Source organism: Phyllobates terribilis, unplaced genomic scaffold (assembly GCF_046119375.1).
Source record: "Phyllobates terribilis strain yellow unplaced genomic scaffold, ASM4611937v1 Scaffold_2__4_contigs__length_985480577, whole genome shotgun sequence".
Classification (NCBI taxonomy): domain Eukaryota; kingdom Metazoa; phylum Chordata; class Amphibia; order Anura; family Dendrobatidae; genus Phyllobates; species Phyllobates terribilis.
Genome location: NW_027362762.1, coordinates 101996175 through 102140353, shown reverse-complemented (window position 1 = coordinate 102140353; position 144179 = coordinate 101996175). Strand labels below are relative to the sequence as shown.

General features: G+C 42.8%; 1 protein-coding gene across 4 annotated transcripts; it reads right to left on the bottom strand.

The window, feature by feature from the left end:
- Positions 1 to 35864: 35864 nt before the first annotated feature.
- On the bottom strand, positions 35865 to 134084 carry SPATA13 (spermatogenesis associated 13). Of its 4 annotated transcripts, XM_073662444.1 has the most exons (13): positions 133826 to 134084; positions 130178 to 131933; positions 96200 to 96565; positions 91420 to 91564; positions 69892 to 70028; positions 69014 to 69193; positions 68727 to 68912; positions 67171 to 67350; positions 65713 to 65945; positions 52745 to 52874; positions 49337 to 49709; positions 45656 to 45730; positions 35865 to 40494 (listed from the first exon to the last, which is right to left on the bottom strand). In XM_073662444.1, the coding sequence occupies exons 2-13, from the start codon at positions 131771 to 131773 to the stop codon at positions 40313 to 40315; spliced, it is 3783 nt and encodes a 1260-aa protein (XP_073518545.1). In that variant the 5' UTR covers positions 131774 to 131933; positions 133826 to 134084; the 3' UTR covers positions 35865 to 40312. The 4 variants fall into 4 exon arrangements, with proteins under 4 accessions (XP_073518545.1, XP_073518546.1, XP_073518547.1 ...); XM_073662445.1 differs by lacking the exon at positions 96200 to 96565; XM_073662446.1 differs by lacking the exons at positions 130178 to 131933; positions 133826 to 134084 and adding an exon at positions 99819 to 99944.
- Positions 134085 to 144179: the final 10095 nt, after the last annotated feature.

The following is a 144179-nucleotide window of genomic DNA, read 5'->3' as shown; positions in this document are numbered from 1 at the left end:
CCAGGGTGGTCAAACCAGTGGCAGTCTATTTGTATGGTAATAAGTGTCCGACTACGCCACCCGTGGATTGCGGTCAGTGGGGACCGCCGCTGCGCTGCCGACCGCTGAGGCTGATGTTGGTTGCGCAGCCGAGTATGGGATAACTCCCCACGGGAGGAGTATTGCCTCAGGGCAGCTAAGGTGGAAGATGATGGGAGTGATGGTGTGAGGGTCCCAGTGCTGATGGTGCTGGTGCGACAAGGAATCACAGAGACGTGTGGTGCAGTTCAGGGTCTTTACTGATGGTACAAGGCAGACCCTCCCGGGAGTACTGGCTAGTATAAGGGGCCTGGTCAGTCTGCGAGCAAGCAGGAAGATCCCCTGGCAAGGTGGAGTTGTAGGCCTCCCCGTTAATCTGCACTCTTCCTGGCTACCTTGCTGTCAGCGGTTACAAGTAGCCCACGTCCCTGAGTATACCGTGTGGTGCTCACCCGTATGGCTGGTGACTTGGGGCCTTCTGTTAGCCTCCGCTCCTGGATGGCGGTGCTGGTCCCTTCTCTGTGACTGAGCCTCCGGGCTTCTATGGCCAGAGGACCTGGAATCCCCTGCCGGCTGGTTTCTGCTGCTGGGCGTATATCAGTCCCCACAGCCTCGGACTCCTGTGTCCGGTTTTAGTATCTTCGTCCAGGGCGAACTCTGCTCAGCTCCAGCCCCTGGCCTTCTGCCTCTGCTCCTACAGAGCTCCTAGTTCTTCCTTTCCCTCTCCAGACTCTGACTGCTCTAATCCCGACCCAGACCCAGTTTAAAAGGGCAGATTCCTCCCCTCCCAGGTCTGGGCGGACCGTGTTGCATGCTTAGGGATCCTGACCAGAGAAACCTCCCACTTGTTCTCAGACATAATATCTCTATTACTGTGGCAACCAGACCCCTGGGGTGTCACACATGCTCTTGCCACCTCCTGCCGCCTCCAAAAACATTTCCAGAATCCGTCCTTTCCTCAACCCTGAATCTACTAAAATGTTAGTGCATGCCCTCATCATCTCCCGCCTGGACTACTGCCTACTGGCCTCCCTGCTAACACTCTCGCACCTCTCCAGTCCATCCTTAACTCTGCTGCACGACTAATCCAGCTTTTGCCTCAGTATTACTCCACTTCTCCCCTCTGCAAATCTCTTCATTGGCTCCCAATTCCCCAACTTATCTAGTTCAAATTATTAACATTGACCTACAAAGCCTTCCATAATCTGTCTCCTCAATATATCTCCAAACTAATCTCCTGTTACCTTCTAAGATGCAATGACTACAAACACTGTAAAAAAAGATAGAAAAAGCAGCAGCAATATATTATATTAGAAGGCAAAATGCATGAATACATGAATACAATGAAAATATTGGATGTAGTCTGATTTGTCACTCAATGAAATGTACTTACAAAATGAAGGTTTTTAGCACATAATTTAGCCAATTCATGTGTGCCCATCAACCACGACAAGGTAACCTCCGTCTGATGGGTAAGTACGCTACCACTGGATATGCCACTCTTGGGCTATAAGCCTAAATAAATGGACAACATGTCTCTGATTAGGCTATTAAAACCACCTGTGGGTCAGTGGGAGGAGTGCATAGTCAGAAAAGAGGCTGTCAAACCTCAATGTTAAATATAGCAAGAAACTGACCAGCAATTCTTATTGTGTGTACACATACCTGCTGCAATGACTACAAACACTGTAAAAAAGATAGAAAAAGCAACAGCAGTTATATTAGAAGGCAAAATGCATGAATACATGAATACAATGAAAATATTGGATCTAGACTGATTTGTCACTCAATGAAATGTACTTACAAAATGAAGGCTTTTAGCGCATAATTTGGCCAATTCATTATGCGCTAAAAACCTTCATTTTGTAAGTACATTTCATTGAGTGACAAATCAGTCTAGATCCAATATTTTCATTGTATTCATGCATTTTGCCTTCTAATATAATATATTGCTGTTGCTTTTTCTATCTTTTTTACCTTCTAAGATGTAATCTCCTGTCCTGTCAAGACCTTCTCCTCTTCTCCACACTTATACGTTCCTCACCCAATCGCCTCCAAGACTTCTCCCGAGAATCCCCCATACTGAGGAATTCTGCGTCCCAACAAATCCGATTATCCGGAACTTTCAGATGGAACTTGAAAACACATCTCTTCAAGCAACCTTACAGCCTTCAATAACCCAGATGCCACCACACCACCACCAGAGCTGCTGCAACCACCCCCAACCTACTGTCTCCTTCCCCATTACCCTGTAGACTGTAAGCCTGCAAGGGCAGGGCCCTCTCCTCTCCATACCAGTCTGTCATTGTTAGTTTGTTCACTGTAATATATATCTGTATTTTGTATGTAACCCCTTTTTATGTACAACACCATGGAATCAATAGTGCTCTAAAAATAAATAATAATAATACTAAATTGTATCATCTTTATTTTTTTCTTATTTTATTTAATATATAAATATCATGCTTGACAACTTTTAAAGCTGGTTCTTCTGCAGATCCAGGTACAATTATTTTCGGCAGCCATACCCCTTTTTAGAAGACAGTCCTCTCTACATCCATTTGCCTTCCTTACATAACCCACCTCCCTATTGTATGATTCGATGACAAGGCTTCATCTGAACTTGCTCCTGTGGGCTGTTGCAATGAGATTTTAGGGAAATTTCAGTGGCGCCTGAGTATCGGAAGTCTTCAGCTATCCCTGGAACGTTCCCCCAGAGGTGGCTCGCTGACTAATGACATTTCTCCATAACCAACCATAGTTTTAACTTTAATGCAATCCTCACTTAAAGAGGACCTTTCACTAAATTTTTCATATTGAATTGGACACACAATGTAAAAGCGGATGAAGAACAGAATACAACTTTTTTTTCTCCTCTCCGTTGCAGAGATATTAGAAATTAAAGTATTTGGTCCCTAATGAGGAAATTTAGATTAAGTCCAAGTGGGCATTATCAGATAGTTTTCACTCCGGGCGTGTACTTCTTCACCCTGTATGACAATCATAAGCAGGCGGAAACACTTCACACTATTGCTTAGACCAAGTTCCTAAACTCTGCTGAAATGCCCCTCACCCCACACTAACACATGCAGGAGGTTAGACCTTGAGATCAAGCTTTCTGTCATGAACATCTCACACACTGAGAAACTTGCTGTAAGCTATGGTGGGGGTGTGTTCATTTTCTCCTGTATTTTGCTGCTTGCTTATTATTGGTCAGCATCATACAAGTGGAAGAAGTACACGCCCCTAGTGAAAACTTTCTGGCAACACCCACATTGATTTAACGAAAAATTAACTCAGTAGGGGCCAAATAGCTTGATTGCTAATACTGCCACAATGAAGAGGCGAAATAAAAAAAACATCCCTCCAGCCATTATTAAATTGTGTGTCCAGTTCAAGAAGAGACTTTTGGTGAAAGGTCCTCTTCACCATGTGCCATTTATAATACAGGTGTCTTCTATGAGGCAGAAGGGCTCCCCTAGTCACTAGGGCTCAGGTGTGACTTCTACCTTTAAAGCTATAGCCCTAGACACCATTTAAGTTTTTTAGCTTTTTTCTTTTACTGAAAAGGTTTTAAAAAAAAGATGCCTGGTGTAAAGTACAAAGTTCATGTCACATATTGAAAGTGAATCCTGAAGGAAGACTCTCCAAACTAGGCATTGTCAAATCAAAAATCTAATAAAAAAATTGTTCATGCATTATTAATAAAAATACATATACGGTAATTATTTATTAATCACAAAAAAGTATAAATACAAAAGTAAAAATTAATCCCCAATGCAGGCAACCCCGTTCCCCACTAAAAAGCATAATTAATAGTGATGAGCGAGCATTAAAATGCTCGGGTGCTCAAAGCTCGGGTCGAGCACATTGGAATACTTGGGTGCTCGACCCGAGCAACGAGCCCAATATAAGTCTATGGGAAACTCGAGCATTTTTCTGGCGGTCCCCCCCGGCGGTCTGCAGAAGGTCAAAAATTGCCCAAATCGATGGGAACAGTGCTCAATTAAACATCAGGCAGGTAGAATATATAGGCAGACAGGCAGGCAGGGTATATAGCAGGGTGCATGAAAAACATAGCAGGGCACTTGGAACACACTAGTGCCCTCCGATTTTCATGCACCCGTCTCTTTAAAAAAGCCGGCCGGCAATTCACCAGCGGCATACACCGGTACCCGACAATTTAGAACAGAAAGAATAGAGTATCACACATAGATTAGATAGATAGAAACATGTCACTCACATATATAATAAGTACAGTGACAGTGTTGGTTACTGTACTTGTCATTTAGTGTTAAAATAAAGGATTTATTAAAAAAAAAATTGGCATGGGGTTCCCCGTAATCTTAGTCTCTAGCAGAGGTTAAGCAGATGGCTGGGGCAGATGTTTGAAGCCTGGGAAGGGGGTAATACCCACGGAGCTTCCCAGGCTACTAATATCAGCCCCCAGCCGAATACCTAGCCGTTACTAGCTATTAAAATGGGGGACCCCAAAAAAAAATGACGTGGGGTCCCCCCTATTTCAATAGCTAGCAAAGGCTAGGCAGACAGCTGGGGGCTGATATTAATAGCCCAGGAAGGGTGCCATGAATATTGGCCCCCTCTCAGGCTAGGAACACCAGCCGTCAGCCGCCCCAGAAATGGCGCATCCATAGGATGCGTCAATTCTGGCACTTAGCCTCGCTCTACCCACTGCCCTGTAGCGGTGGCAGTGGGGTAATAGGGTTGGGGTTGATGTCAGCTTATAATGCTAGCTGACATCAAGCCCAGGTTAGTAATGGAGAGGCGTCTATAAGACGCCCCCATTACTAACCCCATAGTCAAAGTTAAAAAAAACACAAACACCCAGAATAAAGTCCTTTAATTGAAATAAAGACACATTCCTTTAATGTTCTTCCAGCCCATTCCAGCTGAAGCCAAGGATCTCCTGCAATAAAAGTAAAATAATAAACCAACCTCATCCTTACCTTTCCATGGTTCCCAGGACGGCTCCAGCTCTGCTACATTGATGCCATCACAGCCAGACAGACTGAGGAGCTTCTCAGTGTCTGCGGCATGGCAAGCTGGATGGCAGCATTCTGCTGCGATCCAGCCTGTCATGTGAATGTAACAGAGCTGAAGCCGTCCTGGGAACCATGGAAAGGTAAGGATGAGGTTGGTTTATTATTTTACTTTTATTGCAGGAGATCGTTGGCTTCAGCTGGAATGGGCATGACGGTAAGTAGAGTTTAATTTAGAACATTAAAGAATTGTGTGTTTATTTCAATTAAAGGACTTTATTCTGGGTGTTTGTGTTTTTTTTTTAACTTTCACTATGGGGTTAGTAATGGGGGCGTCTTATAGACGCCTCTCCATTACTAACCTGGGCTTGATGTCAGCTGGCATTATAAGCTGACATCAACCCCAACCCTATTACCCCACTGCCACCGCTACAGGGCAGTGGGAAGAGCGAGGCTAAGTGTCAGAATTGACACATCCTATGGATGCGCCATTTCTGGGGCGGCTGACGGCTGGTGTTTCTAGCCTGGGAGGGGGCCAATATTCATGGTACCCTTCCTGGGCTATTAATATCAGCCCCCAGCTGTCTGCCTAGCCTTTGCTAGCTATTAAAATAGGGGGGACCCCATGTCATTTTTTGGGGGGGTCCCCCATTTTAATAGCTATAAAGGCTAGGTATTCAGCTGGGGGCTGATATTAGTAGCATGGGAAGCTCCGTGGGTATTACCCCCTTCCCAGGCTTCAAACATCTTCCCCAGCCTTCTGCTTAACCTCTGCTAGAGACTAAAATTACGGGGAACCCCACGCCAATTTTTTTTTAATAAATCCTTTATTTTAACACTAAATGACAAGTACAGTAATCAACACTATCACTGTACTTATTATATATGTGACTGACATGTTTCTATCTATCTAATCTATGTGTGATGCTCTATTCTTTCTGTTTTAAATTGTCGGGTACCGATGTATGCCGCTGATGAATTGCTGGCCGGCTTTTTTAAAGAGACGGTGCATGAAAACACTATTATTATTTTTTTTTAATAAATCCTTTATTTTAACACTAAATAACAAGCACAGTAACCAACACTGTCACTGTACTTATTATATATGTGACTGACATGTTTCTATCTATCTAATCTATGTGTGATGCTCTATTCTTTCTGTTCTAAATTGTTGGGTACCGGTGTATGCCGCTGGTGAATTGCCGGCCGGCTTTTTTAAAGAGACGGGTGCATGAAAATCGGAGGGCACTAGTGTGTTCCAAGTGCCCTGCTATGTTTTTCATGCACCCTGCTATATACCCTGCCTGCCTGTCTGCCTATATATTCTACCTGCCTGATGTTTAATTGAGCACTGTTCCCATCGATTTGGGCAATTTTTGACCTTCTGCAGACCGCCGGGGGGGACCGCCAGAAAAATGCTCGAGTTTCCCATAGACTTACATTGGGCTCGTTGCTCGGGTCGAGCACCCGAGTATTCCAATGTGCTCGACCCGAGCTTCGAGCACCCGAGCATTTTAGTGCTCGCTCATCACTAGTAATAATGATACTGACTTTATCAAGGTCAAATGTAGATAATATATACAATTGCAGAAGACTAGTATCTATACCAAAAGTAAAAAATATGCTAAATAAAATACATACAGAAAATGTAATATATGGTCATCATATCCATACAGCATGATTAAATACATGCCAAAGATAATCAACAATGAAATATCTAATCATTCCCTGATTCTAAGAATTGGATTTCACCTGATTACATGACGCTAATTAGAGTAAAGGCCCCATCACACATAACGAGATCGCTAGAGATCTCGTTATGTCTGACAGGTAGCAGCGATCAGGCCCCTGCTGTGAGATCGCTGATTGTTACAAAGCTTCCTGGACCATTCCTGGTCTTTGCGCTCCCGCTGGGCAGTGTGCATCGCTGTATTTGACACCTTATCAACGACCTCGTTAGCGATTCAGAACTGAGAACTAGGCGTACATAAATTGGACTTTTCCACGCCCCTCGTCCCCGATTGGTGGTCGCTACTGCGTCCTTGTTTTTCGGATCCCACCAGCGTTCTCCGGCTGTGACTCCACTTGGAAGAAATCAGACATCTTTAGCGAGGTAGGTATTGTTTGGGGTCTCAAATGAGTTTCCATTTTTAATTCATTTATAGGACATCTACCAATTATCTGCTATCATTGCTCTTCAGGGTGGGAGAGCTTGGCTTCTATCTGCATATATATGCTTTTGCATGGGCAGATATTTTAGGGGTCTCGTGCACACACACCCACACAGCACGTTTTCTGACACGCTGTCCTAGCCAACCGCTTCAGAGTTTTTCACACGCCAATTAACATGAAGCTTAAATCAATAGACTCTGTTGTTTTGGCCTGTTGCACGCTTCACAACTTTCTTCGTCGACGTGATGCAATTACGTACTGTCCGCCTGGCTTTGTGGACTCTGTGGACCGAGTCAATGGGGAAGTGGAGCTCGGTGAATGGCGTGCAAACGATCCTGCAATTGCAGGCCTTCAACCAGTGGGACATGGAAGAAACACCCATGATGCGAAGACCTGCCGCGACAACTACTGCCAGTATTTTAACGGTCCTGGTGCTGTTCCTTGGCAGCATCAGAACCTATAGTGGGCAACTACTCATGTTTCTACACTACTGACATTTCTGTACTGATGTGTCTAATAAACTGTGTGTTCTACTATGCAAAAGCTTTGTTTCTCATTCTTTCAGTAGTAGCAGTAGTCACCGCAGTAAGCAGTCCATATATATATATACATATGTATACACATGCGTATACAGATACATACATACACACATACATACACGCATATACATTAGTGTACTCGTATGTAAACAGCTTCATCCATGTACTCATGCATATTTTTAAGTACATAAATATATACACACACACTCAAATACACATACGTATACAGATAACTATATATACACATACATACTCTCAAACATACAGATATGCATACACATAAATGGCCATTTACATCTCTATATATATATATATATATATATATATATATTCATATAAATATATGGACATCCATACATCTGTACAGGAACAATCCACACAACAGTGTTCCCATCTGACCGGAGACGCAGTAGCGATGTTAAACCAAGGCCGCCCAATCAGAACGCAGTAGCGTCCACCAATCGGAGATGAGGGGGGCGCGGAAAAGTGATTTTATGCACGCCTTTGTGACACAGTACAGTCCCTATCAAGGTGTGGATCGTTGAAATAGCTGCTGTGTGAAAGCGTCCTAACGACCGCCGAGATCGTTAGTTAGATCGCTGGGGCGGCCGATATCGTTGGGAAGTTCTGCATGTTTGACAGCTCCCCAGCGATCACAAAACGACTCTTCAGCGATCCCAAAACCGTGACGCACTAACGATCTCGCTAGCGATCTCGTTATGTGTGATGGGGCCTTAACCCTCTTGTGCAAACAACATCTTGATGTGCGTTTCGCAATCTTCATCAGGAGATCCTCCACCTGGTCATTTTGTGTGTGAATACCATTTGTTTAACAACAGACAATACAGAAAGTCACTGCAAAAAAACAGACACCATCCAGTATATGTTTTTTTACAATAGGCATTTTCCTGATTGTGCCCCTTGAAGGGTGAGTATCTCCTGATATGCACCTGACTTTAGCTGAAACAAAATGTCCCTAGCCTTACATTTCTTCAATGGACCCATCAACTCAAACCCATTAATTCAGCATAGAGATTGTTAGCATCCTAGCACTTTATTCATAAGATATGACAGCATTTTGTAGTTGTACATTATAACGGTATTATTTATAGGTACATCCTGGAAGTTTTATTTAGTATGCTATAGATGCAATACAGCTAATGAAAGTATACCTGGGGAATGGAGAGTATATAAAAAAAATCATGTGTAGGCAGAGATGCCTCTGAAATACAGATATCCTAGAAAGACGGAACTAAAAGATATAATAAATCTAACTTTTTAGGAAGTAAGGGGTTAACCTTTTGTAACAAGGCAGCTCTTGATATTGAGGTCACCTTATTCCATTACCATATTAGCTATGCTAGGACGGACATAGTAACTAGGTCTCAGGCTCAGCATCATCTGTACTGATTTTCTATGCATCGGCGAATCCTTCTCTGTTCACCCATATCAGATATTGCTGATTTACACTTAAGTTATAGACCATGTCCCAGATTACCGGAGGAAGACCTCTTGTCTTTACTTGCTGCAGGCTCTGCACAATGACCACGCTATCTCATTATTTTGAATGGCAGGGATCATGGCCAAACCTCTTCTAGAACAGAGAATTTTGTACAGGATTTATCACAACCAAAGCTGCGGCTTTATCATTCACATCAGATTTCAAATTGTCTCTTCCTCTCCACTACTTTTATTAGAGGTTAGGAATCTGACCACTGATTCATCAATTCCTTTTCTGTGTCCTTGATGTCGCTATAAAAAAGTGACAAAGGTAGAAACAAAAATTCTTTCTAGACGTGCAGTGAATGAAAAAAATCATGATGCTACTTGGAATGCATAAACTGATAGGGCAGATGTGGAGGGTAGATAGGGAGGCGTGCATTACTATTTAGTACTTTGAGTGCACAAGGGTGTAGTGTATGTTAAACTGGTTTAATTACCAAACGCAGTTCTAAACAGATGAGGGAGGGTTCATTTCATTTCTTGTCCAAGTGAGCTATGAGTGTTCTTGTAACTGGACCTCCACAGCCTTACAGCAGATCCCTCTACCATATACACTTTACAGACTTACGTTTTACGTGCATTTTCACAATTTTTTTTATTTTCTGTTATTTCTGTTTTCAGTTTTTGTTATTATCATAGTTCTGCCTTATCACTGTTCTTTGACATCCTTGTTTGCATAGTTCAAAGATGGCTGGACCATCCTTGTAAATAAGCCATTGTACTTTGTGTCACCCCCACCTCATTGTAGATTGTAAGCTCTTAGGAGCAGGGTCGTCATTATTTTTGCTGTAATTATTGTATTATCTTTAGCTATGTTACTTATGATTGTTGTACATGAACCTGTGAATTGTTAAGCGCTGCGGAATATGTTGGCGCTATATAAATAAAGATTATTATTATTATTATTATTCATGTGTGTCACATCAGTAAGTATATTGTCGTGAGCTGTGAAGTCAGTGTGAGCATTGTATCTGTACTGCGGAAAAAGTATGCACATTATTCCTGTGTCATAACTTCTCTGTGCTCATGATCTCACTATTGTGACATCACTGTCTTTATTATCTCTGTACTGTGACATCACTGTTTTTATTTCTCTTGTACTGTGACATCACAATGTTTATTAACCCTGTACTGTGACATCACTGCTTTTATTACTATTGTACTGTGACATCTCCATGTTTATTATCCCTGTACTGTGACATCACAGTGTGTATTATTCCTTTACTGTTGTATTGTGACATCACTGTGTTTATTATCCCTGTACTGTGACATCACTGTGTTTATAATCCCTGTACTGTGACATCACTGTGTTTATTATCCCTGTACTGTGACATCACTGTTTATTATCCCTGTAATGTGACATCACTGTGTTTATTATCCCTGTACTGTGACATCACTGTGTTTATTATCCCTGTACTGTGACATCACAGTGTGTATTATGCCTGTAGTGTGACATCACTGTGTTTATTATCCCTGTACTGTGACATCACAGTGTGTATTATACCTGTACTGTGACATCACTGTGTTTATTATCCCTGTACTGTGACATCACTGTGTGTATTATCCCTGTACTGTGACATCACTGTGTTTATTATCCCTGTACTGTGACATCACTGTGTTTATAATACCGGTATGGTGACATCACTGTGTTTATTATCCCTGTACTGTGACATCACTGTGTGTATTATTCCTGCACTGTGACATCACTGTGTTTGTTATCCCTGTACTGTGACATCACTGTGTTTATAATCCCTGTACTGTGACATCACTGTGTTTATTATCCCTGTACTGTGACATCACTGTGTTTATTATCCCTGTACTGTGAATTCAGTGTTTATTATTCCTATACTGTAATTTTTTTGTGGTTTTAACAATGTTTTTTTCCCTATGGGTCGCTATGTTTGTGCTGGTAACATATTGTCCATCTATTTACTTTTTAACTCATTTTAAAAACAAATGATTTTTTAATTGTTTATTACTTTATCAAATTCTGCAGACATTAAGGTGACTTTGATTTCCATTTTGTCTTTCCAGAAGACATAATACTTTCAAGTAGTTAGAATTCCTACCAGTGCTACACTGACAGGCAAACTGTTAGGCTATATAGTGGCTTGCAAAAGTATTCACCCCTTTGGCATTTTTCATGTTTTGCTACCTCACAACTTGGAATTTCACTGTTTTTTTGAGGGTTTCCACCAGTTCATGTAAAGAACATGCCTACAAATGTGAACATTTAGTTTTCTTTTTATTGTGAAACAAACAACAACTAGGACAAAATAACTGAAAAGTATGCATAACTACTTACCCCCCTAAAGTCAGTACTTTGTAGAGCCTCCTTTTGTGGCACTTACAGCTGTAAGTCACTTTGGATAAATCTCTATGAGCTTTCCAAATCTGGCCACTGGGATTTTTGCCTATTCCTCAAGGCAAAACTGCTCCAGCTCCTTCAAGTTAGATGGTTTCCTCTGTTGAACAGCAATCTTCAAGTCTGACCACAGATTTTCAATTGGATTAAGGTCTGGGCCTTGACTAGGCCACTCCAAAATATTTACATGTTTCCCCTTAAATCACTCGAGTGTTGATTTAGCAGTATGCTTTGGGTCTTGTTGGAAGGTGAACCTCTGTCCCTGTCTCAGACTGAAACAGGTTTGGCTCAAGAATATCCCTGTATTTTGCACTATCCATCTTCCCCTCAACTCGGACCATTTTCCCTGTCCCTGCTGCCAAAAAACATCCCCACAGCATTATTCAGCCACCACCATGTTTCACTGTGGGCATGGTGTTATTAGAAACATATTTAAACACAGGTTGCAATGTAACAAAATAGGTAAAAAGCCAAAGAGGTGAATACTTTCGCAAGCCACTGTACTTCTGGCAGGGGCTAATAGGTAGAATGCATCTGTAAGGGTACAAGCTGGCATGGAAACTCATCAAATACACACAATCGTGCTGATGGGATGACAGAGAAAGCCGTCTCCCTCTGTGAAACTTCTTAGATATTGTGTTCACTATGGACCTCAGCGTCTAAGGAAGGATCCGTAAAATTCCCATCTTGGACATTGCTTTAAATCACATCCAGCACTTGCTGCTGGTGACTTGGGCACAGCTCCTATATAAAGCAGTGCGCCATTTGTTTTATTAATTATTTGTGGGTCTGATCACTAGAACTCCCTTCATTTGCTATTTTTATGGACGTAACTGTGCAGCCGTGCCACGGTCCGCATGTATGGGGTGGGGACCATAGAGCTGATATCTCATTGTAGCAGCAGCAATCATAGCTACCTACCTTGCTCTGTTTGCTGCTGGTTAACCATTTACATGCCAAAGTTAATCGTTTACAGCGGCATTTTAAAGTTTTGATTACTAGCGACCATCTCCCACTCTTCTGCGCTATGACAGCGAGATGATGACTTGTTTTTGCAGCCAGGGGCCAAATGAAGGCCCTCGTCACTGCCATCTTGGTCCTCCTGATGCCCTGCCTGAAGTATTGCAGTATATAGTACAAGTGATCAAGCAATCGCTAGTTCAAGTTCCCTAGGAAGGCTAAATTAAACAAATAAAAAAAAAACATATTTAATAAATGTTCTTTAAAATATCTAACAAAATAAAGATGTAAAGGTTTAAATTACTGCGTGGGGGGTGTTGAAAAATAAATAATTTCTTTATTTTTGAATAGAGAACCCCCACCCCCCTTTCCTATTAAAAAAAAATATATATACTGTATATATTATTTTAAATGTTTTTAATGTTTGATATCACCACTTCCATAAAAGTCCGTAATATAAAGATAGAATATTGATTAACCCAAATGTTAAACAGCATAAAAAAATGTCTATTTTTTAGTTACCTACATCTCCTCAAAAATGCAACAAAAAGCAATAAAAATCAAATGGTATCAATAAATACATCATCTTTACACACACAAAAAATCAGTCCCTAAACTAACACAGGTCTATTAACAGAAAAATAAAAGTTATGGGTCTCAGAATCTAGCAACAAAAAGCTATTTTTTTTTATTTCTTACAAAATTCGGACTTTTTTTAACCACTAAACTAATGCAAATGATTCTCAGAAATATTAAAGTTTTTTTTCCTCTTTAAATTAATTGAAATACAAAATTTAACAAGTATTACACGACTACACAAATCTGGTCTTGTGAATTACATTGTACCAATTAGTTTCAGTAACTCAATGGCGACACCCAATGGAAACATGTAAGTATTGCAAATATCACGTTTTTGAAAAATAGCTGCTGTATCAATATTTATTATTATATGTGTGATCTTTTTTTGCATGCTGTATAGAAGAGGTAACATACATGTAAGAGTCTATGCTTCATATTTTTTATCATCCTTTCTCTATGGGAACAGAAAATATTTTAAGAAATAACAATATGTTGTTAAGCATACAAATTTATTGCTATGCTCATCATTATGGCGTGGGTGGGGAGGTGCATAGCCCTGGTGGTCAGATGTTGTGGATGAGGCCTCATGTTCCACAGTAAGGCTATGTTCACACATGGACCTTTTGCAGCGTTTTTGCTGTTTTTCATTGCTTTCAGTGGGTAAAAAAACACAGCAAAAATGCTGCAAACAATTCTAAAAGAATAGACATGTTGTGAAAAACGACCCACTGAAAAAACGCCACATGTGAACATAGTCTAAGGATCAACGGAGGATGTTGACACAGAATGCATCAGGGAAACTGAGACTTATCAGTATGTTATGTCTACCTTCAAAGAATTTTTCTATTGTCTGAGTGAGTACATCTAAAATAAAAAATGAAAGAAGTCTTAATTAAATATATCTGATTAAGTTGTGTCTGCAGCTCCTGATCAGCACCACTTTTTTTCCATGGTAACAGACTACAAACAAACCCTGTGTAGTCTGAACCTGCAGTCATATTGACTTTCATCAGTTTCCTAATTTGTTCTACATACCTTTGTTTGGTAAATACTATCTCATTTAAAACAGATTTAGACCCTTTCTGTATACAGCGGTTGAAAAAAGTGTTGAACACATCACCAATTTTCTAAGTAAATATATTTCTAAATATGTTCTTGTCATGAAATTCTCACCAGGTGTCAGTAACAACCCATCCAATCTACACAGGCAAAGAAATCAAACCATAGATGTCCATAAATTAAGTTATGTGTAATAATGAGACAGGGAAAAAGTATTGAACACATGAAGAAAGAGAGGTGCAAAAAGCCATGTAAAGTCATGACACCCGCTGAAATCTATCAGTAATTAGAAAGCAATCCTGCTAAAATCCTGGTTCAACTGATGTCTTATAAAAAGGTGTCTCATTACCAAGGTGCCATACAAGGAACACCTCATGATGGATAAAACCAGTGAGCTATCTCAAGACCTTCGCTACCTTATTGTTGCAAAACATACTGATGGCATTGGTTACAGAAGAGTTTCTAAACTACTGAAGGTTCCAGTGAGCACTGTTGGCGACAAAATCCAAAAGAGTAAAGAACAACATTTCACCATAAACCGGCCATGATAAGGTCCTCCCCGCAAGATTTCAGACAGAGGAGTGAAAAGAATTATCAGAAGAGTTGTTCAAGGACCACCTGTGGAGAGCTACAGAAAGACCTGGAATCAGCAGGTACAATTGTTTCAAAGAAAAATATAAATATTGCAGTCAACCTCCATGGCCTGTATGTACGTCCACCACACAATACTCCATTCTGAACAATATGGCACTGGCAAACTTCATATAATTGAAGGAAGGATGAATGGACAAATGTACCGAGACATCCTTGATAAAAATATGCTGCCATCTACCAGGATGATGAAGATGAAACGAGGGTGGACATTTCAGCAAGACAATGATCCCAAACACACAGCCAAGGAAACTCTCAATTGGTTTTAGAGAAAGAAAATAAAGTTGCTAGAATGACCCAGTCAATCACCTGACCTGAATCCAATAGAAAATGTATGGAAGGAACTAAAGCTCAGAGTTCATAGAAGGAGCCCACGGGACCTTCAGGATTTGAATCGTGTTTTTGTGAAGAATGGGCCAAAATCACACCGGAGGAATGCACACGACTAGTTTCTCCATACAGGAGGCATCTTGAAGCTGTCATCACCAACAAAGGCTTTTGTACAAAGTATTAAATAAATTTCAGTAAGCGTGTTCAATACTTTTCCCCTGTGTCATTTCTCATTATTACACATAACTTAATTTATGGACATCTATGGTTTGATTTCTTTGCCTGTGTGGATTAGATGGGTTGTTACAGACATCTGGTGAGAATTTCATATCAAGAGCACCTTTAGAAATATATTTGCTTAGAAAATTGGTGAATTTTTCAACACTTATTTCACCCACTGTAGATGATAAAGGGAGTGCCTTAAAGGGTTTTACCTGGAATTACATGTTATTCCCTAACTATAGGATTGTCTATGGCACTACCAAATAGAGCCAAGTAAGATCAGTCAGCGATTTCTAACAGCATGCGAATCTCCACTCCATTCAAGATTGGGCCATGCTTTCATAGCTCTTGGCAGGGGCAGGCTGGGCTGGGTGGGAGAGGGGCAAATGCCCCCAAGGCCTGTCCCCCAGCAGAGGTTTTGGGCCGTCCAGCTGTCAGCCATCGCCTAAATACTATTCTCCTCTGCACGCTCCCTCCCATCAGGGAGCCCGCGCGGCCTGATTGGAGGGCGGGCACGTGGTCTGATGGAGAGCGGGCGCAGAGGAGAGTGGCCGCGGCGCTAGTGAAAGGGGGATGGCCCGTGGGCCCACAGGTAGGTAGGGATCAGCGTCCACATGGCAGAGGTGAGTATTTATTTATTTTTTTAATCTGGGGCCGTCTATACAGTACGAAGTACCATCCGGGGCCCATTATTCTGTATGGAGCACTATGTGGGGCCCATTATTTTGTATGGAGGACTATGTGGGGCCCATTATTCTGTATGGAGGACTATGTGGGGCCCATTATACTGTATGGAGGACTATGAGGGGCCTATTATTCTGTATGGAGGACTATGTGGGGCCCATTATTCTGTATGGAGAACTATGTCGGGCCCATTATTCTGTATAGAGGACTATGTGGGGCCATTATACTGTATGGAGGACTATGTGGGGCCATTATTTTAAATGGAGGGCTGTGTGGGCCCATTATACTGTATGGAGGACTATGTAGGGCCCTTTATACTTTATGGAGAACTATGTGGGGCCATTATTCTCTATGGAGGACTATGTAGGGCCATTATTCTGTATGGAGGACTGTGTAGGGCCCATTATTCTGTATGGAGGACTATGTCGGGCCCATTATTCTGTATAGAGGACTATGTGGGGCCATTACACTGTATGGAGGACTATGTGGGGCCATTATGCTGTATGGAGGACTATGTGGGGCCATTATTTTAAATGGAGAGCTATGTGGGGCCCATAATACTGTATGTAGGACTATGTGGGGCCCATTATCCTGTATGGAGGACTGTGTGGGGCCCTGTATACTATATGGAGGACTCTTTGTGACCATTATACTGTATGGAGGACTATGAGGGGCCCAGTATACTGTATGGAGGACTCTTTGTGGCCATTACACTGTGTGGAGCACTATGTAGGGTCCTGTATACTGTATGGAGGACTCTTTGTGGCCATTATACTGTATGGAGGACTATGTGGGGCCCATTATTCTGTATGGAGGACTCTTTGTGGCCATTATATTGTATGGAAGACTATGTGGGGCCCATTATTCTGTATGGGGGATTCTTTGTGGTCATTATATTGTATGGAGGACTCTTTGTGGCCATTATATTGTATGGAGGGCTGTGTGGAGATTACAGTTGGAGAATCATACTGTGATGGGGTCACTATTCTTTGTTGGGGTGGATTGAGGGAGAGGGGTACAGTAGGGTCATCATACTGTGAGTGTGGAGGAATTCACTGTGGGGGTGTCATACTGTGTTTGGAGGCACTTTTGTTTGCATCATACATTATTATCTGCTTCATTCAAGGATTTTTATCCTCTGTTAAATTACATATTTAAATTAGGCCATAGGACCATATGCTTTTTACTGCTTTTACATAGCATATTATAATATTCCACTATAATTTTTAAATGAATCGTTATATTTGTTAAAGAAAAACTTCCTCAATTGTAGACATATTTTTTAATAAATATCAAGGTTGGTGCACGACTTTGTCCAAGCTTTGAACTTGGCCCTCAGTGTTTTTGAATTTGACATCCCTGGCTTTAAAGGGAACCTGTCACATCCTATCTACTATCTACACTGCCCTCATTGCTTTGTTAGTGATGCAATGTGCATCACTTTCAAGCTTTTTTCATTAATATTGGTGGTATTGTAATGATTTTATAACCTTTGATACACTTTGTCCTACCTGCTCATATTCAGTCATAGGGGTGTGATCCTCATATGCAGTCACTGCTGGCGCCCCCCATGTGTTGAATACTGCTCCCGTCAAGCGCTATTATTGTGGGGCGCATACGCATTTCTACATATCCAGCGCTGGTCCCGCACCTGCGCAGTGAGGCTGTGCCGCTGCTCATGGGCCACTGCAGTATGCTTGCCCCCTAGGCCAAAATTTGTCAGCCAGCCCCTGGTTCTTGGGATAGGGGATATTTTGCATTTCTGGGAATCTATCATTTCCTCTGCTGAGGCCAAGGATTCCCAGTCCAACGCTGTAACGCTGTATCAGGCTCATAGTCATGGCTTTATTCTGCTCGGCTCTGTGCAATATACAGGATCAGCAGAGTTTCTCTCCTGTATGTATCCATTCTTCTTTGCATTTTGTAAAATGCATCTAGATTAGGTCTTGATGACATTATATTATTACATGTTTGACCACCAGCTTATTAGTTTTATCAATTCAGTTTTCCACCTTCATCTTTTGTCCTCCACTGGTCTTCATTTCCCTTCATGGATCACAGAGCACTGCAGCAAATCACAGTGACACACACAGCCATGATGATGTGAATATCTCCACCGCTGGTCGGCCGCACAATAAATCGGACCGCAAAGAAATGACTCCATAAATCACAACATGAAAACAACTTACACTGTCCTATATTAAATGACAGGATTGTTTAAATGATTTACTTCTGTTCTCTCACTTTGTTCTTCTCTTGACACTTTTTAAAAGTTTCAAGTTAAGTGAGTGTGGTTACATGACGGCCCAATGGATTGTCTATCATTTACTATAGAATTTAGCATAAATCATTTTACTAAAGTTGATTAAGGAGGTACTCCAGGATTAGAGAAACAGCACCACACCTGAATATAGGTTGAGTCTGGTATTGCAGCTCAATTCCATTAAAGGGAATGAGACTGAGCTGCAATATCACCTACAAGCTATTAACAGGTGTGGCACTGTTTTAAGAATAAAGCAGCCATTATTTTAACTAATCCTGGAAATTTTAGATACAGGGCTTCTGGAGGGAGACTCACATTGGATATAATCCTGGAAGAAGAGGAGATAAAAGAGGGTTATTGGTAGAGAAATGCACTCCTCAACAATGAAATTGCAACACCAAGAAGGAAAAGTCATGGAGTTATGGAAATCACAGGATGGATAGACATGTTACTAATATGCAAATGATGAAAAAAAAGAAACAACATTTTAAAAATATTTTTATGTATTTAGTGTCGAATATGAGAGTCACATGCAGAAATCTCCACACTTACCCACCTTGGCTGCTATCAGTAAGGTTATTAATGGTTCTCTGAGGAATGTTCTGTTGTGCTGAATGCACTTGGGGAAATCATCAAGATCCGCTGCTGGCAGCGTCTTTTGGAATTGCAGACCAATAATTTCCCAGATGTGCTCGATGGGAGACTGTGCACAGTAGCAGAAGCAACAAGCAGCCTGGTTTTCTCTAGTTGAAAAAAAGGAAATAGAATTTATAATAAAGACTATTAATTATATAATAAAAAGTGGTCATTTTGTATTAGATTTTGTATTAAAGTATCTATTATTTAAAATAAAAAACTGCCCCTTTCATGCTGTACATAGGGATCTTTTAGTCAGACCTGCTAGATCTCACATTCAGACATCACATGCTGCTGTGGAGGGTTGTGGGAATGTCTGGGCAAACAAATCAACTGAGACTCAACTTCTACATATTGGGTGTGTGATTTATAGAGCTTTTTTATTTGGATATTTTATCATAAGTTAAAATATTTATTTTTGATAGGATAATGATTTTTCATTTTACCAATATGTGATTTATTTTGTACAACCACAGGCAATAATAGGAAATGTGCATGATTGTAGCTTTGAAGTGAAAACTTCATGCCAGGTATAATCACCAGTGAATGCAGATTTTTCAGTGTGAACTCATACATACCTGTTAGCACAACATATCTAGATAGATTGTCCATCGTTTCCTGCACCTGCAAAATATTCCATAAGTGTGTGGGTGTACAAGGTTTTCAAAGCTTTATTAATAATATTGCTAGTGCTACCAATCAGAGTGGGCAATTAATATTCCCAAGAGGCCACATGAGAGAGACCATGACTGTTGTGGAGGGCCGAATCAAGAGGCCAATCTTAATTATTCTAATTTTTATTATTATTATTTATATTAATTATTATCACTTAATATTGAGCAGAATTAAGTATGCTGAGCAGCTGCTACTGTTAATACATTTTAGGGCTTATTGTAACATATATTCTTACCTGTATTAGCTAATCTTCTTTTTAAAAAGTTATAAAAGACAGTAAATGATGTTCCTGTTATCAGCTCTTGTACCATGATCCACAGTTTCCAACAAAGTATGTTGTCCCCACAGTCCCACCACACAGTATGTTGTCCTCACAAAGATCTCCAAAGAGTAAAATGTCCACACACAGCTTCCAAAACAGTATGAATTTGATGTCCATACAAAGCCTCCCACAAAGAATGATGTCCCCCACAAAGCCCCCATGCAGTATGATGTCTCTACAAAGCCTTTTGTGGCGCCCCTGCGGGTTCAGTCGCCACAGAGGTACTGCATCTCACCCAGAGGTGTGGTATCTCACTCTCAGGTAAGGAAGGAGTACTGCCCGGGACCCTAACACCTGCATCCAACACTACACTACTCCAGACCGGCAGGAGGGGCAAGATGCGCTGCTCCTCTTCTGAGTCCTGTCCCTGGCTGGAGGGGGGGGAACCAAAGTAGGGGGAACCAAGTAGTGGGTGTGGGTGGAGGAAGTAATTCAGGGGAGTTCAGTAAGAAGTGATATAAAAGAGAGGGTGGAACATTCTAGAAGGAGTCTGAGTCTGAGGAGATTGAGTGAGAGGAAGAGTTGGGAGCAGGAGCTCTGCTCAGGGAAGCGCGGGCCTGAGTGAGAGAGGCCCAGGAGAAGGAGAGGAGGAAGGAACGGGAGCAGAGGGAAGGCTCCAGGAGTGAATAAGGGATCCCAAGGGTACGGGCAGTGCTGGAGGCCACCCGTACGCCCGAATCTACCAGGCAGTGGAGGGATTGAGTCACAGAAGGGGACCGGCCCCTAACTAGTGAGAATTACAACGTTCAACTAGAAACCGGAGGCTTCTACTCTTTCAGGGAGTAGTTGCCGCATCCGCACTCAAGTCGCCAAAAAGGTAACCACATAGGATCCAGGGAACCCCAGGTTGCCCAGAAAGATCCGAGGATACCGGCTTGGGGCTCTGTTTGTGAGCCGCAGGGCAGGAAGGGTGAGAGCCAGCGCAGGAAGACGGCTGAGAAAGACATCTAGAACAGGGTCCTGTCAGGCACTCTGGAATTACCTGATGGATTGCTGAACCCCTGCCCGGTGAACGCAGCACGACGTGGGCGGTTATAAGCTGGCAGTTGTAACCAGGAGCAAAGAGAGAACTGTGAGTAAATCCGGAAGACTGCATCCCACTGTCTCTGTGAATCATTGCTGCGCCCTCATCCCGTGCACCACACTGCACAACCACAGTTGCTTCATCATCTACCATCACCACACCGCCCTGGAGATTAGCTCTACCTGTGGAGAGCTGAACCAACTCTGCTGCATTAACATCAGCTCCAGAGGACCTGCTCCGCAGCGGCGGCTCCATATAGCCACATACCACAGGTGGCGTCACGAACACTTCATAAAAACTATAAAAACCCCTTTTATTGACCGCCCTGGGTCACGGACCGGGTCACGGCCACTGTGACATCTCCCTTAGCAACGACCGGCTCGGCACCGAGTACCCCATGGCCCAGGGGGCGCGTCATATTCATGAAGTATGAATTCTCCATTAGGCTCCTCATGCAGTATGATGTACCCACCCAGCCTCCCATGCATTATAATGTCCCCACACAGCCGTCATTGCAGTATGATGTCCACATAGAGTCCTCCATGCAGTATAATGTTCCAATACTGCCCTCATTGCGGTATGATATTCACTCAAAGCCACCATGCAGTCTGATGTCCCCACAAAGCCCCCCAAGCAGTATAATGTCTCCACAAAACCCACCACACAGTTTGATTTCCCCATGAAGCCCCCCAAACAGTATGATGTCCCCACAAAGCCTCTCACAATGAATGATATACCCATAAAGCCCCCCATGCAGTATGATGTCTCCATGAAGGCCCTCACACAGTATGATGTCCCTACAAAGTTTCCCACAAAAAGTGATGTCCTCAAAACCCTCCATGCAGTATGATGCCCCACACAGTATGATGACCCCTCACAGCTACTCACACAGTATGATGTCCTCATACAGTGCTCTTATGTCCTCTCAAAGCCCCCCACGCAATATGATGTCCCCACAAAGCCACTCACACAGTATGGTATCCCCACATAGCCCCACCACACAGTATGATGTGCCCACAAAGCCACACGCATTGTATGATGTCCCATTAAAGCCCCCCACAATGAATGTTGTTTCCACACAGCCCCCCCATAAACTCCCCACCACGTCTCCCACACATAAAGGTTTCACCCCAAAGCTCTCCATGCAGGATGATGTCCCCAAACAGCCTCCCTCACAGTATGAGGTCTCCCCACACAGAATGATGTCCCCACACAGCCCTCCACGCAGTACGATTTCCTCATACAGCCTCCCTCACAGTATGTTCCACAAAGTCCCCAACATAGTATGTTGTCTCCTCAAAGCCCCCTATGGAGTATGATGTCTCCTCACAGCTCCCCACATAGAATGATGTCTCCACAAAGCCCCCCCATGTAGTATGATGTGTGTCATCACAAAGCCCCTCACACAGTATTATCTCCTCGCACAACATCCCATGGCATATGATGTCCCCACACAGTCCCCCATAGAGTATGATGTTCCCAGTTTCCAACAAGTACTGAAAATTAAAAACTACTCACCAAACACCATTACTCCGCTGTTTCGGTCTATGCAGTGTACTGAACTCTGCACAGCTGGCATGATGTAGTGACGTCATCACGCCTACAGCGCTCTGAGGCACACAGGCTCAATGGTGAAGTAGGGAGCTAAAGGCACCCCGTTCCATCATTGTATTCACCGGTATCTGGATCCCTAGGATGCAGATACAGGTGAAATTGAGACGCTGGGCAGTGGGCAGAGACGCTTTGTGCTGGACACCACTGTTTCCATTCCTTTGGCTGTCCTGATCTGTGGGTCACATACGGTCCTTTGCTGTTCCTCTCTGGCCCTGCACTTTGCCAAGATCTGCTATAGAGCATTAGGTCAGCCCCTCTGGAAAACAAAGCATATAATATGCATGGGTAAGTGTCCTTGACTCACTATATGATTTGCATATATTTTTGCTGCCAGATTTTTGTACATGTTATTAAAATAAATGGCTGAAATCTGCTCTGTTCATGCACCGTTCATATGATTCATAGAAGCCACATTGTGCTGACAGATCCGAGTGAATTTTGGCTGGAAATCTGCCAGAATTGTGTAGTAAGTAATCAATATTTTAAGAGAGTTTCTCAGATGTTAAAATTGTAGATACCGTACAACATCTCACTGGAACTGCATGAGAACATGACAAGATAGAGCTGTGGGGTGATGATGCCGCTGTTTAGCTTGATAACATTGCTACATGTTGACTGGATGCAGTATGCCATGAATTTATGGATCATGTATTATAAATGAAATAAAGAATTATGGCATTTATTGTGTGTGTGTGAAGTTTATTTGTGTTCCTTTCTTGCATTGCCAGGGCAACCCAGTTCCTGTTCTTAGTAAAAAGGTGTTCCCCAACAAATTGTCTGCTAGTATCCTTTGTCCTTGGCCCGCTGTATTCTGAGAGAGACCTACCCAGTACATGGTCTACAATTTGGCGTAGTCGGCAGGATACAGCGATTTCCTTGGACGGGGACATGGAGGGAGGCAACCCCTTATCAGCAGTGGCCCCGGCTCAGGTACTGGACCCGCCTCCCTCTGCCTCAGCTTCATCCGGATACCTTCTGGCTGGGGCGCTATTACAGCATTTGCCAAAATATGATGGTAAAAACATGTAGTTGCAAGATTGGATAGAAAGGGTGCGGCGTGTTATTAAAATGTGCAATCTGATCCCGGAGTTGCGAGAAGAGATGGCATTGAATGCACTAGAGGGTGATGCCAGGCAGACAGTAATGGTATGGCCCGAGTCCAAAAGGGACACCTTAGACAAAATACTCGTGCTACTGGAAGGAACCAACGGGGGACGTGCCAAAGTGACTCAACTGTGAAATTTCTTTTTCATCCGGCCACAGTGGGAATGCGAGACTCTATCGCAATACTCCAATGCCTTGCAAGAAACGTTGAATAAAGTATAGCGGCGGGATCCCATGGCTATGGGAGCTTTCCAGGAGATGGATAGGCTGTTGCGGGATCAATTCATTGCTGGGGTAGCTAACAAATTCCTGAGGGACAAGTTGCAAGAGATGACCCGGATGGCGACTGATCTGACGTTTTACAATGTTTATCTTGCCGCAATAGAGAGAGAGGAGGAGTCCACGCATGTGGTCGAGAAAGTAGTGAGTAGCGCTCAAGTGATGGACATCCGGACGAGTTCTGGAGATGTGAAGACTCTGAAGAATGTGGTCCAGGCTCTGCGGACAGAAATAAAAGATCTACTACTCAAAGTGTCCCAGATGCAAATGAGGTCGGTCCAACCTCTGAAGACAGCTCCAGCTCCCCGAGATCCTCCATCTGTCCCAACTCAGGTGCAGAGGCCAAACAGAGGAAACACGTCTGGTTCTCAGAGACTCAGGAGGCTCTTCTGCAGAAATTGTCGTCAATTTGGCCACCTTGCCAGGGATTGCAACGTCAGTTCTGACCTCAAGATGAGGGAGCCAGCTTTAAACTACCAACCGCTGCAGTAGCTGGGCGTTTGGTGGATACAGGATCTGAATGCACCATTATGCTACTAGAGATCTTCGAGAGTTTTTTTCGGCCATATGTTGGAACCAGAAGACGGGAGCGTTATTCGTCTTACAGCAGCAAGCAATGGCCAACTGCTCGTGAAGGAAATCGTGTGGATGAGAGTGAAGATATGCGGTCAAGACATCGGTACGAAAGGAGTGATCCTGGTGGATCATCCCCCTAGGAGAGGAATGGATGTAACCTTGGGGATGAACATATTACAAGATCTGGATCACCACTTGTTTGCTAAGGAAGAACCCCTGTACTGGCAATGCACTACAATCCTTCAGCACATGGTGAGAAGTTGTAGCCTTCAGAAAAGTGCCATGTCTTGTTGACCCATAGGTCTAATCAATGTCTCTTCTCATACACCAGTGGTGATCGCACCGAACAGAGAACAACTTTTGGTGCTGCCTGTGGGAACCTCGTGGAGGCTGAATGTTTTGGAAGTGCTGATTGAACCAATGTTCGAGGAATCATCCTAGATGAAACCCTTGGGGGCCCATGCACTAGCGATGGTGAGAGATGGCTGTGTGCCCATCCGTTTCATTCACGTGCTGGATAGCGAAGTTACTATACCCGGGGGTACGTTGCTGGCCGAAGTCTATGCGTGGACTTATGCTGTGGAACTTACCAGGAAGGAAGGCCCGACTGCTGAGTGCAACGGCCGAATTATAATGGATCGGATGGGAGTGGATCGGAGAACCCTGACCCTTGCTCAACAGAGACTCCTGGAAAATACCCTATGGGAATTCCAGGAGGCTTTCTCCCGTCATGGCGAAGATTTTGGGTGTTCCTCTACCATTGAGCATGAGATTCCACGACCCCAATTCGGGAACATTATCGACAGATCCCTCCGAATGTGTATCAAGAAGTAAAGAACATGGTAGCCAACATGCTGGACAACCAGATCATACGAGAGAGCCAGAGTCCATGGGCAGCGCCAGTGGTCTTGGTACGAAAAAAGACTGGTCCCTTCGAATCTGTGTCGATTACCGAAAATTGAATGCCCACACTGTACTGGACGCCTACCCTCTCCCCCGGATTGAAGAATCACTATCAGCCCTGGGTCAGGCTAAGTACTTTTCTACTCTCGACTTGGCCAGCGGATACTGGCAGGTCCCTGTGGCTGAGAAAGACAAGGCAAAGACGGCGTTCATCCTACCCATGGGACTCTATGAATTTAACAGAATGCCTTTTGTTCTTTCCAATGCGCCTGGAACCTTTCAGCGACTAATGGAACATTGTTTGGGAGACCTCAACTTTGATTCCGTGTTGATCTACCTGGATGATGTGGTGGTGTTCAGAACATCGTTTGAGGATCATCGTCAGAAGCTTCGGCAGGTCTTGCAGCGACTTCGTGACCATGGGCTGAAGATCAAGCCTCAGAAATGCTAACTGTTTCAAGATCGTATAAAACACCTGGGTCATGTGGTGACTCCCGAAGGAGTACAACCAGCTGCCAGTAAGGTTGAGGCCATCCAGAAGTGGCCTCAGCCGAGAACATTGCGAGAGGTGAGAGCCTTTTTAGGACTAGTGGGATATTACAGACGGTTTTTCCACAAGTTCGTTCATCTGGTTGGTCCCTTGAACAAACCCCTGATAGGCACAACTCGAGAACTCAAGAATCGCCCCATTCAGTGGAGCTCTCAGCAACAGAAGGCCTTTGAGGAGGTGAAAGCCACCCTAACCAGTGCACCGATCCTGGTTTACGCCCGATTGGATACTCCGTTCCTGCTCTACATAGATAGGAGCCTGCATGGTTTGGGAGCAGTGTTTTCGCAGGTACAAGATAGCCGGGAGAGAGTGATCACATATGGAAGCCGTTCCCTAAGAGAGACAGAACGTAACCCTATGAATTATAGTTCTTTCAGGCTAGAGCTGCTGGCCTTGGTTTGGGCGATGACTGAACGATTTGCGGAGTACTTAATGGGGGCTGAAGTGGTGGTCATGACGGATAACAATCCATTGGCCCCATAGGCGGATTATAATGAGGGCAATCTGGGCTACCGCCCGGCGCCCAAGGCTCCGGGGGGCCCATGAATTGCCCCCATTATAATTCGCAATCCCATGTGTTAAGTCACCGCCGCGGGCCCGCAGACGCAGGCGGCTTGAATGATGCTGTGCCCGCCCTGCCGCATGACGTCAGGCAGTGCGGACCCAGCATAGACATCGCGGGCGCGTCTATTTAACAGTTATGCCCACTCACGTCACGACGCAGCCTCTCCTAGCTGGCCGTCGCGGCCGTATGTTGTCACCATAGAGTCCAGATGCTGTACCCGCCCTGCCTCATGACGTCAGGCAGAGCAGGAATGGCCCCGGGTACCATCTGGAGCACAGCGTCGGGGGCACAGGAGCGAGGTGAGTATGTGTTGTGTTTATTTTTTTAATTTTATATATATTGGGAGTTCTGTGGAAACTGTTTGGGTAAGAATACAAGGAGAGAACAACGGAAAGGACACCATTGTAGGCATTTACTACAGGCCACCTGGGCAAGCTGAAGATATGGATGAACTCTTTATGTATCAAATGACCAAGTTCTCCAAAAAATATGACGTAGTGGTCATGGGAGATTTCAACTATCCAGACATTTGTTGGGAATCTCTCTCAAGTAAAACTAACAGGTCAAGCAAATTCTTATCCTCTCTTGCTGACAACTTTATCTTCCAAAAGGTAGGGGAGAAAACAAGGGGATCTGCTACTTTGGATCTAATCCTTATAAACAGGGAGGAAATGGTTGAGGAGGTAAAGGTGACTGGGACCCTAGGAGGCAGCGATCATGCTATTATAGAATTTTGGATAACTAGAGGAGGAAGACATGTGAAGACTCAAACTTCAAGGTTAGATTTTAGAAAGGCAGATTTTAAGAGACTCAGAAAGAGAATAGGAGGGATCCAATGGCTGGATGTCCTTAAGGACAAAAATGTCCAGGAAGGATGGGAAATTTTTAAAAATGAGATTCTCAAAGCACAATCGTTAACAATCCCGAAAAGTAGGAAGAATGGGAAGCATTTAAGGAAACCAGGATGGATGAACACAGAACTTAAACACATGCTAAAAAGAAAGAAAGAAATGTTTATTAAATGGAAAGAGGGAGGCATATCTAAAGAAGATTATAATGCAGTCTGCAGATCCTGCAGGGCACGTATCAGGTTAGCTAAAGCTGACAATGAATTAAGGCTTGCAAGAGATGTCAAAAGCAATAAAAAAGGATTTTGGGGGTATGTCAAAAGTAAAAGAAAAGTCAAAGATGCTATAGGATTTTTACAGGATGAAAATGGAGAAATGGTAAGAGAGGATGTTGAGAAGGCCGAACTTTTTAATTCCTATTTTGCATCTGTTTTCTCTCAGAAAGAAAATGTAACATCAACTGATCTTCACTGTCCTTTTAAAGGAATAGAGGAATCCAAGTTATCAGTAAACAGAAAGATTGTGAGGGAATATTTAGCTAACATAAATGAGTTCAAGTCTCCAGGTCCAGATGAATTACACCCCAGAGTACTGAAGGAGATTGTAGAAGAAATTTTAGAACCACTCTCCATAATCTTTGAAAATTCTTGGAGAACAGGAGAAGTCCCAGAAGACTGGAGAAGAGCAAATGTTCCTATCTTCAAAAAGGGGAAGAAGGTGGACCCAGGGAACTATAGTCCGGTGAGTCTGACTTCTATACCAGGAAAGATCTTTGAACAAATTATTAAACAACATGTATGTAAGTACATGGATAAGAATGAAGTGATTAACCAGAGTCAGCATGGGTTTGTAACTAACAAGTCATGTCAGACTAACTTAATTTCCTTCTATGACAGAATCACTGACTGGGTGGATCAGGGAAATGCTGTAGATATAGTATATCTTGACTTCAGCAAAGCATTTGACAAAGTATCTCACATCATCCTTATTGAAAAAATGACCAAGTATGCAATGGACCAGGCAACTGTTAGGTGGATTCATAACTGGCTTAGTGATCGGACTCAAAGGGTGGTTGTAAATGGCTTCACATCCAGCTGGATGAATGTCTCAAGTGGGGTACCACAGGGCTCCGTCCTGGGACCTGTATTGTTCAACATCTTTATCAATGATTTAGATGAAGGAATTGAGGGTAAACTGATTAAATTTGCTGATGACACAAAGCTAGGAGGGATAGCTAATACTAGAGAAGAGAGAGAGAGGATTCAAAAAGACCTAAATAAACTGGACCAGTGGGCAGCAACCAACAGAATGGTTTTTAACAGGGAAAAATGCAAAGTACTACATCTGGGCAATAAAAATGAAAAAAGCATATACAGAATGGGAGGAATAGAGCTAAGCAACAGTACATGTGAAAAAGACTTAGGTATACTAATAGATCATAGACTGAACATGAGTCAACAGTGTGATGCAGCAGCAAAAAAGGCAAATACAATTCTGGGATGTATTAACAGAAGCATACAGTCTAGATCACGTGAAGTCATTATCGGTCTTTACTCCTCTTTGGTCAGACCTCATCTGGAATACTGTGTACAGTTTTGGGCACCACATTTTAAAAAAGACATCGACAAACTGGAGCAAGTTCAGAGAAGAGCGACCAGAATGGTGACTGGTCTGCAAACCATGTCCTATGAGGAACGGTTGCAGGATTTGGGAATATTTAGCTTGCAAAAAAGAAGACTGAGAGGAGACTTAATAGCTGTCTACAAATATGTCAAGGGCTGTCACATTGTAGAAGGATCATCTTTATTCTCATTTGCACAAGGAAAGACTAGAAGCAATGGAATGAAACTAAATGGGAGGAGACACAGATTAGATATTAGAAAAAACTTTTTGACAGTTAGGGTGATTAATGAGTGGAACAGGCTGCCACGAGAGGTGGTGAGTTCCCCTTCAATGGACGTCTTCAAACAGAGGCTGGACAGACATCTGTCTGAGATGATCTAGTGAATCCTGCTTTGAGCAGGGGGTTGGACCAGATGACCCAGGAGGTCCCTTCCAACTCTACCATTCTATGATTCTATGATTCTATGATATATATATATATACAGTATATCCAGCTATGGGGGCTCATACTGTATATAACCAACTATGGAGGCTCATACTGTATATAACCAACTATGGGGGCTCATACTGTATATAACCAGCTATGGGGGCTCACACTGTATATAACCAGATCTGGGGGCTCACACTGTATATATCCAGCTATGGGGGCTCATACTATATATAACCAGCTATGGAGGCTCATACTGTACATAACCAGCTATGGCGGCTCACACTGTATATAACCAGCTATGGGGGCTCACACTGTATATAACCAGCTATGGAGGCTCATACTGTATATAACCTGCTATGGGGGCTCATATTGTATATAACCAGCTATGGGGGCTCATTTTGTATATAACCAGCTATGGAGGCTCATACTGTATATAACCAGCTATGGGGGCTCATACTGTATATAACCAGCTATGGGGGGCTCATAATGTATATAACCAGCTATGGGGGGCTCATACTGTATATAACCAGCTATGGAGGCTCATACTGTATATAGCCAGCTATGGGAGCTCATACTGTATATAACCAGCTATGGGGGGCTCATAATGTATATAACCAGCTATGGGGGGCTCATACTGTATATAGGGGGATGTCAGCATACTTAATAGTGCTCAATATTAAGTTATACAATTAATATAAACAATTATAATTAATATGTTAATATTAATATTGAGCACAATGAATTTCAGCCTATTGGTGCGGCCTCCACAACAGTCACGGTCTCTCATGTGGTCCCTTGGGAAAATTGATCTCCCACTCCTGCTCTATTTTGTATAACGCTATGTTATGTATAATGCTGTACACAAGGGAAAAATTTGCGCTATCTGCTTTTTTCCCATCTACAGATATGCACCAAACCAACTGTGTGTTGCTCACATGACTTATCACATGATATATCAAAGGGGATCATGTGACATGTCACAAGACACATCAGGTACCCGGAGGGGTGGGGGGGGCCCACCTTCTAAACTGCCCCGGACCCTGGCTACTCTTAATCCACCCCTGACTGGCCCACCTGGAGGACGCCAAACTGGGGACGCTGGAGCAGAGGTGGATGACACGGCTAAGTTCAAGTACCATATCAAATTCCGATCAGGAAGGGAGAATGGAAACGCCGATACATTATCTCGAGTTCTGATGGGGCCACCGGTCGGGAATATCGATGATGAACTGAAGGAAACGGAGACGCCTGACCTGGGCCGGCTGCCAGTTTTCCGGAGCATGGTACATTCAAGTGGGGTGGCCTCTGGAATGCTTACAGTGCTCGGGAAAACTACTGCAGATTGGAAGCGAGCCCAGGATGAGAACAGAGATGTAAGATGTGTGAAACGCTGGGTCAAGGCTAATATATGGCCCCGGCCAGAGGAGCGGGAGGGATTGTCCCCGGAAGGTGAAAAACTGCTGCGTCAATGGGATAAGCTGAATGTAGTGCAAGGTGTCTTATGTCGTCAGATTTGCCTACCCTCAGAGTTGCAGCACTGTCAACAGGTGGTGATTCCCATGACGTTGGGTCCAGTTGCCGCTCGAGAGGCCCATGAGAGAGGGGCTCATTTTGGGAGCGAGAAGACTTACAAGTGGCTACAGAGAACGGTATATTGCCCAGACCTAGAGAAAATGGTAGTTGAAGCGTGTCTAAAGTGCCGTGCGTGTTGGCTGAGCAAGAATCTGGAAGAGCGAGTTCCCGTTCAGACCATCTGTACGTCCGCTCCGTTGGAGATACTCATGATAGATTATGTGCAAATAGGGTACTCTAGTTCAGGACACTCATATTGTTTGGTGATGGCGGATCATTTTACTAAGTACGCAGTGGTGCTACCTACCAGAGACCAGACCGCAGAATCAGCCGCTGAGGCAGTATGTCATTACTTCATCCAAGTGTTCGGGTGTCCACTGCGGATTCATTCTGATCAGGGAGTGTGCTTCCAGGGCACCTTAATGAAGTAACTTTATCGCCTTTATGGTATTGAACAGTCTAGGATGACGCGCTATCATCTGCAAGGCAATGGGGCCTGTGAACGTTTCAACCGCACCCTCCTGCAAATTCTGTGGACCCTGGAGAATGATCAAAAAGCGCGCTGGTCTGAGTACTTAACGGAACTGATGTGGACCTATAACAATCGGGTCCACAATATGACAGGGTACTCGCCCCACATGCTGATGTTTGGGAGGGCAGGCAAGGAGATTGAAGATCTGCACATGCCTGATCCCATTGCGGATCCTCCTCGGTCCACTACCGCCTGGGCCCAGGAGCATCGGCAGCACCTGAGAACGGTACACAGGGTGGTGGGTGAACAGTTGAGACAGGTGACCCATCATGATCTGAGACCAGTGCAGCAGGAAGTGTTTTCCCCAGGGGAAAGAGTACTAGTCCAAGTGAAAAAAATGGTTGGAATTTTAGATGTTCGGTGAGAGGCAGTACCGTATGTGATAAAAAGGAGAGTAAGTGCCAATATCCCTGTGTATGAGATAGAACTGGTGGGAATGGGGGAGCCTATGAGAAATCTCCATCACAACATGTTGCAATGGTGTCAGTTTAGAGAACAGACTATCGCGAATGAGAGTCCTGAACCTGAGTCAAGGGAAGTGGACCCGCCCATAGATGCTGATTGGTGGGCTGTGCCCGCTCCATTGTAGACAGGAGCCCCCTCTGTTGTAATAATGCCCTCCAGAGAGACTGTTTCTCAACCTGTGGTTCCCCCCAGAGACAATATATAGGAAGAAATGACCGCCCCTGCTCAACCTGTGACTGCCCCCAGCATTAATGCACCAGGGGAGTCGACAGCTCCAGTCCTGTGAAGGACCAATTGGACTACCGCAGGCATACCCCCACAATGCTATGCGCAGAACGACTTCATCTGGGAAGGTGTGTCGAGGACGCTAGCCTCTAGTGGGGTGGCATGTGAGAGGGAGATGTGTGGACAGTATCAGCCTCCAGCCACAAGAGATCTCTGTTGCCTCTGAAAAGGACTCTATGGTGAACGTGATAGTGTTTTAGTCTGTGAAAACAAGTAGTGAGGAGAGGAAGAAGATTGTGGTGCTGCATCAAAAGAGCTCGGTGTGTGTAGCGTGCAGGGAGCGGAACAGAGATTTGAGTGAAGGTGAAGCTTTGCCTGTGACTCCGGCCAAAGAGAATCACTTTGGGGGGGGGGACTACGGTTGGATGCAGAGTTGGAGTCCCCCAAGGCACCTGAGTGATGTGAAGGGCCTTCTGCTAGTCTGTCAGACTGAAACTGTGCTCCTGTGAGAAGGTCAGGGCCTTCTCCTCGGTGTCCCAGCTAAGTGCCCGATTGGACGATCAGATAGCTTCTTCAGAGAACAGTTAACGGCCGGTAAGTCCTGAGCTCAGTCCCCACCACAGGGATCCCGGTGGATGCATGCATGCAAATAGCAGGAACAGTTTGGTGGCAAACACAGGATCTCGGTTAGAGACATTGTTTGCTGGCAGGTCTGGGTGAACCTTAGCTAGAGACTCCCCTTGTGGTGAGCTTGTGTTTAGATAGAATAACAGTATTGTAAACGTAGAGTATTGTTAAGTTTGTGAACTTTTGTGCTGCAACCACTGCAGGGGCCACCTCGTGCACCCATCTAATTACATCATTGCTCTGGGTAACACTCGGTTACCACATTAGGCGAAACCACTGGTTAGGCAAATTATAGTTCATCTGTTAGTACATATTGTTCCTGTCAATTGTGCAGCGCAGGGGTCCTAGCTGTCTTGAGCTAGGTGTATGTGAAGTTTATTTGTGTTCCTTTCTTGCATTGCCGGGGCAACCCAGTTCCTGTTCTTAGTAAAAAGGTGTTCCCCAACAAATTGTCTGCTAGTATCCTTTGTCCTTGGCCCGCTGTATTCTGACACAGAGAGACCTCCCTGGTACACGGTCTACAATAGTGTATGTGCATGTAGTTCTTCTCTACACTGTAGTGTATGACCTCTCAGTTTCTTCATGTAATCCTCCATGTTGTGATGAGGAATACAATTGCTGCTGTATGTTCCAAGTAAAACAGTTCATTCTTCACAATGTGTGAGCGCTGGTGATTCTGGTGAAAGCTAAAATCTTAGAGAGTGGTCACCTTTTTATAATCACCAAGTGAGTATTTTATGTTGAAACTGATCTAGACACAAGCACAGATTTAGATGTATCTGTTACACAGTTGACAAGGTTGAAAAAAAAGACAGTGGTTCATCAACTCCATCCTATAATCATAACATGTTGATGCAGCGAAAAGAAAAATACTCATGTAATAAAAACTCTTCCAAAACTCTTAAAGGCTATGTGTACAGTGTTTTTTAGAGAGCAGCGCAGCCTCTGAGTTTTCCCAGGCCAATTAAAGAAAATGCTGGTGGTCATCTTCCTGACCGTATGGATTTCCCCAGGAAATTTAATTCACAGAATAGTTATTCTTTGCTAATTTAATGTCTCTCATTGTGCTCTGGGGTCTCTCCAGGGTAAATGTGAGGAGCTTTCCACGGACTAAAGACTATTGGACCAATTGACATAGAGCGGAGTCCACGGCTCTAAAGGATGCAGACTTTTTCCAGCACGGAGCACTGGTTGCGTCACTTTTATTGTTGTGTTTTATTAGTGATTTGCTTGCTCGTCAGTTTAAGGTGCACAAATCTCTCCTGGAAAGTGTTCAGTCTCAAGAATCAATGTTTCCATTTAGTGAAAGTAAGCTAAGGAAGACGTGCGGGCTGGATCTTTTATATACACAAGGCCAGACCCGAGATTGGTAATCAGGTAAAGCAATCATTCCATTAGTCTCGTTAGTGTCTCAATTAAGCCATTGTGCTCCCAGTCACTAGTTCAATTATGTGGATGGGAAGAGTAGACCCAGTGGAGCAGTCATCACAGAGACCCTCACACGAAGTCCCGGGTCATTGGCACGGCCTCAGGAAAATATCTCCATCAATGCACAGTTAGCTTGAGGAGGGGAGGGGGGGGGGGGAGTTTCCTGAGGGCTCAATTCTGGGGGTGGCTTGGGGTGTTTAGGACACTGTCGAGGGAATAGGGGGGTTGTTGCCAGCTGGCGCTAGGTACATGTGCTGCGGTCATGGTATCTGGCTTCTGGAGAAGTATGGAGTATGACTTCAGATACCGACAGGAGATACAAAAGTTGTGGGCCAACCAAAAGCTGGGAGATAGTGGGTATTGCCTGGAACGGAGGCAGTGGAACTATCAGTCCTGGGTTACGATCTTTTGGACTAGGGGCATTACATTGTGGCCATCTACCCGGAGTTGCTGTAAGATCATGGACGTAAGGAATAAAAAATAGCAGCATCGTTAACCTGCCTAGGTGATTCATGGTTCAGAAAAATGGCAAACAGCTGTATCCATGCGGAAACAAATAAAAAGAATTAGAATTTTGACAAATGTGTATTTTTGTAAGATTCAAGTAGAATTTAATTTAATTCCACTCAAATTTATTCACTCACTTCTAATATTTACATAAGCCATTATTTGGCAATTGAGCATTCTAATGAACGCTCATTCCCGATAATCTGATATCTAAAAACTACACCATTGACAAGTGTATGGAGATATCTAAATCTAGTAGGCTGAAAGGGTTAAGTAGAACCAATGGAAGTCTAGAAAATGTGTTGGGACTAATCTAAACTGAAATCTAATTTCAGCCTTAAAGAACAAAAAAAAAAACACATCAACAAATGATCTTTGTTTTTACATGAACTGTGTCTGGTATCGCAGCTCGAACCCATCAATGTGAATAGAGCCGAGCTACAATACCAGTCAGTTAGTCACAGGGCATGGATAAGTGTGGCGCTATTTTTCTAATCTCATATTACCCCTTTAATGTAATTTGTAGTTCACATCACAATGACATCATATTTCTAAGCACCTTCTCTCATGCAATCTTAACTATCAATTACCTTAGAATTACACCTTGTGTTTTTCTTTGGAAATGCTGCTCCATCTGGTTCTAATAATGGCTACATTGAATAATAGAACCTATGGAATAAAGTAAAGTCATTCTGGGGAAAAAGGCAAACTTTATTTCCTAAACTAGAATAATCCCTTTAAATCACCATGTATATGGCTATTCTGTTTGTATTAGTTCGCCCATAGCTTGCTATGAGCCCAAACTGTACTATTTTTTGGGCATACTAGTCAATATATGCTGTATTCGGTCATGCAGGGTCTATATACTGTACACTAGCAAAGAAGATATATAATCTTTCGTTGCTGGTTGTATCTTCAATGTTGTGGAGAATACTTAAATATTTGTAAATTTGATCATAAAAAAAATTATAATATCCAAAATAAAATAAATAAAAATCACACACATCTCGAGTCTTTGGAGGTCGCTTGCTAAAATAACAAGCCATTTTTTAACATCTTTGAAATATTCCAACCAAAACTTCATCAAAAGTTCAGCGAAATGTAACAGTAAAATAAAAGTCCATCATGAAAAGTCACAAAAACTACAATTCATTACAAACAAGGTAAAAATTGGTTCATGGTTTCATATTAACACTGAACTGAAAATAACACATTCCAGTGCTAACACACGTGAACGAAATCCTGGAACCGAATGGGAAGGTTCCTACTCCGGATCATTACAATCTGCTCCTTGAACTACTGGTTTGGGAAAAAATGGCTTTTTCATTATGAAAAATAGACATAACAGAATAATAAACTGTATTGTTAGCTATACAAAATAAATACCAAAGTCTAGTGACCAGTGATACACGCACTTTCAGTGGAATATCTGGAAATATACAATCGTTACAGCAAGGCGGCCATTTTGTTCTTTGAAGAAGATCATGTGTCAAAGTATAATTCAACGTTAGGATCTTCGGCAGTTCAACTGAGATTAGATCACCATATGGTTGAGCTGAAGCTGGCCATACACATAATCTAGTCGTTCCCTCCCAACTTCCCCGTATTACATACACATTTTTTCAGTGGGAGAAGCCATTGTCAGATCCTTTAAGGGTATGTGCACGAGTGTTTTGGTGAGTTTTTGGAGAAGAAACTGAGCGGAAACACAAAGGGCCTGATAAATCAAGGCTGGCGTTGTTCACGACAGTCTTGATGAGGGGGTGTGCTGGAGTCAGACCCTTCGAATTCATGAAGAGATGCCTGCCTCTTCAGGATTCTGAAGCTTCTGACAAATGGCATGCGCTTCCATGAGCAACACAACACTAGAAATCTTACTCCAGTCAGGTACTTGGGTGAGATTTCTGGGGTAGGGAACAGCACGTCTCAACAAGAATTAGACAAGCTGTGGCACCCCACACCAGCTCCGTACATTTTGATGTGAAAACACCAAAAGTCACTTTGTAATTTTTCAAAGCTTTGGCTTGAAAGCTTTGATGAATTGGGCCCATATTTTTTGAGATTTGGAGAGTTTCCGCTCAGTTTCAGCTCTAAAAACTCCTAGAAAAACTCTGTGAGCACATAGCCCAACAGTGCCATACATCACAGAGAAAAAAAAAAGATCATTCATCGTTGCAGGCAACATGACCAGTCCATCTCTTTCCCAATATCTGCAGCCAAGAGTCACCCATAAATACAAGATCATTAGATAATGTATTTAATGCATACAGCATGTGTGGTCTCAGCCTGTTAATTAGCAACAATAGAGAGTATACAAGTCAATTAGTGCTTGTTTACTCGCCTTTTTGCACAAACTGATGACAACAGAATTTTCACTTTGTCCCCATAAAGCATCATGTTGTTGGCAGCATATTCCCCATTTACAAAGGATGTACTGCCGACAACAATCTGTTCACCTGATGAACAAGCGTTTTGCTTGCTTGTTGGGTGATCACTGGCGTGCTGACATGTCCTGATAATTGGGAACAAGCATTCTTACAAACACACACTCATTCGCTGATTCTTGTCCCATCTGATGGAACCTCAAGGACAGTTTGGCATAAAACTGTGGAATGTCTGCTAACTTCTGTCCATGTTACAGATGTATGAAAGTGGCCTAAAGGTCAACATGGTGGCTTCAATATATGGAAATTTGAATAGTCCAAGTCTGAGTTTCTTTTCTTTTTACTTGCACCCAAAATGAACACACTCCAATTTCAGTTCACGTTGAAAGGAACAATTGTTAGAATTCAAGAAAACTCCAGAGCATTTCGAGGCTTAGTTGCCATTTAGACCACTACAAGTGCCTCTTTGTCGTTGGGGACCCATCTACAAGAATTTTCATGAACATTAATAGAAAACTACTTAAAAATGTTGGCACTTTTAGAACATTTATGGAAACATTGTCCACCTGGCCCATTGGGTTTGTGAAATCCTAATAGATTGACGGCACATTGTATTTCTGGCAAGTCCACATCTCCACGAGGCTCCTAATCCTATTTCAGAGCTGTGGTTCTTTCTCTACTGTTGTTACCTGTTCCTTCCATCCAACAACCGATAGGAAATGCAAGGTCTGAATGGCCTTCAGGGGTATTTATCCATTTGTTCCTTGTGCAACATGATGCATTTCCATGACGGTGTTAGTTTTAGATGCAAGTCGCTCTAAGCACAATCAGGAATGCTGGAATCGGTTGTTATCCAATTGGTAATTCTAATTGACTTAACAGGCATCAAAAAGCTGGTGTTGATAGAATGGTCTATGGCACTAGGACCTCACAATCAATTCTGGTTCTTGAGTACACTTAGCATCAGCTGTATTACAGCTGTGTTACTGGGTCACCCTAAATCCCCCATTAAAGTGTTTAAAAATGGTATTTATCATGCCAAATATCACAAAGTTGGGGGATACATTTTACAAGTTTATACATAAGACTCTGTTCACACTGCCATTATATTTCTCATTTTTCAAAATAGAATTTACCGTACTGAAACCATTAGAAGTCAATGGAATCAGTCGAATGATAGATTCATCAAAACAATTATGGTTATTCCATTAAACCTCATAACGCTAGTATGAACAGAGCCTTAGTCTCTTCCATAGAGGATTTGATGCAAAAAAAATTACAGTATACTCCCTGCATGGCCCTAAAAGACAGTGAAATAATACAGTTATTTCACCCCTGGAATGTATAGGTTTAACAAATATACACAACCCTTTATTCATGTGTAATTATTCCAAAAGGTAGGTGTTCCCGCTCAGAACGTACATTTGCAGGAAAGGTGCTCAAACTATTCTCCTTAATGTGCCATTATAATGGGTTTCCATCCAAAATTAAAGAGCAGTTGCGCATTTCCCAGAGTACATTGATCTTGTATAGTAGCAGATTTTTAGTTTGGCAAAAATCAAAATAATAAAAAATAAGAATAAAAAAAAAAAAAAAGTTAGAACTGTATTAGAAAATAACAAAAAAAAAAACCCATTGCCACATTTTGACTACAGCTCTGATTTCATAAAATAAGGCCAAAGTGCATATTGAATGACCAAAAAGTTTTGTGCAGAATATTTACTGGACCAACTTAGAATTGTCTTCCTCTCTAAATGTGTCTTTAAAAAACATAAATGCTTCTGTTTATCTGGAGGAAGAGTCAGTATCGCAAAAAGAAGGTTCTGAAACACTCATCAAGAATGGCGTTTTATACATCAGTATTGATGAGTAGTCTGCTGGAATAAGATGCTCCAAATTCATTAAGAATCATGCTTTTCTTTATGAATTGCGCATTGGGCAGGTGTAAGAAATGTACTCCAGGTGTAAGAAATGTACTCCAGGTTTAAGGGGTAACTTCTCTCCTTGTGGAGAGTGACATGCCTGACATGCCAGTGTAAGGAGACTTATAGGCTATATAGGCCACATGTCTGCAAACTGAGATTCTGGTTTGGCTTTTATCCTAAGTCATATGGCAAGGCTCGTTAAAGGGTCCAAATTGACTTTTAGGATTGCTACTTTCAGTAGGTGGCGCAAGAGTTCCAGTTCTATTTAATTTAAGCTACTCTTGCTACGTAAATTACACTGAATTTGTTGGCCTCCATGCTCGACCATACTCCGAAGCCATCATTGCTAAGGCCTTGTCAAAAAGATGGCAGAGCACAGAATGGGCAGAAGCTAAATTACTATTTCTATTAAACACTTTTCCATAAAGATATACATCAATCGGCTTAGCTCATTTTGCTCCTAAACATGGTGATTGTATCTTGGACTGAATCTTCAGTGTAATGGGTTCCTTTAAAGTTGTTGCTGCTAAAATATGAAAAACATAGCTATTTTTTATATTTAGTTAAACTGAGCAGAGCCAGAACCAAACTAAGGTATACATAGGTGCGAGACTGTCCTTTAAGAATGCAGCCATGTCAACCAAGCACAATTCTTAAAAACATGAATTGTAATATGGAGCATTGTAAGCCGCTTTACCAACCTAGGAAAACACAACTGTCTTTAGTGGGCACCACCATCTACTGAGGTCACATATGTGGGTTCCTTCATTAACATCACTTCCTCAACAAGAAGAAAATGGCCACCAGTCAACACTATAATCTAAACCAGCCATGATTTCATTTTTCCTGATGTATTTGCAAACTGGCTGTGAGAAGCTTATAAAAGCTCATCATTTCACTAAAACAGACTAAATTAAAAAATTATATATTTACATATTAAAAAATGTTCCATAAAATCACAAGTCCAGGAATAAATAAAATATTCATCAACGGCAAGTCCTCCCCGTAGTATTAGATCACCAATTTCACATTATTGTGTTTTTTTTTCCACCATCTAGGAAAACACTAGTTGAGTTACTTAGAAATAACTTCAAATCTTGAAATACAGTGTCCTTCACATAAATACAGCAGTTCTCCTTCATGTCAGACGCCCTCATTTCTTGAAGGGTGTGAGCTTAGTGATTGTGGTCCAGAATGGAGAGGTCTTTCTCTTGGGCTCTGCCAGGGAAAACACCTGCTGTTGTGGAATGCTGGTGGGCACCGTGATGTGACGCTGGTGGATCGGGTGCAAGTTCTGATGAGGAGGGACGGCAGGAATTCCATTGTAAGTGACACCTGTGGTAGAAGACAGATATGAAGTCATTATTTAACCTACATGCATAACCGCCAACTAATCTCAATGACATTTCGGTAGAATACAAGTCGTTTCACAATTTGATAAATGCTAGGAACTTCTTATAGTTGGCATTACAGAGATAATTTCTTACCCATTAAAGAGCCAATGACCAGGTATATCTGCCAAATAAGAGACACTCAGACAGCACTGTTAAAAAGTTATTGCTTCTACAATATGGAGTAGGGTTTTGGTTGGCTGGGTATGATGCCTTTGACAGAGATTTTCCTTCAAACAGTTAGGGGAAAACTTTCCTTAGGAAGCAAGTATGAAAAATATCTCCATTCTAGAAGGAAGAGGAATGTGTGGCAATAGAGAAACAGTTTTTATCCCTCTCGAAAAGAGCCAATTTGCATACTAGTAAGACTCCCTGCTCTACAAAGAGGGCCGGTGCCTTAGGAAGTCTTACTTTGAAGGCCTTATTCTCCATCAATGTTCTTCTACCTTCATGTTTGAGGAAAACTAAAGCCCCTTTTACACGTGCTGAAAAATGACCAAACAATCTTTCATGAGAAAGCTCGTTCCTGATTATTGGCAAATGGAAATTGTTGCGGATTCCAGCTTTCAGCAAAACCATTCAGCACTCAAACATTGTGGGAGGATGTAGACAAATATCAAAGACTGACAGTCACTTCCAAACAGAGAACAGGTATGAACAGGTGCATACTAAGAGTAGCCATCTCCATATATAAGTAACAAAGTTGAACTCTGTAACGCTATAGCATGCAAACATGAAATATATGAAATTGTAATTTCTTTACTGCTCTAGAAAATAGTAAAAAACAAAAATACTTGGAGCATAAATTGGCCAATTCATGTGTGCCTAGTAGCCATGACAAGGCGATCTTCTTTGCCATAGGCTGATGGGTGGAGTGCTTAGTCAGAGAGTCTATATACATAATTATCAAAGACTGATATGGAATTGGAATTGCAATACTGCTCTAGAAAATAGGTTCCCAGCAAAAAGGATCGCCTTGTCATTGGTCTAGGCACACATGAATTGGCCAATTTATGCGCCAAGTACCTTTTTTTTTTCTATTTTCTACAGCAGTAATGCAATTCCAATTAGATTTCATTTTTACATGATACAGCGTTACAGAGTGCAACTTTATTTGTTAATTATATATGGAGATGGCAACTCTTAGTATGCACCTGTTCACATCTGGTCTATGTTTTGAAGTGATGGTCAGTCTTTGATATTTATATACACAGTCTCTCTGACTTAGCACTTCATCCATCAGCCTATGGCGGTTTTAATCACAGCAAAATCCTACCTACCGATAGCCTACAATTATATCAGCCCAAGAGAGGAATTGTGGCACCCCTGCGGGTTCAGTTGCCACAGAGGTACAGCATCTCACCCAGAGGTGTTGTATCTCACTCTCAGGTAAGGAAGGAGTACTGCCCGGGACCCTAACACCTGCATCCAACACTACATTACTCCAGACCAGCAGGAGGGGCAAGATGCGTAGCTTCCTGCAGAGCCCTGTCCCTGGCTGGAGTGGGGGGAACCAAAGTGAGGGGGAACCATGTAGTAGGTGTGGGTGGAGGAAGAAGATCAGGGGAGCATTGAAAGAAGTGCTATAAAGACGGAAGCCATCTTGAGTTGAGTGCAGTGGAGTGGAGTGGAGTTCAGTCAGTGGAGGACGACAGTGAGAGGAGCAGGAGCTCTGCTTAGGAGGAGGGCCTAGCCAGAGAGGCCAAAGACTGAAGAGAGAGAGGAGCAGGAGAAAGGCTCCAGGAACGTGGAAGGGACCCCAGGGGTACAGGTAGTGCTGGAGGCCACCCGTACGCCCGAATCTGCCAGGAGGTGGAGGGGTCAGGTCGCACAGAGGGGACCGGTCCCTAAACTAGCGGAGTTCTTTAAGCCTCAATTAGGAAACCGGAGGCTGCAGTATTCTAGGTACTGCAGCCACAAGCCACATCTATCTCACCGAGAAGGTGGTCATAGAGGACCCAGGGGACAGAGAAGACGTCGCCTGTCAAGGTCCGCGGTCACTGGATTGGGACACTAGGTGTGAGGTGCAGGGAGACGGCCAGAAGGAACACACAGAAGGGGGTCCCGTTATGTACTCCGGAGGTACCTGAGGGTTGGCTGAGCTCCTGCCCGGTGAACACAGCATGACGTGGGAAGTTATGATCTGCAGTTGTAACCAGGAGCAAAGTAAGAACTGTGAGTAAATCCAGAAGACTGCATCCCACTGTCTCTGTCAATTATTACTGCTGCGCCATCACCCCCTGCACTACACTGCACCACGAGTGCTACTTCCATAACAGCAACATCTACACTGCCCTGGAGCTAAGCTCTACCTGAGGAGAGCTGAACCAACTCTGCTGCATTACACCAGCACCAGAGGACCTGCTCCGCAGCGGCGGCTCCCTCCCAGGTGGCGTCACGAACTGTATACAAAAGAACTATAAATCCCCTGTAAACTGCCCCCCTTTGATTGACTGCCCTGGGTCACGGACTGGGTCACCGCCATTGTGACATCTCCCCTAGCAACGACCGGCCCGGCACCGAGTACCCCACGGCCCAGGGGGCGCGTCAGAATCACATTAGGTTAGGTTCCCAGCAAAGAGAATCGCCTTATCGTGGCTCCTGGGCATACATGAATTGACCAATTTATGCGCTAAGTATCTTCGTTTTTTCCTATTTCATATATTTCATGTTTGCATGCTATTGCGTTACAGAGTGCAGCTTTGTTAGTTATTGTGGGAGGATGAACTGTTTTCTCGAGATATTGAGCACCTGTTATTTGCATCATCAGGAGAAAGTGACACTAACAAAATAGGGAACACAGTCCAGTGTGGAGAGGAACTACACACATATCAATAAACTAAGGGATCGCTCACACGAGTGTATAACTTGACGAGTGCTATTGAATGTTTTATCGGATAGCATTCGAACCAATGTTATACTATGGGTCAGTGCAGATATGCGATTTTTTTTCTACCGACAGAATCGGTCTGTGGAAAAAAAAATAAATAAAAAATTGCAGCATGCTGCTAGTGGCTCGGCAAATCAGATCACAAGCCCTCATTCAAGCCTATGGGTGCGTGTAAAACATTGGACTGCACTCAGATGTCATCCCAGTGCAGTCCGATTTATGTGGACAAAGACAATAGAGAATATACAGAAATTACGTTCTCGGTCTTCTGCGCACTTGTGATACGATTCTCTCATCTGAGAGAATTGGATCACAGTAAATGGACACTCGGATCAGAGTTTGAGCAGAGAGTCATTAACGTCGATCCAATTTTCGGAAGAGAGAATCATCGCTCATGTGAGCGAGCCCTAACAGTTAACTTCGCCATATGCGGTCTCTTATGATAGTCCTCAGTATAAGAGTGCAGCTGTCGTATACTCCAACAGAAACATGGCAGTGATCATCTAACTAGCGAGCAACATCATTAGTCTTTGAGGGCCTAAAAATCATCATTGTTGGCAGCACATCTCTCAGTGTGAACAGGGATTGAATAGAGAGTAATACACAAACTGTATAGGGACCAAATGATCACATCAATGATTATTCATCCTCATACAGTTTGTGTCATACATATGTAGAAGGGCTTTTAATTATCAACCTAGGCCGGTTATGGGAAAAATTTTACTTTTATAAATCAGCCTTAACTGCCATATAGAGGTGTGGGTGCAGGAAGATATTAACAAAAAAAAGTTTTACTGGGGGTGTAGATTTTTTGGCCTACGCTCAGGTCTAACATACGAGACCATAACACATTTTGAGGTGTGAATTGGTGTATCTCGATGTAATCAGGTCCTTTAAAGCTGTAGACCATGAAGCCATGATACCAGCCTCACTGATCTAATACTGGTAATGACAGAATTAAGGATGTCCACATCCAGCTCCTCATTTATTCTGTCATGTAGATCTGTTGCTTGGCAAGAGTAGAATACAGGGGAATTGTCAATGACCCATAAGTTACCCCATACACACAGACAGTGTTGGTGTCGGGTAAGCCAGTTATAAAATGACTGCTGAATGTCACCGTATTGGGGTTAGATCCAGCCTTAGGCCTTTGCTGTGCTGGGAATGAGTCATTGACAGTACAAACATAATTAGGAGCCGTCTTCAATCACATATTGATTTACGTCTGTCTAGTAATAGTATTGCATATTATCAAGGTCTGGTGCGTTTGTTGCATGTCGTGTATGTGAACAGTTAGAATAAGAGCAGGTGGGTCCTAAAAGTGGGTAAAGCAGCACTAAACTGAGTAGGCAAGCCTCGAAAATTAGGACATACTACCATTGGCGTAACTAGAGTCCGATGAGCCCAGTGCAAGATTTGGACCTGGGCCTCCCCCTGTTCATCAGATATATGGACTCTTATAGGATTTAAAATGCTACAAGGACATACAGTTGCACCTCCTCCCCCATTATGTAGTAATGTCCCCCATCCTGGGCTCCTTCCTGGTATCTATGTCCCCCCCATCTTGGTATATATGTTCCTCATCCTGGCCCTAACCGGGTATATATGTCCCTTATACTGAGACCCATCCGGGTATATATATATATATATATATATATATATATATATATATATATATATATATATATATATATATATATATATATATATATATATATATATATATATATATATATATATATATATATATATATATATATATATATATCCTGGTATATACATCCCCCCATCCTGCCGCTGTTCTGTAATCTATATATATAAAAAAATGATTCTACTCACCTTCCCTAGACTCTCCCACCACGCGGCATCCTGTTCTGAAGTCAGCAGCTGACTTCAGTGTGCAAGCGATGGGAGCACGACGTCACTGCTATGCGCCCCCAGTCACATGTATGCTGACACCAGCTGCTGGCTTCTGATTCGTCGGCAGTTTGTATTTAAGCGCACAGACCCGGTGGGTCTCAGTGCCGCAATAAACTTCAGTTGAAGTTTGCACTGGCCCGGTCACGACCATACGAACCATGCATACTACTAATATCACACATGTATGTATGTATGATCTTTGGAGATGCAAGTAATATTCTTATGCTTATAGGCCTGAAATAGCTGAAAACAAGGAACTAGAGACTACATATAACTATTTAAAAAGAACACCCACCTTTCATCTTGCCCTGTCGGGATTTTTTTGCATTGTTCATGGCTTGTTTCTTTTGGTCTTCTGATATTTCCATTCCTAATAAAAAGAGAAAACCCATAATTGTTGTTATGAGGATAGTGTGGAGCTATTGAATAAGCACTATGGGGCATCCTGGTGGCACACGGGTCACATTGCGGCTTTCTCCTACATAGGGGCATATATAGGTTATATATCCTTCCCTTTGAGTGGTTTATAATGAACAGCAGAAAGGATTGTTTGGTGCCTGGCTTCCACTCAAAGCCTTAGAGCCAAGATTATAGAAGGTAAAGCTGCCAATGCCAAGACCAAAGGCTTGACTAACTCCAGAAGTGGGGTCAAATTTTAATTTTACTACAAGGCCTTCCTGAATACATTCCTTCCATATTTATATATGATATATTATAAGTAGATGGCAATGAATCTGTCCAAAATGCTTGCCATGCCGTAGTTGTAGCACGATAACCTAGAGAATCAGAACAAGCTAGATACCCAACTAAGGGCCTATTCACATCATGATTGATCCACATGTTCACGACTCAGGGATTCCCTCTAAACCCCCCAAAACTGGGATTTGGACATGTTCCAGACCGAGCCTGTTACTTTGTACTCCATCTGCCCTCAGTTCTGTTTGTGTCAGTCGTTTTAGGAGGACACAAAAGCAAAGTCTACCACATTATTGTGTCCATCTAAAGAAAGACGGACACTGCCTGAACGTAAACCAGATGGACGCGTAGCGATTCTTCTTGCCTCATTATAGTGAATGGCTCCACCAGGAGCGTTTCCAAATCCCATTTTTGGGGGTTTCAGACAAAACTCCCATGACAACATGTGAACAGGTGCCAATACATTAAAATCCTGTATTTATACAGGATTGATACAATCCACAAAGCTTTAGAATCATATGGCTGATACTTAAACATAAAGCCAAACATTTAGAACATCTAGTAAAAAAGCATAGAGGACCCCATCCATTAAAGGGGTATTCCCATCTCCAAGAACCTATCCCAATATGTAGTAGGTGTAATAATAATAATATTAGCAAATACCTCCAATTAGAAATGTAGTATAGTTCTTCTGATTCGCTATGTCTGTTTCCTCATGTGCAGGACCTTGGGTATCTATCGTTACAACTAGCTAACTGTCACTATATCAGTGGTTGTAACCATGGATATCTAAGGTCCTGCAATGCCTGCACATGAGGAAAGAGACATAGCGAATCAAAAAAACTATACTACATTTCTACTTAGAGGTATTTGCTAATATTATTATTATTACACCTGCTACTTATTGGGATAGGATCTTAGCGTTTGGAATACCCCTTTAAAGCTCACAGTTCATCATCACATACATCATGTGACAGAGAAGGGGGCTGGCTTATCTAGTGATATAGTCAGCCCCCTCCACACTCAGCTCCGCTCACAGTCAGGAAACGCTGTCCTGTGTTGGAAACAAACTAGTAAAGGACCCACCGAGGTGCAAAAACTGAACATGTACCTTAAGGTCAGGGCATATTTCAGACCTGAACTATAGTAAACTATATAAATTAGATTTAGGTCCATTAAAAAAAAAATAAAAAGAGGAAAATCCCTCTTAGCCTGCTGCAATCAATGAAGGGATCTAAGTAAATCGGATACAGCATCAGATGCAACATCATAAAACACATCCATAGAGCAGAATGGTATAGTTACCAGTGGTGATGAGAAAATAAGGAATTGCCAAGTGCTGTCTCATACTTGCTGGCAAGTGTAATGTGAAGAATCCAGGTGAACTGATGCCTTCTAGCCTGGCATATCAGTTTATATAGAGATTACAGGGGGAGGAGATGATGCCATATTATAGAATTGCTTCTTTGGGAAAATTCCGACTGTCAGAAGATTCCAGGAAGAGATCCCCCCTCCACACGGCAATACCTTCCTGCTGAAGTTTGCCGTGACTCAGCCTTATCGCACTTGTGAAAGTCCAGCATTTCCAAGCAACGCTTTCCACTGCTATTCAAGGCAACAGATGATCTATGGCTTATACATAGTTACGTGGATATATCTTATGCAACCGCTGAGGTTCACTCAGACATGTCCAATACTTTGGGAATCACTCACATAGCCATGTTTAAAAAAGGAAAAAACATACTAAAAAAAAGAGAACGAAACCATCATAGCAACTAACAACCATCATAACATTTAGACTTGGTGGAAGTCTCTTGGGAAAATATTGGGTGGGAGACCATACATAGTGGTAAGTGAAATCAATGAAATTTTGCAGGGTGCAAGAAAACTAATGGGAGCCAAAGTGGTCCTGGTGGTTTTTCGTCCTAAAACACTAAAAAAGTGGCCAAGCCAAACCCAAAAAAAAAAAATATATAAAAGAAGATTGCCACTGCCTGAGGAGCATGGCTAGTAATAGGACAGCGTACTATGCTGCCTTCTCTAATTCCAGAATGGCACATAAAAATAGTGTGATGTTTAGTCCCTAGGAGCTGAAAGTGTACACCAAAAACATAAATGTCCTCAACCTTTCTCCACTCCTTAAAGTGCTGTGTGAATGGCCCAATAATTTTGTGCCATTTAGGCTACTAGGTGTATGGACTTATAGTATGGGAAAACGGACTAGCTAGTATATGTTAATATTTATCCATATTATTTTGGCAGTACTAAATTGACTGAAAGTTTTTATAGCTAAATGGTGGCCCCAAGGCATTTTAGGTGGTGGATGTCCTAGGGTAATTAGCCCATTTGCTCTCGGTATAAACTTTTTCCAACTACTTTCATCTAGGGAAAGTAATGGAGGTTATATTTTAAAAAAAGTATTAGGGGGAGTATGTACTATGTATCAGGAGGTCTTTTTAAAATCATATCAAGGAGTAAACATTCGCAGAACACATTGGCCAAGCCCTCTATCTACATGTTGGTGAATGTCCTTTGAAGTCTCGAATGTACGCCATTTGATAGGAGAGTATAATCATATACGTTATTCAATTTTATCATATAGCTTATGTAAATCCACCTTGATCTAAAGGTGTTTCTACACATATTCAATATCTGATTTTGTAAATTTTACAGTAAAATCTTCAAATCACTGATGAGGGTCCATTAGCTAAGACCCCAATAATGGATAAATTTTATATTGTAACTATATATCTCTACAACATAGTGCTGGATTGGACAAGGCAGTAATTTTGACAGTTCTGTATACTGGAGCTGTGCAAAATTATTCTTATTTTTATTATTATTAATATAGCACTATTTATTCCATAGCACTTTACATGTGAAAGGGGTTATGCACAATAAAAACAAGAAATGCAATAAGTATCCCTTCCAGGAGTCAAGAGGGAGGTGTTGAAGTCGGTAGGTTCCTCACCTCCTGACTGCTTTCTAGGTGAGCTAAACCTAGTGCTTTTAGCTAGTGGCGCAATTGAAGCTTGAGGGCCCCCAATGCAAAAGCTCCAAAGGGGCTCCCAACTAGTGTACGTCTTTAAAAGTAATGGTCTCTTCATATGGGCCAAGGAGACCTTTAGGGCCCCTTAAGCTCCACGGCCCAGGTGCTATTGCAACCCCTTTTTTGAAGAGAATACATGCAGCAGCAACTCCGAAAACACTTTTGGGTGCAGTACGTTATATTGATCTTGTAGCACCTGGGTAAAAAACAAAAACAACATATCAAACTTACCCATATCTTTGTCTTCCTGGACTCGCTTTCTTTCATCTAAGAATGCTTGGAGCCATCTCTGCTTGTCCTCTAGTTTTTTGGCACAAAATAAATGCATTTCGTCGGTTTGCCTATTCACCATCTTAAAAGCATTCTTAATGTTGAGATTGAAGTCCTTGTCTTTTCCATCTTCTACGTCAGTAAATTCCATCTCGTCCATGTCTATTCGTCCCTTATAATACAATATGTCCCTCCGCAACAAGTCCTTCTTGCAGAAAACCAGCTGGTGGTCAAAGAGGAAGAAAGTCCTTTGTTGGCTCTTGCCTTGTTTGAAGAGCTTTGTTAGTTCCCCTGAATGGATCAACTCAGAACTCCGGGCTAAAATGTCTTGTCCCTAAAAAATATAATGTATATTGACATTTGTAGTCCTTTCATTCTTAGCAATGTGTATCTACTGGGAGGGTCCAAACTTTTGGAATTTAGGCTTAGAGCAAATGTGGCACTAAAACATTGAGTTTGGGAAGTGAGGAACCTGTAAAATAGCCACATTCATGGATGTAGCCGCTTAGGTGGGGCCCTATGTAAGTGGTCCTGTACTTATAGACAAATAAAGTTGATAAACTATATAATCACATTGAACATCGTTTTATAGTTCACATTTAGCAACTTTTTAACTCAGGATCCTAATCATATACGTATGGATGCCATTAAACATTTAAAGGGCTCAACACCCAACTTTACCAGATTCCTGAACAGAAATGCTGTTATTGAGGAACAAAATGTCATGAATTTACAGTCTGGATTATAAACTATAGCTGCATTTACAATTCTGTAAACTTCAGAGCTGAAATCTTCCTGAGATCTTCCAGTAATTAGGGATGTGACACAGATTTCTAAAATATCTCTACACAAGCTATAAAATAGAGTTCAAAGATCTGTTTGGTCTTTAATTAGCAGTTTCCCTTGTGTTAAAAGGGTGTTTGTTGGCAGTCCATCCACTGGAACCCCTACCAATCATAAAATGGGTGTCCCAAAGTCCCCTGTGTGAATGGTACTGAAGTGTGCATGCATGCCCATCACTTCTACAGTGGGTACGGAAAGTATTCAGACCCCTTTACATTTTTCACTCTTTGTTTCATTGCAGCCATTTGGTAAATTCTAAAAAGTTCATTTTTTATCTCATTAAAGTACACTCTGCACCCCATCTTGACTGGAAAAAAACAGAAATGTAGACATTTTTGCAAATTTATTAAAAAAGAAAAACTGAAATATCACATGGTCATAAGTATTCAGACCCTTTGCTCAGTATTGAGTAGAAGCACCCTTTTGAGCTAGTACAGCCATGAGTTTTCTTGGGAATGATGCAACAAGTTTTTCACACCTGGATTTGGGGATCCTCTGCCATTCTTCCTTGGAGATCCTCTCCAGTTCCGTCAGGTTGGATGGTGAACGTTGGTGGACAGCCATTTTCAGGTCTCTCCAGAGATGGTCAATTGGATTTAGGTCAGGGCTCTGGCTGGGCCAGTCAAGAATGGTCACAGAGTTGTTCTGAAGCCACTCCTTTGTGATTTTAGCTGTGTGCTTAGGGTTATTGTCTTGTTGGAAGGTGAACCTTTGGCCAAGTCTGAGGTCCAGAGCACTCTGGAAGAGGTTTTCATCCAGGATATCTCTGTACTTGGCCGCATTCATGTTTCCTTCAATTGCAACCAGTCATCCTGTCCCTGCAGCTGAAAAACACCCCTATAGCATGATGCTGCCACCACGTTTCACTGTTGGGATTGTATTGGGCAGGTGATGAGCAGTGCCTGGTTTTCTCCACACATACCGCTTAGAATTATCTCCAAAAAGTTCTATCTTCATCTCATCAGTCCAGAGAATCTTATTTCTCATAGTCTGGGAGTCCTTCATGTGTTTTTGAGCAAACTCTATACGGGCTTTCATATGTCTTGCACTGAGGAGAGGCTTCTGTTGGGCCCCTCTGCCATAAAGGTCTGACTTGTGGAGGGCTGCAGTGATAGTTGACTTTGTGGAACTTTCTCCCATCTCCCTGCTGCATTTCTGGAGCTCAGCCACAGTGATCTTGGGGTTCTTCTTTACCTCTCTCACCAAGGCCCTTCTCCCACGATTGCTCAGCTTGGCTGGACAGCCAGGTCTAGGAAGACTTCTGGTGGTCCCAAACTTCTTCCATTTAAGGATTATGGAGGCCACTGTGCTCTTAGGAACCTTGAGTAATGCAGAAATTCTTTTGTAACCTTGGCCAGATCTGTGCCTTGCCACAGTTCTGTCTCTGAGCTCCTTGGGCAGTTCCTTTGAGCTCATGATTCTCATTTGGTCTGACATGCACTGTGAGCTGTGAGGTCTTATATAGACAGGTGTGTGCCTTTGCAAATCAAGTCCTATCAGTTTAATTAAACACAGCTGGAATCCAATGAAGGAGTAGAACCATCTCAAGGAGGATTACAAGGAAATGGACAGCATGTGACTTAAATATGAGTGTCTGAGCAAAGGGTGTGAATACTTATGACCATGTGATATTTCAGTTTTTCTTTTTTAATAAATGGCAAAAATTTCTACATTTCTGTTTTTTTTTTCAGTCAAGATGGGGTACAGAGAGTACCTTAATGAGAAAAAAATGAACTTTTTAGAATTTACCAAATGGCAGCAATGTAACAAAGAGTGAAAAATTAAAAGGGGTCTGAATACTTTCCGTACCCACTGTATGGGAATGATGGTCACAGATGGGCAATACCACACCCATAGAGAAGTGAATAGAGTGGCGGTCTACCATGCCATTCACAACAGACACTTTGGGACACAATAACAATCGGGGAGGGTCCCTGTGATCTTACTTCCAGCAATCATCTGTCTTGTTGGATAAATGTGTTTATGTGACAATCTTGTTAATTTTGTATACAGCCATTTCTTAGCCATAGTGGTTGTCCCTCAGCTTTCCCAGATCACTTGGTCGCACACCTGCCTAAAGCATAGGGTCAGAGGATCACCCCATAAGTAGATTTGCAATTCAGCAGTCAAGAAAACTTGGCAACATTCCTATTAGGTCAAGTAAGTCCTGTAATACACGAATAAAAAGTAGTCATATAATTTCTTGTAAATCTGAATGACTAGTAATATGGCTGCCATTAAACATTTAAAGGGCTCAACGCCCAACTTTACCAGATTCCTGAACAGAAATGCTGTTATTATTACAATCCTTATTTAGGAGATCTACGATTTAGAAGAGGATTAAACATTAAATGAGCAATTCAAGGAATGCTCTCTTTGAAGAAAACAAATTACTGACTTATACGGTGGAGTTCCAGTCACAAGCTATTGCACAAAGTTTCACAATTACCATAACCATCACTTTAGGATTCCTCATTTCCCGGCACGCCGAATTTCAATATCTACAGTACGAATTCAAGAACTCACCTCCCACCCAACTATAGAGACCTGCCAGCAGGCAATCTTGTCAATGCTCTCCAGCCGCCGTTTCCGCTCATTAATTAAGCAAGCAACATTTTTCATAGCTTCATAGGCTTCTTTTATTTTGTTGTAATCCCTGCAATGTCAACAATCGGGTGTTAAACATGACATAAAACATTGCAGAACAAAAGAGGAACAATTTATAACAAGGAATGGAAGGTGTTGACCAGTGGAAAAATTTAAGGATACCAACATTTTTTTTCCAATACGAAGAAATACACAACCATGTCAAAAGAATAAAAATTTATAACCAAACAAAACATAGATGATATCATATAAAAAAACACATAAAATACAACAACTCCTTCAGGCTCTGCTCACATCTGCATTGCAGATTCAATCCCAAATAGAAACCCTAATGCAGTGCTGGAACGACCCATGGATCCCACTAACTTATAATAGGCAAGACCCCCTTCTTTTTCAGATTCTGTTTGGGCAAAATAATAATAATAATTTGATTCATTTGAACATTTGTGAAGATTTTCAGCCGCTCGCTAAGAAGAACTAGTATAAGCAAACAGTCGAAAAAGTAGTCGAAAATGAACGTGAAAATATTGTGGGACTTTCGCATACAAATGGACAAAGCATTGGTCCAAACCCAACTTAACCATCAGGAAAAAGAGGGAGTATATCGTCGCGATAACAGGGTTAATAAAAAAAAGAAATGGATGAAAAATATCAAGACCTAAAAATTGAAATTCAAAGACTATGGCAGAAATCAGTAACTGTTACTAGTGGTCAACTGCAAACTAAGGTATGTCCCCAAAAACCCTCTCGAATCATTTACAACTCATAGTTGACCAATTCACAGTCAGTCAACTGCAGAAAGCAGGGTGGTTCTATGTACATCCTATTCCGATACATTACAATATCCTCGCTTCATGGGAAGGACCCGATGTGTAATAAAGGCAAACACTAACTAGTGACCTGGCAGTTGTGATTTATTATGAAATAATAATTATTATTTTATTTATATAGCGCCAACATAATCCATAGCACCTTACAATACAGAGGGGAAATGTACAAAAATATCAAATATCAATGAGTAGCATATAGTTCAACAATTCAAACAAGAGGAGTGCAGGCCCTGATCACAAGAGCTTACAATCTATATGGAAGTAGGAGGGACACAAAAGGTAGAAAGTGCTAGTAGTATATGGTCCAGCCATCCTTGTAAGAAATAGTATTCATGTAAAGCTGCATGAACCGGTCACCAGACAGTAACTGTCTATATCCAGATATAAAGTGCTACTGAGTGCTTGGAGGTTGTGGGAATAGATGATAAAAAGGACCAAATTCTGAAAAAAATGCAGGAATTGAGAACCAAAATAAGCTAGGTTAGTGAAGTGAGACAACAGGCATGCCTTAAAAGATGTGTTTTTATGGCACGCTTAAAACTGAGGACCTTGAGAATTATCCTGATTGTCTGGGGTAGTGCATTCCAGGAAACTGGTGCAGCATGAGAAAAGTCTTTGAGACGGGAGTGACAGGTTTAGATTATTGAGTATGTTTGTCATAGATCATTAGTAAAATGGAGAGTATGGTTAGAGTGGTGGAGGGAAGAGATGTAGGGTGGTGCAATACTGTGGAGAGAATGGGTAGTGCTACAAAACAGATGAAAATGGAGATGTGCAGTGGTGCAGTACTGTGGAGAGGACACGTAGGATGGTAGACAAAAATGAGGGAGGAGATGTAGGGTAGTGCAGTACTATGGAGAGGACGTGTTAGAAGGTAGACAAAAATGGGGGAGGAGACGTAGGGTAGTGCAGTACTGTGAAGAATTTTGTGGGTGAACGTGATAAGTTTATGTTATAAATAATCTGTAGTGGATGCGCAACCAGTGCAATGACTGGCACAGGATGGAGGCATTGGTGTAGCAGGTGGACAGAAATATGAGCCTGACTGCTGCATTCAGCATAGTTTGGAGAATAGAAAGAGAGAAAGACCTATTAGTATTGGGTTGCAGTGATCAAGACTAGAATGAATCAGAGCAACAGTAAGAGGTTTTGTCATTTTGAAGATGAGAAAAGACTGGATTCTGGAGATGTTTTTGATGTACAGGTGGCATGATCTGAGTGAGTGGGAGTTGTGGGTGAGCCCTACACGGACACGGATATGGAATTATAACACAAAATCTCTAGATTCCAACCTCAAAAATGAACCAAGAAGAATAGACAATGTAGCATTGAGGAGCTGTATACTACAAGTATTGAATGCTATGTACATGCCATAGCTGTGACTGGATCCCTCTATTCCAGTTAGTATTTAAACCATAGATCTGAACTTCTAAAATATTCATATTCTCCCATAAATAAATTCCTAAATATTAGGGTCAGGAAAGCTGTGCACTCTCGCTCTTTCCTGGGATGGAAAGAATAGAATATTTTGCAGCCATCACACTGCAGACCTTCTCCGCTTTCCCCTGCTGAGCTCCAGCAAAGCCCAACACTGCTCTCATTGTGTTCCTGAGAGGACCATCCGTTAGCCCAGATAGAGGGAGGTCTGCGGTCACACGATACACCAAGAAGTATGGAGTGATAAGAGGAAGAGAAATTAAGAATATAATTTGGAGGCCAGGGAACTGCAGCAACGAGAGACATCAAAACAACATTAAAAGCCAAGTGAGATGAATGTGTCAATTCAGGAGCGAACAGTGACAGTTTGTACTGAGGGCTGAGAAATGGCTTGGGAATTGTTCCAGAGGAGATAGACAACAAAGCCTGTGTACTGGATACATATATCTCTCTTTCCTTAAAATTTAAATGAGAAGTCTTCTAGCTCAATAACCCCCTTGCTTTCCATCAGTGCGTCTTATCAGTAGGTTTTCACACTTTTCTTACATAGACACTATAAACCATGCAATAGAGTTCAAATATAGGAGAATTTACACACTAATGGTCTGGGAAGCCCACAACAAAAATATTCTTCTATCGAATTTTTACTGTGGCTCAATCGTTGTTCCATCTTTGACCTCTAGGGGCAGTGCAGAAAAAAAATCTATGTCCATTCAGTTACATTTAGTAGGGAAGTAGAGCATAGTAGAGTAGTTTTATTAATACATTTCTGTATTATATTTATAGAATTAAAGCTATCTGAAGTAGAAGTGTCTCAAAAATAAGATTTTGATTGATATATTTCTGGTCTGTCGTCATTACTGAAAAATGTAGTCAAATATTTTACATTTGCACACACTGACTTAATGGAAACCTGTCACATTCAATGTGATGTATAGGGATGAGTGGACCCGTGGAAGTTTGGGTTCTGGTACCCGACCCGAACTTTATTTTAAAGTTTGGTTCGGGTACCAGAACTGTACCTGAACTTCAAAACAGAACCCAAATCCCATTGAAAACAATGGGGACCCAAACTTTTGAGCTGGAAAATACTCTCTCTCTCCTCCCGGACTTCCCCCGGAACTCCGAACACTACAACAGACTGTGTTCGCCATTTAGCACCGGACACTGACTCTCTGGTAAGAACCCCGAACTTTGAAGTTCGGGTTTGCTCATCTCTAGTGAGGTCTATTCTGCAGGAGGAGCTAAAAAGATTGATATTTAATTTAATGGGAAAATAATTTGTATTACCTGTGATTTATTTATCTATATCCATGCTTTATACCATGATGCTTACCGGTAAAGAGTTTTTTCGGAACCCATGACGGCACAACGGGAGAGGGGATCCGCCCTTCAAGGACAAGAAACCTTCAAGATAAAAAGGGCGGCACCTCTCTCCGCATCAGTGGATTACAGATCATGAGAGGACTCTCCGGTTAAAGCACATAATTTTATTAACCATAAACAAATTTCACCCATTTGAATACTTCAACACCCACCAACCGGAAGGTGAACACCATAGTGATAGGGAGGGAATGTAAAGGTGCTGTCATGGGTTTCGAAAAAACACATTACCGGTAAGTAATATACGTCTTTTTCTGTCACCCATGACGGCACAACGAGAGAATTACAGAGAACTAAGTATTTAAGGGAGGGACCACAGCCTGCAGAACCCTTCTCCCAAATGTGAGATCAGAGGAGGCAGAACGATCAAGCCTATAGTGATTATAGAAAGTGGACGGAGATGACCATGTGGCCGCTTTACATATTTGCTCAATGGGCACGTCCGCTCTTTCTGCCCAGGAAGCAGCCATGCCCCATGTAGAGTGGGCCTTCAGATTGTTAGGAGGATCTCTGCCTGATGCCGTATAGGCCATCGTGATGGCTTCCCGGATCCACTTTGATACAGTGCCTTTTGAGACCTTTGATCCCTTTCGGGAGCCTTGAAAGGAGATAAATAGAGCCCTATCCTTCCTCCATGAGCTTGTGGATGCTAAATAATGTATAAGGCATCTCCTGACATCCAAGGTATGAAATCTTTCCTCCTTGCTATTTTTTGGTTCAGGACAGAAGGATGGTAGGGCTATCTCCTGAGACATATGAAACTTAGATACAATCTTAGGTAGAAAACCAGGGTCTGGTCTCAAAACTACCCTATCGTCTAGAACTAAGGTAAAAGGTGGATCTGCAGATAAAGCCCGTAACTCACTAACCCACCGTTCTGATGTTAAGGCCACAAGAAGTATTGCTTTTAGGGTAAGTAATTTTATGGACCCTGAGCTAAGGGGCTCAAAGGGAGAACTTGTTAACGCGTTTAGCACTAAGCTTAAATCCCAAGAAGGGACCCTTATTATAGGGGCTGGTTTGGATCTACTGCATGCCCTCAAGAACCTGGAAATCCATGTGTTACCGGCCACATTATAATTATACAAGGCCCCTAAGGCAGAGATTTGAACCTTTAGGGTGCTAACCGCTAGGCCTTTTTCCAGCCCTCTTTGAAGAAATTCCAAAATGGCCTTTACGGGAACACCCCCTCCCCCCAGGGAGAATCCCTGAGATGAGAAGAATTTCTTCCAGATTCTACTGTAAATTTTAGTAGTGATTGGTTTCCTACTACCTAGAAGAGTAGTAACTAGATTCGATGAGAAACCCAGACCCTCTAGCAACGACCTCTCAAGTTCCAGGCCGCTAAGTGCAATCCTTTCACCTGAGGATGGAATATAGGACCTTGAGCAAGAAGGTCGGGAATAGAGATGAGCGGTGTTCGACTAGAACTGTTCGCCAATCTCAAATTCGAGCTGTTTTGGGCGGTGTTCGAGTTGTTCGACGAACCCGAACGATTTGCAAAAAATTCGGCTGTTCGAGGTTATGTTCGATAACTGTTCGTGCACCAAAAGCGTGTCCTGCATGTCTGGCGCTATTTAGAGCACTATTTTGAGAGGCTGGATGGCAGCGTTCTGCTGCGGTCCAGCCTGTCATCTCGATGTAGCAGAGCTGAAGCTGTCATGGGAACCATGGAAAGGTAAGGATGATGTTGCTTTATTATTTTTCTTTTATTTCAGGAGATCGTTGGCTTCAGCTGGAATGGGCGTGATGGTAAGTATGGTTTAATTTAGAACAATAAAGAATTGTGTGTTTATTTCAATTAAAGGACTTTTTTCTGGGTGTTGTGTTTTTTTTAAATACTTTACTAGAAATTCATGGTGGTCATGTCTAATATTGGCGTGACCCCATGAATTTCGGGCTTAGGGCCAGCTGATAATGCCAAGCTGGCCCTAACCCCTTTATTACCCAGTGAGCCACCGCATCAGGGCCCTGGATGAGTTGGGTACAGCGCCAGAAGATGGCGCTTCTATGAACGCGCCATTTTCCGGGGTGGCTGCGGACTGCAATTTGCAGCGGGGGTGGCCCAGAAAGCTTGGGCCTCCCTGCGCTGCGGATTCCAGCCCCCAGCTGCCTAGTTGTACCTGGCTGGACACAAAAACAGGGCGAAGCCCCATGTCAATTTTCTTTAAATTATTTCATGAAATAATTAAGAAAAAAAGGGCTTCCCTATATTGTTGTGTCCGGCCAGGTACAAATAGGCAGCTGGTGGTTGGGGGCAGCCCGTTCCTGCCTGCTGTACCTGGCTGGACACAAATATAGTGCGAAGCCCCACGTCAATTTTTTTTAAATTATTTCATGAATTTCCTGAAATAATTAAAAAAAATTGAAGTTGGGCTTCGCACTATATTTGTGTCCAGCCAGGTACAGCAGGCAGGAACGGGCTGCCCCCATCCACCAGCTGCCTATTTGTACCTGGCCGGACACAACAATATAGGGAAGCCCTTTTTTTCTTAATTATTTCATGAATTTCATGAAATAATTAAAAAAAATTGAAGTGGGGCTTCGCACTATATTTGTGTCCAGCCAGGTACAGCAGGCAGGAACGGGCTGCCCCCAACCACCAGCTGCCTATTTGTACCTGGCCGGACACAACAATATAGGGAAGGCCTTTTTTTCTTAATTATTTCATGAATTTCATGAAATAATTAAAAAAAAAGTACGTGGGGCTTCGCCCTATTTTTGTGTCCAGCCAGGTACAACTAGGCAGCTGGGGGCTGGAATCTGCAGCGCAGGGAGGCCCAAGCTTTCTGGGCCCCCCCCCCGCTACAAATTGCAGTCCGCAGCCACCCCGGAAAATGGCGCGTTCATAGAAGCGCCATCTTCTGGCGCTGTACCCAACTCATCCAGGGCCCTGGTGCGGTGGCTCACTGGGTAATAAAGGGGTTAGGGCCAGCTTGGTATTATCAGCTGGCCCCAAGCCCAAAATTCATGGGGTCACGCCAGTATTAGACATGACCGCCATGAATTTCTAGTAAAGTATTTAAAAAAAACACAACACCCAGAATAAAGTCCTTTAATTGAAATAAAGACACAATTCTTTATTGTTCTAAATTAAACCATACTTACCATCACACCCATTCCAGCTGAAGCCAACGATCTCCTGCAATAAAAGAAAAATAATAAACCAACCTCATCCTTACCTTTCCATGGTTCCCACGACAGCTTCAGCTCTGCTACATCGAGATGACTGGCTGGACCGCAGCAGAACGCTGCCATCCAGTCTGTCATCCCGCAGACACTGAGAAGCGCAGGCATGCTTGCGCTCCTCACTGTCTCGCTGTGACGGCATCCAGATGAGCCGAGGTCATGTCCAATGAACTCGGCTCACCTCATGCACGTCACTGACAGCGTGGGAAAATTCTCACGCTGAAGTGCTGAGTGCAGGAGAATTCTCCCACGCTGTCAGTGATGTGCATGAGGTGAGCTCATGTCCAATGAACTCAGCTCACCTCCTGCACGTCACTGACAGCGTGGGAAAATTCTCCTGCAATCAGCGCTTCAGCGTGAGAATTTTCCCACGCTGTCAGTGACGTGCATGAGGTGAGCCGAGTTCATTGGACATGAACTCGGCTCATCTGGATGTCGTCACAGAGAGACGCTGAGCAGCGCAAGCAAGCCTGCGCTTCTCAGTGTCTGCGGGATGACAGGCTGGATGGCAGCGTTCTGCTGCGGTCCAGCCTGTCATCTCGATGTAGCAGAGCTGAAGCTGTCGTGGGAACCATGGAAAGGTAAGGATGAGGTTGCTTTATTATTTTTCTTTTATTGCAGGAGATCGTTGGCTTCAGCTGGAATGGGCGTGATGGTAAGTATGGTTTAATTTAGAACAATAAAGGATTGTGTCTTTATTTCAATTAAAGGACTTTATTCTGGGTGTTTGTGTTTTTTTTAACTTTGACTATGGGGTTAGTAATGGGGGTGTCTTATAGACGCCTCTCCATTACTAACCTGGGCTTGATGTCAGCTGGCATTATAAGCTGACATCAACCCCAACCCTATTACCCCCTGCCACCGCACCAGGGCAGCGTGGAAGAGCGAGGCTAAGTGCCAGAATTGGCGCATCCTATGAATGCGCCATTTCTGGGGCGGCTGACGGCTGGTGTTTCTAGCCTGGGAGGGGGCCAATATTCATGGCTCCCTTCCTGGGCTATTAATATCAGCCCCCAGCTGTCTGCCTAGCCTTTGCTAGCTAATAAATTAGGGGGGACCCCACGTCATTTTTTTGGGGGGTCCCCCATTTTAATAGCTAGTAAAGGCTATGTATTCAGCTGGGGGCTGATATTAGTAGCCTGGGAAGCTCCGTGGGTATTACCCCCTTCCCAGGCTTCAAACATCTGCCCCAGCCATCTGCTTAACCTCCGCTAGAGCCTAAAATTAAGGGGAACCCCACGCCAATTTTTTTAATAATAAATCCTTTATTTTAATACTAAATGACAAGTACAGTAACCAACACTATCACTGTACTTCATATATATGTGACTGACATGTTTCTATCTATCTAATCTATGTGTGATGCTCTATCTTTCTGTTCTAAATTGTCGGGTACCGCTGCTGAATTGCCGGCCGGCTTTTTTAAAGAGACAGTGCATGAAAACACTATTATTTTTTTAAATAAATCCTTTACACTAAATGACAAGTACAGTAAGCAACACTACCACTGTACTTATTATATATGTGACTGACATGTTTCTATCTATCTAATCTATGTGTGAAGCTCTATTCTTTCTGTTCTAAATTGTCGGGTACAGATGCTGAATTGCCGGCCGGCTTTTTTAAAGAGACAGTGCATGAAAACACTAATATTTTTTTTAATAAATCCTTTACACTAAATGACAAGTGCAGTAACCAACACTGTCACTGTGCTTCTTATATGTGTGACTGACATGTTTCTATCTATCTTATCTATGTGTGATGCTCTATTCCTTCTTGTCTAAATTGTCGGGTACCGGTGTATGCCGCTGCTGAATTTGCCGGCCGGCTTTTTTAAAGAGAGTGTCTTCTGAGCAGTTTGTCAGCTTTTGGACACCTTTGCAGGTGTTTTCTATGTGTTTCTATGTGTTTTTGTTTGCCTGCCATTGGTTTTAACGGTGTTCGACGGTGTTCTAAGGTGTTCGACGAACAGTTCGACGAACAGTTCCTCGAACATCCCGGTGTTCGACGAACCGAACCGAACCCGAACACTACGGGGGTGGCTCAACACTAGTCGGGAATCTCTGGAAGAATCCAGGGGTTCGTGATTGACATGCTCTTCAGCCAAAAGAACCATGGTCTCTTGGGCCAGAAGGGGGCTATGAGGACCACTCGAGCCTGATCCTCCCGGATCTTCCTCAATACTGCTGGAATTAGGCACGTTGGGGGAAAGGCATAGGCCAGACTGAAATCCCATCTGCACTGGAAGGAGTCTACTACTAGAGGATTTTCCGTGGGATTCAGTGAGCAGAACTTTTTTAATTTGCTGTTCTGATGAGTTGCAAATAGGTTGACCTCTGGAGACCCCCACATGGCCACTAGCTTGGAGAAGACTGAATGATTTAGAGTCCATTCTCCCTGCAATAGTGGCCTGCGACTTAGAAAGTCTGCCTTCGTGTTGTCCTCTCCTCTGATATGAAGGGCCTTTAAAGAGAACTTTTCCTTCCACTAGAGAAAATATCCTCCCTGCAACTTGCATTAGTGATTTTGAGCGAGTTCCCCCCTGCTGGTTCACATATGCCTCAGTGACCTGGTTGTCGGACAGAATTTTTATGTGATGTCCTCGTAGAAGGGGTAAGAAGCTGATTAGTGCCTTCTCTACTGCTCGTAGTTCCCACATGTTGGAAGACTCCAGACTCTCTTCCTCTGACCAAATCCCCTGTATCGGGTGGTTGTCTAGGTGCGCCCCCCACCCCCTGGGGCTGGCATCCAAAGTAATTACTCTGGTAATAAGGGGAACCCAGGGGATGCCTGTCCGTAACGTGTTCGTCATTAACCATCAATGCAGTGACTGAATTACATTGTGAGGGAGTGTTAATCTGCCCTCTAGATGCCCCCTTAGGATGATTTCGTTCTTTAGGACATCCCATTGTAATTTCCTTGAATGAAATTGGGCCCAGCATACCACTGGAATGCAGGAGGTGAGAGACCCCAGCAGAGACATGGCCCCCCTGAGAGTCATTACTGGGTTTGTTATGGCTGCCGAAACTAAATTTTTTATTTTTTATTTTTTCTGCTCGGGCAGGCGGCCTTCCTGTGGAACCGAATCCAGAGTAAGGCCTAAAAAGATCTGAGTTGTTTGCGGGATCAGTTTTCATTTTTCTATGTTTAAACACCATCCTAATTTTTTTAAGATGGTGCACACCTGATCCACTTGGGCCAAGCAGTGATCGTGAGTTTTCCCCACTATTAGGAAGTCGTCCAAGTACGGGATTATCAATCTGTTTTCCTCCCTGAGATGAGCCGTAACCTCCGCTATAAGTTTTGTGAATATACGGGGCGCCACTGCTAGGCCAAAGGGAAGAGCTCTGTACTGGAAGTGCCTGACGACTCCTTGTACAGTTAAGGCCACTCTGAAGTATTTTTGAAAGTCGTGATGGATTGGCACATGGTAATACGCATCTTTTAGGTTCAACACTGCTATATAGCAGCCGGGAAATAGAAGGCTTATCGTTGATTTGTTTCCATCTTGATTCAAGAATTTGTTCAGGCCTTTCAAGTTGTTGATTACTCTGAATGAATTGTCCGGTTTCTTTATAAGGAATAAGGGGGAATAGAACCCTCTTCTGTCCTCTTGTGGTAATACCTCCAGTAAGACGTTCTTTTGCAGGAGACCTGAAATCTCTTCCTCCAGTGCACGTTGTGCTGGTAGAGAGGATCTTAAGGCAGTCAGAATAAATCTCTCTGGCGGGTTCCTCAGAAATTCCAGTTTTAATCCTGATTTTATTAATTTGAGGATCCACCTTCTGGAAGAGATCCTTTCCCAGGCTGGAAGGAAGAGAGAGGGCCTCCCTCCCACTTGGGATAGAGTGTCATTTTGCAGGTTTGCGACTATCCTGGGAGGGCCCGCCAAACAAAAACCCTTTCCTTTTTCTGGAACGATCCTCCCATCTTGATTGTTCTGTGGATGTCCTTCTGCAGCCAAATTTCTTCCTCCGAAAGAAAGGACTGCTTAAAAGCCGAGCAGGAAGATTTAGGAAATCCCTTCTTGTTGTCACCTGCTTTCTCAAGAATTGTGTCAAGAGAGGTACCGAAAAGAAAATCTCCTTCACACGGAAGAGAACATAGCTTTCCTTTGGTCTGTATATCCCCTGGGCAACATTTCAGCCAGACCGCTCTACGGCCGGCATTAGACGGGGCCGCAGATCTTGCCGCTAATCTGGCGAAATCCGCAGAGGCGTCAGATAAGAAGGCCGCAGCTCCTTTCAATACTGGTAGAGAGGCCAGAATGGAGTCCTGTGAATCGTTATTTTTAACCTGGTCTTCTAACCTGTTTAACCAAACCATGAGGGATCTTGCCGTACCGGTTGCTGCTATGGCTGGTTTCAATGCCCCCGCTGATGACTCCCAAGTACCCTTAAGGAAGGTATCTACCTTCGGGTCCAGTGGGTCCTTCAGCATCCCTGTGTATTCAAAAGGGAGAGAAGATTTTTTAGAAGCTTTGGACACCGCAACATCCAGCTTCGGGGCTTTAATCCAGGAAAAGGTATCTTCCTCATCAAAGGGATATTTCCTTTTGAAGGAGGATGGAAGGGGACCCTTTTTCTCCGGCCTATACCACTCCTGCCTGATAAGTCCCTGCACCTTATCGTTAATCAGAAAAACTCTATGTTTTTTCCGATCCAAGGTACCGAACATAATATCCTGTACCGATTTTTTTGCCTTCTGGTCAACTTACCCCATTGTGGACCTGATGGCTTTTACTAAGCTATCAACACTTTCCAGGGGAAAACAATGACCTGTGCCGGCCTAGCTATCCAAAGAGGAAGAGTCAGTGGAGTCATCCAGCATTCCCTCGTTGGATTCAGAGTCTGAAAGGGTGGGTGGAGTTTTTGCTCTATGGGTCTGGGACAACGATTTTAGTGATTTTTCCACCTCAGACCTAATAAGGGTTTTTAAATTTGAAGCAAAATCCAGGGTTCCCTCCGAAATTGTTTCCTCAATACATGGCTGGCATAACTTTTTGGGCCAGTCTTTAGTTAGACCCTGCTCACACAGGGCACATACTCTATACTTGGATTTCTCCGTACATTTTTTAGGGACAGCCTGACCATATAAAGGAGGAAGGAGAGGGAGAGAGAGAGAGAGAGAGACAAAACAGAAAAAAGTCTACATTAATACGTCGATTTTCAAGTAGCTCACTCACCACCCAGTAGATAAAAACAGGGTACCGGGAGGCAGGACGGTATCCGGCACTTCTCCTCGGGAGACCGCAGAATCATCGATCCTGCATGAACTATGCCGGCTGTCTTGAATCCTTGGTGCTGCATGTCCCAGAACGCCCAGTGCTCCTGCTCTGTGGTGGACACTGCTCCTGGGTGCGCTTCTGGCGCTGAGGCTGCTGTGGGTGCTCCATCTCCTCGGGCTGCTGCAGCTGCAGCATGGTCTACTGCTCTTGCTGCTGATACGGTGGGGAGGGCTGCTGTGAGGCCATTACGGTGCACTGCACCCCTGCCTAGTCGGTGATCTACCCTTAAGTACCCTCATTGTGCCATGGAGATCACCGGCCGGCGTTCCCACAGCTTCCGGTACCTCCCCCAAAAATTAAATCCAGGGGTCAGAGGTCCCGGCGCGCATCATCGTCACTTCCGGTCGCACCCCGTGACATCACATCCAGGACGCAGGGTTGTCGGCTACCATGCTGTGTAGGTTCCGCAAACCCCCGCCCGCACGGAGACCAGATGTCGGCGCCCTCCGCGGGGCTTCCAGGACCCAAGGGACCGGCCGCAGCAGAGACTGTGCCCTGCCACAACCGACCAGCCCCGGCAAGACGATCCTGCTGCTGTCGCCGCCGACGAGAAGGAAGGTCCCCCATCAAGGACAGGAAACCACTGAGGCGGAGAGATGAGTCGCCCTTTTTATCTTGAAGGTTTCCTGTCCTTGAAGGGCGGATCCCCTCTCTCGTTGTGCTGTCGTGGGTGACAGAAAAAAATGACTATGCATAGTACTTCACATTTTTTTTTTAGTTGGAACTAATAAATAAGAATCATTTAGCAGCAAGGTTCCCACCTGTGGTCCTGGGTTGTGTACTTGAGTAGCTCAGCTAACTGCAGAGGATACTTGCAGATCTTCTGGACTGGAGTCAGCAGGAAGCCATCAATAGCTATATCGATCATCTGCTGCAGTAGCCGGCAGGCCTCAAAGAAGTGCCGATATCTGCTGTGCTTCATCAGGTTGGAAAGCTCCAGGCAGGCGTTGGGGTGGTTGTTACAATATTCTGAGTAGATTGAAAATCCTTCATGCTACATATGTGTGCAAAAAAGAAGCATCACAATATATTCCATCATCTTTCATGTAATAAGTACAAATTGAAATAATTCACAAAGCCTTTGACCCTGGTGATACAATCTTTATTACGATGTATAGATTTTTTTATATAAATTTTACAATTAGAGTTTACAAACCCTGTGAGTTTTTTAGTTAAAGTTAAAAGAGAAATTTTTCCAAACAAAAAAAAAGGGCATGATAAAAGGTTTTAAGTCAGGCTCGGACTGGCCCACAGGGCAGCGGGTAAATCCATCGGTGGAAATTTCTGCAGCAGTGGGTCACCCACCTCACTATTTCAGCAGTACACTTGATTTGCTATATACAGACCAATGCAGCACCTCATCATTTATTCAACAAACTACCCAGTTTATAATTTTATAAAAGCAAGCTAAATTTATAAATGAGGATTATATAATATTTGCATGTAGCTGAAGAGTGGACCCCCAGAGTCAATGCTACTGGTGGGCCCTTGTCACCCCGGACACGGTATTAAGTAATACATGCGTTTCTGGCTTTAGGTAAGTTGATACCCTGTGAAGTTCTTCTATTGACAACTCCATCTTATGATGTACAATAATGTGCCCAAATAATACCAACACATAATGCTCAATTACCACTGCCATAAGGTGCCCAAAAATGCAGTTATACTGTTGCCTAAATAACACAATTTATTCTTTCCATTACACCAGGAAACAGCGTTGTGTCCTCTGAATCTGCCTTTCCATAGGATCGATATCAGGTGGCTAGGCCATTAGGCATAGTGGTAGCCCACTCAGATGACATGCCCCTGGCCACATGTATGGTGGACCATCTATTAACCAAACCTGTCAATTTCAGTAAAACTGGCCTAACATGTAAGGAGGTGTCCTGGTGCTAACCCTACACAAGCACAACGGCAAATGTGGGGGAAAGAAGGTTTGGGCATAATAGATTTCTACATATTCAATCCTTTTGTTTCTCCAGGAGAAGCTACCGCCAGCAGTGACTGGCAGTGGCTTATTCATCTCTTCCTATTGAGAGCACATGAAAGCTTCTCCAGGCCAAGCTTGCCTGTATATGGGATGATATCGAGAATAATATTGGGTCAATGACCACATTATATACCAAGACCAGAATACCACTTTAAAGCTGGGTAGATACTAGGAACTTGTTTGCCACCCCGGTACATTGTATTTTTGAACTAACACATACGCAACTTACATTTTCAAGGAAGCAGTCCCCGATTTCACTCAGATGAGGATCTTCTTTGTGGTATTGCTTCTCCAGGTTTTTATAAAATGTTTTCTGGAACCTATAGACTTCTTCAATATTTCCAAAGATGGTTTTGAGTTGTGCTTCAGTGAACATGCTTGTGTGCTTTCGACATTGCTTGATGTAGCCCTGAGATTCAAAAAAATCAGATTGGATTCAATATGGGATGCATTGGCATAGAGCCTGGTATATAAGCTCAATTTATTTTGTACTATAGGTTTTGGTCAGCTGAAAATAAATGTATTTTAATATAAATGAGAGAATCGATTTGCAGAACTCTGGTCCATTGGCCAAGTCAGTACTCTGTGACTGCTGGACATCATCGCTGGTGAGACATGACCGGGTATGACCTATGGAGCGTTGTTCTCAGAACGATGCTCCATAGGTTTCAGTAGAGAATAGCTGTACATCGTGGGAACCACAATGGATTACGTCGGAGCTGCGAGGATTATTTTTTAAAAATAAATGGGTGAACCAGGGAATGTGTCAGGGAATCTTTCGTCAAATAAACTTTTTTTTCCTGTGCGTGTCTTTTTATTTTTAAATACGGGGTTAATAATTGGGGTGTCTGATAGACATCTCTCCATTACTAACCCCTGGGCTTGATGCCAGCCAAGGCTAAGCGACAGTATTGGCGCATCTAAAGGATGCGCCATTTCTGGGGCGGCTGAGGGCTGGTCTTATTAGGCTGGGAAGGGGCCAACCTTTTAGCCCATTAATATCAGCCCCCAGCTGTCTGTGTAGCCTTAGCTGGTTGTTAAAAGTAAGGGGGCGCCCACATTTTTTTTTTTTTTTCTTTAGGGCCATCTCCATTTTTAATAACCAGCAAAGACAAAACAGACAGCTGGGGGCTGATATTAATAGGCTGGGAAGGTCCATGGATATTGGGCCCTTCCCGGCATAATAAGACCAGCTCAGCCTTTCAACAAACCTTATTCGGCACAAAACCCGAACAGTAAAATGGACTTCCGGAAAAAAGTAAGTCCGTGTGTGGAGTTTGGCACCGTGTCCGCTCATCCCTAGTTATTAACATACTTTAATTATTAAAAGGTGTCAAGATCTAAAGACATAAGCACAATCTTGATACTTCCACACAAGATTAAGTTTTGTATTGGCATCTAACCAATGATGTATATGAAAGTGGTTGGCCAACTAGATCATTTACATAGCTAAACAAACCCCAGACAAACAGTCAGAGCCGATGAATAGACCCTGAGACATCATTGATATTTTCAGAATCGAGTGTTTTTAATTGAAATACAGAATATTAGTAAGAGAAGTAAAGTGCGGCGATGAAAAGCCTCACCCCAGAACCCTTTCTGTGTGAGGCAATTCTAAAATTCCTGTATTGCTTGTGTGTTACTTTGCATGAGCCTTGTAAAAACAATAAATTATTTCCTCCTCCACTACAAATGCAGAAAAAATGGAAACAAGCACATAAAACTAAGTGACTAAGTAACTATGATGTATGTTTAGTGGTGGGGAGAGAGAAGCCTGCAGTTTACCTCGCAGATGTCCTTCAAATGTTTAATGTAGACCCGTTCTGTGTTCATTATCTCTTGAATTACATTTGTTCGCATTTGCTCCTTGTTTTCAGTGCTCTTGTGACGATATTTAGCAATATCGGGGTCCTGATCTTCATCGTGAAGGCTACCGGAGTTTTCAGAGACATCTTCTTGATTGACTCGTAACTAGAGATATAAAACAATTTTTATTACTGAACTCAAGGTTCATGGTTTTGAGGTCGACATCTTGGACACGATCTTATTTATGTGGCCAGTTGATTCCTTACCCTGACAAAACTTGCTGGAAACCAGGCTTCGGCATCTCCAATTCGCCCCCACCACCAGTCCTTATTTGAAGCTTCAAGAACTCGTATGACGTCTCCAGCTTTGAAGGCCAACTCCTGATCATCCATGGTAACATGATCCCATAATGCTTCTGCATAAACTGTGCTACCATCACTTATCAACTAAAACAAAATACATCAAGAATAAATGACTAAAGTCCCGATTAAAGCAGTGAGCAGTAGTCTAACACAAAAAAATTGTTCTTCCTCAAGACACCCTGAGATGTGTGGTGCAAGTTTACACATACACATCAGACTAACGTCGGCCAAACCCACCAATAGCGGATGTTTCAGACGACAGATGTCTGACAACGGCTTTCTTTTACAGAACACAGGTGTGCCCAGCAGATTGAGAGCTCTTGTGTGTGGGAGGGTGTGGGTGAGATGGCTACTGGCCAAATCATCATCTGAACCATCGTTCGGCCCACAGTTAACCAAACTGTATGGTGGGGGGGTTTACTCATTACTTTATTTTTCAAACTGGTCAATTGCCACCACTTCCGGAAATCACAAGCCAAATGAACCTATACAGTTATTTTCCCAACCACATTCTCTGAAAAATACAATCTAACCGAGGATGATGGACCACGCGTCTTAATAGGTGCAAAATAAGTATGTATAAAGAAAATCAATATGGCTGCAGATTATACAATATTTGAGGAAACCATATTATAAAACCCATATAAGCAAATCCCATTTAAAATACTCCCTCCTTTACTAGTTTTATAAATGGCACATGGTAGAAGTTTTGGATTGGTGTCCAAGAATAACATACAAAGAACATCCCATTTCAATCTTCTATCACAATACACTATACCTACCTCATTGATGGCCAACTGCTCCCCTCCTGGCTGTAGATATCTTGGACTGGCCTGGTAGCGATCATCAAAGCTGTACTCCTCCTCGCTGCCATTGTCATCGACCAAAGTTGTAGACTCTGCTCCTCCATCGGTAGAGACTACAGAGGAGCCAAACAATAAATAAGTGACTATTATGGAAAAGATTTCCAATCTGGCTTCAAGTTCTATTCATTTGGCATATGTGAGGCTGATGAAAATTTCCTAAAAGTCAGCACAGTTATGAAGAGAGGCAAGACGTGATCACAGTGACTTTCTAGTCAAGCACCTTCACTCTAGTGATCATGTGTAAACAGCAGCAACTCCACTATGAAGTGCCGGACACACACATACAGATATGAAATCTCTCCAGATTAATCCTCTATGGCAGGGGTCTCAAACATGCGGCCCTTGAGGCTGCTTAATGCGGCCCAAGTAATTATTGCGGCCTGGCCCTGAGGGCCGCCGAAGTCAGTGATTCTTTTCAGTTGAATATTCTACAAGTTAGGGACCAGCGTGGGTCATTACTACAAGATGAGGACCAAGATGGTCACATTACTACAAGATGGGGACCAAGATGGGCACATTACTACAAGATGGGGACCAAGATGGGCACATTACTACAAGATGGGGACATTACTACAAGATGGGGACCAAGAAACTACTACAAGGTGGGGACATTACTATAAGAAGTTGGTCAGAATTTTTATATGGTGCTAATTGTAAGAGAAAAAAAAAAATCACTGTATGTGGTCAATTAGGTGACACAAAAAGGATTGCCGATCCTTTGCTCTCCTTGAGATAAGTTGTTGCCACAGATGTCTGACAACAGCTTTCTCATAGAAAACACAGGAGCGCTCGATGGTTGTCGGCCAAGCGCTCGGCTGACAACCATCTAAATTGTGTATGGCCAAATTTAGCCATGTAAAGCCTTTCAAAAGTTACTTTATATATAGCCAAGTCCTGTGTTCTGCATATCTGTATTAAGTAACTTCTCTAAAAAAGGTTCTCCATGATAAAAGTACATAGGATTAGGACCAACCATTAGGACCGAAAAAGAAACTACTCCCTCCTACTAGTACACTGGATATTTCTTGAAGGGCGTTCAAAACATAGAAGTTACACCAGGGCCCAATGCAAAAGGGGCCTCCAGGGCTTAGCATCCTTAACTACACATCCTTGCCAGACAAGGTTTTAATTGCGAGCTATGCCTCGTTCACTTCCCCATTAAGAGGAGGCTGGTTTGGCACATGGGAGAGGTAGGATGTTAGTGATAGGGACCATCCATATTTAGGTACACCTTCACGTGGTTGGATGGCTTTTGCGCTCTTTGATCAAAAAATGCTAACCAAGTACCTTACGCTATTAGCATTTACAGCAACAGTGGAGTTTACGTATTCATGTATGTATAAGGGGTCGCAAATGTCACATACGAAAAAAAAAGTATTATAGTTGATATTGGATAGGTTGGGTCTCCGGTTAGAGATTTGAAATTCGAGCCGAAAGTTTGTGTTAATCCTCTGACAAGTCAAAGCATAGAAGATCACAGCATACAAGAAGAGTTGTCTAAATTATCATTATAATTTTTGTCCAAAAACATTATTTTTAAGGAAGGGGGTTATAGGTTTGGGGCAATGACTGTATAGACTGCAAGCAATTTAACAAAATAGACTCCCGCATGGAGTTGACCATTCATGGCTAATCTTTTTTGGACAATATATATATAGGATGGCTATATCATATATCAAGTTTACATTTTGTCCAATCTGATTTTTTTTAATTTTCATAGAGGAAAGAAAATCCTAAACTGGAGATTCAATTACCACTATTTAGTATTCTAAATCACATTAATGCACACTCGCTCAGCAAAACATGCATCTTAATGATCATGGAGGAGGGAGGGGGTGGCCTAAATAAATATCAAACCTACAAAGCCTGGTTTACAATTGACCCTGGGTTCAAGAAGCCCTTCCATACACATTAATCAGAAAAGAGAAGCTCCTCGAGGTCCATTTAGACAAACTGATAATTGGCGAGCGAGTGTTCATAGGAAGCTCATTCCCGATTATCGGCAGTTGTGAATATGCTGGTGATCACCCAACAATGGAGCAAAAAACCCTTTCTTTGTGGGTGATTAGATCTTTTATGTTGACATGAAAATCAGCATTAACGGCAGTTGATAACATGATGCTGTATAGGGGCAGAATGATGGTAAGAAAGGCATTTCTGATCCTATCAGTCTGAGTAAACAGGCCAGTAAAGGAGCACCAATTGACTTGTATATAGTCAATTGTGTTCAAGGACAGGCCGAAATCCACCGTCTAAGAGGGTCATTAGTATAAAGTTCTCTGGGGATCTAATTTTGGTGTTGCAGCCACAACTCAGACACTAAAACATGAACATATTTAAGATTACTTAAGTGGACAGGGGTCTTAAGGAAATCTGTCAGCAGCTTTTAGCTCCGCCATCTCAATAGCAGCATGATGTAGGGGCAGAAACTCTGATTCCAGTGATGTATCACTTACTTTATTGGTTGTGGCAATTTTGATCAAATTGATTTTCTCTGCTGCAGATCTAGCAGTTCTCGGAATGCTGAGCTCTGTATAACCCCGCCCACAACACTGATTGGCAGCTTTGTGTACACTGTGCATAGGCAGAAAGCTGACAATCAGTGGTGGGGTTGTGATTACTGCTGCCATGTAATCTAATCCTCTAGTGATAACAACTTGCTGATAAAGAAGTGATTTTATTAAAGCTACAGCAAGTAGCCCAGTAAGTGATACATAGCTGGAATCAGGGTCTATGCTACTGTTAGATTAGGTGGCAAAAACCTAGTGACATATTCCCTTTAAGCAAAGTTTGAGAGCAAAGTTGGATGATGATGATGATGAATGATGATTGATGACCAGTCTACTACTTATGTGTATGAGGGCCCCTAGACAGATGATCTTTTTGTTTTGAGGGGAAGGTAAGCCACTGCCAGAGAGGTCATACAGAATGGATCGTTCAGCCGAAAGCCTTCTCCCCAACTCTTCCATACACAGGAACACTCGGCCGAACCCTCCTATGTTCTCTGTGAAAGGGTAGATGACAGAATCCTCTGGCGGTGGCTTTTCTCCTGGAACACACAAAGATCAACAGTGGGGAACACTAAAGGATCGACTGTTAGAGAGGAGTCAGGAGACCCCCATACACATTGGATTGTCAGACGTTAGTCTAACATTTGTACGAGCCTTTATTCCCCTTTCTCCATTAAAAACACATGCACACTCTGCTAAACTGTGCACGCATGTGTAGAGAGAAAAGATGTCAACAGAACATGTGTGTGAAGCCTAGCAGTGCTTGGTATCACAAATCCTAGAAGGGTGTATTGAAGGATTCCTCCACAAGAGGCCCCCATAACCATTCACACATCTCCACCTTCCACCTCAGACCACCAGAGGGAGCCCGTTAGGTATAGATAAAAGGGAAGGTGGAGCCAGGCAGCAGTTAGTCTAGACTGGAGTTGACAGAAAGCAGTTCCTCTGGAGAGTTCAGCAAGTACAAACCTGAATGCAGAGTCGAGCTCAGTCAGTCTGTTGAAAGAGTTCCTGCAGTGCAAAAGCCTGAGAGAGGTTAGTCTGCAGTGGAGCACGTTCTAGACTCAGTCGTAGCTCAGAGAAGTGAGCTTTAGGTGTGCCGGCGCCATAAGATCGGTGAAGCGCGGCAAGCTGCCGTTAGTTTGAGTAGCCTATTGAGGGCCCGAGTAGGCCGAAGGCGAGTAGAGAGAGTTAGTTCATAGGGGGGCAGAGGAGCTTAACTAGCTCACCCCGAAGAAGCAGTTACCGGACACCGGGTCCGAAGCTTACCGGGATCTCTATGACCCAGTAAGATAAAACCGGAATCCCTGGAGAACTACAAGTCCCAGGATCGCTAAAGCGCTGATACTTACCAGAGCCAGGAGACACATAGGCCCCGTAAGTCGGGAGCGTGCACTCCAAGAAAAGGCCCTACCACAAGGTCAGCCAGCGCAGGACAGAGACAAAGTTAGGCCTAGCTCCAGGCAGGTCAGAAACTTACTACGCAGAGGCAAGAAACAGGGGGCCCTAAACCCGCTCATTGGGGAGGATCCGGACATACACCCTTCACCCTACAGTGCTCCAGGGAGTGCCTGAATTTCCATCAGTAAAGGGTACTGAAGTGACTATCGTGTCTGTCCCTGTTCTTGCTCTGACACGGCGGGGTCTCTTCGTCCTGCTTTCCCCGTTCATACACTGCCCTGAGGCCTAGCTTCACCTGTGGGGAGCCATATCATCCAGCTGCCTTATCACCAGCCTCAGTGGACTGCGCAGCGCTGGTGATCATCACCAGAAGCCACAGGTGGCGTCACGAACTCTTTTATAAACTTAACAAATCACCGACCCTTTTAAAGGAGCGGCCCAGGGTACGGGCCCGGGAGCCGACCACCGCGACATCCCTAAAGGCCAGGCTAAAGGCCCGGGTACCGAGTCATCCCCATCCCCCTGGGCTAGTCATGTGTTTAGCCAACAGATATCTAAAATGTATGTCCAGATGTTACTTCTGTCCTCACACATCTATGAACTAATCTCCAGTTCAGACCGAAAAGAAAAAAAGAGTCTTCCGGAGTTTAAACAATTCTATCTACATCACAAGATATAAAACAATTGCTGTCCATGGAATATGGCGATTTAGAAGATGTGACTGTACTTTAGTCATGTCAGCGTTCATACATTAGTGCATGATGCAAATATCTACAGCATCTGCTTGACAGGAGCCTTTCATTACTACCATAAGATACCGGAGGACGCCTTTTTCCCTGTGTCGGTGAGGAAACAAGAATATGATGATCAAAGCCTGCACTAGGCTAATATGTACCCATGAAGTCATAAAGCCCACAAAATGATAAACATACTTAAATTAATAAAAGAACCACACTACTATTATATATGGAGTAAAACTTATTTATTGGTCGGGTACCTTTGTCAAGTTTAATAAAATAATCAATATAGTAAATCCATGAATAATCAAATACATTAAATATTAAAACTGCTCCAGACATAAATAAATAATTTAATAAATAACTCATTAATAATTATCTCCATACGGATCCACCCAAGTATCTGGGTGACCCATCCTCTGACAAAGCACCCAAACCTCGGCATATATATACCAAAAGCAAAATAACCGGGGCGGGAGGGCGGGGCTTCTTCAGCTCTTGAGGTAAAACTGACCCCTCCTGACAGGAGCCGTCACCTTATATAGGCATATGCCCCCACTCTCCCCCCCCCTTACAGAACCAATCAGCTGTTCTCCATTTCCCGCTCAAAAACCAGTTAAGGCCAGATTTGTACCACTTCTGAAAGTTCCCAGTAATATTGTCAGTTACCTCATAACCTGACTTGACCATGTAATACATTAGGGGCTTATTCCCTCATGATGTCCCCATTTAAGGCAATGTGGCCATCTCATGAAGTCATAAAGCCCACAAAATGATAAACATACTTAAATTAATAAAAGAACCACACTACTATTATATATGGAGTAAAACTTATTTATTGGTCGGGTACCTTTGTCAAGTTTAATAAAATAATCAATATAGTAAATCCATGAATAATCAAATACATTAAATATTAAAACTGCTCCAGACATAAATAAATAATTTAATAAATAACTCATTAATAATTATCTCCATACGGATCCACCCAAGTATCTGGGTGACCCATCCACCAGGACTCTGCTTAAAAAGCAGAGCCCCCCCCCCACAAAGCCACCCGACCAATGCTCAATCATAGTCTGAAAGTCTAAATTCAAAATGTCATAACCGACATCAGAAAGATGAACGGAATCTCTACTATACATCCCCACTACATATCCCTCCAACTCTCTGTGCCTATAGCAAAAACCGTTGAGGCTTGGCAAAAATTTGGAAAGATCTCTATTCACTTTACGCTTGATCTTTTCAAGAAAAAATACCCCAGCCGATTTCCAACGAAGGCGGGATATTATCTCCGAAAAGGCAATCGTAGCAGCAGGAAAAAAAAATGGTAATCCAAAGAAGATCCTGTTTGACTTGCCAGAGCAGATCAGAAGACCGAAACTTGCCAATATCATTACCCAATAAATGTAAAATTAAAAAATCAGGTATAGGATAACGCAAAGATAAATCTAATAACACTTTCTTCAACGGTGACCAACGCATACCACGAATACCATGCCAGAAGATTTGAAATTCGGATGAACTGAACGATAAATTTTCAGAATAATTTCTTTTACTCGCCCTTCTCTGCGCCCAATAAACATAAGAGTGCCCAATAATCCATATACATCTGGGCCCTACAAAATAAAAAGAATCAACATGTAAATAACAAGTCAGGGCGAACATACAACTGGTATAGATTTGACTTCCACCTCCCTAATTGCTTAATCAAATTCTCATCTAGGCCAGCTTGGGCAGCCATAGTTGCTGCCCCTATCCTAAACGAATGACCTGTAATATGTAAATTCCACAGTTTCAGATCGCCCAAGCATTTCCTCAATATGAAAGAAAATTGGAATTTAGTTACTGGGCTACCATTTTTATGAATGAATAGAAGGGAAAAACCAAGGGGGCGAATTGACAGCCATCGTCTCATGTTAGACACCGGGCATAAGGGAGAATCGCTGATTGCCCTTACTATGATTTTAGTGCCCCTGCCCAACTGATCTGTCTTAGACCTCCTCAAGAAAAGGACCATACTGTGCTGTAGTACTGAAACGTCAGAAAACAGAAGCCCCGTAGGCCGAAGCCCATTATCTGACAATAACTCACCCGTCCTCATTGCTGAAAAAAATAAAGTAATAAAAATGGCCCTAAAAAGAGTTGCTTCAAAAAGGTTGAAACAAACCTCAGAAACCACTGAACACAATTTGGACAAAAGTTCAATCGTAACTGGTCGTCTGGTATCTGCAGAAAAAGAATTACGCTTAAAACCCTTTAAAAATTGCTTTACTACAAATAATGACGACAAGGGAGCTGACCCATATAACTTTAAGAAAAATGATATCCCTGCTATACTTTTTGCCAAAGCTGAGTGAGACAACCCTTCATTCACTAACATGTCTAAAAATGACAAGGCCGAAGTAGCAAAACATGCATGAGGATCAAAGCCATTAACTTGACAAAATCCCCGCCATCGCTCCCACGCGCATGTATAACCAGCCCATGTGCGCGGAGCTAAGGAATGAATAATGTATTTCGGAACATGAATTAAACCAGATCCCACAGGGACGTGGGAAGCCTCGTTCTGTCCGCTTCTGCCTCTGGATACCGCGCAAGGAATTCTTCCACCCGCTGCTGAGACAGAAGATCCGCCATTACATTACTATATTCTGTAGAAACGCAGGCTTTAAGCCAAATGTTGCGCTGAAGTAATAATAACATCAAATGCCTCAAAATTTTAGAGATCAACCCGTTTCTAGAAGACATAGTGTTAAGTGAAAAACAAAGACCCGGAGATCTGGAGCGCAACAAAATTCTACAATTATCGAGACGAGAACTCCAAATGGAAAAAATAGCAAAAACTGCAAAGACTTCAAAAAATGATATAGTAAAATCCTTGCCGCAGAAAAAACCCGGCCAAAGCTCTGAAATCCATGCACCGCGGAAAAATCCCCCAAAACCGGAAAGACTAGCTGCACAAAACAATTGCAGTTTATCCGCTGATTGAAATTCTGACTGCCAGCAAGACACACCATTATGCTCGTCCAAAAACCGGGCCCACACCCATAAATCCTCCTTCAGATCAGGAGAAATAATAATCAAGGACGTCGGGGAGGTGTGGCCTTTGATAGCATCGTACAAACGCCTCAAAAAAATTCTCCCAACAGGTATTATGCGCAAAGCAAAATTTAATGCTCCTAATAAAGATTGAAAATCCCTCAAAGAAGCAGTGTCCCGTCGCAGAAAAAGGTAGACTAGTGATTTCAGCTTAATCACTTTATCCAATGGCAGCCTACATACCATTTCATTGGAATCTAACTCTATCCCTAAAAATTCCAGTTTCGTACAAGGAAAAACCGTCTTTTCTGCTGCAATGGGGACCCCAAAAATAGCCATAATGGACAAAAAACGTGTCAACAATTGAGAACAAATGTCAGAACCAGAGGGGCCTAAGAATAAAAAATCATCTAAATAATGTAACACATGTCCTTGTGGAAAAATAGATTGAAGACACCATTGCAAAAAGGAAGAAAACATTTCAAAATAAAAACAGGATAACGAAAAACCCATTGGGAGACATCGGTCAAAAAAATAAAATCCCTCAAAAACAAAACCCAATGAACAATAACCAGACGGATGAACAGGAAGCAGGCGAAAAGCCGCTTGAATATCCGTCTTAGCTAGCATGGCATTGCCGCCGACATTCCGTAATAAATCTACGGCCATGTCAAATGAAGCATAATGGACAGATGCTTTAGTCTTATCCACCTGGTCGTTCAATGAATCGCCGGAAGGGAAAGATAAATGATGTATAAGGCGATAGGAACCCCGCTCTTTTTTTGGAACAACCCCTAATGGGGAGATCCTAAAATTCAAAAAAGGGGGATCAATGAATGGACCAGAACACCTACCGAGCTGAATTTCCTTAACAATTTTCTCTCTCACTACCTCAGGAAAACGCCTGGCTGAAGGTAAATTCTCAATTACCTTGCAACCAGACCCTTCAAAACTAGGTACAAAAAAACCCTCTGTGAAACCTTTAAACAGTAGCATGGATTTCTCCCTGTCGTGATATTTGTTTAGAAACTGTAGCATTTCTACCACCTTCACCGGTGTCTTTGCCATTAAGAAATGGCTCTTTTGCAATAGTCCTTTGAGGCGACTGAATAAATTTCTTGAAGCATTTATTCATTGGGTGAGCCCCCCCCCGCAAATGGAACACTCATGCTTATAACGACAATTGTGCAGCCATCTGCAGGAGGACTCATTAAATGCGAAACATAACCCTTTCCGAATCTGTTGAGAAACCGGGTTTTTAAGAATATTAGGTTGCCTCTGTGGGACCATCATTTGTAGCCATAGGCCTACGTCTTTAACCCCCCATTTTAATGAAGGGTGAACAGACAATTTTTGCCTAAAGGCTTCATCATACAGCAGCCAAGCAGTACCGCCAAAATGGCGGTAAGCCTCCAATACAATATCTATATGTTGAAGGAGTCCACAGCAAAGAGACGCGGATTTCTCCCCCAACACGGCCGCATAAATTAAGAAGGCCTGTAGCCACGAATGAAAAGATTTAAAAATTTTCTTTTTTTCCTCATCCGATTTATCGGTCCGAAAAGCATCTTTACCGGGAAGCAGGGAAAAAACATCCAAATACTCCCCAGCCCAGATCCTTTCTTTCACCGACGCGGACAAGTGAAAACCCAAAGGGGAAACCTCGCAGGACAATGCTTCCTTGAAGCAAGCTGCAGGTACATGAGGCCTCTGAGAAACCTTAAGGGAGGACCCCATATCAAACTTAGAAAATCCCCTGAGGGCATCCTGCACAGCAATATTAATTATCTCTTTAAGAGAGGCTTAGCTAGAAATTACATTATCAATTAAACTGTCATTATGCATTAGTATCTCACCATCCGAAGATCGTGCCGGAGATGTCTGCATCTGTCCTTGCGTTACTGATGTCTTCTCTATTCTCCCACCAGACCCCTGAGCGGTCTCAGTGAAAGGGGCCATCCCGGTACTAGCCACAACCGCTGGGCTCCAGGCCTGGGACACAGCTGCAGCCGCCTGACAGCTCTTTTGCTGCGGCTGCAAGCTGGCGCCCCGGCTCCACGGAGCGGTCGTGACCACTACCGCTGCACCGCTGTCTTCATCCGTCCCGCGCTCCGGGGACCCGGATGCCGGCTGGCTCACGGAACCACGCCCCCTCGTAGGACCACACGAGAGCCTGCTGACAGGCTCCCCGCTTAGCGATGCCGCCGGCCTCTTCCTGCCTTGGCTCCGCCTGCCTCCTGATGGCGGCGGTGATGGGGACCAGCGTCGCAGCTTCCTGGGTCTCGCACTGCGACGGGGAACCGGCGCTCTGTCCTGTATCTCGCCATCTTCGGGCTCCTCAATCGCCCCCTCAACTGCCTCTTCCTGTGCCGCTGAATCTTCCTCCAGGCACCGCAGAAGCCAGTCCCGACCTCCCCCAGCGCTCGCCTTCTCCAACAGCCGGCTCAGGAGCTCCTCCATCCCGTCTTCAGGCTTCTTCAGCTCTTGAGGTAAAACTGACCCCTCCTGACAGGAGCCGTCACCTTATATAGGCATATGCCCCCACTCTCCCCCCCTTACAGAACCAATCAGCTGTTCTCCATTTCCCGCTCAAAAACCAGTTAAGGCCAGATTTGTACCACTTCTGAAAGTTCCCAGTAATATTGTCAGTTACCTCAGAACCTGACTTGACCATGTAATACATTAGGGGCTTATTCCCTCATGATGTCCCCATTTAAGGCAATGTGGCCATCTCATTATGTCAGAGAAATCTGTTGATCTGTGCACACAGAAGGAGAGACAAGAGCGCACAAAGAAAAGGTCTGTTACAATAACTATTAAATAGGGAGAAATGGGTCATTTTTTACTGATCCTTCATTGCTACATGTCTAGCTTGACTTTCTCAGGAACCTCATTAAATAGCAAAATAATTGGAGGTCATTAAAGACATAATATGTATAATATTCTCTTTTCCTGTACGGTGCAATCCTGCGTTATTCTGTACTGTACTTCTCCTCTCCTATGATGGTGCTACAGGAAAAAAAAACGCTTCCTGTAATTCCCTAAAAAAAAATCACAATTGAACGCTGAAGGTACAGGAGAAGACACTGATTGGGTTATTACCATGAGTTCTTTCTAACCAAAAGATTGTACAGCCTCTTTAATACCTACTTACAGAACTCCCCGTAATATAAATGTATTATTGCATACACATTTCTATCTACTGTCAACTTTATAGTGGCCGTGGCCAGGTACTGAAAATCTGCCCTCTACTGATTCAAGTAGGCCCAAGGATGTGAAACTCAAACACACAGAGGTCCAAAATGAAAAACCTGGACAAAGTGGCGGGCCAACCAGTATACAGTATAATGGGCCCCACATAGACCTCCTTACAGAATAACGGGCCCCACATAGCCCTCCATACAGAATAACAGGCCCCACATAGCCCTCCATACAGAATAACGGGCCCCACGTAGTCCTCTATACAGTATAATGGGCCTCACATAGTCCTCTATACAGAATAATGGGCCCCACATAGTCCTCCATACAGAATAATGGGCCCCACATAGTCCTCTATACAGTATAATGGGCCTCACATAGTCCCCTATACAGAATAATGGGCCCCACATAGTCCTCCATACAGAATAATGGGCCCCACATAGTCCTCCATACAGAATAATGGGCCCCACATAGTCCTCCATACAGAATAATGGGCCCCACATAGTCATCCATACAGTATAATGGGCCCCACATAGTCCTCCATACAGAATAATGGGCCCCACATAGTCCTCCATACAGAATAATGGGCCCCACATAGTCATCCATACAGTATAATGGGCCCCACATAGTCCTCCATACAGTATAATGGGCCTCACATAGTCCTCTATACAGAATAATGGGCCCCACATAGTCCTCTATATAGATTAATGGGCCCCACATAGTCCTCTATACAGAATAATGGGTACCACATGGGAGTGGCAGTTTTAGCGTCGTGGGCCAAATATAATCACCCTGAAATGAAACAGAAAGGGGAAGATACAGATTAGATATTAGAAGAAATTTTTTGACAATGAGGGTGATCAATGAGTGGAACAGGCAGCCACGAGAGGTGATGAGTTCTCCTTCAATGGAAGTCTTCATACAGAGGATGGGCAGACATCTGTCCGAGATGGTTTAGTGAATCCTGCATTGAGCAGGAGGTTGGACATTATGACCCTGGAGGTCCCTTCCAACTCTAACATACTATTCTTCAGATTCGTCCCTGGGGTTGTTCGCTTTCACCCATCCTTCCCAGACATTATCAATCACAGCAGCAGCATATATAGCAGTTGAGCTGTGATTTGCAACATCTGAAAGGAATGGGTAAAAAAGCACACCCCCAACGCAGACTCCGAAGAAATTCCCAGTTGAACTGCAAACAGAGATTTCACATGGTGTGCTACAGAAGAAACAAATGTGAATATCTCAGCAATGGAGTGACTTAGTACAAAGCTGAAAAGAGCGGCAGAATCAGTGGAGCTCAGGGATTTTTAAAGGTATTTAGCTCAATATTTTTGAGCAAGTGACAGGTCTTCTTTAATGTTAACATAAATTTAGAAACTGGAGCCAATGAAGAAATATAACTGCTTGCAATGTATGTACAATGTATGGACATCCACTAGTTGGCATTGACATCTACCCCACCAAGGAAGGAGGAGTGTAAGCCTTGATAGCCCTGATTACTATGAGAAGTGCCTTAGAGGGTGTGATATTTTGACAAACAAGGCCAAATCTACTATTATATCAGTGATTGCACGATAAAATCATACCGACTGGGCCCATAAAACCGCAAGATTCAGGAATCCAGACTTTGTGCAACACACAGTAATTAAAATTGGAAATGGCAGTAAAATAATCTGTTACCGGACAGTCGATTACAGAAAGCTAGAGGATTTCAGGCAGCCAGGAGCCAGAAGATAACATGTCTTATCACCGGGAGGAAAGTAGTGCCTTATAGAGCACGACGATTGAGATGCTGTGGTACTACAATTCCCAGCATGCCCTGTCAACCATATCAGAGCAAGAGATATGTTGTAGAACCATGGTATCCTTAAAAACACATTGGTCTGGAGGAGCAATTTATTGCTGGAAGACGATGCGGATCTGGATTACAAATGGCTAAACAGACACAGTCACTATTGCAGCCAGGCTCTATTGAAGTGAATGGTGTCTAATTGTAATACCACACACAACCTGTAGGCAGGACACATGATTTTTTTGTCTCAGTCTAAAAAAAAACACTAGAAAGACTTCTTATTAATTTCTATTGTAAAACAACTTTGATGAACAAATATTTCAGTGTTTTGAGCGTTTTTCTTCCTCTTAAGGTTTTGAAAAATGCCTGGAGGAACAAAAAGTTCATGTCACTTCTTTGTCGCTCCTAATGTAATCCGCTCCAAACTAAGCACTGTTGAGTCAAAAGGATGAAAATGACACCTCTTGAAATAATAATAAAAAAAATATTCAAAACCACTATGTGTACACACAGTCTTTTTCCTGAGTTTTCAGAGCAGAAACTTTCCAGGAGTTTTCAGCTTTTGAGGAGGATTTGGAGAGTATGCCTTTATGCGACTTAGCCTATGTGGCGTGAGACCGCTGAATCTTTTTTTTTTGGCAGTTTGGACTTTTTCTATGGACCCCCCATGATTTCTTTGTACGCTCCTGTTGGAGGTGCACCTTGGAGATGTATGCACCCTTTTCTAAATCCAAACGTTGGAGTACAAGAACAAAATCAGAGAAGGAAGAAGGCATTGAACCTTGCTCATCAATTTTTTTCAAAGTATCCACCAATGTGTTAAAATGTCCCAGACAACCCAAAAGCCATTATCCGAGCAGTCAACATCATGATCATAAGACTCATAAGAGGGCGTTTAGCTTCACCTATATTGGGTTAGATGTAGCCGTCTTGTCCACCTCAACTTAACTAGGCGAAAAAGTGGCATGATGAAACTGTGACCACCAACTAACCGCTGATCAATGGTGTGTATCCAAAAAAGCCTTCCCTCCAGAAACTTATGAAGATTCCATTTTGACAGCGTCCTGATCCTCCTAAACTCAGGAGAATACAGCCCATTCATTCATTATGGGTCAATGACATGACTGAGGTGAGAGGTGACAATTCGATTAGCTCCGACCTAATGGACAGGCAGCAATAGATCTTTGGCCTGAAAAAGGACTATTCTCAGTAGTTTTGTAATAGTTCAAAAATTCTTATGTAACCTTCAAAACTGACCCTGACAAAGACTACTCCCTGCATGACTAAGTGCAATGTGCCACCTGCAACTGTAATATCAGCCATGAGAGGTGTGAAACCAAAGCCTCGCACGTGCAGTCGTACAGCAGATGCTGTGAAAAACATTTGTTCCACTTCATTTCTACCAGCAGAAAAGATGCCACCGGGGATCATTTCCGGAGATATGAGACCCAGCCTGCGTGCACGGCGCACCGGACCCGGGATTATGAATTGCTTCCTAATTCTCTATGGAGCACATCTGTCAGGAAGCTCGTGGATCCTTGCATTCTCAATATTGCAATGCTTAAAATACTGTATTTTATTTATTTTATTAATTTCTTTTAATTTTAATCAGTAGTGGATTACGTATATATTTAACATTTTAAGGGGTTCTCTAGCAATATAAAAAATATATCTTTTGTCTCCAGAAACAGCACCACCCTTATCCATAGGTTGTGTCTGGTATTGCAGTATACACTTGGATTAGCGGCAAATTTGAACAGATGGTGCTGTTTATCTGGGAGAAAAAAATATATATTTTTTAATCAATGGCAGAAATGACCATTACTTAATATAATTGTATTAAAGAGGATCTGTCACTAGCCATATTATAAATATATAATATAATTGAAATATATTTACTTAGAAAATCGGTGACGTGTTCAAATACTTATTGTATATATGCCACTGTTCTCCTGAGTCTGGGGCTGTTTTTCTTTGGTTTCTGAGCCTCTCCATTCCAGAGATATGGCCTCCTCTTCCCAGTATATAAATCTAGTCTTGTTAGCCAAAGGGGCATGGTCATCAACTTCGCTGTGGGAGTAGTCTTGAGTCCACACCCACTTGGCCAACAAGAATAAATTTATATACAGGGAAGAAGAGGCCATATCTCGGGAATGGAGAGGCGCAGGAACAAAAGAAAAACAATGTCAGATTCGGGAGAAGAGCGGCGTTTAGACCAAGTAAAAAAAAATATATACATATTCAGGACACGTGACAGCTCCTCTTTAAGTGCAATAATTACATACAAAGTGGCTGACAATTTCACACGCTGAATACCCATCCCGTCAGCGATACTGACTGCAGTAGCCCATTGTATGATGAATTAGACATCCCCAAACACCTTGTATATCATCATTAATGGATAGCTATGGTGTCGATAGGAAAAAGTTTCTTAATTTTAGGGATTTCCTAATCAATTCTTTAATAATAATAAAAAATAATTTTACTTAATATTGCGCCAACATATTCTGCAGCACTTTACAATTCTTTAAAGGTTCGAGAAATGCAGGAAAATGTATCTGCTGCTACCTCTTGGTATAAATCAATATATATGGTTTCTTGGGCTCTGTAATATCCTGGTTACTTCACACACAATTCTTCAGATTCCCAATAACACATCGGGGAAAGGGTTAAAAGTGTACAGACGTCTGGACTTTCAGGAATAATATGGATATGAAATCTGGAATTCGAGTAGTAATTGATTCTCCTCTTCCCTTTCTGTGAAGCAAGCTGTTCCGTGCAGTAACGCAAAGCACAAATCCTAATCCAGGTTTCTGGCCACCACCGGCTGTCTGCAGTGAATCCGTGTGCAGAAGATCAGCAGAACCCCCATCCCAAATAATTCCCGTCTACATCAACTAATTCCCAAAAGGCACCAGCATCAGCACACCTACCCATGTGAAGACTTTCCAGACTCCAGAATCGTGTCATGTCCCCTCTGGCCACCATGCTTTTATAGGAAAGGAAGTTAAAAAAAAAAAAAAAAAAAAAAAAAAGCACAAAAATAAATATACAGAAGGTCCAAAAAAAAAAGGGAAAGACGCTCCGTCAACAAGAAAGTCTGCTGCTACAAGCCGGCTGTGGAAAGAGCTTATTCATTGCCTCCATCCTCCACGCCTGCAGCTCAGGCCAGACACTAGGAGGGAACTGACAGATCAACATTATGTGTTGCTGCAAATTTGGCTGCTAAAATGACGACACCATGGAGTACCCTTAGGGAGGAAGCGAAAACACTAAACATCAATATGAATGCAGACTACCAGCCGGCTCTGTTGCCAACCAGACTAGAAGGAGTAAGGAGCCGGATATGAACTCCTGGCATCATCTGCAGAGACTTTAAAATATAGCTTGAAGTTTATATTTTTTAATTGGTTTTAGGCTTAAAAGAGATATTTTGCATTTTGTAGGTAGGATATTGAAAGAAAGAAGAGCACGCAGTGTTAAACAGCTGTAAAGCAAATTCGGCATCTGTGAGTTGTACTGTATCTTTACAGCAGGGGTGGGGAATCTTTTTTTTCTGCCAAGGGCCCTTTGGATATTTATACCATCCTTCGGGGGGTCGTACAAATTGTGCGCCAACTCCGCCCTCAAAGTACGTCCTGGCGCTGACACTGGTGTGAGGACGTAACCTTTCATTGCACGCGCCTCAGGGTTCAGTAGTGAACACTACGTGTACGTGCTCACAGAGCCAGAAGAAATTAATGGGCCGACGGCCAGCAAAATACAGCTGCCGGCCCAAGCCCTGCAATCCCCGGGGGCCGGATAAAAGGTAATCGAGGCCCGTAACGACCCCCGGGCCTGAAGTTCCTCACCCCTGGTGTAGAGGCTAGCTTCAGGCGCACAGAGCAGTATGTACACACCACTTTTGTCATTTTATTCACGTCAGTCAATCATATGTTGGTTCAAATTAGGTCAGATTCAGACTTCCGGATAAAAAAAAAAGGCCAGTCGGGTCCGCGAAGTCTTGGACGGGTACTTAAGCTGCCTTTACATTGCATATATTATTCTGGGCCGTAAATGGTGCATGATGCGATTTTTTTTCCACAGAGATCATCGATGCCTCTTAACAATGAGGGACGTGCATTAGCACGCTGGCTATATAGGGTCAGCGCTCTCCTTGCGATACATGGCGCACAAGTACAGCACACAGATTACCTATATGCTCGTCTGAACGCCTTAGGGTATGTGCACACGGCACGTTATAACTAACCGCTGGCGTACCAGTATAGCTTTTGAAGCAGAAGACACTTCAAGAAAACAATGATATTTTTCCTCAAGTATCTCTTGACATCCTACCTGATGGCTTTGGCGATCGAGAAGCCGGTGGTATTTTATTTCAAAATTATTGAGTGAGTGGCTTCCCATTGGAAGACTTCAGAAGAGCGGACCAGTTAAAGCACCAGTGGTGGTGCTCCTAATCTAAGGTCCCTGACCCTACTCTTATACTCACCTGCCGCCATCTTCACCTTTTATCACTGCTGCTCCCGTAGGTCTCCAGTAGTTTGTGACCTGCCGGATCGCTCCAGTATTTCATGGAGCGAGCCGGAGGTCACAACTCAATGTAAGTCTATGAGGCTCTCGTTCTGACCTCTTTCTGGCTCCCATAGACTTGCATTGGGAGCTTGTGACGCAACTTCTGACTTCCAGCCAGTCAGAACTTGCGGTCACAAGATGGCGGCGAAAAAAACAGGGACTTTACATTAGAAGCACCACTCTAGTGCTGGAAAAAAAAAAACACTAAAATGCTGGAGTGGTGCATTAAAAGAAGTTAAAGAAGACTGTATATATGCACAGCAAGTCGTTTTGACATTGCTGTGCATATGTTTATTCTTTATGGCATTTTTTTAGCACTTTTTTAGGCAGTTCCAGGCAGAATCCACCTGAAAAGACTTAAACATGTACTCTTAAAAAAGGGAAATCATTCATCTCATGCCACCACAAAACTGACCATGTGTGTACCTTAAAAAAACCCCTCAAATTAATCCATATCTTTATTAAACGAAAACGTTGCTCCGTTGCAGAAACAACCACTTTAGAAACGATATGTAAAGGAGACTGGAAGGAAGTGCTGTGGGCAGGAGGGAGCACTCCCACTGCCTTGAATCTCTGCTCCTTTCTCAGCCTAACTCCGCCCTCCATTAAGTGATTGACAGTTATCACTGCTGCAGCATGTCAGTCACTTAGTGGAGGGCAGAGTAAGGCCACGTTCCCACTATTAGTATTCGGTCAGTATTTTTTCTCAGGAGAGGGAGACAAAACCAGGAGTGGGTGATAAATGCAGAATTGGTGACTTGTTTCTATTATACCTTTTCTCTGATTGTTCCTCACCTGGTTTCGGCTCCCACTCCTGAGAAAAAATACTGACCAAACACTGATAGTGGGGCTCTAGTCTTAGACTGAATATGGAGCTGAGAGCCGTGGCAACGAAAGTGCTTCCTCCCGCCCAGAGCACTTTAAGCCTCATTTGCATACAACTTCTAAAGTGGATTCCTACTTCACTAGGTGATGCACATGCTGCGTCAGTGCTAAATAAATGTCAAACAAACCCTAAAACAAAACCTATTTAAACTTTTTGAGAAGTTTTCCCCTCCCTCACAAAGATCAGCTTTTGCACTCGAGGACTTAGACCCATTATATCACTGACATGTAACATTACATTTTCCTATAGCAGCCACTCCAAAGGCAGTGAATGGCTGGCTGCGGTGTCCTCAGGTGACAGGATCAGTTCGCTGGGGATTTCTGCATTCAATAATGGGTTGTGGGACTGGCCCTTTAACTCAGACATAGATTTGGAAGTGAAAGAAAATCTGACAATGAAGTTTTCAACCACAAAGCAGATGTGCAAGACACAGTTTACCTAGAATTGGTATAGACCCAGAGCAAATTACTTAACTAACCTGCAAACATCATTTCTTCTACAGTGAACCCAATGGACACTTGGCAGAAAGCACTGACTGATAGATGACAAGCCATAAAGCTGTATAGCTTGGTCAATAAAAAAATTAAATAAATAATAATTATTTTTCCTGTTTCACTTGATATCATTGCAAGTTGCTTAAATGGCACTTCCCAAATATGTATGAGCAGATAGGGAACACATCAGGGCAGCTTGGGTGATTTATATGCTTACTGATTGCAGCAGTCTGTATCCATAAAGGTGCATTATAACGGCAGCCCATGCAACTGCTGTAGGGACCCCTCTAGAGTAAGGGGTCATTAAATACATACTGAGAACCTGCAGAATCTGTAATGTTATTTTATAAGGCACTGTCACAAAGGGGGCTCCAGAGCTAAAATCGTACTGTGCCCCTTCCCTCCTTAATATTTAATATTGTGATCTAACTTACTTTTCCCTCTCAGGATGGAATGGCCACGTATTTTTCCTCTTAAAGGGCATCTGTCAGTAGGATCAACCCTCCTATGCTATTTACATGGGAATGTAGGTCATAGAAAGCTGAATCAAATGATACATTGATACCTGTAATCCGTTGAATGGTTCCTGAGAAATCCATGTTTTTCAAATATGTAAATGAGCTGAAAAGATCTCTAGAGAAGGTCCTACTATGACACACACATCTTTTCAGCTCATTTACATATTTGAAAAACATCGATTTCTCAGGAACCATTCAACGATTACAGATGTCAAGGTATCATTTGATTCAGCTTCTTATAACCTACATGTCCATATAGACGGCTTAGCAGGGTTGATCCTACCGACAGATGCCCTTTAAACTTTTTTTTACATGACACTTGATCCAAACCCCCAGCCTATTTGCCAGCAATGTAGTTTCTTGGTAGAAGCAGCATTTGTTCTTGCTACACAATAGTAAAGAAGATGGGGCTAAAGAGTTCTGGGACCCCACTCACTCTCCCAAGACCCCATACTAGCAGCATGGCCGGCAAATACTAAATGTACTAATGTGTCTTATAAGGGTGGAGAAGCCCCTTTCAGTATGTAGAGGGTAGGTCTCAGAAGGTGGGAGGGTAGTACTTGTTGGCGCCTCCTGAGGAACCCCAAAAGCGTGTTAACACTGACTAAACATACAACTTCCGTATTTACGCAGTTCAGCTTCAGACAGCAACTCACACTAGGAATTATGCTTAGAATAAATTAATCTGGTATTTTTGGTAATTCACTGCAGAAACGCTTAAAAAACGCATGGTAGAAGGCCTGCCATGTTCCCCAATGATAATCCGTATGTGCTGTGCACATGCTGCGGAAATTTCCGCTGCAGATTATCATTGCAGAAAAAAATGCAGCACTACCAATTATTTTGCGAAAGTGCTGCGTTTTCACCGCCATTGACTTGCATTGGAACGCTTGGATTCCGCATCACTGGATCTGTAGATGCGGAATCCAAGCGTTTCAATGTGTGGATGGTACCAGGGTGTGGAGGAGAGGAGACTCTCCTCTGGACCCGGGTACCATAGAACCTGTAAAAAAAGAATAAAATAAAAAATAAATATTATATTTACCTTCTGATGGCCCGCCGTGCGCTCGTCTTCACTTGCCGGCAGCTCGCGGTGTACTGAAGGACCTGCGCTGATGTCATAGTTATGTGACGGCAAATCCTTCAGTGTACCGCGAGCTGCCGGCAAGCCAGGACGGAGCGAAGCAAGACTCCGGGGGCCATCAAAAGGGAAGTATAGATTTATTTTTTTATTTTTTACCATTCTTTACAGTCACACTATATAAATCCATGCCGTTTGCATGGATTTATATAGTGTAACCAAGTTGATAAGCACTTTCCAAGTGATGCTAAAATCGCTTGGAAAGCGCTTGTCAACTCGCATGCGGAAATGCATGTGAAGAATGCTTCACATCCGCATGTCCCTGGCAGGAAAAACGCATGTACAATCCGCATGCGTTTTTTCTGCCAGGGAGATGCAGAAATGCTCAGGAAAAAATCCGGAGCATTTCCGCATCGTGGGCACATAGCCTAATGGTAAGTATTTTTGCCATTACTTTTTCTCACAGTACATGCGCATTGTTTGAACTGCACCTGCGCTGTAAAAAAGAGCTTCCGCCTTCCCATATATGTGACATCAATTATGACAACACACACGTTGGGAGGACTGGGCTCATTGTGAGTAGAGGGACCAAGCATTATGTGACCTATAGTGAGAACAGCGGATCGGTACATTATTAAAGAAAGACTCCCATTAATGTTTTTATCTTCTTAATATATTGCAACCATCAGATTATATAGCACTGTGTACTTACAATTGCTCATTTTGCCTTTCTACCAAGATAATTCTTCTCTTTTCAATTAGGTCTATAACATTACGGGATTAAAAACTTACGAGCTGAATCCTTCTAATCTCTAAGCTCTATGTAGAAACAGGAGGTCAATTTTCGTTTCCCCTGCCATGAATCACTCCAAAAGTTCCTGGCAGGGGGAACGAGGGAGCAGCTTGGTGAGGAGCTGAAGAAGGGAATGATTTTTGCACGGAAAAGAGACTTCCTGTTTCTACATGGATCAGAGAAAACAGAAGAATTAACTGGGTAGAAAGGCAAAATGAGCAATTGTAAGTACACAGTGCTATATAATATAATGACTGTAATATATTCAGAGGATAAAAACTTTGATGGAAGGAGTGCTTCTTTAATAAATTGTTAAAAAAAATACAAAATGTTCGGCTATAGTGTGATAAAACAAACAACTTCCTAAAACCCCTTTAAAAATAAATAAAAAAGGAAAAAAAAATAAAAGATTAAACTTACTGTTAGAAATCCGTACAGTCCGTTTACGTCCAACTCGGTCAAGGCCAATCGGTGTGCTTTGTGAGAAGGCAAAGGGCCGCAAGCGAGCAGAGACAGCCTTGTATGGAGGCACTTTGTGTGATGGAACAGGAGGACGAGGGATCGGCTACAAATGGGACAAAGATCAAAATATAGTATATATATTAGTAGAAACATTAAACAAAATGTACAAATCCCAACCAAATCTCCACAATTTTGACACCAATCAAGAAGTTTTCAGATGTAAAACTACAAGAAATGTTGCAAATTTTTTCACATTTTCATATAATTGTGCAAAATTTTGCCATTTTTGGCAGTCCCACCCGGCCAGGTTCAACAACTTTGAAAAAGTGGCCTGAGCTTAGCTAGGAGGGACATGGCATGAGAGAGACAAAAAAATCATCATAGTCCTTGCTATGGCACATAGCAGCTGAAAAATGCACCAAATTCATTAAGTGCGCACTCTTCATCAAGACAGGCATATTAAGTGAGTCAAGGGCCTTTATGTTCTCTGAAACTTTAATTTTTTTCTCAGTCCTAGCACATGACAACGGTAGCAAATTACTGACGGCAGTTGTGCCATTTCTGCATTCGAGAAGACAAAGATCGGCCGGGGACCAAGGGAACCATCAGTGTGGGTACAGTGGGTAAAATGTTTGTTATTGCAGCTATAATAAGTTTATTAAAAAAGCTTCATTAGGGCTCGAAAACTCTTAGGTTACGTTCCAACAATGAGTTTTTGGTGAGTTTTTGATGTAGATTTTCTGCACCTATTAAGTAAAATAAGTTACTTGCATTTTTTCTAAAATACTCACCAAAAGCCTCATCGTGGGAATGTAGCCTTACAAGTTATTGGCGTATCACAACAGCAGGAAAGGAGTGTACTTATCTTGTAGAAGAAAATGACCTGTGCTGCCTTCATTTTTAAAAACTCAGACATATAGAATTGGTTATTCTTAAGTAAAGATTGCATGCAGATACAAGAGAGAGAGGACTGTTTAATTGAAATGATCCAACTATCTCTATATAAAGTTACATAATCAGTAATTAAAGGGTTTCTCCGGGACTAACTTTCTAACTACCTGTCTGTTCTACCCACCGCCGATTTCTGCCGGCTCAGAGCGGTCACAGACCTCTCCTACGAGCGATTCCGCAGCTTCCGCTGAGGTCTACAGAGCAGCTACTTCTTTTCCTCATTGCTCTGTTGACTGGGCGTGACTGCCGTTGTCATGCTGATTGACAGATGGCTCCCCGCTGCTTAACTGTTGGGAGCCAGCTGTCAATCAGTATGACGCCAGTAGTCACTCCCCATCGACAGAGCAGCCCGGAAGAAGAAGAACTGCTCTGTAGACGTGGAGCAGCAGAATCGCTGGCAGGAGTGTTCAATGACCGCTCTGAGCCGGTGCCTGATGAAACAGGCAGGTAGTTAGCAACTACCTGGCTGTTACTGCTTAGGCCCATAGTAAAAAAAAAAAATACTCCCAGAAAATCCCCTTAAACCCAAGGGTGCGTCAAAAATACACCCATATCAGGGAACTACTGTACATTCATGGCAATTCTGTATTATACGTGTTTCATCAGGATCAGTCCCCGTATACTGCATCTGTGGGTGCCAAGAGTGTACATATCACAGAGGCAAACCCATGTGGCTATTATGGGGTCTCAGGTTGCGCTCCATACCCTATTATATTGGGAGGTGAGAACCTGTGAAGGGACAATTTTTCCAAGGGCCCTATAACTTTAGTAAATAAAGTGCCGGAAATTAAACCAGGTATCATGAATAGAATTTTAGGCCAGAAAAGCCCTTAATTTTTCTGTTAAAATAGGGGCCCTTCTAAGTGCAGGTTAATTTTTGCTATGCAGCACCCCAAACTTTTATTAATGGAGCAAAGAGAGCATGCAGAAATAAATCTATGCAGCCCATCCACGGACACAGGATCGATCTTATTACAGCTTGTGCCTAGTGTTGATTGCTCAGATTACTAAAAGACCCATCTTGCTATAAGACCTATTCAGGTCTAATATTGCGCAAAAAAACAAAAAAATCCCAAAAGATCCAAACAGATCATTTTTACAGTATCTGATTTTTTACATACATTGCCATTACTAATATAGAAAACTGTCTTTAAATTTTATTTACTGCTGATGTATATAAATGGATGGCATACAGATGAAAAAAAATGGTTGTTTTTTAGTGATGAAAATTGGACGATTTTCTATATGGAGGGAACTTCTCTTGCCACTTTCCTGGTCTATTTCTAGAAGGCTGTAATAGCAGAATTATGGAAGGTTGCTGCAGTTCCTGTAACCTAATGTGGAACATTACTTCCCCTCCCCGTCTACGATGATAATTGACTATACTGTAAATGATTTTTTTCTGACCTTTCCAATTGGCAAAACAAGGCCGAGAGGGACAGCATTTTTAATTTCACGCCATTTTAACTTTATTTACATCCTATAGAAGTGACATTCAAATTTTCCGTGCAATGAATTCTACCATGAAAAGACGACAAGCATCGAAAAAGGATCAGTATTAATATATAAAAAACATATATATTAATTTAAGGCTTCACTAATTTTTTGCTCTCATGTAGTTTGTACATTTGTGACATGTGGTTATAACCTGCATGTTTCTTTATGGACCCCATTTTAAGTCAACGGGATTCATTAAAGGGGTTGTCCAGGCTTGGGGTTCAAGTCTGCAGTTACTCTATGTGATTGCAGACTTATGAATCCTCACAGTGCCAGGAGTCCCTGCTGCCGGTAATTTGCATATGTGCAGTCACATGTCGACTAGACGAGTACAGCCTCCCTCAATACAAGTGAACTGAGCAAGGCCAGACACGTCTAGTCAGAATGTGGTTGGAAGTATGGAAATTGAAAACTTCAGTCACATGACCACCCACTTCCGGCGCCAGAGAATCCTGACAGTGCACACTGTTCGATATCAAAGAATTTCTGCAATATGTTGGAAAATGTAATTGTAAAGCTATCTTAACATGGCATTTTTTGAGAAATTTTTGTAGTTTTTAATTGTGGATTCTCTGTAAACGCTTTCTAAAAATCGTTTAGAAATATCTTAATATTGATTTCTATGGGAAATCCGTTTTGCTGTTCATATGAGGATTGTTTTGAGAGTTTTTTTCCTAAAGAGGTTTCCAAAAATGCCTGATGAAAAAAAATGTGCATCACTTCTTTTAAGTGGATCCCGATGGAATCCACTCCAAACTAGGCACTGTCCAAACAATAGGCGGCAAAAATCGGTTCAGGAAGGGAAAAAAAAAAAACTACCAAAACCACATAAAAAAAACTCTTTAGGGAAAAAAAACCCTCCAAAAACGGAAAGTTGCCTGAAGCAATTTCTAGTTAAAATACTCAGTTTTTGAACGCCTAAAATAAAATCTATGTGAACATAGCCTAATGATAACAACTATTTTCTATGGCAGAAGGGACCATGATGCTCACTGCTTAAATACTCTATAGTTGTGCTTCTTGGGGAGTTGTTCTCTGGGGAACATAAATAGCAAGAGCTGTCTCCATTACAGCAGGAAAAGTATAGTTGTAGGGTTTCATCAAGGGCGTATGGTTCCATTGGGCCATCTATGGGTTCTGTCACTATTACACTACAGATGGGTTAACTGTATGGGATTCCTGGAGGGTATGATGGCAGAGGCCATGTATGGCCATAGCACATATAATATGAGAAAAAGGTTACTTCAATAATCCACTTAAGACTACCAATATGTTGTTAAATCTTTTATTTGCTAAACCTGTCTACATAATGGTGTTATCGTAAGTGCAATAATATACTAACTGATTACCGTCTTCTTGCAGAGTTTCCAGCGCCGCTCCGGTCCTCTTCTCACTCACGTAACTGAAATTCTGACCCACTGGATCACACTCGGGTTTAATGTGTGAACCGGAAGTCACTTTTAGAATAATTCTATTGAACCTCCATAGGACTTATTGACGTTAGACCAAAGTCAACCAAACCAGCCAATATCGACAGGTTCAGCCACCAGTCTAATGTCTATGGGGCGCCGGCCAACTGACTTTCTCTATGGGACAATCGGCAGTTTTCTCATCGAAAACACAGGAGCAATTGTCTGATCGAAAACTCCTGTGTATGGGAGACTCAGATGAGATGACAGCTGGTCAAACAATTGGCCGAAGCATCGTTCAGTTGACTGCCATCTCATGTATGTGGCCAACTTTACAGTGTAAAAGCCACTTCCATTTCACACAGAGCCCAGTGTAAGTTGGCAAGTCGGAATATCAGTCACGTGAGCATGAAGAGGACAGAAATGGCGCTGGAACCTGGAAAAGACAGAGACCAGTAAGTATTTTATTGCACTTACACTAAAAAACACATGTATTTAGACAAGTTAAGGGAATAAAAAAATTCCTGGGAGTGTTTCTTTAACCAATATTGCTTTTTAACATACTTGTATTAAGCAGTAAACAGGTCAGATAAGGCCACAGCTACTCAATATGATTAAATGATTAGCGTACAGATCTTGTAAGAAATGATTAATGTTCAGTAGCATGCAGTATCTCAACAGCCCCAATCAACATACCGTACTATCAATTTTATTGATGTTTGAATACAATTAGTAAGGAAATCAAGAAACTGGAGTTAGTCCAAGAGGATGCATGCTTTATTCTTAAGGAAAGAAATTATGATAAGAGGAATGTTAGGACACCATTCAAGAGAAGATTCAGAAGGCCTTTCATTTTGCAGAGGTCATGCTCCAAGGCTTACTTTTTGAAGCATATCTCCATTCTCTTCATCCTCGCTTGTTGCATAAAGGTTGACACCTCCTATTACAGAAATGGGTCTTCTTTTATAATTCCCTTGGAACTCCATGCCAGATTTGCAAACTTTTGTTTCCTCACTAACAGACTGTGAAGGAAATGTACAGTTCCCACCATCGGCATTTTGGCAATCCATAGGAACAGAATCTTCTGGGATGGAGAAACTGCGAATGGCCATCTGACCATAATCCGAAAGGGGTCTTGGCCTACATCGGCTTTTTCCCGTGACCCATTTCTGAGATGAAACTTTTTGAGATTCTGCTTTTTCCTCATCTTGAGATGTTGATTTGGTCCAGGAATCTTCTGTCGTAACCTTTTTTAAAATGTGAACAATGCAAGTGAGGTAACCGGATGAATGTTAGTCCAATTAACAAAACTTACAATAAAAACAGAAAGGAAGAAAATGACAATGACTTGTGTCCGTACATGTGAGGCTCAATAATGCACACTATGCTGCTCACTTTTGACTGTTATAATTGAGCACTACAACAGTAAAAAAGCTGTGTTAACCAATTACAACCAAAAATTATCATTAAAGAACAAATGGAGCAGATATACAACGGTCAGATATACTATTTGGTACCATAGATAGACTATTGCCATTAAAGCCCCCATAAACAATAGGCAGCAGTCAGCCGAACAGTTGGAAGACAGCACTTGCCCTCCATACACAGAAGCACTCAGTTCTGCCAAATGATCCTGTGTTCTCTAGGAGAGAGCTGATGCCAGACTCTTCTGGCAGCGGCCTATACCTCAGAGAACAAAAGAATTGTCCGTTCAAATTCAGACATGCCAGATCCTACTCTCCCCTGATATCTGTTGGGAGGAGAGTCGGGAGGCCCCTCACACCCATTAGACTGTCGGCCAATCCTGACAATATTGGCAGGTTCTGCCAACGTCTGTCTAACGCAGTGTTCCCCAACCGCAGTCCTCAAGAGCCACCAACAGATCAGGTTTTCAAGATTTCCTGAAAACATGACCTGATGGTGGCTCTCGAGGACTACAGTTTGGAAACACTGGTCTAACATGTAGGGTGGATATTAATCACTCAATTTTCATGAATTTTCATTGGACAGCACGGTGGCTCAGTGGGTGGCTGGGGTCGTGGGTTCAAATCCCACCAAGGACAACATCTGCAAGGAGTTTGTATGTTCTCTCTGTGTTTGCGTGGGTTTCCTCCAGGTTCTCTGCTTTCCTCCCACACTCCAAAGACATACTGATAGGTGATTTAGATTGTGAGCCTCGATGGGGACAGCGATGATAATGTATGTAAAGCGCTGCGGAACATGTTGGCGCTATATAAAAATAAAGATTATTATTGTTTTGACAGTTATAACTAAATCCATACAACTACTACATTAGATTTCTGTAGTATATTTCATTTGTAATATTTTATTTTGTTGCCTGAAGTTAGAATATTTTTACTTCGTACTTCTGTGCATTTCATTGCATTTGATGGTCAATGAAAAAAAAAAAATGGGCCCACTTTTGGCTCTTAGTTTTGTCAGCTGGGACATAATTGCCTGGTATTTGTTTCCTCATTCATACCCATTAACCTCTGCTTGCCAACTTTCTCTAGCGGTCTTCGGAAGATAGCTCCATTTTTATTTGCATGACCACACGACTTTCTGATAGGGCACGGATAGAACGTGGTCTGACACCCTAAAGGTGCGTCTACATGCAAGGGATGAGGGTAGGGCAGTGAAAACGTTCGGGAAAGTGTTGCTTTCTGGAGGCTTCTCTGGAACACAGGAGATTTGAAAACTCTTACCAGGAGGACCCTTCACTTTCTGGGAGCCTTACAGATGTTTCGCTTGCTTTGTCCAATTCCCTGCCTCGAATTTGCTAACAACGTTGTTCGTCAAGAGAAGGGAAACCAACAGAGTCTCTCAACCTAACAAAAAAAGGAATGGGACCGGCAAAACCTGATCTCCATCTCATCAGAAGAGCAATAACAACAGCATGGACAACCTCTATGTATGAAAGCTCAATATTATGAGTGGTCATCAGTTTTCCCACATATTTGCATATCACCTTCTTCTGCTACTGCATTGGAGCAAGTAGCAATTTGAGATGGGCAATTTGCATATTTAAATTTCCCAGAGGAGCATACATGGCGTATATAAAATGTCTCTCCTCATTATGACATGCCAGGCCTGGCTTGTCACTCTCCAGAAGAATCCCCTTAGATCCCAGTCTTAAGCCTCTCACCTAGCCAAATCAGATCTCATACTTTTCACTGACGAAGGGCAATACCCCGAAATACATTGTCTGCAAATTGAGATTCTGATTTCGCTTTAATCCTACGTCATGTGACAAGGCTTGTTAAAGGGTCGATATTGACTTTTAGGATTGCTACTTCCAATAGGTGGCGCTAGAGTTCTAGTCCTCTTCCTCTCTGAAAAGGCAATTTGCATTGGAACAAGACATTTTTTCATTCAGGAGTCTAGGAAAGCTAGAAAACAAAGACCACAGCAACTTCTAGGAAGCCATATTGGCCATTACCCATTTTTCCCTACAACTAAAACAGCTAATAATGATATATCATATGATTAAGTGGAATGTATCATCTGAAAATTAATCATTAATATAACTGGCCACCGAAGCGGTTTTAGAGTCATACTTTTTATTCTTTCAGAAACAATTTTCAGCAGTCTCATTATTATCACTGGTAGTATTACAATGACAATGGCACTCTATACAAGGCTGATAACACAGGATCCACCAATCACAATCGATCAAGTCACAGCTCACCCTGCTCCATCTCCCTTCACAATGATCTTTGCACATGCTCATTAGATTCTTCAGTAACAAAGATAGTGTCCAAGTCAGTCTAATGCTGCTAATGTACAGAAAGTCTAGAATAATCCCAGTGTTGAATGTGAAAATTGCATTTCTATTTTTTTTTTATACAGATTACGGTATGAAAAAAAAAAACATTAAAAATACATTTAACATTAAATCCTGATTTAAGCAGTAAGTAAATTTCTGATACCTTCCCTTTATAGGGGCTCTCCTGGATTAGAAGAACATGACTAATTTCAGAAACTGCACCACCTCAGATCATGGGTTGTACGTAATATTGCAGCTCGGCTCCATTTACTTCAATGGGGCCAAGTTGTTATACCAGACACAACCTATGGTCAGGGGTGGCGTACTTTCTAAAAGAAAAACATAAAGGAGTTGAGTAGGATCGGAAAGTTATGTCCAGTGATTTTTTCATTTTTTTGATTACTAAAGGGGAAAAACTGTTTATATACAGATTTTCCAATGGACTTTTTCAATCATATTACCTGCCTAATCCTTAAACCACTTTTCCCTCATCGCTGAGACCTACAGAAAAGCATCCAAATTAAATCCTGCAGCCATAATTTTCCTTGGACTTTATGCAATTTTGTAGGCCTATATGTCGCTCATATTGCCACTACTATAAAACTTGGCAATCTTATTTAGCAAATGATGGCACCTGCAAATACAAAATATCTAAAATATAATAAATACCAATATGATAAAAAATATCACATAATAAAAAACACCTAAAAATACACAGAAATTAATGAGAATACCTTTCTATCTGTAACAGACAATGGGGGTCCACGGAAGCACTGGAACAAGTGACAGCTAACAGTCGGCATCCTGACCGCCGATCACCTAGTGCCAAGTTGTTCCTTTGGCGCTGCTGCGTACAACACAGAGTTTTTTTCTTTTTATTTGCTGTCTATGTTTGCAGGTGAACCTTGTACCTTTCACAGGGCAGCTCCTCTACCCAAGCTTTTCTTAACTCATTAAATTCAAGCTCGAAGGAGAATTTTATTTCAAACATTAGGTAATTCAAAGAAGGTGTAAAATTGGAGAATCAATTGCAGAGTGGAGTACAAATACATATCAGAACAGTTTTCTGTACAATGTAATGTACAAGGGTCACTCAAAACTTAAAAATGGATCTGTCATGTCCACACCACAAACACTACTAACCTGCAGATATTGGATTAATCTGCAGGTAATAGCATTCTAAAAATCTGTGTGTTCGTGCACTGAATGCTACTTTATTCCTCCCAGAACTTTATCCCCCCCCCCCCCCCGGCAGACTCCGGCTTTCAGTCAAAGAGGGGCGGCCGGCGTGGCTTCAGTCACCCGTCAGTGTCCAGTGAGTGGTCTGAAACCACGCCCTGGCACTGACTGACAGCTGGCTATGCAGTGCATCAGTTCAGTGCCGGTACGTGGTTTCATATCCCGCTCACTATGCATTGAGTGGTGACTAGAGCCACGCCGGCCATGCCTCTATGACTGAAAGCCGGAGGCTGTGGGGAGGAATTAAAGTTAATTTCCTCCCGGCAGCCGGGCTTTCAGTGTTGTGGCCACACTGATTCAGAACGCTATTGTGGCGCCCCTGCGGGTCCAGTTGCCACGGAGGTACTGCATCTCAGCCAGAGGTGTGGTACCCCACTCTCAGGTAAGGAGGGAGCACTACCCGGGACCCAACCACTCACATCCAACACTACACCACTCCATTAGGGAAGGTCCAGATAGCTCCTAAGGGAGAGCACAGACCCGGTCCCTGTTTGGAAGGCAGAACTAGGTAGAGGAGGTGGGTGGAGGAAGTAGTTTAGGGGAGCACTGACAGAGGAGTATAAAAGTGTGGGGCCCTGCTCCGCACAGGTGTCACAGAACCCAGGAGGGTGCATGGATGGACTTCTCCACAAGAGGCCCTCACACATTCACGCACCTCCACCCTACCACCTCAGAACACCAGAGGGAGCCCGTTAGGGATATATATATATATATATATATATATATATATATATATATATATATATATATATATATATATATATATATATATATATATATATATATATATATATATATATATATATATATATATGGAAGGTGGAGTTAGGCAGCCAGTGTGTGTTCAGAGCAGAGTTGAGTGTCAGTGGAGTTTAGAGTGGTGTGTTGCAGTGTGCTCAGCGAGAGAGCAGCACGCAGGCTGCTGTGATACAAGTTTAGGCCTACAGCACGCACTGAAGCCTAGTGAGGGCCCTGAGTGTGGCCGAAGGCGAGAGGAGAGAAGAAGTAATGAGGGTGCAGAGAAGCGTATCAGGCTCACCCCGAACTATATACCAGACACCGGGTCCGCGCCTACAGGGTCCCTTTATACCCAGTAGGGACCACCGGATACCTGGAGGACTACAAGTCCCAGGTCGACCAACGCTGACTGCAGTACCAGGGTTAGGAGTCACGGAGGCCCCAGCGTCCAGGGAGAGTGATCTCCAAGAGAAGGCCCTACCACCAGGTCAGCAGGTGCAAGAGAGAGAGAGAGAGAGAGAGAGAGAGAGAGACAGTAATCAAGCCAGGCCTAGCTCCAGGCAGGTCAGAAGCTTAACAAGTGAAAGCAACGGATCAGGAGGCCCTATACCCGCTCACTGGGGAGAGTCCAGAAGTGCACCCTTCGTACCGAGTACCCTGGACCATACCTGCATTTACATCAGTAAAGGTACCGAAGCGAACCCCCGTGTGAGTGTCCGTCATTTCTCCCTGAACCGTCCTGGCCGTCTCTCACCTGTTCCACCATCCATTCCCCCACGCTGCCCTGAGGCCCGCTCCACCTGTGGGGAGCCGTTCCATCATAAGCTGCCCTAACATCCGCCTCAGAGGACTGTCGCAGCGCTGGTAATCCTTACCAGGCACCACAGGTGGCGCCACAAAAGCAAGGGTAGAAACATCTAGAAGGAGTTCAGTTCTGTTCAGTAAGTAAAGACTGTGGAGGAGTAGGGTCCAGGAGTGGGGGCCCAGTCAGGAGAACACCAGAGGAGTGAGAAAGGCTCCAGAGAGAGAAAGAATCCTAGGGGCACGGGAAGTGCGGAGTCCACCCGTGCGCCCGAGTTCACGCTGACCGTGAAGGGATCAGGCCACAGTAGGGGACCGGCCCCAGACTAGTGGAGGACCGCAAGACTCAGCTAGCAAACCGGAGGTTGCGGTATCTTCAAGTGCCGTAGCCAAAAACCACACACATTCGCTGAAAAGGTGGCCATAAAGGGGACAGAAAGGATGTCGCCCAACAAGGCCCACGGCCACTGGCTTGGGACACTGTGTGTGAGGCGCTGGGCAGGAGGGCTAGAGCCAGCGCAGAGAGATGACCTGGGAAGGTACACAAAAAGGGGGTCCCGTTCAAGTGCACCCAAGTTATCTGAGAGTTGGCTGGATCACTTCCCTGGAGAACACAGGACTCGGTGGGCTGTTATAATCTGGCCATTGTAACCTGGAACTCCATAAGAACTGTGAGTAAAAACTTGAAGACTTAACCCCACTGTTTCCTTGACTTAATTGCTGCGTCACCTGCCTTGCACTACAACACCAACATCATAGTTCATCTCTTTAACTGCCCTGAGGCCTAGCTCTGCCCGTTGAGAGCTGAACCATCTTTGCTGCATCACCAAAAGCCCCAGAGGATCTGAATAGCAGCAGCGGCCACCTATAGCCGCATACAACGGGTGGCGTCACGAATCATTATCCCCAAAACAATATTCCCCAATTGACTTTACTTAGTGACCGCCCTGGGCCATGGACCGGGTCACTGCCACGGTGACTACTCCAAAAAGGACCGGCCCGGCTACAGAGTACCCCACGGCCCCAGCGGGCGCCTCACTATTAACCTGTATATTAACCCCATATCTGCAGGTTAGTAGTGTTTGTGGAAATGACAGACTCTCTTTAAGCTACAATTTCCCCTTTAATAGATTTTAGACTGAAATAAGAGTCCCAGATCCTGCAAACCACAGCGCAATGGGAGCCGGAAATTAGATAGTTGGGGCATTCCATGCTGTTTCAGGGGCATGGCTTAAATGAGCACATTTTGGCTACCGATATCTTGGCAAGCATGAATTAACAATATTTCTTGCACTCCTTAATCTAAGGCTGCCACAGTGGCACATTAAAGGGGTTGTCCACTTCTTGGACAACTCCTCCTCAATTACTATATTCTCTCATGTAAAATAAAAACCGCTTGTACACACCTCCAGTGTGCCGTTTCAGCAATGTTGGTCCGGTGCTCCCATGACATTGTTATGTCATGTGAACTCTGCAGTCAATATTACGCAAGCCCTGGGAGATCCGGCACAGACATCTTTTACATAGTAGAATATAGTAATTGAGAGGGGATTGTCCGAGTAGGAGACAACCGAGTAGGCGACAAAGGAGACAATCATGCCATATACATTAGATAACAGTGTCTGATTTTTCAGATGCACTACTCATCACCATGAGCTGCCATTAGTATTGAGTGGTGCTGTAATACCAGGCACCATAAAATGGAGATGTGTGGTGCTATTTCTTGGGAGAGAGAGTTGGAGGGGGGGGGGACCCTTTTCCTTATACAATATACCAGTCCATGAGTTTTGCCTAGTAAAACAGAGCTGCAATACCAAAGTGAAAAGAGACGTGTTGCACTAACTGTATAGCCAGCTGTTAGGTATCCAGTCATACACAGATTAATGTGTGTTAATATGCAGATTTTGGTGAAACCAGACGGTCTTTAAAGGGGTCTTCCATACTTTGGGTTAAAGTTGGCAGTCACTATGAGACTGCAGGCTTGTGAAACCTCACAGCGTGCACATCACACACTGTCCGTATTCTCCTGTGTCGGCGGCAGGAATACATGTTGTCACATGCTGACTAGACATGTGTGGCCTCGCTGATTACAAGTGAATTGAGTGAGGCCAGACACCTCTAGTTGAAATGTGGCCAGAAGTCACATGACTGCCCGCTCCCGGCGAATCCTGACAGCCCACACTGTGCATGCAGTGAGGATTCACAAGTCTGCAGTCACATATAGTGACTGCAGGCTTGAATTCAAACCCTAGACAACACCTTTAAGGGTAACGCGACAAAGAATAAAACATAATGCACAGCAATGTCAAAGCAACATTGCTGTGCACATGTTCCATCTTTTGTTGCTTCTTTTAATCACTTTAATCGAATATATATTAGCTATTTATGCTTATAATGTGATGTTCTCCTTTTCTTTAATGTCGCTTCTCATTTCTGTGTTACTCTGTTTTTAACTTTATTTTTATAGGATATCTAATAAAGTTTATATTTTATATATAAATTCTTCTTGGCAATCTACCATTTTGTATATAGGAATTTTGAATTTAGGTCTCCGGAGCCATTTACTGCTCCATGTAACTGATATTCCACACCAATTTATTCTCAATTACTTGAGGGGTTACTTTATTTTCCAGTCTTATCTCTCTAGCAATGTTTGTGCAGGTTACTTGTAGCAATTATTATAATTTATACTGTGGATTAGATGGTAACTTTTTACTACAGAATATACCTTAATTTTTTTTTCCCTTTTATATCTAATGTGTCTTACCATCACCTTCCACCTTTGAATGTGGCTGAAGGTACAGATAGTTGGAGAATCTCTGCTGTACAAATCTTCCAAGAAATAAGTTTTTGTTTTTTTTTCTTTTCAAAGAACTGCTAACCATTGCAAAACTCACATTTCCCATTATACATGTACTGTAAGTTCCGATTTCACAAGAATAAGTCAGGTCACACCCTTACCCTGGTCCCAAGAGGGGTCAAAGGCTAGAACCAAGAAGTTTATACAGTGCTGGCCAAAAGTATTGGCACCCCTGCAATTCTGTCAGATAATACTCAGTTTCTTTCTGAAAATGATTGCAATCACAAATTCTTTGGTATTATTCTCTTCATTTAATTTGTCTTCAATGAAAAAACACAAAAAGAATGGTCCTAAAGCCAAATTGGATATAATTCCACAACAAACCTAAAAAAGGGGGTGGACAAAAGTATTGGCACCCTTTGAAAAATCATGTGATGCTTCTCTAATTTGTGTAATTAACAGCACCTTAAACTTACCTGTGGCACCTAACAGGTGTTGGCAATAACTAAATCACACTTGCAGCCAGTTAACATGGATTAAAGTTGACTCAGCCTCTGTCCTGTGTCCTTGTGTGTACCACATTGAGCATGGAGAAAAGAAAGAAGACCAAAGAACTGTCTGAGGACTTGAGAAACCAAATTGTGAGGAAGCATGAGCAATCTCAAGGCTACAAGTCCATCTCCAAAGACCTGAATGTTCCTGTGTCTTCCGTGCGCAGTGTCATCAAGAAGTTTAAAGCCCATGGCACTGTGGCTAACCTCCCTAGATGTGGACGGAAAAGAAAAATTGACGAGAGATTTCAACGCAAGATTGTGCGGATGGTGGATCAAGAACCTCGACTAACATCCAAACATGTTCAAGCTGCCCTGCAGTCCGAGGGTACAACAGTGTCAACCCATACTATCCGTCGGCATCTGAATGAAAAGGGACTGTATGGTAGGATACCCAGGAAGACCCAACTTCTTACCCCGAGACATAAAAAAGCCAGGCTGGAGTTTGCCAAAACTTACCTGAGAAAGCCTAAAACGTTTTGGAAGAATGTTCTCTGGTCAGATGAGACAAAAGTAGAGCTTTTTGGGAAAAAGCATCAGCATAGAGTGTACAGGAAAAAAAAAAAAGAGGCATTCAAAGAAAAGAACACGGTCCCTACAGTCAAACATGGCGGAGGTTCCCTGATGTTTTGGGGTTGCTTTGCTGCCTCTGGCACTGGACTGCTTGACCGTGTGCATGGCATTATGAAGTCTGAAGACTACCAACAAATTTTGCAGCATAATGTAGGGCCCAGTGTGAGAAAGCTGGGTCTCCCTCAGAGGTCATGGGTCTTCCAGCAGGACAATGACCCAAAACACACTTCCAAAAGCACTATAAAATGGTTTGAGAGAAAGCACTGGAGACTTCTAAGGTGGCCAGCAATGAGTCCAGACCTGAATCCCATAGAACACCTGTGGAGAGATCTCAAAATGGCAGTTTGGAGAAGGCACCCTTCAAATATCAGGGACCTGGAGCAGTTTGCCAAAGAAGAATGGTCTACAATTCCAGCAGAGCATTGTAAGAAACTCATTGATGGTTACCGGAAGCGGTTGTTCGCAGTTATTTTGGCTAAAGGTTGTGCAACCAAGTATTAGGCTGAGGGTGCCAATACTTTTGTCCGGCCCTTTTTTGGAGTTTTGTGTGAAATGATCAATGATTTGATTTTTGCTTCATTCTCTTTTGTGTTTTTTCCTTGCAAGCAAATTAAATGAAGAGAATAATACCAAAGAATTTGTGATTGCAATCATTTTCAGAAAGAAACGGAGTATTATCTGACAGAATTGCAGGGGTGCCAATACTTTTGGCCAGCACTGTATATCGGTGTGGGACCCGGGCTGAGTGGGTTTGGCAGGGAATCAAATGGAATGAGTATTGGTTGTTTTAACCCTTTCTAAACCATTGATTAATAAAAATGTAAGGTCAGTTTCATAAATCCAACTTTCAAGGATGAGTAAACACCCTCTAAAGTATATTGCAAGGTATCGGTAAGTGCACAGATGCAGTTCTATGGATTGTGGTAGAGGTCACATAAGTATGGGATTGAAAGGTAAAGTATCAATGGCTTCAGGTATAGCACGTACAAAATATTGCAAGTTATAAAAAGTCATTAAAAAATGCCACGGAATTTAAGTGTTTTTTAAAATATTGTAAAACGTTTGTGTCGACAGGATAATAATGTCAATGAGATAATATTCAGTTCCACAACTGTGAGCATTGGAGAAAAGCATAGAGGCTCATTTAGACAAGCCGATTATCACGTACAAGTGTTCGTCAGATCACTTGTTTGCTGATCGGCTTGTGTACCCATGACGGCTGTCAATTGGTGAATAAGTAAATCGCTCGTTCAACAGGTGAGTGCACCATTTATTCTGACAATAAAATTAACTTGTTCGGCAGCACATGTATAATTTAATTAAAAATTCCCTGTCTTATCCTCACTACGCTATCTAACTGCTTTATTATTATTTTTTCTTACCTACTTCCTGTTTGATGACGCTTTATTTGAGAACTCCCAAATATGGGATGACGGCTGGGATGCTTGTTATCAATTTCAGAGCCTCTGCCCCCACTCTGAAAGGAAACATCATCAGTGACATCTGTTTCAGGGGCTGTGGCTGGTCTTTGCTATGCAGGTTCTCTCATTACAATGTACGCTAACAGTGCACTCTCTTACCGACTCGTCATTTCTCTTCAGAGCCAGTGAGGGAGCGCACTGTCACTGGGCATTAAAAAGAATATTGAAGTAACAAGATCTTACTGAGCATATCTTGGAATTGACAACAAACGCTTGCTTGGTAGAGCAGGGACTAGCTCAGCCCCTGAAATGGAGGTCACTGATGACACTCCATTTCAGGGTGGGGGCAGAGGCTGTGGCAGTGATGTGATAACATCTCATTTGAATATCCCAGTATGCACTGGGGATTCTCAAACAAAGCGTCATCAAACCGGAAGTAGGTAAAAAAATAAATAAACAGTTTGTGAAGGATCGGTCGCTGGTGTTATATTGTATTAGTTATACACGTATATTATTTAACTTTTGATTTCAGTCCTAGCTGTCATACCAAGGCATCTTTTCTGCAAGTATCCCAATTTTTCCAAGGTCATATAGAGGCGAGACTAATCATTCAGTTCTAATGCAATTAGACATAAATGAGATTTTTGCTGTAGATTTATCTAGCGTATACCAGACAATTACACTGCGGTAATACGTACCGCTTAACCAGTCATAATACTGTCATAAATGCATTATAATGCATGACGAAGGGTATTGGTGAGTCACTACCCCCTTTCGATCCCTCCTAAAATAGCGAGGGGACACACGGAGATGGATTACATTGGCCACAGCAGCCTTTATGAAATGAACAACATAAATAACAATTCCCAAATGACCCCATCCTATAGTTAAAAGGGGAAGGAGGGGTTGTCCTCGAAGCCCCACACATCTGGGGGGCAATATATAATGTATATATAAGCAACCTTGAGTTTTATTGATAAAACACACTACCCGTGAGACCCTCAAGCCCTCAAAGAAGGAGTTCCATTAGCTGCCATAGCCTAATTGAGTCCACCAAGGGGGTCCAGAACCTTGCAGACTTCTCCATCCCAAATCCATCCACCATCAACCACATCACCCAACTTCGAGGACCCCCTCTCACTGCCATGACTGATCAATTAAATTCCCCAAATTGGCAAAAACAACCCATCCTGCCCCAGTAACTGAACTCAAATCCAAATTACCAATACTGAAACAAATGTAAGAACACTTATAAGGGAGGGTAGGTGGAAGATTGTTTTTTTCTCAAGGCTACACCTAAAATGGTTGCCCCTTCACAAAAGGTCCTTCCTTTTAAAGCCTAACCTTTTTCTCCTTCTCTGATGTCGCAGTCCTCCCTTCCTTTATTTACCTCCTCCTAACACTAAATCAATTTTCCCATTTTTTTGTATCCCACCCTAAACCCTGTCATGTCTGCCTCCCTTCTAGGCCTAAGTACAGCCTCTTTTTATAATAACTTGAGCAACCGGTTCCACTAAGCAGTGAAATGGTGGTACTCCAGATACATAATGTAAGGCAGGGGTACCCAACCTGTGGCTCAGGAACCACATGTGGCTCGTGGGACCAAGAAGTGTGGCTGTCTGACAGCTTGGTGCATCATCACCAGGTCGAAGAGCTTGAAGCTTGATGGAATAGTGTAGTGAGTGTGGTTGATCCAAAAATACCGATTGAGGGTAAAGTGGGAACCTTTGTATTTATACAACCTATATGGGAGGGGGCACAAGGTCTCAATATGCTCTCTGTGGAAGAGCTTTGGCTGTCAATATACCAGTAATAGTGGGCTCCGAGAGTGAATGTGGCTCTCCATGTAAGAAAGGTTGGGGACTGTTGGTCTAAGAAGTAAAGTTTCTCCTTGTGGAGAAAACAGGAGTAGGCAAATGTATAGGCCATGCAATGCTCCACTGGGAATATAAATATGCAAAAAGCCTCTTCAGAGGAAGGGAACTGGAACTCTAGCGCCACGTATTGAATGAAGTAATCTTAAAAGTTAATATCGACAATATCGACCCGTAAAAGGGTCTTGCCCCATGACTTATGATAGAAAGCCAAACCAGAATCTCCATTTTCAGACGTGTTTTAGCACCTCATCAGTGCAAAGCAGGAAAGAACTGGTTTGGTGGTTGAGTGAGAGGCCTCTGACAGGAAGTTCAAGGGGGAAAGTTTCTCCTTGTTGAGAGCACCAAGTTAGTGTCAAGAGACGTATAGGCCGTGCAATGCTCCTCTGAGATGTTAAATGTTTTAAATATTTTGTTTTTAGCAGTCAAGATCTACCTTTACAACTGGGAACATATATTTGTATTTTTTTCTTTACTTTAGGAACAGTAAAGCTCCTATATATGCGCTGTGTCGGATACTGCAGTTTGGCCCCATACGAGAGAATACACCTGCACTACCAGAAATAGCCGCTGAACAAGAGCTGCACTGTTATGTGCTGTGGACACACATGTGTTGGTGCACATGCTCTACATTTGCTCTATTCCATTCACGGGGTTCGGGACTGTCGGAGAGAGCGGGACTGTGCAGAGCCCGGTCTTAAGAGTCACGTTCTAAGGATTGCTTTGGTTCCTAGTAGTCGGACCCCCCCAGCGCTCAGTAATTTACATAATATCTTGGAAATAACACTATAATACCACAGATTATCAGAAAAGAGTCGAACTTACTGGCCTGTGATGTGAAGTGACGCCTCACAGACTTCCTGCCCTCTTCTGCGCGGTCTCTATATAATACTGGTAACACTTCCAGCTCTTCACTTCCCACTTCTGTAATTTACCCAACTCAGATGGCCAAGTGTTACTTTCACTTGGCTTCTAAAAACTTATATTAGTTATATAAGACAATGTCAATCACACGTTTGCCATAATATTTTTTTCCCACCAGGACGGTACACGTTACGTCATATTCACACATTCGTGTGTCAGGGTCTGAACACAGATTGTTATTCATGGACTGGCCGCAGATCTCCTGACTTGACCACCTCATAGATATGCATGACGCTGTCAAGTTCAAGTCAGGAGACCCGCAGACAGTCCATGTATCATGGGCCGTAATCAGACCGCGACAAATGAATGTGTGAATGTTATGCCGCCATAGATTGTAAAACAGAACCATATTGTGGGCCACTAATTTCTGTGAGGTTCTGCCTCATGGATGAAGTTTTTTGCTAAAATCAGTTATAAAGTCTTTTAATATTACTCCACATTCACGATTTGTTTCAGAAGTCAAATGTACTTGTAAAAATCATCTAATGTAAAGGGCAGAATTTATCAGAACTATCAATAACTAATCAAAGAGGTTTAGCTCCTATTCCAGGAGTAGTGTCTCACAATGTACTGCCGCATGCAGTAGAAAGCCACTTACACCCGGGCAAATGAGCCCATGAGTCTGACGGTAAAACTGCAGAGAAACTTGTCTTTGGTCCAGTTCTCCATAGCCGCCAATCAACTTTTATTTCTTAAAGGTGGTGTCCATGCCTGGGATAAAAGTCTGCAGTGACTCCATGTGTCATGATTCTCCGGTATTCCCTGTCATGGTTAGTGGTCCTTTGACCACCTGTATATGATTTGCATACTTCCAGTCACATGCCAAGTAGACTTATCTGCCTCCTCTTAATTTAGTCCTATTTTGAGAGTCTAGTCGGCATGTGACCGCCAATATGTGAATCGTATACATGCTGTTACATGACTGTCTGCTCACACTAGGAATACGGGTACATCCGCTGTCGTGATGTAGCATTCTGCAGATTTTTGTCGCAAGCCTGGACAACCCCTTTAAGCTCCTCTACAAAATTGAAAGCAGAGTTCTGTGTGCTTGTTATGAGCAACAAGGCCAGTTTTGCTGGAATATTGCATAACCTTACATTACGCGGTAATTAAGCAAAACCAGACAACAAAATGAAATTTCTGAAAACAATTTCTGAAGCAAATGACAGGGACATACTCAACAGAAAATTCACACCACATTTTATGGATTCTGGTGTTAAAAAAAATAAATACATTTGGTCCTTTGAAGAAATTTTGGTAGTTTGATGATCCGAGGTCTCTGTGGTTAACACAATGCCAAGGCGGAGAGACATCAGCAATGATCTTAGAGAAACAGTTGTTGCAATTTGCTGCCCATCAATCTGTGAACAGTCATAAGGGCATTTCCAAACTATTTGGAGTACATCATTCTACAGTGAGAAAGGTTATTCAGAGTTGGAAAACATTCAAAACAGATGACTCTTTCCAGGAGAGCAAAATCACTCCAAGATCAGAATGTGCAATAATGCAAAAAACCCAAGAGCTACAGCTCAGATTCTAAAGGCCTTAGCTAATTAGCACAAAAAACTCATACCAGCTGCAAAGCACTGTGGTGGAGGGGTGTTGATTTTGGCTTGTTTTGCAGCCACAGGGCTGTGAGTTTAAAAATGTACCACGACAATAACAGGTTGCATGTTGGTCATGCTACTGTGAGCAGCTTGCATGACATAAATGCGCTACCACGACCTACAGCGTCTCCAAACTAGTCTCCTATTTCGCACATCTGGGAAGTCAGTGGTCGACAATTGTAAAGGGAGCTGCCAGCAGCGGATCTTGAGGATTTCTGTACCCAAGTGCATTCAGTGAGGCAGAACATTCCTCAGACAACCATTAATAACTTCACATTGATAGCAGCCAATGTGTGTAAGGGCGGGGATTTCTAAGTGTTGTGCTCATACTTGTTACTGAATAAATCAAGAAATTCTGTTTCCATTTCTTCATCATGTATATATCTATCCATCCTGCGATTTCCATAGCTTCACGGCTTTTTTTTTTCTTGGTGTTGCAATTTCAATGTTGAGGACTGTACTTTGACTGAAGGGAACCAGTGAATGACAAGCATTTCCCCCTGTAGGCTACTCAGAAGGCTTTACAAGCAATCTGTCCCTTCACAAGTTTTACCCGCTGTGCTGTGCGATCATGCCAGTAGAGAAATAAACAGACTTTCCCTATTAATGCTTAGCAAAAATAAAAATGATGTTTATTATTTTTTTTTTTGCTATCCATGGCAGCAGGACTATACGTGCAGGTCCAGTGAGTTAACTTTTTCCGAAAAATTGTATTTTCTTTCATTTACAACTTATTGCAAGCAGTGTCCTAAAAGATGGCACAAAATTGCGCCACATTTAGGCCTTATTCAAACATCCGTGAGTCACGCACATGTTCTGTGATTGCAAAAAAAATAAAATCACAAACATGATTGTTTTACTTGGATCAAAATTACCCATACATTTCTAGAGATGTGTAAAAAAAAAAAAAAACAGACGGTGTCAGTGTGCAATCCGTGTGCTGTCTGTAATTAACATTGTAATGGATAGGAGAAGTTTTGCAATTCGTTTATTTTTTTCTTTCATACATGAAAATCACTGGATGAAAAACTGATGGTAAAAACTGACTATAACCCAACATTGATGAAACTTGGACTGTTGTTCATCAGTGTTTTGGATCCAGGTTTTTACACATAAGAAAAATCATGAATGTCTGAATGAGGCCTTAAATCGGAGACCAACAATTTCATAGTTCGAACACACACAACAATAGTTGTTGGGTGCAGCGACGCATCTGTAAACTTGCCCAAAAGTGGGTAACATAAGTAGGGTTATATGAGAAAAACTCATAAATCATGGGGAAACTTGGTGGTAAGATCTTCCCTTTAGACTGCTCAGATTTTGTAGATTATGGTAATCTCAACTCACCAAATGTGTGGGGACTTTCCTTCTCCCAGGTGTGAGATGTTGGTCCATCATCACCCAGATTACCGGGGTCTGAAATGTGGCCACCACCCAGAAGTATTCCAGTGGTGCAGCACCCGGTAGAGCGTTCACGCAGATGGCATAAGGATGTGACACAAAACTGAACAGATTCCTCCCACAGAACATGTGTCAAGTGAATGTTCTGGCAGAAGTTTTGAAACTAGTCTTTAATGTGTAATAAGACTTCCTTCCTACCCAGCGCAGACGTTTCTCACTAGGTCGTTCGAACCAAAGAGCTGAAACTTCCACATGCAGAACAGGAACTATAAGTTGTAGTGTCAGTTCACTGTAAAATACACGATTTTACAATTTGCATATTATTATAATTTACATAGACAAATTGTGTAACTTTGTAAACTACGCTGGATCACAATATTCCAGAGCTACGTTCACAAATCTACTGGTTTCTGCGGGTTTCCACAAGCTGTTTGATGGACACAGGTTCACTCTGGGTACACTCCAAAGAATAAAAATCCCAAAGAAAGATCTGTACGGCAAAGAGATGCTGGAAAATGGGAACTATGAAGTTCGTAAAACTGTGACTACAGCTCCAAAGTATAATACAGGCTGTAATCAAGGGTAATGTACTTACAAAGCTTTTCAACTTTTGATATACTCTGGTTCTGTGTGTAATTTTTTTCAAATTGTGTTTAACAAGAATGTGTAATCAGGAAATGTCCTACTTAAAAAGGAAGGGAAGCAATCATTTGAAAATAACCTGTTTAAATCAGATTTTTGTTTGACATGGTTTTTTTTTCAAATAGCAATGTATTTTATTGTTTTCATATTACAATCTTTATTTAAAATAAATAAATAAATAATTAAATAAAACTACTATTCCTGCAATTTTCACACTCATCACTTGGGCGCTTTTTTAGACTCATACTTCCTGGTTTTGTTTTGTTTTTTTTAGAAGAGTTTACGTTAATTTTCCATATTATCAAAGGCAGAAATACAATGATAGATAACACCTCTATAACTTTACACGGTGGCCCCGTGGAAGATTTGGACCTCCCCGCCCCACCCATATATATTATATATACAGACACACAGTATATATGCCCTCCATCCTGGTATATATGTCCCTTATCCTGGGCCCCATCCTGGTATATAGATTCCCCATCCTGGTATATATGTCCCTTATCCTGGGCCCTATCCTGGTATATACTGTATATCCCCCATCCTGGTATATATGTCCCTTTATCCTGGGCCCCATCCTGGCATATATGTCCCTTATCCTGGATCCCTTCCTGGTATATGTCCCATTCTGCCGCTGTTCTTCAATGCATAGAAAAAAACAAAACAAATGATACTCACCTTCCCTACGCTCCCCCGCCACGTGGCATCCTCTTCTGAAGCCGGCAACTGAGTTAAGGGTGCAAGCGATGGGCGTGCATGACGTCACTGCCATGTGCCCTCAGTCACATGCATGTTGAAGTCAGATACGGGCCTCTGATTGGCTGGCAGAGTATTGCCGTGCACGGTCCCGACGCGTCTGCGACCCACAATACACTTCGGCCTAAGGTACGTCCAAGGCGGGCCACCCACCCTCATGGACCCTGTTGCGGCCTCTGCGACCGCGGTTGTTGCGCCCGTGCATGGGGAGTCACAGCTGATCCTGTTCCCCTCCCTTCACAATGACCTTTGCACATGCTCATTTGACACTTCAATACAGAAGATAGGGTCAGGATCTGACATTTGTGGCTCTGTACATGTGTTGTTTCCTGAAACATTAGAAAGTAGGAGTATAAAAGTGCCTCAGTGGCCAGTGTGAAAGTTTCAAGATTTTTAATAAATTGTGACTTGCTAAAAAAAAAAAAAAAAAAAAAAAAAACAACAACATCAACATTGCCAAAAATATAAAAATACATATATTTAATACATATGCCGTTATCTAACACAGGGAATAGATCAGTCTGTCAGACTTCGGTCATGCACAGCTTCATGCCAGGGCAGTGGCACATAGGTAGAAATTCTTGTACAAACCCCAAGTCACTGCTGGATCCGCACATTTGCTGGATTTAGGGATCATGCAGGAGGCGGGCAAAGGACGACAGAGACATTAATCACCGCTCTATGGGCAGAATATCAGCTTGGAGGGCCGGACTGGTCCGCACAGCTCTTGAACTAGTCCAGCTAATATGTGGCGCCACAATATTAAAAAGCTGATTTTACGATTATGCTGGAAGCTTTGTCTAAACATTAGGGTTGCTATAAATCAGTGTTAAATGACAACTATAATGCAGTTAGTAGTTAATAGGGGTAACTCCTGCTATCAGATTCCCTTTAGCCCCTTCATGATCGGAGCATTTTTCGTTTTTGCGTTTTTGTTTTTTGCTCCCCTTGTTCCCAGAGCCATAACTTTTTTATTTTTCGGTGAATTTGGCAGTGTGAGGGCTCATTTTGTTGTGGGACAAGTTGTACTTTTGAATGGCACCACTGGTTTTACCATACCGTATACTGGAAAACGGGGAAAAAATTCCAAGTGCGGTGAAATTGCAAAAAAAAAGTGCAATTCCACAATTTTTTTTTACCACGTTCACTGAATGTTAAAACTGACCTGCCATTATTATTCTCCAGGTCATTACGAGTTCCTAGACACCAAACATGTATAGGTTCCTTTTTTATTTAAGTGGTGAAAAAAAAAATCCTAAGTTTGCTAAAGAAAAAAAAAAAAAAATGACGCCATTTTCCAAGACCCGTAGCGTCTCCATTTTTCAGGACCTGGGGCTGGGTGAGGACTTATTTTTTGCGCGCCGAACTGACGGTTTTTATTGATACCATTTTGGGGTAGATCCGATGTTTTGATTGCCCATTATTGCATTTTATTGCAATGTTGCGGCATTTAGAGTTTTTTTCTCGCTACGACGTTTACCGATCGGATTACAGTAATTCTTTTTTTATATTTATAGATCGGGTGATTCTGAATGCGGCGATACCAAATATGTGTATGTGGGGTTTTTTTTTCATTGTTTTATTTTGAATGAGGCGAAGGGGGGTGATTTAAACTTTATATATATATGTATATGTATATGTATATATATATATATATATATATATATATATATATATATATATATATATATACACAGTCATATGAAAAAGTTTGGGCACCCCTATTAATCTTAAGCTTAATGTTCTATAAAAATTGGTGTTTTTGCAACAGCTATTTCAGTTTGATATATGTAATAACTGTTGGACACAGTAATGTTTCTGCCTTGAAATGAGGTTCATTGTACTAACAGAAAATGTGCAATCTGCATTCAAACTAAATTTGACAGGTGCATAAGTATGGGCACCTCACCAGAAAAGTGACATTAATATTTAGCAGATCCTCCTTTTGCAAAAATAACAGCCTCTAGTCGCTTCCTGTAGCTTTTAATGATTTCCTGGATCCTGGATGAAGGTATTTTTGACCATTCCTCTTTACAAAACAATTCCAGTTCAGTTAAGTTTGATGGTCGCCGAGCATGGACAGCCCTCTTCAAATGATCCCACAGATGTTCAATGATATTCAGGTCTGGGGACTGGGATGGCCATTCCAGAACATTGTAGTTGTTCCTCTGCATGAATGCCTGAGTAGATTTGGAGCGGTGTTTTGGATCATTGTCTTGCTGAAAGATCCATCCACTTTGTAACTTCATATTTACCACTGATTCTTGAACACTATTGTCAAGAATCTGCTGATACTGAGTGGAATCCATGCGTCCCTCAACTTTAACAAGATTCCCAGTGCCAGCATTGACCACACAGCCCCAAAGCATGATGGAACCTCCACCAAATTTTACTGTGGGTAGCAAGTGTTTTTCTTGGAATGCTGTGTTTTTTTTGCCACCATGCATAACGCCTTTTTGTATGACCAAATAACTCAATCTTGATTTCATCAGTCCACAGGACCTTCTTCCAAAAAGAAATTGGCTTCTCCAAATGTGCTTTTGCATACCTCAGCCAACTCTGTTTGTGGCGTGCTTGCAGAAACGGCTTCTTTCGCATCACTCTCCCATACAGCTTCTCCTTGTGCAAAGTGCCTTGTATAGTTGACCGATGCACAGTGACACCATCTGCAGCAAGTTGATGCTGCAGCTCTCTGGAGGTGGTCTGAGGATTGTCCTTGACTGATCTCACCATTCTTCTTCTCTGCCTTTCTGATGTTTTTCTTGGCCTGCCACTTCTGGCCTTAACAAGAACTGTCCCTGTGTTCTTCCATTTCCTTACTATGTTCCTCACAGTGGAAACTGACAGGTTAAATCTCTGAGACAGCTTTTTGTATGCTTCCCCTGAACAACTATTTTGAATAATCTTTGTTTTCAGATCATTTGACAGTTGTTTTGAGGAGCACATGATGCCACTCTTCAGAGGAGATTCAAACAGGAGAACAACTTGCAAGTGGCCACTTTAAGTAGCTTTTCTCATGATTGCATACACCTGGCTATAAAGTTCAAAGCTCCATGAGGTTACAAAACCAAAAAAAGTGCTTTAGTAAGTCAGTAAAAAGTAGGTAGGAGTATTTAAAACAAGAAAATGATAAGGGTGCCCATACTTATGCACCTGTCAAATTTTGTTTGAATGCAGATTGCACATTTTCTGTTACTACAATAAACCTAATTTCAAGGCAGAAACATTACTGTGTCCAACAGTTATTACATATATCAAACTGAAATAGCTGTTGCAAAAACACCAATTTTTATAAAACATTAAGCTTAAGATTAATAGGGGTGCCCAAACTTTTTCATATGACTGTATATATATATATTGTTTTTTTTATATTTTTAAAAACATTTTCTTTACTTTCTGCATGCTTCTATAGTTTCTATAGAAGACTAGAAGCAGCAATTACCTGATCGGCTCTGCTACATACAGTAAGAAGTAGATTAGAAAAACTCCAGCACCTTCTCCATATACATCACAAGAGATGTAAAGTTAAAACGTCCATTTTATTAGTTTCATTAAAAAAGCGCCATATGTAAGGCAGACCTTACGCGTTTTGAACCAAACAGGGGTTCTTAATCATAGGTTACATTGCTGTAGTTAAAAGAGATATATATATATATATATATATATATATATATATATATATATATATATATATATATATATATATATATATATATATATATATATATATATATATATATATATATATATATATATATAGACTGAAAACAAAAGAGAAAATAGGGTGGAGTAGTGAATGAAAATCCTCCTGAGGATAATTACTCAATAATATGCATAAATTAAACTTATGTGCATGGTATGCTGGCAAATTAAGTACACCATTAGAAAAAAGTATCAAAAAATATACATTAAATCATTGCGAAAATTGAGACCATTGGGAATGCGAGTTAAGTTTAAGAATCCAGGGGCTTCTCTGGCTAAGAGAAGCTTACCTCTATCTCCTCCACTATTTGTCTTGGCACCTCATCTATACCAATAAACTTAAGGCTGTGTGCCCATGATGCGTTTTTTTTCTGCGGCAAAAACGCTGCAGAAACGCTTAAAAAACGCTTGGTAGAAGGTCTGCCATCTTCCCCAATGATAATCCGCGTGTGCTGTGCACATGCTGCGGAAATTTCCGCTGCGGATTATCATTGCGGAAAAATCTGCAGCACAACCATTTATTTAACAGAAGTGCTGCGTTTTCGCCGCCATTGACTTGCATTAGAACGCATGGATGACGCATCACTGTATATGTAGATGCGTATTCCATGCTTTCTAATGTGCAATGGTACCCAGGTCTAGAGAAGAGACTCTCCTCCGGACCTGGGTACCATAGAAAAGTGTAAAAAAAAGAATAAAGTAAAAAATAAATATATACTTACCTTCTGGCGGCCCGCGGTGCACTCCTCCTTGCTTGGCAGCAGTTCGCGATGGAATGAAGGACCTGCGGACGTCAGAGTCATGTGACGGGTCATGCGACGACGCTGACGTCGGCAGGTCCTTCACTCTACCGCTGCCGGCAGCCGGGAAGGAGGGAATCAAGACTACGGGGGCCATCGGAGGGTAAGTATACATTTATTTTTTTATTTTTTGACATTCTCTCGGGTCACACTATATAAATCCATGCTGTTTGCATGGATTTATATAGTGTGACCAAGTTGACAAGCACTTACCAAGTGATGCTAAAATCGCCTGGAAAGCGCTTGACAACCCGCATGCGGAAATGCAAGTGAAGAACGCTTCACATCTGCATGTCCCTGGCAGGAAAACGCATGTACAATCCGTATGCGTTTTTTTCTGCCAGGGAGAAAAAATCCTGAGCATTTCTGCATCGTGGGCACATAGCCTTAGGCTATGTGCCAAGATTTGATGCAGAGCGTTTTTTGCCTCTCTGGCAGAAAAAAAACGCATGCAGATTTACATGCGTTTTTTCTGCCAGAGAGAAGCGTTTTTTCAGCGTTTTCGCATGCATTTTTTCAAGCACTTTTCCAAACGATTTTGAGCATCACTTGGAAAAGTGCTTGACAAGTTGGTCACACAATATAAATCTATGCAACCGGCATGGATTCATATTGTGTGACCAACTTAGATGCTTTAAATGCTGCATCTATAGTAAAAAAAAAAGAATTAAAAAGTTAAAAATAAAAAAAAACCTGTATACTCACCTCTCTGGTCTTCTCCCGGCGGCGTCCTCTCTCCTCGGCGTCCCGCGGTGTACTGGCAGGACCTGCGGTGATGTCATTTAGTCAGCTGATGGTCACGCAACCATCACCTGACCGCTGACGTCAGCGGTCGCGTGACCATCAGCTGACTAAATGACGTCACCACAGGTCCTGCAAGTACACCACGGGACGCCGAGGAGAGAGGAAGCGGCCGGAAGGAAACCGGAGAGGTGAATATACAGGTTTTTTTTATTTTTAACTTTTTTTATTTCTTTTCTTCACCGCGTGGTAGCCGGGATGAAGAGGAGTTGTAGTCTCCTCTTCATCCCAGGTACCACACGCACCGCGATTACGCCGCAAATTCACGGCCATTGAATTGAATTGAAACGCAGCAAATCCACGTATCCCTGCGGGTTTGCTGCGTTTCAATGTTACTCAATGGCCGCAAATTTGCTGCGTAATCTCGGTAGAAATGGTCATGCTGTGTTTTGCAATGCAATGCGAATTTGGCGCGCTAATTAGCGCATCATGTGCACAGCACATCCAAATTCACATTGCTTTGCATGGCAGACTGTTTTACAAGCGTTTTTTTCACGGCATTTTCGCGGCCGCAAAAACGCTACATGGGCACATAGCCTTAGTGTGGAAAGATCACCACAGTGAAAATCAGCAAAATGTTTTCTGAGCCCTGACATGGAGCGACTCACTGCATCAGGATTCGGAGTCGCTCCAGTAACATGCTCAGCGATGCGTCTTTTGAGCATGCGGCTAGTGCAACCCACATATAAATTTTTGCAAGATGTGCACAGTGCTTGATAAATGACATATGTACTAGAGCAATTAATAAAGTGCTTGATATTATAGATTTTGCCTGCACTGTCAGTAAATGTCTGGGTCTTAAACATAAATTTGCAAATATTACACTGGGTGCCTCCACACTTATAGGATCCATTAATATGAAGCCATGTGTCTGACCTTGGGCTTTTGGTGGACAGAAAACTTAGAGATCATAAATTTCCTATATTGGGGGATTTTTTTAGCAACAAAATTAATTCCTTCCCTAAGGATGCTCTGAAGTGCTTTGTCCTGATGTAATATACAAGCATATTTCCGAATTAAATCTGTAATAGCCTGATAGTCTGTACTATAAGCTGTGGAGAAAGTAACTTGTTGTTTATTTCTCTTACATACCGTGTTATTCTCCAGTAAAGATGTTTGTGTTTTGTGAAAGGCTATATTACGGGCTCTGCAAATATGTGCATTTGAGTAGCCTCTATGTTTCCTTTTTAATGGAACTAATAACATGGATGTTTTAACTTTACATCTCTTGTGATGGATACGGAGAAGGTGCTGGAGTTTTTCTAATCTACTTCTTACTACTTCTCATCCATGGATTTGCTACCAAGGATTTCCGTGCACCAGTGGACACTTATGGCATATGCATGGTAGGCTGAAATTTTCCCTTTTTTTTTTCGTTATACATCTGCTACGTACAGGCTATGAGCAGATCGCTTGTATGTAGCAGATTTGCTCACTTGCTATGAGTGTCTACCACTGAGCAGCGCTCGATAGCAATCTGGCAGGGACACCCACAGGGGTCTCTTGCAGACCCCAGGTTGTCATGCCAACCCAGCGGTGACCCGCGATCATGTGACGGGGTCACCGATGGGCGGTGTAAATGGCGTGCATCCGGTTTGCGCAAGTTAAATGCTGCTGTCAGATTGACAGGGGCATTTAACTAATTAACAGCCGCGGGTGGATCGCGATTCTGTATAGATCAGGTGACATGTGCCCGGTTTAGTGCGGGCACAGCATCGGAACCCGCGCTGAACCGGGGGTTATGACATGGTGTGTACCACATCATAAAGGGGTTAAAAAGCCCTCCTCCTCCCATAAAAGTTTTTATCTTCCTAATATATTGCTATCAGCATATTACATAGCACTAGGGACTTTGTAGTGATGTAGAATTGTAGTTCTAAAGATGACTCATGAAGGGAAGAGAGACTCTTTCTACATAGAGCTTAGAAGGATTGAGCTAGTCTGTTTTTATTCATGTGATGTCATGAACATAATGGAAAAGAGAAGAATTAACTGAGTAGAAAGGCAAAATGAGCAATTGTCAGTACACGTATAATATGACGATTGCAATATACTAAGAGGGTAAAAATATTGATGGGAGGAGGAGGAGGGCTTCCATAATTGTAAACTTATACATCCTGATCTGTGCAGAAAAATTTTCAGCATCATGTTCCCGAGTGTGAAGGGGTAATGAAGTACTGGTACAACAAATTTCAGTAATACCAGCTACCATCTTGGTAGGGAACTACAACATGGCCCTGTTCACTTGAATGGAATAGCTGCTATTTCTCTGCACAAAAGGTGACAGGGAGCACCAAAATTTTTGCTGTCATTTATTTTTCTCAGCAGTTATGTGGGGTTGGAGGTCCAAGCAGTCAGGCACCAAAAATCAAGAGAAGTCAAGGCAAATCCTAGGGTTCTATAATGGAAATATTCTTTAAAAGCAGGAGCATTCCAAAAATAGCTTGCCAAGCAAAGGAAACTGAATTGTATAGTACTTCCCATTATACAGAAAGCAGCAGTATAGAGCTCTCTCAATACATGCAATCAACTTTTCATGCTCTATTTCTTTAGTACAGCGCTCACATCCTCCATTCCCTGCACAGTAAGGTTTCTGTGGCAGCTCCATCTTTAAGCACTTGGACAAAGCAACCATTAACCTGAATAGATAAATACAGTTACAATAGAAATTATTCCACCCCATTGCAAAAAGGTTTATTAGCAAAATGTACAAACTTTCTGCTGTCTGCATTATATAAATCTAACAAGATCAATGTAAATAACAATGCAACTAATATAATCTGAGAATTATTCACCCCTATCATGACAAGCATTTTTAGTACTTAGTATAGCACCTCTGGCTGTTATGACCTGCTGCAAATAAGATGCCTTGACTCAAGGTCACTAATATTTTTGGGATTGTGTGATGCAACCGCCTTTCTTCAAATTAAACCAAAGATTTATGAAGAACAGGGTGAAAGTGATTCAGTGGCCAGTGTGACATGCAGGAGTAGTGTTGTTGCAGAGTGTGACATGCAGAAGTAGTGCTGTTGCTTTAAAAGTATTCAGCAACTATTAGAAGTAACACAAGCACATGAGACAGGAAGTGTTGTGCGCCACAAGCATCCAGCAACTAGAGGGGTTAACACAGTCACAGGAGAAGGGGAGTGTTTTAGCAGAGCCCCAGGGGGATTGTGGGGAAGTTGTTTACTGTCTGTCTGGAGCCGAATAGAAAGATGGTGTGTGTGTTCTGTATCTCACAGAAGCGCCCCTGTAAGTGAAAAGGATTCAAGTCAGGAGTGAAGCTAAGCACAGATCAGGTAGAGTTCCTGAACTTGCAGTGCAGAGTATTGTCAGGCAGAAAGATAAGGACTGGAAGAAATGGTGTCACAGGGATCATCTCTCTCAGCAAACCCTCCCCCCGCCTCCATCTCTCTGTGCTGTAAAGAATGCTGTGTTCATTAATGTGCCTTTGCATTAGAACTGTGCTGTCCTGTACTACTGGGAAGACTGTGAACTGCTGTGCTGCTAAAGAAACTGTACTGTTTGGCGCTGGAGCCTGTTGCTCATAAGACTTAACTTGCACTGGCTGTGCGGCTTCTTATTAAATGCTACTGTTCTACCATTTAGGAGGACTCTTGTCAAGTGTGTCTGGTCAGCAAGTGAAACAACCTACGTGTCTGTGCCTGAGGGTCAATACCCCTGTGTGCCTGAGAGAAGCTGCAGCACATGGTCTATGGTCGCCATGAGTAGCGGTTCCCCCAGGAATCCAAAGAATTCATGTAACCTGTCTCGCCCCTATCTGAACTTAGCGGTGTGCGGGTAACATCAAGCGTCTCCTGATCTGAATCCAACCAAACATCTATGGGGAATTCTGAAGACACAGGTTTCCATCCAGCATCCAGGCTCTAAAAGAGGTTGTTCTTGAAGAATGGAAAAAAGGCAAATGCTTCAGTATGTCTCCTTGTTCATTCCATGCTTAGACAACTTTATGATTTCCTTAAAAATCATGGACTTCATACAAAATACTAGATGCAGTAATTATTGATGTGGGGCATTTTCATTTTTTCATCAACTAATTTGAGTAAAACTGAATATTTTGAAATGAAAGTTAGATAATTAACCTCCCTTTCATGTTATGGGTTAAAAATGTTCTATGAAACTCTGTCTTGTAATAAATTTGGAAATTGTTCTTGTGTTCAATGAGATATTGATTAAAATCTTACTTTTCAAAGGAGGTGGACTAATTTATGCCGAGCATTTTGTGTGTGTGTGTATATAGTTTATTATATACATACGTGTGTGTGTGTATATATAGTGTATTATATACATACGTGTGTGTGTGTATATAGTGTATTATATACATACGTGTGTGTGTGTATATAGTGTATTATATACATACGTGTGTGTGTGTGTATATATAGTGTATTATATACATACGTGTGTGTATATAGCGTATTATATACATACGTGTGTGTGTATATATAGTGTATTATATACATACGTGTGTGTGTGTGTATATATAGTGTATTATATACATATGTGTGTGTGTGTGTGTATATAGTGTATTATATACATACGTGTGTGTGTATATAGTGTATTATATACAGACGTGTGTGTATATAGTGTATTATATACATACGCGTGTGTGTGTGTATATAGTGTATTATATACATACGTGTGTGTGTGTGTGTATATATATATATAGTGTATTATATACATACGTGTGTGTATATAGTGTATTATATACATACGTGTGTGTGTGTATATATAGTGTATTATATACATACGTGTGTGTGTGTATATAGTGTATTATATACATACGTGTGTGTGTATAGTGTATTATATACATACGTGTGTGTGTGTATATAGTGTATTATATACATACGTGTGTGCGTGTGTGTGTGTAGTGTTTTATATACATAATTATCGGAGAGCAAAGATGAGTGAGAAAGGACATTCATATGTGCTTCTCTTTTTTTTTTTTTACATATTCTTGTGCTCCAACATTGATATAGAACCAATACATTTTTTCAGTAACTATTGAAAATGTTAGCAAGACTTAACCTGATGCCAACATATATTTTCTGTTAATAAACAGTAAAAGAGTAAATAGTTTCAAACTTTCCTTGTATTTTTTTTAAAAAAGCTAATTACTTGATTATAGTTTAGCATAATTCTGCTCTATGTCCACAAGAGGGAGCTACAGCTACAGAATAACTAAATGTGACATTAATGCACTGCACCAGCTTTGTCACAGTAATTCTTTCTAAATGACGTGAGTAAAGCAAAAAATATGCACCAGCTGCTGAAATAAGGCAGAAATAAGGAGACTTGTTCTCATTATTTGTAAATAAGTAAAGCTGTAAATCAAACAGAACAGGAAACAATCTGAACTTTGACTACACAATGGTGTAGGAGACAAGCCTACTGCAAGAGATTAGATAAGGATCTAAACAAGATGGGTTGCACGCTTCTCTGTAGACTAAAGAGACTCTTCATGTCAAGCTAAGAGGATGTCAGCCCAAAACAGAAGACTGATTTTTGTGATTGGCCTATAGATTCCAATAAAAGATCCAAGCAATAAGCATCTTGATTGTGAGGCGATCCGATATTGGCAAGTAAAGAATTATTGCCATAAGACCACGTTCACACGTTGAGTATTTGGTCAGTATTTTACATCAGTATGTGTAAGCCAAAACCAGGAGTGGGTGATAAATACAGAAGTGGTGATGAGTTTCTATTATACTTTCCTCTGATTGGTAACCAAGGAGTGGAACAAAGACTGATGTAAAATACTGACCAAATACTGAACATGTGAACACAGCCTAAGATGATCGTTCTCATGTCTTAATCACTTTTAGAGCAGATCTAGCTACACTTAATTTTTCCAGCAATCAGTATAAATTAATATTTATACTGCCCCAAATAGGAAGATAATGCAATGCTGGCAATAATGACCAGTAACCAGGGAGAAGCTGTTAAGAAAGTCTGATAATACGGTCTGACCAAGCATATATTCATATGTCCGTGTGTCACAGTCCATGTCCGGACTGTGATTTCTGTCTGCAGGTCTCCTGATCCGAACTCAACAGTCTCATATACACCTATGAAGTAGTTGAGTTTGGGTCAGGACACCTGCGGCCGATCCAAAAATCATGGTCTGTACACAGAGACGTGGATGCAGACGACCTTGTATCACGTCAGAGCACAGACAGGGATGTATGGCCTGGCTGCGGGTCTACTGATCCGAACTGGACAGTTCATTGTCAAGTTCAGGTCTGGGGATCCTCAGCCAGTCCATGAATCACAGTCTGTATATTGATGTCTGAAATAGATTTAAAGGGACTATCTGCACAGAATGACTGTTCAAACCAAGCACAAGTGCTTGGAGAGCCCTCAGAGTGACCAAACATTTCAGTGCACCTTCCAAACTACTTGTTTTCCCTTTAGCTCCATTCCCCCTATTCTTCTTTGACAGATCTGGCTTTATAGAGCCAGAGAAGGATGGAGATAGATGGAAAACAAGGTGGGAAGGTGCACTTAACTGTTTGGTCACACTGAGGATGCACCGAGCGCCTGTACTTGGCTTGAACAATCATTCTGTGCTTACAGAGTCCCTTTAAAGCCTCTTGCACAATACAGACTGTGTACAGGGATGGATCGCTCAGAGATTCTATGGCTTCATATGTCGGAGATGATAACTCTAAGGGGCTGTTTCAGTAAGACAGGCGCTTCTCACACCAGTCTTGCGGGTAAAACTTTACTGGAGTAAGATGCACCAAACTCATTAATAACAGGTATATGCCTCTTCATACTTTTGGCTGATCTGCTGCCTGTGCACCACAGTCTGAATCTACACCAGCTATAAAGCAGAGTCCATGTTTGCAGAAGTCAGTATTGAGCCCATATTGGCACCTTCTCATTTATCACAAGAAAATGGAACGGATTATATAGAAAGTCCCAACATGTAGTTACCGCATCAGCCAACACATACCAAAACAAGTCAAAATACTCTTACATAGTGTCTGTATATACAGTACAGACCAAAAGTTTGGACACAACTTCTCATTTAAAGATTTTTCTGTATTTTCATGACTATGAAAATTGTACATTCACACTGAAGGCATCAAAACTATGAATTAACACATGTGGAATTATATACTTAACAAAAAAGTGTGAAACTACTGAAAATATGTCTTAGGCTATGTGCCCACGTTGCATTTATGAAGCAGAAAATTTCTGCTGCATAAATACAAGTCCTCTCCCGGAAAAACGCATGCGGAATTCCGCACGCGTTTATCGCGCATTTTTCGCGCGTTTATCACGCGTTTTCCACATGCGGAATTGCCTTGCGTTTTTTATGCATTGGACAAAGGCAATTCCGCTTGCGGAAACGCAAAATTAAATGACATGCTGCGGATTTTTGAACGCTGCGGAAAAATCCGCAGCATGTGCATAGAACTTGCGGAATCCCATTGGGGACCATGGGGTGCGGATATACATGCGTTTTTCAAGCGTTTACGCTGCGGAAATTCCGCAGCATATACGCTTGAAAAATGCTACGTGGGCACACAGCCTTATATTCTAGGTTCTTCAAAGTAGCCACCTTTTGCTTTGATGACTGCTTTGCACACTCTTGGCATTCTCTTGATGAGCTTCCAGAGGTAGTCACCGGAAATGGTCTTCCAACAATCTTGAAGGAGTTCCCAGAGATGCTTAGCACTTGTTGGCCCTTTTGCCTTCACTCTGCAGTCCAGCTCACCCCAAACCATCTCGATTGGGTTCAGGTCTGGTGACTCTGGAGGCCAGGTCATCTGGCGTAGCACCCCATCACTCTCCTGCTTGGTCAAATAGCCCTTACACAGCCTGGAGGTGTGTTTGAGGTCATTGTCCTGTTGAAAAATAAATGATGGTCCAACTAAACGCAAACCGGATGGAATAGCATGCCGCTGCAAGATGCTGTGGTAGCCATGCTGGTTCAGTATGCCTTCAATTTTGAATAAATCCCCAAATATGTCACCAGCAAAGCACCCCCACACCATCACACCTCCTCCTCCATGCTTCACGGTGGGAACCAGGCATGTAGAGTCCATCCGTTCACCTTTTCTGCGTTGCACAAAGACACAGTGGTTGGACCCAAAGATCTCAAATTTGGACTCATCAGACCAAAGCACAGATTTTCACTTGTCTAATGTCCATTCCTTGTGTTTTTAGCCCAAACAAGTCTCTTCTGCTTGTTGCCTGTCCTTAGCAGTGGTTTCCTGGCAGCTATTTTACCATGAAGGCCTGCTGCACAAAGTCTCTTCTTAACAGTTGTTGTAGAGATGTGTCTGCTGCTAGAACTCTGTGTGGCATTGACCTGGTCTCTAATCTGAGCTGCTGTTAACCTGCGATTTCTGAGGCTGGTGACTCGGATAAACTTATCCTCAGAAGCAGAGATGACTCTTGGTCTTCCTTTCCTGGGGCGGTCCTCATGTGTGCCAGTTTACTTGTAGCGCTTGATGGTTTTTGCAAATGCACTTGGGGACACTTTCAAAGTTTGCCCAATTTTTCGTACTGACTTACCTTCATTTCTTAAAGTAATGATGGCCACTCATTTTTCTTAACTTAGCGGCTTTTTTCTTGCCATAATGCTAATTCTAACAGTCTATTCAGTAGGACTATCAACTGTGTATCCACCTGACTTCTGCACAACACAAATGATGGTCCCAACCCCATTTATAAGGCAAGAAATCCCACTTATTAAACCTGACAGGGCACACCTGTGAAGTGAAAACCATTTTCGGTGACTACCTCTTGAAGCTCATCAAGAGAATGCCAAGAGTGTGCAAAGCAGTCATCAAAGCAAAAGGTGGCTACTTTGAAGAACCTAGAATATAAGACATATTTTCAGTTGTTTCACACTTTTTTGTTAAGTATAATAATTCCACATGTGTTAATTCATAGTTTTGATGCCTTCAGTGTGAATGTACAATTTTCAAAGTCATGAAAATACAGAAAAATTTTTAAATGAGAAGGTGTGTCCAAACTTTTGGTCTGTACTGTATGTCAGGGTGGAGTATCTAATATTGTATTATGTCAGGAGCTTAAAGGGGTTGCATTGGTATTTTTTCCCGTGTATAAAGCCCCACACTTGCCAATGGCCTGTGGCAGGTATTGCAGCCAGGCTCTATTGTAATGAATTGAACTGAGCTGTAATACCACACACAACCTGTGGACAGCTGTGGTGCTGTTTTGGGTAGAAAGCAGCCATGTTTTCCTAAAGGTCCTCATACACATTAGATTAACGTCAGCCAAACCCGCCAATATTGGTGGGATCAGAAGACAGTCTAATATGTATGCGGACCTACGGACTCTCCTTCGACAGATGATGTTGGAGGAGAGAAGGATTCGGCACGTTGGATTTCTGACTGCCGATCCTTTTGTTCTCTGGGAGATAAACCACTACAAGAGGAGTCTGTCAGCGGCTCTCTCATAGAGAACACTGAAACACTCCCCCTGTGTATGGGGAAGTCAGGAGAGACAGCCGTCGGTCACACGATCCATTGGCTGACAGCTAACCGTTGTGTATAGGGGAATCGACAGACAAACCTTTTAGTCCCTAGACAGAAAAGAATGGAAAGTGCAGCAAAAACTCTACAAACAGTAAAAAAGTGCATTAGTAAAGTGACAACTAGAATTAATATATTACAATAAGGGAAGAGTCAGTCGGCCCTATAACTTGGACAAGGATCTCAATTCGCAACAAAATGCTCAGAGTGGCCGGCGGCTCTTCCGACCCGAGCGTGACAGGTGAGTAGAATACACATGCCATCACACTCAGGTCGGGAGAGCCGGCGGACAGTACGAGCATATCCTCGTCAGAGTTATATGGCCGACTATGCACTTACAATGAGGCTTCCATTCATAATGAGAACCATTATCACATCCATATGACAGATACCCCAAGCGTCCAATGGACCACACTGATTTATAAAGGGATCTTTTGGGATTCTAGCATTCAGTCTCTTTTTGCTGGAAAAATAATTGCAGAATCATTTTATACTAGGAGGTATAATAAAATTTGTGAGGGAGTCTGTAACCCAGATGTGATCAGATCCTAAGAAGAAAAGGATTCGAAGAGCCTCAAAATGTAGAAACTAGAGATTCAAACTATCATTTTATGGTAAGTTAGAATATGACCCCATTGATCTTAGGCTCTGTTCACATCTGTGGTGTTATTTCAGCATTTCTGTTCCATTAATTGGAATGAGTGTAGGACCGCCTGGATGCTGGACAACAGTGGTACCAAACTGACCCCATTGACCAATGGAGGCCTGGTTGCCATTATGTGTCCGGCACTATTTTGTTATAGACTGGATCTTCAACGAAGGAGCAGATGGTTGTCTACACAAGTTTTTAAGCATGAGCTTTTACACCATCACATCCGTTGGCTGGAACAAGAGTTATTGCTACAATATAAGTACCGTAATTGTTCTTACCTCCTCGTGCTTTTCTTCATTGACCACATTGAGGCTCAGCTGCGAGTGGCTGCTGATTCCACTATCCTCATTACCATCATCGTAATAGGTGAGCTTAATGGTATCCTTAAAGGAATGCGGACTTCGGTCTACTTTTATGGCACATAACTCAGCCCTTTCATCACTTTCCATAGAGCTCAATGATAAAGTGCTGTTGCGGTTAGTACAAACAATAGAAGTACTGGGGCTCTGCGGTTTGGGAGCAGTCGGTCTCATGGGTGTTCCAGGAATTCCTAAATCTGAAGCAGAATGGGGGATCGGTTTATGTTCCTCGAAGTCTGAATAGAAAACTTCACTGGCCAACTGGCTTAAGCTACTGCTAGTTGGAGATGGACTACACGTTTCTGAAAAGCCTGCAGAAGAGGACATGGTTATATTGGTAGGCAGCACATGTGTTTCAAGATTGTTCATATGGGTTCTGGTGGAATTGTGAGGCATCTTTGTGTCAAAAGATGGGGAATATGGATTATATATACACCTCTTCCTTTCAGAGTCAGCACTGCTAGAAACTCTCCTGGAATAGTCGTCATGTAGACGACTGTTTGGTCTACTCCGGTGGCATTCTTCAGAAGTTGGAGAGCTGCCCTTGGTGCCATCTTTTTTCCACTGTCCATCTGTAACATTGCTCATTATCTTTAATACTCTGTCAAAGTCCTTTGCCCTGATTGGACTTCTCCATCGCTTTGATCTTCTTTCAGGAGTCCCACCAAGATTATCAGCATCCGCAGAGGTGTTTAGAGTACTTTTTTGGAGGATCTCCTTTTCGCTGTTGGATTTTACATCTGTTAGATTTGAGGTAGATTTCCTTTTGAATGAGCTTTTTTTGAGAAAGTTCAAGTTGTCTGTGCTTTTACTTCGTCTGTAGATGACTTTGTTGCTTTCCAGGTCCTTCACTATAATTTCACACACATTTTGGTCCCTTCCAGCAGGTGATAAGCTCAGAGGACTATGAGCTGAACGCATTTTGTCATTGTCCAATAAGTTGATTCGGCCAGCTCCATAAGCACGTCTAATGCTGCGAGATCTATGAGTGCTTCTCAAGAAGGAGTTATCTGGCTCCTCCATGTCGGATCCATCAGACTGGAGTCCATCCACTGAATAGCAATGATCAGGAGAAGATTTGGACATAGGCAACCGACAAGTGGTCTGAGAACTCAAACACTCTGAAGACAAGCACTTCTGCACATCGCTTCTACATTCACTTATGATGTTAGAGTTTTCCTTTGCTTGAATTCCTTGCAAAACAGATGACTTAAGTTTTTTAAAAGATCCCATCTTCCTCAGAGAAGACAATGCATTCCAGGTTGAGGAGTTTCCCACACCGACCATGGAATGGGGCCTTTCATTATTAGGACTCAGTCGTTGTTTTGGGTTAGTGAAGAAGTTTGATGATTTGAAGGATCCCTGATCATCCTGGGAGTCCCCTTTATTACTGCATGTCCCATTGTGACAGCTGCCATCTGAGAGAGTCCTTGAGACACTTTTGTCTATACCTTGAGAGGTCACTATTGGACTGTTCCCACAGCCCTTGGAGGGTGACGTCATACTCTCAACCATGTGAGCATCAGGATAAATTCAATCTAAGGAGCTCAGCCACAAAGTTATAACATAAGCTTGTCTCAAGATGCAAAGTGTCATCTGCTGAAAGTCTTTTGTGTCTTGCTTTCCCTCTGCTATTGTCTGCATGAAGGTTGCCAACTGCAGCCCTCTGCTTGCCCTAAAAAACAAAACAAAGCCAGCATTTAGGAAAAGGCTCTTTTTACAAAATTCTACCCAAGTGGAGATGGTGTGGGGGGCAGGGGAATGGGTCCTGCTTTACGGAGTGCTATTAATTGCAGAAAGCCCCATCCCATGGGACCTTGGAAAGTTAAAGCTGCAGTAGAGCAGAAAGATAGTTGAGCAGCAACTTCCTAATGAATGTGAACTCAGAAAAATGGGCTTTCATGTCATTGTTAAGTGGCACCATGTGAAAAGTTTTACATTGAGGGGCAATTCTTAAGGGGGAAACAAAAGCTGGAAAATATTTTATGTCAGGCACAATTTATATATTTATTTATTTATTTTTATCTCAAATATATATATATTTTTTCTCAACTGAAGGCTACAGTATTTGCTGTTCTTAGCAAAGTGAAAAAGTGCCATTACTAAAAGGAAATACCATCCGACTTTTCATCAGGAAATATTAAGACTGTCAGGATAATTTTAGGTAGGGTGGACTCTTTTGAGACACACTGCAACTGGAAAAACTGTGTAAGAATTCCGAATCCAAGACTTCCATCATCTTCAGGATGAACAAGCCCTCTGTTTGCAAAACCGACTGAAGCCGTCTACACCGGCCAGTGAATTTTAATACCATCTATAATAAAATGTTAAATAAACTCTCAGACTGCAGACGAATATTTACTTGGTTACTCAAAAATACCAAAATCATGCCAGAGCAAACTAGCCTGGAGTATAATGACACGGGAGGGGATGGGTGGAAAGGCACACTACTTGATTTATTTATAAGCCAGTTATTCATTACTGACTGGTTGCTGGGTGATATACTTAATCCAGAATTAGCTGCTAGTGCTGTCAGGGAGTTTTTACTTCTACATACAGTAAGTCGTTTAAAGCCATAAATCAATGCTTCATAAAATATACAAATACCAAAGATGGCTAACACTAAAAGTCGCAAGTTGGTAGAGAACTGGTGGGACAAGAGGCAAAGCCCCCCCATATGGTTATGGATCTAAAGTTAATGAAAGCCTGCAGAGTTTACAGTTCAGTAATGATCAAGTGGAAATAAGGTTCATCCATGTAAACTTTCAAGCTAGGACAAGATAAACAGGAAATAAAGCCCCCTTAGCAACAAAACAACAACAAAAAAGCAGTGAAGTCACCAAAACCAGCAGGAGGGCTACTGGCCACACACTTCACTGGTCTAGATAACAAGCTTTCCCAGGCTAGATGTCTCATAAGGTGATCTACCATCATCTCCTCCGCAGACTGAACAGTATTTGTAAACAATGTAACAATAGTTTTCAATATTATCATTATTGAGATACAAAGTAACAATGCAAACCACACAATTTTAGAAGTTGAATTCAAAAGCGCTGGAGAATAAATCTGCACTGTAAAATAAAGATTGACAATATCTGGGAGTGATGCATATAAATTAATTCTAGCAAGACTATGCACATGCTGGGAATTGCAGTTCCACAATTATTAGAAAGCTTTATTAGGACTAAGGCTGGAGCCAGTCAGTTCACATCAACCATGCAAGTTGGGTCTATCTTCCACCTCCAGGTAACAGGTGCATTGCCAGCTCATATCTACACCTCCCCATGGGAGGTGACAGCAAACAGATCACTTCCAGGATCTCTTCATTCCACACATTAAAGTGAATTAATCCAGATTGCATATATGCATTACAAAGAAAAGGCAAAAATAATCCCTTAAATGGATGCTGCACCTACTACAAAGCTCTGTGCATATATGTACTGTATAATTTAGGTTACAATGTAAATTGGTCATCCAAATATGAAATTTCAGGTAAAACAGAGGAGTTAATAATAAGCTGGATGTGGCTGATCAGTAGGGGCTAGATGGCAGTCTGGAGAAGCCTACCTGTTACATGGATGCAAGGTGCCTACAGACAGTCTGTCTGGTGGTCTCCACTGTAGGAGGTAGCTCCTCTGTCTTGTCTAGTTATCCAGTGCATGTCATTTGTAGCAAAAGGGGATGTATAATCCTTATGGATCTGAAGAAGTCAAGGTGACCATAAGTGCCTGAATGAGCCCAAGAAAAGTCCAAGGGAGCAGAGGCTTCAGCTGAGAGCCAGGCTAACAGTACAATAGTGCAGCTAGCAGCAGGGAGTGAGTTGGGGAGGAGGGGAAGGTGTAGGCTTGGAGACAGAGGGAGGAGAAGCTGTAAGAAGGGGGTGTCTTATTCCCAACTCTTCCCACACAAGCCTGGTCCCTGTGCAGACTATGGCTGGGGTGTCATGCTGGGGGTAAGCAGCACTTACTTAATCAGAGCAATCTGATGTGTTGTATTGAATGGGAGGAAGGAGGGAAGATAGGATTAGAGCCCAGCCTCTGTAACCCATCATGTGTCATACATGACAATGATGGGATTCACTCTTTACTTGGGTAAAGCTGCAGCTCCAGAGCTGCCAGGCATATCTGTCATTCCAGTAGGATTATTAATAATTTAGCTGTTGTGTCATACACGATGCACTTTAATTGGTTATTATAGAAGATTACATAGGAGACAGTTAAATACCCCACAGCTACTAGGATAGCTTGGCTTCCTTCTGCTACTGTATGCAGGGATTGTTACAAAGGAGCAGCTATTACATTGCCAGATAGAGACATAATTTCTAGCATGTGCTCATCAAGATGCAGCATGTATACCGTCTGGTGTTTCCAGCCTATTCCTGTATTCGGAGATAATATCAGAGCACTGATATATTTGTATATAGAGAGGTGTAAATTGTAGCTGCTGGGACCTCACCTGTGCCACTTATAAGGCGTCTTTTTTTAAACGTCAAAGGAGCCTGTGAACCCCCTCTGCCTAGCTATCAAGGACCACAGCAGTTCTCAGACAAGTTGTACCACCAAAAACAGTTGCGCTGCTTGCTGTCGCTAGACAGTTGTACAGCGCCAATTCGGAAACCAGCCACAGAAAGGTTGCACGCAATTCGTAAGTTGCACGAGGCTTTGATTGAAGTCTATGAGGGTAAAGTCACATTCAATTTGTAATGCAAAATGATGAATGCCCCATTGTTGCATACTGTATGTCCGCATTGACAATATGAGCTTTTTCACACGTTGCATTTTTGACAAGTTTTTTCTGAAATCACATGCATATAATAATAATTATTATTATATGCATATGGTGATTATTAATTGATTATAAAGTGTTTTTTTCACATTTGCAGCATGTCAATTCGATCAATGTTCTTGCAGCATTTTTTAACCATTCTAATGAATGGGGAAAAACGCAAGTAAAAATGCATCAACATTGAGCTTTTTTGCTACAGAAAAATCTGCTGCAAATGCTGAAAGTGTGCACATACCCTAATTGGACATTGACAATAATGTAAAATCACTACCTACTGCTCTTTAGTATGTATTAGCATCAGAAAAGCATAAACAGCTGTAAAAATTGAAGTTATGACTTGCTGTCACTACACTTTTCAAAACTAAGCCCTATTTTGAGAGCGGTTTCTTGAAGATGCAAAAACATGAGAGTAAATTTCCCAACATCAGTATTACTGTCTAAGGCCACAGCCCCACTATCAGTACTTGGTCAGTATTCGGTCAGTATTTTTTCTCAAAAGTGGGAACCAAAACAGGTGAGGAACAATCAGAGAACAGGCATAATAGAAACAAGTCACCAACTCTGCATTTATCACCCACTCCTGGTTTTGGCTTCCACTCCTGAGAAAAAATACTGACCGAATACTGATAGTGGGGCCGTGGCCTTACATTATAAAACAGTGGGAAGTCAGGATATGTGTGACTAGCATGACTGTGCAATGGCTGCAGCAGTAGCAGCATGGCAGAAAGTTAGGACAATCAAGGAGATGCTTGGCAGTTTAGTGCCAGCAACAGCAGCAGTACAGTCTAGCACACAAAGTGGGAAGTCAGGTGGTGTGAGGCTGGCATAGCTGTGTAGTGACTGCATGGATCACAGTGGGGTCTGCTGGACTGTAGTGCAGACAGTAGCATTTGCTTGGTGAAAGCCCTGCAGAGCAGGTAGCAGATATTATCCTGGAAGGAAGCTAATTCAGACTCCCTTTCTTATGCTGGTAAAATTTCTGCATTTTGATTTTATAGTTAGCGTCTAAAAGCGTGGCTATCCAATAGTCAACATTTTGTTTCATGTTAGCAATACGTCTGTCCTCCCACAAGCATTGCAGCATACAGCTCGCTATTCCCACTAGCATGACCTGAGGTCCCATTCTTTCATTATCGTAACTCCACTGTGATGCTGGTTGTCATAGCCAGTGTTGTAGCCATCATCATTTTCACTCTGACTGTCTCTGCCTCGTCCCCTCCTAAACCAAGTCTATGTCCTCCTCCACTTCCACCTGCTGTTGCTCCTTCTCCTCTGCCTTCTCCTCCTCCTCCAAATCCTGCAGCATTTGACATGGACCTTGAGGGTCCCCTAAAGACACACAGCAGTGCTATACAAGTGCAATTTGTTATTTCTCCATCCCTTCTTGCATGCTGGTTAATGCTTTTTCCATGATAAATATTAGCGGAATAACATTACTGATCTCACATGTGTCCCTACTGACAAATGTTATCATCTCATTAAAGGGCTTTAGTAGATGACATACATCTTTCATTAGCTGCAAATGTCAGATCTCAAAGTAACCCACGCTCCAGTTTAACTTCTGCATGATGTAGCTCGTAACCATGCTGTTCGTACAAACGCGATGGTGGTCAGGTTTCCCCATTCCTTTCATCAGCCATATCTCTGAACACTGAACACCTTGTACTTTTTTGGGCACTACAGGGAGCTTGCAGTACTGGAATATGACAGCACTAGAGGATAATTGTTTCCCGGTCGCTTCATGTTTGATTCTTCTCAAATTGTTGGCAGATAATGTGCATCTTTTTTTCCCAACACATTTTTTGTGACCCTGTTGACTATTTGCAGCAAACTTTTTAAGGTTCTGTGATCTCACCCCAATATGTTTGCAATTTTATGAGTGCTGCATCCCTCTGTAAGACTTGTAACAATTTTGGACTTTTCAGAATCAAATAAAGGGAACCTGTCAGGTCCCCCATGCCCTCTAACCCAGCAGCATTCACATATGTATCACTAAGTTCCATGCCTAACCAGCCCATTATAATGTTAGTTACTTACATCCATTTTATAAAAAAAAGTATTTAGAACCTCCGCATTTCCTATGCTATGCTTTGCAAGAGCCGGAGTCATCACTAGTTCCCTGCAAATCTCACGGCACTTTTCAGCAGCATCGTTGAGCCTCTGAAGCCAGGTATACACTTCCCGGCTTTAGAGGCGCACTGCGCATGACCGAAAGAAGACGGCTTGTGTACATATTCTGCTCTTTCGGTCATGCACTGCGCCGAAGATGGGAATCGTACCCTCGGCTTCCTACGTTCAATGACGCTGCCGAATAGAGCCGCACGCATGCGTGAGATTTGCAGGGAGCTGACAATGACGCTGGCTCTTGCAAATCATGCTATCATCAGTCCGGTACTCGAACTGCCCTAGTGAGAACGAGTCGCCGTGAACTAAGGTGACCTCAGTAAGGTTATCTTAGTTCACAGAGTGCTGGACTAATGAGTGACCGTGAGTCCAGCACTTGGCACTCATCAGTCCGGCACTCATGCTGCCCTTGTGAGAACCGGCCGCTGTGAAATGAGTTAACCTTAATGACGTCACCTCAGTTCACAGCAGCCGGGTTCTCACGTGACCCTGCAGTAACTGCTGCTCCAGTCTCTGGAGCTGCTTTCTCTAAACAGAGCTCCATAGATTGGATGAAGAAGACTGGGATCATCGTGGGACCTCCATTTGGACTATGGCTGACTGGTGTGTATTTTATTTATTTATTTATTTTAAATAAATGGGGGAAATTGTTGGGGAGTTTTGTTTTCAAATAAATATTTTTTTCCTCAGTTTTTTTTTTCTTTTTACTTACTGGGTTAGTAATGGGGGTGTCTGATAAATGCCGCCCCATTACTAACCTCTGTGCTTAATGTCAGCGGACATTACACAGCTGACATCAACCCCCAAATATTACCAATGTACCAGGGCAAGCAAGAAGAGCCGAGGCTAAGTGCCAGAATTGGCGCATCTAATCGATGCTTTCCCTTGACTGGTTATTAAAAATAGGGGGACCTCATGTCGTTTTTTTCATTTATTAATTGATTTGTATTTTTCACTTTTTTATTTATTAGTAATAAATAAATGAAAAAAACAATGTAGGGTCCCCCCTATTTTTTGATAACCAGCCAAGGTAAAGCAGACAGCTGGGGGGGCTGGTATTCTCACGCTGGAAAGGTCCATGGATATTTGGCCCTCCTCTGCCAAAAAATAGCAGCCTGCATTCATTAAATGCGCCAATTCTGGCACTTTACCTGGCTCTTTCTGCTTGCCCTGGTGCGTTGGAAAGTGGGGTAATATTTTGGGGTTGATGTCAGCTTTGCAATATCAGCTGACATCAAGCCCAGGGGTTAGCTATAGAGACCCCTTAAGTTTAAAGCAAAAAAACACACAGAGAAAAGTCCTTTATTTGTACAAACCACTCCCTGACCCATTTATTACCTTTAAAAAATCGAATGATCCAAAGGGGTCTGACAGTAGCGTGTGAATCCGGCTGCTGAGACAAGCGCTGATGTCAGTAAGGTTATCATAGTTCATAGCGGATGAACTGCGGTAATCTTACAGACATCACCGCTCGTTGCCGCACCCGGATTCACACGCTACTGTCAGTGTGTTCCAGCTGTCGTGCTGAGTGGTCACATTACTCATGTCACAGCTCAGCACTGCATCTAGATGTAGCAGAGTTTGGGATCATCGTGGGATGCATTTACGGTGGATCCCTTTGGATTATTTTATTTTTTAAAGGTAATAAATGGGTAAAAGATGGTCAGGGAGTGCTTTGTCCAATTAAAGAACTTTTCTCTGTTTGTGCGTTTATTACTTTTCACTGCGGGGTTATTTATGGGGGTGTCTGAGAGATGCCTCTCCATTACTAACCCCTGGGCTTGATATCAGCGGACATTAACCAGAAAACTATTACCCCACTTGCCAACGTACCAGGGCAAGTGGGAAGTGCCGAGGCTAAGCTCCAGATTTTGTGCATCTAATGGATTTGCCATTTCTGGGGCGGCTGAGAGCTGGTGTTATTAGTCTGGGAAGCTGATATTAATAGCCTGGGAAGATCCATGTTTATTGCCCCCTTCCCAGAATAATAGCAACAGCTCAGCTGGTTATTAAAAATAAGGGGGACCACATGCCATTTTTTTTATTTCTTACTAAACATGTACTGTAAGCTAAACATGCACTACACTAATTATATATCTAACTGATATCTTGCTTACTATCCGTGAGACCAGGAGTACAATGATGAGAGTAGTAGTCATCAGCCGATGCTTGACCAGTGAGAACCTTTTCTCCGCCAGTCACAGCTGCTGGCTCACATGTCCTCTGTGTGACAGCATGGAACCGTGATACCCAGCGGCTGTGACCAGCGGTGACTTCAGTAAGATTACCGCCGGTCAGAGCCAATGTTTTCCACGCTGTCACACAGATAACAGCTTGAGAACCGCTGGATGATCGGGCCCCCCATTCACTTGAATGGGGTCTGAGTTCAGGATCAAGTTCAGGTACCTGAACCGAACCAGACGGACCGGACTCGAACATCCACAGTGCAGTCACATGAGGACCACCCCAGGAAAGGAAGACCAAGAGTCACCTCTGCTTCTGAGGATAAGTTTATCCGAGTCACCAGCCTCAGAAATCGCAGGTAAACAGCAGCTCAGATTAGAGACCAGGTCAATGCCACACACAGTTCTAACAGCAGACACATCTCTTCAACAACTGTTAAGAGGAGACTTTGTGCAGCAGGCCTTCATGGTAAAATAGCTGCTAGGAAACCACTGCTAAGGACAGGCAACAAGCAGAAGAGACTTGTTTGGGCTAAAAAACACAAGGAATGGACATTAGACCAGTGAAAATCTGTGCTTTGGTCTGATGAGTCCAAATTTGAGATCTTTGGTTCCAACCACCGTGTGTTTGTGCAATGCAGAAAAGGTAAACGGATGAACTCTACATGCCTGGTTCCCACCATGAAGCATGGAGGAGGAGGTGTGATGGTGTGGGGGTGCTTTGCTGGTGACACTGTTGGGGATTTATTCAAAATTGAAGGTATACTGAACTAGCATGGCTACCACAGCATCTTGCAGTGGCGTGTTATTCCATCCGGTTTGCGTTTTAGTTGGACCATCATTTATTTTTCAACAGGACAATGACCCCAAACACACCTCCAGGCTGTGTAAGGGCTATTTGACCGAGAAGGAGAGTGAAGGGGTGCTATGCCAGATGACCTGGCCTCCACAGTCACCAGACCTGAACCCAATTGAGATGGTTTGGGGTGAGCTGGACCGCAGAGTGAAGGCTAAAAGGGCCAACAAGTGCTAAGTATCTCTGGGAACTCCTTCAAGATTGTTGGAAGACCATTTCCGGTGACTACCTCTTGAAGCTCATCAAGTGAATGCCAAGAGTGTGCAAAGCAGTCATCAAAGCAAAAGGTGGTTACTTTGAAGAACCTAGAATATAAGACATATTTTCAGTTGTTTCACACTTTTTTGTTAAGTATATAATTCCACATGTGTTAACTCATAGTTTTGATGCCTTCAGTGTGAATGTACAATTTTCATAGTCATGAAAATACAGAAAAATCTTTAAATGAGAAGGTGTGTCCAAACTTTTGGTCTGTACTGTGTGTGTATGTGTGTATATATATATATATATATATATATATATATATACTAGATGGTGGCCCGATTCTAACGCATCGGGTATTCTAGAATATGTATGCGGCAGACTGGGCGCAATCAGCAGAGCGGTGTTTAAATTTGTGGCCAAAATCGCTGATTGGTCGCGGCCGGCAACCGCGACCAATCAGCAAAGCGGTGTTGAAATTTGGCGACTATATCGCTGATTGGTCACGGCCGGCGGTCGCGACTAATCAGCAGAGCGGGGTTTAAACTTGGCGCCAATAATGCTGATTGGTCGCAATCGCCGACCACGACTAATCAGCAGAGCGGTGTTTAAATTTGGCGCCAATACTGCTGATTGATCTCGGCCAGCGACCGCGATCAATCAGCAGAGCGGTGTTTAAATTTGGCGCCAATAATGCTGATTAGTCGTGGCCGGCATCCGTGACCAATTAGCAGAGCGTTGTTTAAATTTGGCGCCAATCTCGTTGATGTATCCGCATGGTGTTACAAAGGTCCGGACATTTGTGTTAAAAATATCTGATTGGTCGCCGACGCTGGGCGCGACCAATCACCGATTTTGGCGCCACATTTAAATAGCGTCGGCGACCAATCAGCGATTTTTAACACAAATGTCCGGACCTTTGTAACACCATGCGGATACTGTGCGGACATCAGCGGCTAGGGTGTGAAGGGAGGACCGGGGAGCGGCGCTGCGGGTCGGGATACTTCTGCTGCGAGCGCCCGCTCATGTCCCGGGTTCTCGCAGCGGAAGTATCCGCACAGGCAGCGCCGCTGACATCCATGCGCCTGGGGTGTGAAGGGAGGACCGGGGAGCGGCGCTGACATCCAATTGGTCGCGGCCGCTATTTAAATGTGCCACACAAATTGGTGATTGGTCGCGGTCTTGGCCCGCGACCAATTACTGATCTTGCCGCAAAAGTTAAACACTATTGTGCTGATTGGTTGCGGACGCTGCCTGCGACCAATCACCGATTTGGGCGCCAAATTTAAATATCGGCCGCAACCAATCACCGATCTTGGCTCCACATTTAAACACCGCTGTACTGATTGGTCGCGGACGCTATTTAAATGTGGCGCCAAAATCGGTGATTGGTCGCGCCCAGCGTCGGCAACCAATCAGCACAGCGGTGTTTAAATGTGGAGCCAAGATCGGTGATTGGTCGCGGCCGATATTTAAATTTGGCGCCCAAATCGGTGATTGGTCGCGGGCAGCGCCTGCGACCAATCAACGATTTTTAACACAAATGTCCGGACCTTTGTAACACCATGCGGATACTGTGGGGACATCAGCGGCTAGGGTGTCAAGGGAGGACCGGGGAGCGGCGCTGCGGGTCGGGATACTTCTGCTGCGAGCAGTCGCTCATCTCCCGGGTTCTCGCTGCCTGTGCGGGTACTTCCGCAGCGAGAACCCGGGACATGAGCGGGCGCTCGCAGCAGAAGTATCCCAACCCGCAGCGCCGCTCCCTGGTCCTCCCTTCCGCATGGAGGTCAGCGACGCCGGCGGTCCTTCCGCTGCTACCGGCCGGGAGATGAGCGGCGCTCATCTCCCGGCTGCATCGCCGCTGAGCTCCGTCCCGCAGATGAGCCGCTAACGGCAGCCATCTTTTTTCAGAAATCCCGTGGCGCTGATTGGCCGCTGCCGGACCAATGAGCGACGCGGGATTTCCAGGACAGACAGACAGACAGACGGGATAAGACAATTATATAGTATATGTATGTATGTATATATATATATATATATATATATATTTTGTGGCAGAGTCACTGGTGTTATATATGAGCGGAGGTATGTGTCACTTCGGCTGCTATCCTGTGTGAGCTGAAACATACAAACTTTCTGCCAGCATGTTATATGCTGGGGGTTAACTCACTTAAAGGGTGTGTTTTTTTGTGAATGGCAAAGAGGGTGAGAAACCATTCACACTACCTCCCCTCAGGGTGTGGCTGAGCAAGGTTAAATGTTCAGTCACTATTTTTTTTTCTCTGGTCTGATCTGGAGAGTGAAGTCTCCAGGCTGTGTGTGGAAGCTAGAGAGCTCTACAAAAGGACTTTGCCTGAACGGCTTGTGATAACGAGCGCAGGCGGAACCCGCTCACTTATGGACTGAGCTGTACTTTGTTTTTTTGGGGTTTTGCCATTAGGCCGGAAAGGCCGTGTTTATTTTGCTGAATCTGCAGTGCTTATGCCGATACAATAAACCTTTAGAGGAAGCCGTGTCCTGAGTCTACTTCTGGAAGCAGCCGAGTGAGTCGTCTTACCACAGTTGGTGGAGAATGCGGGCAAGATTCCAGGAACACGTGTACCTGCCACAGAGACAGTTGGATGTCCTGGGTAAAGGCCACCAGCCAGCCAGAGAAGTCTGGCAGCATGGAGGAGCTCATTAAGTACCTGGTCCAACAGATACACAAGAGCACTTGCAGAGCATGCAGCAGAGCATCCAGCAGCAACGAGAGCAGCTACAGCAGCTATGAGAGCAACAGCAGGAGACAAATAAACTCCTGATGCAGCAAATCCAACTCCTGAGCAGATCTGTGGCAAGACCACTAGTCCACCCCCAGACCCTGGTGATGACTCACACGTCAGGAAGACGGTAAGGAGAGTGTTACAAAAGATGACCCCGGGGGGATGACGTTGAGGAGTTCCTGACTGTTTTTGAAAGGGTGGCAGAACAGGAGAGATTGCCTCTGAAGCAGTGGGCAGAGGTTCTGGCGCCATATTTAGCCGGAGAGCCGCAGAATGCCTATTGTGAGCTGGCTTTGCAAGACGCAAAGGAATACGCCAAATTAAAGACAGAGATATTGGCATGCTCAGAAGTGACTATGTCTGTCAGAGCGCAAAGAGTCCCCCACTGGGCGTCTGCTGGCGACAAACCTCAACGCTCACAGATGTTTGACTTGCTATATCTAGTTCACAAGTGGCTGCAGCCAGAGTCTTCCTCTCCTGCCCAGATGGTTCAGCGTGTAGTGATGGACAGGTTCATGCATTCCCTGCCCAGGTCAGTGCAGACCTGGGTTGCCCAGGGCGACCCTCGGAATGTGGACGAGCTCGTGGGCCTGGTAGAGAGGTACCAAATGGTTGAAAAATTCCTCGGGAAACCAGACATAGTTAATTCCCCGTATTGGGGTAACCAGAGAGGGGAAGGCTCAACACATAAAGCGGCTAGAGTCACAAACGGGGGTCGTCCCAATCCCACTGAGGGCCCTGCAAAGACTGCTGGGAGGGATGTGGTATGTTGGCGGTGTTAAAATCCTGGATATATAGCCGCCCGGTGCCATATGTCCCCTGAACCAATGGACTGCAGCTTAGGCCGGCTTTGTTCCTATTATGCCTATCCGGCCTGTAGCATGGAGGGCCAACCCAATGAGGGGCCGCAGGCGTGTGCCGTGTCCATTAATGGGGTGATGGTGCTTGGACTATTGGACTCAGGGAGTCTGGTGACTCTGATCAGCACCACCATTGCCCACCAGCTGATC

What these genes read in the sequence shown, in the direction of transcription:
- SPATA13 (XM_073662444.1), bottom strand. Translation starts at nt 131,773, where the DNA reads ATGGTTGAGAGTATGACGTCACCCTCCAAGGGCTGTGGGAACAGTCCA. An exon ending in ATGGAGATATGCTTCAAAAA is followed by an intron (nt 91,565 to 96,199) that starts GTAAGCCTTGGA and finishes TCCCATTTGTAG; the next exon opens with CCGATCCCTCGTCCTCCTGT. An exon ending in GACTGTACGGATTTCTAACA is followed by an intron (nt 70,029 to 91,419) that starts GTAAGTTTAATC and finishes GCTCCTCTGTAG; the next exon opens with TCTCTACCGATGGAGGAGCA.